Below are 122,224 nucleotides of genomic sequence, written 5' to 3'. Positions count from 1 at the left end.
AGATAGAAGGGAAGCCAAAAGAAGATAATTCAAGAGTAGAAACTGACCTTTTTTTTTTTTTTTAAATGCTGTGCAACATGCCACACGACAATGTACCACAAGGTAATGAGAATTAAAAACAAAACAAAGAACTCAAAGCTTCAGGAAATCAAAATTCTTTGGTTGTAAGATCAGGAAGGAATTCCATCAAACTTAAAGGAGCACTGAGGGGATAAAGTGGGTCCTTTTTTCACATTTCTCACACTATGAAGGCATTCAGTAAGTGTCCATCATTTTCCTTTATAACAGTGAGTCACTGTGACCTCCACGTGGCTCAGATTATACTCTTACTCCTAGATCTTACTCAGTCACTCATAAATATCCAGTCATTACATCTGTACTAATGCAGCATTTTTGTACTCCACTGTACTTGGCCTAAAAAAAGTACTTTTTTCCCCCTTCTGATTATGTCACTGGTACCAAATCCTTTGACATATGGGTTGCACCAAAAGTCACAGATTAATTGGCTAGGTAAATACAAGTGACATTTTATTGCTGCTCATCTCATTAATGTAGATCAGTTCTGGGTGATTCTCTTCCACACATTAGGTTAAACAGCCCTATAACTTGGCGCCATACAGAGTAGAATGGTTTGCGATTGTTCGTTTGCTTTCCCAGGGAGGATTCAGTAGTTTTTTTGTTTGTGTGTTTGCACATGACACTCTCTTACATTTCTCATTATTCTTCCTCCAGAACTAGCTCAAATAAAATAAAAATTCTTAGCTCTTCCTTTAGAAAAGTGGGGGGGGCGGAACTCGTGCCAATCCAAGTCGAGAAAGATTGGGAAAGGCATTTTATAATTCATTAATATACATTGGTTCCCCTTAAAATTTTTTCCTTTTATGAAAAAGAACTGAATAATGTTACAGGATCAGAAACTAATAAAAAATCACATACTTTCAAAGATTTATCACTTGCTTTTTATAGCTTTATTGACTATTACCAAGTTTCAAATAATTAAATACTGCAATTGGGACATTAAAAATACAAACTAATTTACCAAAATAATTGTATTCTGAATATTATGTACAATATTATACATTTTACATTACATAAAGGGTTTTTATACATAAAGGTAAGATTTGATTCATGATTACCGAAAACCCAAAATACATTTGAACAAAACATTCCTATGCATACATACATAATCACTCAACTGGGCTAATCAAAACCATACATGAGTGTGGTTATTAAAAAATAAAATTACATTCATACGATAATGGTAGAAATTGAAATCTGTTTTTATTGATTTGAAAGTACTATTATAAAACCACACACAGAAGAATGATATAACCTAATTCTATTTAGTTAAAAATCTTTATACTGGAGACTGCAATATGTCTCTATCCCATGGGAAATTTTTGATTTTTAATATTTTTATTTTAAGGGACTTGTATAATTCATAATCATTAAAAGTCTATCCATGGGCATAAAGTAGACCCATTCCCAGCACAGAGAAAAGTCATGAGGGTCAACCATACCACCATGTGTACTTTACCATATCGTTTTTGAAAAATACCCTATTCAGTTGTACAATTTGATATGTCTTCATATTCATGCTTGTCATCAGTGATTACATACAGAGGCACAGAGCTCACAGGGGAAATATATATTACTGTGGAGAATTAGATACTAAAACAAAGCTATCACTGGGTGACTACAGAAAAAAAAGGGGTGCTCACGTGGAAAATGCCACCCATACACACTAAATTAGTTATTAAACAAGGCGTCAGTCCTTCAAAAAGGTTAATACGCTGATGTGTCATACCTTGTTTGAATCCTGAAATATCTAAGTCTAGAATACTGTCAAGTGAGTTTTAGTTCTATCTCACATTTAAATTTAATTCCTCTCAAGAGGAAGAGCTGTGATTTTAAGCCAAACATTTTTTCTAACTGATCTGAAAAGCCTGAAAAAAATGTCTTTATAGCAAAAACGTCTTTCTAACTGTATGTCACTCTGTCCATGAATCTTATGCTAGAGATACACAGACTGGTGAAAATTCTATCAGACCTATGCATAAGAACCTCGGAAAGGCAGCAATTAGTAAACTGGCCATTCTCCTTAATGTCTGTACAGCATTTTTCAGTATTCTCTATCCTGCATTTCATCAAAGGCAAACAACAGAATGCTTGGAACATAGAAGACAGAGAAGGAACAAGTTGAAACATATACAAAAGCAATGTCTTCTTCAACATCACATAATCTATGAAAAATGAGATTCAGAGCCTAAGGTCTGCTTTATTGTTTTTCTTCTCGTTCATGTTTTGCTTGAATATAAAAAGAAGCTCTAACCTAGGTTAACAAAATATATTCATATAAATGTATGAGCATTTCTAATACAAAAGTTAAAAAAGAAGTCTAAATTCTTAATTTTTACAGTTAAATATCCTAGAGTTCAGTAGGCAGATTTATTTTTGAGCAGCTTGAAAAGAATCCGTCGGCTGAGCTCTGTCTGTGAAATCGGACACGGCTACATTTCAGCTCTTTGCCGAGATTTCTCAGCAGCAGCGGCTCCGTCCTCCTCCTCCTCCTCTTCTTCCTCATAGTGCTCCTCTCGGCCTTTGGGGTGGTTGTCATCTCGAACTTCTTGCTCTTCTCCATCATTGTTTTTCTCATCGGCCTTGAAGTTAAAAAGAAAAAAAAAGGAAAACTAAGAGAGAGGGCACAGAGTTAGTGGTATAAATAATTCCCTCTAAAAAAAACACCCCAAAAAACCAGTATGAAGTTACTCATTTTTGGAGAAAGAAAACAAGAAAAATGTTCCAACAGGCGAGAGTGCTACAGTCTTTTCTAATCTTCAGGTTGTCACAGATTTTCCTAGTTCTAGGTTGGCCTGTTAAACTCTACGGCACCTTAGATGTACCCACTGGTATCTTTCCAACTATACATACGTATCTCCCATACTTGCGCGCACAGGCACACAAGCGCAATAGAAATAGGTAGATCTATGCGTACATTTTCATCATTTTCACCATAGGTCTCTTCAGCATTATGCTCCAATTCCCTTTTTTTCTCCTCAGTCAAATCTTCCTGAACCTAAAACAAACCAGAGACATCAGGTGACACCCTGATCATTTCAACACTTGCAACAACATGTTTTGATTTCCCAAAAGTTCATTCAAAGCAGCAGAGACAAAATCAAACTAAAAATAAATCTGAAAAGAAAGTCAGAGATTTGACTGGTCTATTAGCCATGAAGAAATGTATAATACACCTACTACAAAAAAATCAATGTGATTCAGAATCTAGGACCTTTGTGTTTCTGATTTGTTTAACACTCCAAGTATAACACCTGAAGAAATTCACCTTATAAAATTAAATGGGAGAACTGTTGGAAGTCTGAAGGCTCTGACAGAATGTAAGTTCTTGTAAAGACAGGAACCATCTGTCTTACTCAACTAACTGCCTTCCATGCCTACATGCGTACTTGGCACACTGCAATTGCTTAATAAATACTGTTGAATGAAATGAGTCAATGAATGAATCAATGCAAAATATAGCTGCTCTGTAAAGGCACAGAAACCAGGCACCACTACCTATCTATAATAGTTATTAAGCTACCTCAAATCCCTACATCTCTTTAGTGTTCTAACACATTCCTGTTTTAAGTAGTTTTCTTCGTGTATGCTACTACTATTATGTGTCATTGATTCCGATTGTTTTTTTTCAAAATGCAAATCAAAGAAAGCATCCAAATATTTTTGCGAAATAATTTCTATTTAACGATCACATTCCACACAAATAGAGAGTAAAATATTTTCTAACTTAACGATTCTGAAAACTATACATATGCCAAAAGGTTTAAGTCATTTGAATACATTTCAAAAAATCGCTGACTGCCAATTAAGCATAATGCAGTGTCCAGGTACCAGAAAGAACCCTGATCTCTCTGAGGAGAGCGGCATAAAAGTAAGTCTTCTTGAATAACACACAAAATTACCTAATTTTGGGGGGCGGGGTGTATGTGTGATAAATATCCCAGAAATGGGCAAGGGGAGGAAAGTATGCAGGTGTTATAATTAAGGAATGACTAATTAAGGGCTGCCTCAAGGTGTCCAGCCCAGGTTCAGCAGGATGAACTGCAACCCACCAGACTCACTTTGGAGGGACCCTGGCCTGTTAGGAGCTTACAAAGATGACCCTTCAAAGATGCCCTAACAGAGCCCAGCCTTCACGAACCTCTTCTAACCAGTCAATTGTTGCCTGGACTTTCAGCCCCTACACCACGCTGGCACCAAATAAATACATTGTGGGGACAGGTATAGAGTATACTTTGTATTCATGTGTCCTGGTAGAGCAAGCTATAAAGAAGACACCTCTGTTTTACCTGCAGTTTCTATCAGTGGCCAATGACATCTCTTCTGCCCTTAGTCATGGAATCTCATCACAGCATTTCCCAGGACATTGTAACGAAAACAGTGAAGCACTTATTTCAGACTATATTAAGGTCTCACTAATTGAAAACTGCTGAAGTGTCCCCAGTCAATTTCCGTGAACAGACGTGTCTTCTACAGCCTTAATAATGAAAATATACTAGTGAACGCTAAACATGCTTTAGTTGGGGTTGGGAGGGAACTGCCTTGAAACTGTGGTATGGTGAAAAGGACCAGTGTTGGCAAACTTTTGCTGCAAAGGGCCAGAGAGTAAATATCCAGACTTTTTTGGCCATAAGGTCTCTAGCAAATACCCAACTCTAGTGCAGCAGCAGCCTTAGACAACATGTACACCAAAAGGCATGGCTTGTGTTCCAATAAGGCTTCACTTGTAAAATAGGCCCAGGCCTGTAGTCTGCCAGCCCCCTAACGCAGACCATGGGGTCAGACAGACCTGTGTTAAAACCTTCGCTCCTCAACTCTCCAGGTTGTATGAACTATAAGGTCACTTGTTTTTACTGTGAAGATTTTCAGGCACACACAAATAAAGACAATAATTCAATAAACTCCGTACAGCCATCACCAAGGCTCAAAGGTTACCTCAGTGTTGCCACACTTGCATCACCTATCACTTGTCTTTATTTTCTGATGAATTTATTCTTAAAATTCTAGATAGCATGTAATTTCACCCCTACTCATCTCGGAATGTATTTCTAAACACACTGGACTTTTCTTATATAACCATAATGCCATTATCACGTCTGATAAATAATTCCATGGTATCATCTAGTGTCTAGTCCTTACTTACATTTTCCTGATCGTCTTAAATATGTCTATTTATAGTTGGTTTGTTCTAATCATGATCCAAACAAAGGCCACATCTAACACCATTTCCGCTCCCCTCTTTTTCCCTTAATGCTATCTTGAATTGTTGTCCAGTAAAATGACCCACATTCTGGATTTATTTGCTTCTTTAAGGTATCACTTAACTCATATTTTTAGCCTCCACATTTCTTATAAAAGGAAGTTAGCTTAAAGGCTTGAATGAATTCAGATTCAATCTGCAAAACAAGGACTTTTCAGAGGTGATGCTGTAGATTTCATATTTTCATCACATCAGGAGGCATATAATGCTTGTCCCACTTTTAGTGAAGCTAAGGTTGGCCAGTGAGCTCAGATAGCTACAGCCTGATCCCTCCATGGTAAAATCCCCTGACCTCCACCTATCTGGTGATATCCACTGATGACTGCTCTTAAATCAACTGTTTTAATTAGGAGTCACAAAACGGGTGACTTTCTAATTCCATCATTCCTTCTGTATTGACTAACTTCTATAAAGAAAAACTTGCCCATATCAGCTTTTTAGTTACTGTGCTTAGTATATTTAATCATGGTAGCTTTTAAAAGCAGACCTGGGTAGGGTCTAATCATGGTTCTAACAATAACAAGTTGTGTGGCCTCTGAAAACTTATGTAACCTCTCTGAAGCTCAAGTGTCTTATCTGTCAAAGAAAGGGTTAGATAAAAAGCAGTGATTTTTAATTTTCTCTCCGTGTGTGGGGGGGGTGGGGGACGGGCAGGGGGAGTCATGGACCCTTTTAACAGTTTGGTTAGGAAATCTTTAGTAAATGGGCATAGGTATACATAATTTTGCATGGAAGTTTCAGGAGGTTCAGACTTCCCAAAGTCTAGCTACAGACCTGACCTGTCGTAGGCGTGCTTCTCTAAACAGTGTGCTCCCGAAACATCAGTATCAGCTGGGGGGCTTGTGAAAAACTCCAACTCCTACACCCCACACAGATAGGATCAAAATCTCCAAGGGTAAGGTCTAATCCAGGAATCTGTACTTTTTACACACTTTCCAAGGTGATTCTTAGCCACAGCAAAGCCTGAGAGCCATTCGCTTGAGTGACAATGAATGTCTCTGGCTAGAGAGATAAACACCTGTTTATGAGTTCTGTCTTCTCTTCTCTTGGGATCTATTGTAGGAAATTTAGGTTGTTGACCAGTTGTCAATATAATCTGAGGTGGGAACCACTGATTTAAATTACTTTTTAATTTAGGGATTGCACAAAAGAAAATTTTGTAGTTTTTCAAATTTATAAATGTACCTTTTCTATTCTAGTAATATATGCTTCATGTTTGGGGCAAAAGTAATTCAAATCCATCTTAAAGGCACTGCTGAAATGGGACCAAGTGATATGGAGTTTCTCATTTTAAACTATGCTTACACTAATAACCAGAAGCCAAATGCGACTCTTTTACAATGTAGACACGCCAATTATGTCTTCCACACTTGACCCTCTTTACTATCGTGCTAAAGCCGACGCAAACATTTTGTTAAATATATTCCTACACCGCTCCTCATTACTCATTACTGAAAGCTAATGTTTTAGGCATTTTAGCAATGGTCCCTATGTGATGTGGCAAAGTTTAATAAATAGCAAAAACTAAACAAGATAAAACAGATCTTCTGATTCTGAAATGGGCTTTGGCTAGCTACCCAGTCCCCGTATGTATTCGCACCTTTCTCTGATGCATCAAAGGTGTTACGGGATGAGCCAGGAACCAGAAGGCTGCACCTTAAGTAGTCAAGAATCCTGGAATCCAAAGAAGTGTATGGGATGTGACAATGGAAGGGCCTTCCAACAATGTCCACTATGGTGGTGAACACCCTTGCTTACCAGCGAATATTTAATAGGAGAGTTTCTGCTATCTGGACAGCTTCTTGATGTGGTGATTCACAGGCTGACATACCACTAAAGGGAGCCAGGAAACCCTGTACCTGCTCTTGCGTGAGTGTTCAGATCAATCTGTTTTCAGTTAGACGGGAGAAACCGAGCACTCGGGTTTTGCAAAGTGGTCGTTTAGTCTCTATATATTTTTAAACATTTAAATAATTTTGGGAGAGGGGGAAGATGGCGGGGAGAGGGGGAAGATGGTGGAAGAGTAAGACACGGAAATCACCTTCCTCCCCACAGATACATCAGAAATACATCTACACGTGGAACAACTCCTACAGAACACCTACTGAATGCTGGCAGAAGACCTCAGACCTCCCAAAAGGCAAGAAACTCCCCACGTACCTAGCCGTGTGGATGAAAGGCTCTTGGTGCTGCAGCCAGGAGTCAGTGCTCCACCTCTGAGGTGGGAGAGCCAACTTCAGGACACTGGTCCACAAGAGGCCTCCCAGCTGCACATAATATCAAACAGCAAAAATCTCCGAGAGATCTCCATCTCAACACCAACACCCAGCTTCATTCAACGACCAGCAAGATACAGTGCTGGACACCCTATGCCAAACAACTAGCAAGACAGGAACAAAACACCACCCATTAGCAGAGAGTCTGCCTAAAATCATAATAAGTCCACAGACACCCCAAAACACACCACCAGACGTGGACCTGCCCACCAGAAAGACAAGATCCAGCCTCATCCACCAGAACACAGGCACTAGTACCCTCCACCAGGAAGCCTACACAACCCACTGAACCAACTTTAGCCACTGGGGACAGACACCAAAAACAACAGGAACTACGAACCAGCAGCCTGCAAAAAGGAGACCCCAAACACAGTAAGATAAGCAAAATGAGAAGACAGAAAAACACACAGCAGATGAAGGAGCAAGATAAAAACCCACAAGACCTAACAAATGAAGAGGAAATAGGCAGTCTACCTGAAAAAGAATTCAGAATAACGATAGTAAAGATGATCCAAAATCTTGGAAATAGAATAGAGAAAATGCAAGAAACATTTAACAAGGACCTAGAAGAACTAAAGATGAAACAAACAACGATGAACAACACAATAAACGAAATTTAAAATATGCTAGAAGGGATCAATAGCAGAATAACTGAGGCAGAAGAACGGATAAGTGACCTGGAAGATAAAATAGTGGAAATAACTACTGCAGAGCAGAATAAAGAAAAAAGAATGAGAAGAACTGAGGACAGTCTCAGAGACCTCTGGGACAACATTAAACACACCAACATTCGAGTTATAGGGGTTCCAGAAGAAGAAGAGAAAAAGAAAGGGACTGAGAAAATATTTGAAGAGATTATAGTTGAAAACTTCCCTAATATGGGAAAGGAAATAGTTAATCAAGTCCAGGAAGCACAGAGAGTCCCATACAGGATAAATCCAAGGAGAAACACGCCAAGACACATATTAATCCAACTGTCAAAAATTAAATACAAAGAAAACATATTAAAAGCAGCAAGGGAAAAACAACAAATAACACACAAGGGAATCCCCATAAGGTTAACAGCTGGTTTTTCAGCAGAAACTCTGCAATCCAGAAGGGACTGGCAGGACATATTTAAAGTGATGAAGGAGAAAAACCTGCAACCAAGATTACTCTACCCAGCAAGGATCTCATTCAGATTTGATGGAGAAATTAAAACCTTTACAGACATGCAAAAGCTGAGAGAGTTTAGCACCACCAAACCAGCTTTACAACAAATGCTAAAGGATCTTCTCTAGGCAAGAAACACAAGAGAAGGAAAAGACCTACAATAACAAACTGAAAACAATTAAGAAAATGGGAATAGGAACATACATATCAATAATTACCTTAAATGTAAATGGATTAAATGCTCCCACCAAAAGACACAGATTGGCTGAATGGATATAAAGACAAGACCCATATATATGCTGTCTACAAGAAACCCACTTCAGACCTAGAGACACATACAGACTGAAAGTGAGGGGATGGAAAAAGATATTCCATGCAAATGGAAACCAAAAGAAAGCTGGAGTAGCAATTCTCGTATCAGACAAAATAGACTTTAAAATAAAGACTATTACAAGAGACAAAGAAGGACACTACATAATGATCAAGGGATCGATCCAAGAAGAAGATATAATAATTGTAAATATTTATGCACCCAACATAGGAGCACCTCAATACATAACGCAAATACTAACAGCCGTAAAAGGGGAAATCGACAGTAACACATTCTGATATTTATAGGACATTCCATCCAAAAACAACAGAATATACATTTTTTCTCAAGTGTTCATGGAACATTCTCCAGGATAGATCATATCTTGGGTCACAAATCAAGCCTTGGTAAATTTAAGAAAATTGAAATTGTATCAAGTATCTTTTCTGACCACAACGTTATGAGACTAGATATCAATTACAGGAAAAGATCTGTAAAAAATACAAACACATGGAGGCTAAACAATACACTACTTAATAACGAAGTGATCACTGAAGAAATCAAAGAGGAAATCAAAAAATACCTAGAAACAAATGACAATGGAGACACGACGACCCAAAACCTATGGGATGCAGCAAAATCAGTTCTAAGATGAAAGTTTATAGCAATACAATCCTACCTTAAGAAACAGGAAACATCTCGAATAAACAACCTAACCTTGCACCTAAAGCAATTAGAGAAAGAAGAACAAAAAAACCCCCAAAGTTAGCAGAAGGAAAGAAATCATAAAGATCAGATCAGAAATAAATGAAAAAGAAATGAAGGAAATGATAGCAAAGATCAATAAAACTAAAAGCTGGTTCTTTGAGAAGATAAACAAAATTGATAAACCATTAGCCAGACTCATCAAGAAAAAAAGGGAGAAGACTCAAATCAATAGAATTAGAAATGAAAAAGGAGAAGTAACAACTGACACTGCAGAAATACAAAAGATCATGAGAGATTGTTACAAGCAACTCTATGCCAATAAAATGGACAACCTGGAAGAAATGGACAAATTCTTAGAAATGCACAACCTGCCAAGATTGAATCAGGAAGAAATAGAAAATATGAACAGACCAATCACAAGCACTGAAATTGAAACTGGGATTAAAAATCTTCGAAGAAATAAATAATTTTAAAGCACACATAGTACTTTTCGGCAATGTCACAGTTTGTCTCGTTTGCTCATACGGATATAAAAAATCTGTAAAGTAAGCAACATGAGGATGGGCTCACCATATGAATGTCTTTGACTCTAAGGATCCCAAACAGTAAACAATGAATGTGTGTTAATAGCCATCCGTCTTTATGTCTCAGAAGGATAACACTGTTGCACTCAGATAAGAAAAGGCAGGGAGAATGCACACTTGTTTTGGGTCCTCTACTCTCATAGTTCAATCAGTCTGATGGGCTGTACCTCTGAACAGGTATAACCCTGGCAAGATGCAGCTCCTCCCTAGGAGCAAATGTGACAGAAGTCAGGCTGACTGTGGGCTGGAAGGGAGGGGACCCGACGGCAGCAATGGGCCTTACATCCCAGGGGTCAGCTGGGGCAGTGGAAGACTCTGAGGCTTAAGGAAGGTAAAAATGATGCAAATCACACAGCGTTTTATGGTTTTCAGTGCTCACACACACAGCACTTGTAAACAACACGCTATGTGTTCTCACGTATTGCATCCCTCTTTGTTTTTCTTCTTTTGCTGCAGTCTGCTGAGAACTTTGTTACTAGTCCTTGCCTGATATATGGAAGTGCTTCTCCCTCCTCAAGGGAAGAGCTGAGAACAATGGAAAGAGGTGGGAAAATCCATTAACTAATCACCACAGGAACTACCAGAAAAATATAACACAGCCTGAGCAAGGGGCGCTTAGCGGGCAGAGGGGAAAGGTACCCAGGAAGAAGAGAGGCACGCTGGTCTTCTGCTGAGAGCTCACGTGGCAACCACCCTAAATGAGAGGGCGTGGTGACCTGGAGCCTCTGTGTGAGGGTTAGGAAGTGCGGACGGGGTGCCACAGCTAGGAGCTCTGGGCAGGAAACTAGGGGTCAGGCGCAGGGAGGGGGAAGGGCTCCAGTCAGTCAGGCCCCCTGAGGGAGGAGGGACAGCGGCCTGGGGAGCAGCTGCCCGGCGTCGGGCACCAGGCTCTGCCTGGTCATCATCCTCCTTCCCTCCCGCCTCTCTGCCTTTGTTTTCTTTCTATCTTTGATCCCTCTTGGATCCCAGGATTTCTCTCTCCACCTTACCTGATAGAATATAGAAGTTAAAAAAAAAAAATCAGTAAATACTGATTAAAATTTTATGTTTACCCTTCTGAATTTTTAAAAAGGAGCCAAGGTGAATCTCTTCTCTTTTAATCTCCCAAAGATTCCTGGCATCTGACATAATGAAACAAAGTAATATTAGTCTAGACATCCTGTTACAAGAGAGGTCCAGATGAATATCTTTCTCTTGCCAAACGTCTTAATATTCAAGGCTGCTGGGTTCTCTAACGCTCTCTTCTGATAACACAGCTCAGGGGCTTCATTAGGATGAACAGCAGGATGAGAAAAAGGAGAGAGAATATGAAGATCAAGCCAGGTAGACTGCACATGACTAGAGGTGTATGTTGCCAATGACTGCAAAGAATGAGGTTCTTTTCTGTTTTCCCGGTATAAACACAAATTTCAGCATCAGCTCTGAAAAGCTGATAAATGCAATCTAAACGAGGCGGCAGACCTAGTCAAGGGAACCATGCCCGTGAGTGTGGCAGCTCGTGCCTTCTGAGCAGGCTCGCAGGGGTTGGGGGGGTTTGTTCAGGCTGCCATTTGTCCGACCTCTCCTGCCGTTCCCCTTAGGGTCAGAGCCACACATCTGCAAGAGGCCTGGCTGAGAGGTGCCTCTGAACCAGGGCTTTAATCTGCTGGTCCATTTGCTGGTCCAGAGAGAGACTGAACATGGGGCCTTGGCCTCATCTGTATCATATTCCCAAGAACTGAGCTTCAGCGGTCCATACAGTACCCCGCCGTGACTAACCAGCTACAACCAACAGCGTTCATCAGTCAATTACATGATTGTGGCACCAAGGCAGATGCTCTATAAACCTAATTAACAACGATATGCCAGAGGTTTACAGCAAGAAGCAAACTCAAATGAAATGTTAAGAAATTCCGCCCAAGTGCATTTTACTCAACAGAGCTCCTTACATATTTCTCCTTTGCTTCTTTGTTAAACTTGATTAAGATGCTAAATTCTTAGAAGGGCAGAGGCTAAAAGGAGAGGCTATAAAATTTTTTAAGTGTCTGGGGGTGCCCCTGTGACACAGGCACTGTGACCATGTCTACAGGGAAAGTCTCTGGGGATAGTCCAGACCCTCAGTGTGCAGAGCTTTGCTTTTCTTTCTTGTGAGGGAAAGAGACAGGAGAAAATATTCTTACAAAGATCACATAAACCTAAGTTCGCCATTTCTGGAAGGCCAAGTGTCTTCTCAATTCAAAATTTCTAGGGTAAACCAGAGAGGAGGATTTTATCACATTTTTGCTATCTTCTAACCAAATGTCTCCACAGCCTTGGTCCGTTTCCCCTTGAAACCACCCTTCCTTACCCAGCCTACGGCTCTCTAAACCTTTCTACACAAGCCCGCGGGGCCGAGGTTTGTTGCAGGCGAGCGTGAGGCCCCAAACAGTCTGGCCTCCTGCCCTCCCCCTTCCTACCTCCTCTTCCCCCTCTTCCTGGTACTGGTCATCCACATTGTCCTCCTGCTGGTCTGGATTTCCTGCCATCTGTTGAAACAAAAGGGGAGGCTCAGGTTACCGAACACTGGAGATGGGTTGTCCAGTCCTCTGGGACAAAGAACAGGCAGGCCACCATGAACATTACACTTTCAATGCATCAGGGGCCAGGAAATGATGACTAACCATTCTCAACACAAAGCCCAGGATGCCCATCACCCGCTCTCTCTGAGGGTGGGCATTTCACATGATGACCCCCCCCAAAAACCCAAAGAGGTGAACCTCCTGTCCATGAGGTTATGGCTACCCTTTTGCGTAAAACCAGGCATTGTTAAAATACCCGAGTTAAAACCACCGTCCTTCGTGGCATCTGCTTACCACCAAATGCTCCTCCATTTCTGCATTCCCTTGCTTTTGGTGACTTTGTTTCTGCTCTTCATTTTCATCTGGCAAGTTTTCTTCCCTCACTTGCCCGGCTTCCTCAAATTCATCCTCCCCTTGATTATTAGGGTCGTCTGCTGGGTTTATGTCCTCTACAGCTGCCCTCTGTAAAATTTTAATGAAAAGCAACCACCACTTCAAATTCCAGGATCAAGTTTAATTTCATTTGAAAGGCCAGACACTGGCAGAAAATGAAATTGTCCTTCACCAGATTGTTCAGATCTATCCTTGCCAAGACTCACAAGTATTCGTCCCACTGTCAAAAGATAAAGCCTCTGCTTTATGTGTCAGAGACTGATGCGTCAGAATTAAGTTCAAATAGCATTTCTTTCCTGCAAGCGATTCCAAAATAGTTCTCAAAACTCTAATTATCACAAGTAATATGAACATAACTAGATGACAAGAAAAACAGTTAATGAAAGCCAAAGGACCAAGTAGGAGAAATAATTAAAATGAGAGATTTAGATAGGCAAATAGTAACTTCTTTCACTGGTATGTTGATTTTTTTGACAGACGAGTTATCCTTTGCAAAACCAGCTGTTACATGTAAGTGAGTGAAAAGCAGCTGAGGAGAGAGGAAGCCCACACCAGAAAGGACCCAAGAAGAGGGCCCACAAGGAGACAAGAGGAGGCTAATTCACAAGTAGACGATCACGTTCTAGTGTGGATCACATTTATTTATTTTTTTATTTTTACTTTTGTCAGTACGCGGGCCTCTCACTGTTGTGGCCTCTCCCGTTGTGGAGCACAGGCTCCGGACGCGCAGGCTCAGCGGCCATGGCTCACGGGCCCAGCCGCTCCGCGGCACGTGGGATCTTCCCGGACCGGGGCACGAACCCGTGTCCCCTGCATCGGCAGGCGGCCTCTCAACCACTGCGCCACCAGGGAAGTCCCCACATTTCTTTATAATGAACACTACCATGAAGCTGAGAGAGGCTGCACTGGCAAGAGACAGGAGAAAAGGGACTGGGCTAACCCAGCCTCCGGCAATGTATTTTGAAAAATACCTCCCCCTCCCCACCCCACCTCTCAAGTAGTGATTCTGTTATTGTGTTCAGTGAATGCCCTTCACATTATCAACTTTAGAACTTTCTGGATGTCCCACTTATGCTCCCAAAGCACCTTTCAAAATAACATATGCCCTCATAAAGATTCAGATCTTAGAGCCTGAGCTGGGCAGAAATGGCGATGCTTGCAAGAGCTTCCCTGATCACACCAGGGTCATCAATAGGGCACTTCACTGAAGCAGCAAATGCTTCCCAGAGACGGTGAAGCCTCAGAGTGAGATTTAGTCTCCAGACCACAAAATTCTACTTCAATTCACCTCAGAGCCTTGACCATGTACAAGAGCTCGCTGCAGTCTCAGCTGATGTATTATCTGCACATCGCTGGCTATGTACTTTGTTCAAGAGCAAAATCACACTTTTCTTGGGAATGTGACAAATCATAACCTTCACACTAAACTCCAATTACTCCACAATCTTGTTATATGGATCACTTGTTGTACGTTATCAATAAACTGTGTGGAAATATAGGAAAAATGTAACACATTTTCTTCAGAAAAAAAGTACAAGATGTCTTTTGCAAAAGTACGTGAAAATGTACACATTAGTTCCAACTCTAACCAAGTAGTAAAAAACGTTTAATAGGCACAGTTGTTACGTTCAAAAAATAGTTAGATGATCAATTAAATCTCAGTAAAGCTGGACAAAAATGTTTTTACTTTAAAAATAAATGGATAAAGTATGAGACAAAGAGAGGGACAAGCAGGCTAATAATTTCTAATTAAGAGAAGGCATGGTAGAAAGGCCAGCGTTTCCCAGCGTGTTATCTAGAGCAAGTCAACTGATGAAAGGAGAGTAAAGAAGTATGCAGTCAGGTAAGCAATCGAAACACACAGCGTTTCCCAAAGTCAGTGACTGGAATACCCACCCTTCCTCTGTCCCCTCCATTGCTCTCAGGACGCTCTCAGGTGTTTGCACACTCGCTTTCTGGCTCTCTCATGGACACTCTCTTGCTCTTTCACATCCTCTGGCTCTCTCACACTCTCCTTCTATCTATAGCTCTTGCTCTTTCCTGAAAATATTTCAGGGCTAGGGTTCCCTGGAGCATACTCTGAGAAATGCCAATTCAGGGGCTGGTGGGTAAATGTGTTCTGCCACCTCTCAGTGCAAGTTATGTGCAAAAGCTGTTTCCATCAGGGTGGCTTCAAGCATCTGTCAGGAAGACCTTCTCAATGTTTATCAAGGAAGAATATGGACAGGCAGGGCCCACAGGATAGCACAGACTGAATTTTATTAACATGGTGGTGGATTTCCTAGCAAAAGATGACAGGAGAGCTAGGATTTTACACTGTGAAAATCACCTACACATAAGCATAAGGACACACTCATTTGCAGGCAAGGCCAAGGCCACAGACCACCCAACTGAATTGGGAGTCTTGGTCCTTTTTGAGTAAACAAAAAGAACATTTCTGGTTACTATATCTCTAACTGCTAGTATTCTAACTTTTCTATAGCATCATGGTGTCTGGGAAATTTTTTTCTTTCATTTCTCAAACCTCACAATCCTATCTGTGTATTTATTAAAATAGTCACTGGACTGTTGGGAGATTACAGAGAGTCACATGACATACATTCACACCCTAGCAGACTGCTCAACATGCTTCATAGTGGTTAATCTCCTTTCTCTGGTTCTCTCTCCAACTCCCACACTTGCTTTTTTTTTTTTTTTTCTTTTTCATCTTTCAGAACTACTACATATTTCAATGTCTCTTTTTTGCTTTTCTATTTTAATTTGACTAATCTGAAAGTCCCCAGAGGGAAACTCCTTGGATGTTTTCCCAGAGCAACCTTTAACCCATTCTCATCACACACACCCCCCATGGTTTACAGTTAACAACATTGCTCATATCATATAATTGTGTAAGCCACCTTCCTTCTGTGCTGATGAAATAACAGACATATCTGGAGCCAGAGTCACGGTGTCGGGTAAACCTTCACGTTTCCTTTCTGCCTTGTGAGTTCCCAAGTGTCACGACCGGAAGAGAGGACACTTACATCTGCCTCGGATTCTGGGTCAGCTTCGTGGGGCCCTTGTTCTTGAAGCTCATGTCCATTCTCTGGGTCTTCTTCTGCCTCGTCTTGGTGCTGGTTGTCTCTCTCATAGGCTAGCAAATCAAAGGAACTAATATCAGTCTAAACAAACCAGACAGGATTCTCCCTTTGAAAGCAAAGCAAAGTCACCAGCGGGCTTTCCTGCAGACCACTTCACCCGCTCTCTCCTCCTGCTAGGTTAGCTCGAGATAAGGTGTATGTTTCAGCTTTTCTGGAAAAGTTATGCCCTTTCCCCAGGCCTTGTGTCTACAGAGATAGTGTGGAAAGGCCTTGTGTCTACAGAGACAGTGTGGGTAAGTGACACCATTCTAACTCTCCCAAAACAAATGTTTACAACAAAAGCGGCATTTCCCCCCCCATTATGCCAAAAACAACGATCAAAACTTTCTTGATAAGATAAAGCCCAGTCAATTGGACATCGCTAAAATTGTCAACTAATTTTTGGTAATGTCAGAGAAAATGGCAAGGCACTGAAAGAAGAAACTGATGCTATTTCAGGAAATGAAAGAAATAACAACCCCATTTGTGGAGCTAAAAAAACAAATTCAGCCCGTCGTCCTGTGTTCTCTGAATTGGCGGTAATGATGATGCCACAAGCACTGCACGCTTATACTCACACACACATTTACTTGCTACGTTTTGAACAAAGTTATTTCAGTTGAGAGAATGTATTGACAGATAAGAGCACACAAAGAGAGGAACAAATAACTTCTTTCGGTAAGATGCAAGAGGAAAGGTTAAGTATAGGGAGAGTATTCAGCCTGTAGAAAATAAAGATGCAGGTGACTTTCCATCAGGTTTCAAGCGCACCAAGGGATCCATTAAATAAAAGAGAGAACAAATGGTTCTCTAGTCTTACTGATAATGGAACCAAAAAGCTTAAAGTGCTGCATGGGGGGACATAAGGAAAACAATGTCTTGACGATAAGGGCTATAAAATATCAGAACAGGCTGTAGAGGGAGTTTGAGTAATCACCTTCCTTTAGATTCTTTAGGAAAGGATACAGAGCTAAGTGTTAGTGTTGCCAGGGAAACGGTTACTGTCTAGTCCTATCATCACAGTAAGCGGTATTTGATAAATGACACATAGATGCGCCCTGCAAATGAAAGCTACTACTGACTTAATTTGAAAAACTTTCAAGGCAGTAATCTAAACACCTCCAAGGTAAGAAGAAAATGTAGAAGTTTCCCAAAGTATAACAGTCCTATGACAATGTGTTAGAAATAAGTACTTAGCATACAAAATGCTTAAACTACCATTTCCTCTCTAAAATGTCAGAGAATAAACGGATTATCTTGCGTGATTTAGGCTACCAATGTGAACTGTTTGGGAGGATTAAGAAAAGCATACCAACAACAACAAGACAGATGGTAGTACGCACAGGTATCCTCCGCTTTTTGAAAGTTCGTTTTATGTCACCTCACTTTTCCGAAAGACCTACATTAGTACCTGTTTTGGGTAACCGAAAGAATTCGGAAGAGGATTTCCAATTTTATGGAAAAAGGTGAAAAGCAAAAATAGCGACTAGTGTTGGTCCTGCAGCGAGAGAGAGAGAGAGTCTCGTGGAGACCGTACACACCCAGAGCAGAGCAGTGAGAGTGGCATCGTCCGTCCAGCTCCTTCCCCAGGACCTACACTCAGCGGCTCAGCATCAGCCCCCAGAGCTCTGAACTGTGCCTGTGAGCACCTGTGCTTTACCTCGATTTACTCTGTGTATCCCTTAGCAAGATGTGTCCTATGGTAATGGCTTCTTTGCTTTACACCATTTCAGTTTACAAAAGGTTTCACAGGAACGCTCTACTTTCAGAGAGTATGCAGATACACATATAACTCTGAGTTGATATTATATATTACCAAGCAGTTTTATTAAAACATTCATCATCTAAGAAGCTCACCACCTCCTTCCTCTTCCTGGATGCCCTGGTCCTCTGCTCCCTGAACAACATCATTATCTACAGCATCATAACGAGCTTGCTGCCTGCAAGGGAAACAAACAATCATCACCTCAGGGACACAAATTAAGTAGCACAGTTTGACATAAGTCATTTATCTTTAAAGAGAGTTATCAATGAATTTTTCGACACTTTTTGAAAAGCCATAAAAATATTTCTTAAACTTATCCAATTAGGTTTAATAAAGATTCCAGATACTTTCAAAACATGCCTTATAAAAGATAAAATGCCTTTCAAATGATAAAATAAAATGAAGTTAGCACAAAACCTGATAGGTTATTTTGAGATATACACTGTCTTTTTTTTTTTTTTGGCGGTACGCGGGCCTCTCACTGTTGTGGCCTCTCCCGTTGCGGAGCACAGGCTCTGGACGCGCAGGCTCAGCGGCCATGGCTCACGGGCCCAGCCGCTCCGCGGCATGTGGGATCCTCCCGGACCGGGGCACGAACCCGTGTCCCCTGCATCGGCAGGCGGACTCTCAACCACTGCGCCACCAGGGAAGCCCTACACTGTCATTTTTAAGCAGGGGAAAAAAATATTGATTATTCTGAAAATTCTATGTTTGGAATGTAGTTTTCAGGTAGTGGTTCTGCCTCAGCTACATGAGCAGCAGGAGCCCCTCAAGTTCACGGGTAACAAATACAGGAAGCCGTCTCTATCCTGCTTGTGAACGCCAGAGGCGGGCTGCCTAGGCCCATCAGGAGGCTACCGTGTCTGCTCCGGGCGCTGCGGCCGGCCCTCGGCGAGCCCAGCCTGCCTCTGCTGGGCCGTCTCCCTGGCGAGGAGCTGCGGCTGGTGCTGGTGCGGCAAGGGCCCCTGCAGCCTCTGCTGGGGCAGGGCCTCGTGGCGCTCCTTCGGCCGCTGGGCCTCCTCCACCCGCCGCACTGCCAGCCTCTGCTGCTCCTCATACGGCGACTGGAATTTGGCGACCGGCTTGCCCGAGGGATACACCTGGGGAACAGAGAGTCGCTGCAGAGCAAGAACTGTCGGGTCCCCTGGGTCCTCCCTTCGTCCCTTTCGCGCGACACGCGCAGAAGGCAAGGCTGGTTTGTGAACACCTATCTGTCAGGTCAACTGTCATAATGGTCCAAAGCCACCCCGCGGCTGGACTCCACTCCTGTCTCCCAATGCTCTCAATCACCCTTGGCTTCTTTCAGCAACTGGTCTTCTCCATTTGTTGGCATTAAGGCAGATTTTTAATGTGCTCCCTCTCAAATGGAGGAGGACGCAACAGAAGAAATGTTTCAACCCTAATTAAATTTATGCTCAGAAGGCTCTGGTATATGTGGGCACGTAATAACCTCAGACTAAATGGCGCGATTTGTGAGCTGAGGCTGAGGCTAAGGCTTTCCCATGAAGCCTAAAGACCTAGGGAAGCTAATTAACTCTCGCAATGCATATACTAATCTCAGGCTAAGCGGAGACAAAACATGTCAAATTTCAGATTAGGGTGGAAAAGCAGAGAACTGTTTTTCTTCAAAGAAACCAAAAATGGATGAGAAGAGAGAACTTTCTGATTAAAGGAAAACCTGATACAGGAATTCTTAAACTCTGCTTGCATTAAGCCGTCTACCACTCCCTCCTCCGCCCCCCTCTCCCAACTAATACAAGTCCACACAGTTCTCACGAAAGGGAACAGGGTGCATGGTTGAGGGAAATTAAACCTAATGGGGAATTACCTTTGAGGAAAGCTATGAAGGACCCAAGACTGGGAGAGAGGCTTCTTCATGCCACCTTTGCAACAATTTAAGAGTGCACCCGCAGGGGGGCCTTCACACCTGCCCAGCCAAAGCCTCTAGCGGCTTGAAGTCTTGGAACGTTCGAGGCCAAACAAAGCTTCAGAGCTATAAATAAAAGGTGACCAGCGTCCATGTAAGGGTCAGGTAGCCTACCGTCAGGTATCGCCTTCGAGGTTGTGTAAGGAAGGTACACCTGGCTGCACTCAGGGTTGCTTTCAGTTCTTTAAAGTCTCATTTATAATAATAATGGATGTTTTTATGGGTCTTACTTATGTGAGAGGGGAGTGCTCAGTGGTGGAGCCTGAGCAGAGACTGGTTAAACACACTCACTCACCTAGTGGCATGTCCTTAAGTCAGCTTTCTGATGACTTGCTAACCACCCTGAAGGTGAGTGTGCAAAAGCCAACATAGGATTTGACAGTAAGTAAGTGAACAGGGAGAAAAGTACCCTTGACCACAGAAAATGCGTCACTTCTCGGCCTCAAGATGCCCACGGGGCTCGAGCACAGACTGGAAGGTGCGGGATGAGGTGCCCATCTACTCTCCTACTCTGTTAAAGGGGTGTGACTGAGTCTCTCTCACTGCGCACTCTTGACAAAGACAATACATACACACACGCATAGCACCTTCTCTTTTCCCCAACCGTCTTTCTGGGATAAGGTAGCTATGCTACTAACATCACAAAAGAACATTTAAATAGGTACATGTAACATTTAGCAAGATCACCCCAATTTTATTTTATAGACTGTTATACACGAGGGCTTTTTCCTTAACACAGCTGACCCTTGAACAGCGTGGGAGGCTGGGGCGCTGACCCTCCGTGCAGTGGAGAATCTTCTTACAGCTTTCAGTCGCCCCCCTGTATATAGGGTTCCTCCATAGCCTCCCTCCCTATAGGGGCTCCTCTGGGCAGTTCCCCACGTGCAGGTTCTACTAACCGCAGGTCTTGCAGTGTTTACTACTGAAAAAATCCTGGTAGGAGTGAACCCGTGAGGTTCAAACCTGCCCTGCTCAAGGGTCAACTACACGTAGACACAAAGGCGCACCCCTTATCCCAGGTAACTGGCTGGATGACCTCGTACCCCAGCGCGAGCCTGCCCTTCCAGGAGCCTGGCTTCCTTCCGCTCACGCCGTTCCGCCCACTCCCGGTTCCGCTGCTCCTCCAGCGATGGGTCGTGCTCCTCCGCGAGGTGCTCGGCCTGCCCGACCTGCTCCATCGCCTCTTCCTCCAGGGCCCTCCTGTGCTCCTCCTCCGCCGGCCGCCCCTCGGGCTCCTCACGGCCCGCTTCTCGCTGGGTCAGTTCTGCGGGCGCCTGGAATCCTGCCTCCTTCTGGGTGTGAGGGTAAGGTTCTGTTTCCTCCGTTCTTCTAGGGACTGCTTCATGGTTCTGCCACACTTCGCTATTTCGGGACACCTAGGCCAAGCACATCACTGGAAATGACACTCTTCTATTTCGAAAGCAGTGATAGAATCTCTTTATTACCATGTCTACGGGGTTACAACATAAGCAAAATCCTGGAGTCTAGAAATATAGAGTCCTGACTGAAAGGTATGGCTGCAGTGGAGTCACTTAACTCTTCTCACTGTGTGATCTCACCTACAAAATAGAGACAACGTAAGCAAAATTTCATCGTGGAAAGAATACCGTAAATAACCTAAAAGTAAAGCCTATAAGTGACCACATCTCAGTAGACCCTACCCTCAAAAGCAATCTAACTCCTGTTCTCCCTTAGAATAAAAAGGGAAAAACCCTCATACTTCAAGTGATCAAATACGTAATTTTCTTCAAGGTAAATTTTGTTTTCAATAATTATATGAAAAGAAAAGGATAAGATCAAATAGAGGATGAGCTAGCTTTGTTTTCTGTTAGCAAATATAAAAAAAAGAATGCCATTACTAATGGACACCCATATGTTGGCTATAATAGTGCCCATTAAATCAGGTACAATTAAACATTTCTGACGTATTAAAGTGGTATTTCTTTGTAAACCAGAGGAAGTCTTTTGTGAGTACTTTATATTATAAACACAGAAAATTCTGAAGAAAAAGAAAAAGATGTGTCTTTTCACAGAGAACTCCTCTTCTAAAACTGGTTGATTTAAATCAGTTTTCTCTGCAAGTTTCAGAGATTTCTATACGGTCTTCATTACTTAGAAAAGAGAGGCAAAAGAGAGATGGTATAATATCAATAGGAAAATGTGTCACTGTCCTCCCTCCCACCAACCTTCTTTAGCAGAAAGAATACTTTCTTTGGTCAGGTTGCTGTCCCATAATTGAAATAAATGTGAAGCCCTGTTCCTAAATTAGCAGAAACATAACTTAGAAACTGGATTGTATACATAAACAAATAAGCCAAGGGAAAAAGTCCTTTCTCAGACATCTGAGGATGGCTTTTGGAGGTGTACATTTTACCAAGTCCTTGCATACCTGACAAGTTTGAATTGATACTGCCCTGGCTTTACAGGAAATATTTCTCTGAAGGGCCCTAAGTGCTTTCCAACACCTGTCACTTATCGCCACAACATCCCTGTGAGAAAGGTTAGAGCAGATGACTATTATCTCCACCTCCCAGATGGAAGAACTAAAAAGTCTGAGTCTTTAAAAGCTTAATCCAGTAAACTGGTAGTTAAACTTAGATAGAGAATAGAACCAATTTCCACACCAGGGCTCTGGTTGTGTTTTCTTAAGTTAGGAGCAACATAAGACCCAGACAAAGAACAAGCATCCAGGGGGATACAGAACCTGTGAAGGAATGCTTTGCTCAGACTGAAGATTCAAACGAAGTCCACTCACTTCAACTTAATTATTCCCATAAGGTGATGAGAAGGTGAGTTGGGGAAAGTCTTCTCAAACATTCACTGTTTAAAACGACTTTGTCGGGGGAAAGATAATCATACTTGCCATTTTTATTACAGGTGTGATTGCATAAACAACTCTGTAAGAATTAATCATATGGGCGACACCACTTTTGATGTTTCACTTGGGAGATATTCTTAAGCAACAAGGCTTAATTTTATGAAGAACAGGAATACAAAAAATAGATTCTGTGACTAGCACTTATACTCTTGTAGTTGTATGAAGGCTATATAATACAAACTTTGACATATTTTGTATGGACCAAGTACAGCATCGAGTTCAAATATATTATCAGCTTTAAAACTTAAGTGGGCTGACTGTCATATAATATCCTCATGATCATTTAACCTTCTCACTCTACCCCCCCCCCCCCAAAAAAACCCCTAAAATATTCAGACATGACAGCTCCTTTCAAACAAATATACCCACATGAAGAAAGACAAAACTAGTTCAGTCTTTTCCAGGAAACAGAACAGCAGTTCTCAAAGTGTGCGTCCCCAGCCCAGCAAAATCAGCTAGAAATGCAAATACTCAGGCCTCACCCCAAATTCACTGAACTGTAAACTGTGGGCTGGGGCCCAGTTATTCCTGTTTTAACAGCCCTGCTAGGGACTCGGATATATGCTAAAATGTGAGAACCGGTGTTCTGCAGTTAGAGCTGGCAATATTTAGAGCAGTTCAGCTGAGGACAGCTTGACAGGGAAAGCGACCTGACCACAGATGACCAGTTCATGCCTCTTACCTCCCGAGGCTCTCCAGGTAACTTGTCCCTTGTTGCGCTGTCACCTTGTGGAGAATGTGCCACCTGGGTAATATTCTGCTGCTCTGTTTGTTCTGGTTTTCGAAAGCTTGGAATCCTATTCAGAGTGTCTTTCAGTTGTTTATATTCTGCAACTTGAGTCTGCATACAAATTGCACAATTGGATGCAAATTGCACAATTTGAGGAGGGAAAAGGATATCATTCATAGATGGTTCACTGGAAGACTGGACAAAAATATTATACCTAAATGCAAGAAAGGAAGAATACGCAGACTGTTTCCATGCATTAGCTATACTTACTTGGACATGCTCAACCATTTATAAGCACATGCAAATTAGAGTTAAAGGGAACAGAGAAAAAGTATCTAAGACAGATGTTAGTTTCCCGTGCTACATTAAACTAAGTCAGGATTTTTATATATAAATTTCTAGTCTAAATATCATTATTAAAAGTAAGACAGCTATGCAATCAGTTTTATGACATTAAACTCTATTTTAAAATTGCACAATTATGTAAATATAAGTGCAGATTATCTTTTACCAATATGGTCTGAGTAATACTTTTCAGCAGAAAAGAACCATAGGCTTCAAATAAGTAACTGAATATACATGTAAAATCACTCAGGCCACCCTCTTCTTCCAGTCAATACGTGCTCACAAAGGGTCCCTTCCTCTCCAGAGCGCTTCCTGTATTGTGCTCTGCAGTTTTGGAAAGCAATAGCATAGGCATGAAATGAGGCTGGATTTTTATTCTTCAATTCTGAATGTCCTTTTCTTCTAGAGCAACAAAGGCACTAATGAAGGCATAGGTCTAGAATATACTCATATACTCATATGTGTGTACCCGTGTGTATATGTGATAGGGTGTGTGTGTGTGTGTGTGTGATATTTTTAATACAAGAAGCTAGAAAGACGGAAAAAATCAAACACTTTAAGTAGGAAAACCAAGAGACTATACTTAGCTCATCATATGCACCAACACCGTAAACCTAAAACAGAAATACTGTGTGTGTAAACACACACTCCATGAACACAAAGAACCCAGAAATCTCTTCTGAAAGAAAGAGCCTGCTGGCCAGGGCCGCTGCCCTCAGTGTGCACAGCAGACGGGGAGTCGAGGCTGGTGAGTCGTGCTCCTGCGGCCACAGCTGTGCACCTGTGCAGTGCTCTCCCACCCCCTTTCTGCCTTTTTCTAATTCACACAGAGGTGAAGAAGTCTGCTTGCTAAATCTGTCTCAGGGGAGTGCTTCTTTATCATTTGAACAAAGGCATGCCAAACGGCTAACAATGGCCCTTAGCCCAGAAATCTACCAAACATTTGCAAACCAACTTTGGAGGTCAAAGAAAAAAAGATGACATCCACACAATGATACTTTTAATAAGATAAATATTCTAGTCTTTTTTTCTTTCTCCTCCTCCTAGATACATAACCTTTGAAGGCAGCAATGCTGTGGTTCTCAAATACTAGCGTGCATTAAGAATCATGTTAAATTATGGAAGGATCATGTTAAAAATGCAGGCTCCTGGACCCCCCACCCTAGAAATGATGATTCAATAGGTCTGGAGCAAGGCCCAGGTAACTGTGATACAGGGAGTCTCCACAAATTCCAGCTGAAGAGTTAAGTGTGACTTTGATGTCCCTAAGCTTCCAGCTTGGTTCTGGGCAATGATTTGGGGCCAGCTACAGTACTCCTTTTTGACCTTACTTTATTTAGATATAAAAAGGATACAGTATTATATGACTCAGTAGGTTGTGAATAGTAAATAAAATTCTGTACATAAAGTCATTATGATAATCCCTGATAAATTGTAAACTCTCAAATTCTACTCTGTTCCTGCTTTCTCCCGCCCTTAATTATTCCATTTCAAAATCAGGTTGTCGGGCTTCCCTGGTGGTGCAGTGGTTGAGAGTCTGCCTGCCGATGCAGGGGATACGGGTTCATGCCCCAGTCCGGGAAGGTCCCGCATGCCGCGGAGCGGCTGGGCCCGTGAGCCATGGCCGCTGAGCCTGCGCGTCCGGAGCCAGTGCTCCGCAAAGGGAGAGGCCACAACAGTGAGAGGCCCGCGTACCGCAAAAAAAAAAGAAAAAAATCAGGTTGTCAAGACAGAATCTCATAAGATGATTTACATGAGAGACGTAGATGCCTGAAATAGCAGTTGTTTTCTGAGCAGCTCTGGGGAAAGTTTTAATACGGAGGTAAAAGAGCAGGAGAAACTTGGAGGCCCCACCCAAAAGAACCAAAAAGCTATTGAAAGAAATAGAAAATTATATGTAAGTTAAATAAAAATATTTTTTCTGTTGCAAAACCTTGTCGGCAATACTCCCAGGATGCTTACGACAGAATCTGGCTTTGGTCATTAAATGAACTATTTTACTTATATTTTTCTGAATTTTCAAATTGTTGCTTAGTCTAATATTTATGGCTATTATAGTACATAGAATATTCAAATTGGTTTGTCATATTTTTCAGTATGAAAAGCAGCCTCACAGAAAATAATAATAATTGGTAAAAATTTTATAAAGAAGGTTTTGAATGTAATAATACCCTCTAAAGTCAATTTAATTTATACCCATGGAAAAAAATTACCACACAGCTACAGTTTTGTAGGGAGATAATCAATGACTGCCTTGAAAAAGGGTCCCAGAGACACAGATGCTACAGCCTCTGAGATGAATCAGGGCCCAGCATATGATTCTATTAATAATTTTATAAAGACAAAAGATAATACATGGTCTCCTGGTAAGCACAGATAGTTGGTTTTCCTTTGCCCTTTTCTTTTAATTCTTCCAAGAGAAGAAAAGTGAAGACCGGTGATTAAGAAGACATAGCAACTAAACTAGCCATTCTTATTTCTTTGCTTCGACTAGAAAGCTGTATAACACTCAATGTGATATTACTTTAATAAGCTCTCCAACACTTGTATTTGTTCACTTGTTCATTCAGTAAGTGTCTACTGAGGGCCTGCCTTGTGCCGAGGACTGTTCTAGGCTTTGAACAAATGAAGCTCACGACTCTCGTTTTCCTTCTCTATTGACTTGAGAGCTCTTCTTATTTCCTGTAATTTGACCAAACAACACATAAGCCTAGTCCCCAAAGCAGTGTGTGTGGGCTGTAAAGCTGGGAGCAAGGGAGGGAGGAATAAAATATAGAGCTTGACAATAATTTATTTAGGTAGCTAGCATCATAAAATCCTACAGATTATATAGCAAGCGTCAATACAGGTCACACGGTGGCAAAGGACCACATATGTGGGATAATTTCTGTGACTGAAACAAGTATTAGACTACTGCATGCAGGGGCTGGAGGAGGGTAGAAAAAGTAATATGCACCACACTGCCAGTGCAAAAAAAAAAAAAAAAATCAAAGGTTTATTTAATATTCTCTTGATCGAGTTTTGAAAGCATGCATGATCTTCAGGATCAGGAAAGCTCTGTCCTAAGGAACTCAGTGAAGCCTGGCCTTTAAGAGACTACACGCACAGAGGAATTCAGAAATGTTAAGCAGACTTAAAAAGAACCCAGAGAGGCCGCTACCCTTCTAACCTGTGCAGCAGCTAGTGCACTCTTGTGGTCTTCCAAAGTCACTACAAGTTGTTCATGCTCGGAGAGTAAATTCTTATGCTGTTGCTACACAGAAAAGAATTTTACAGGTTGAGTTTTAACATTCTAGGACAAACTCCTCTTGGGCAGACAGTGGCATGAGCACCCAGATGCTGCTTGCTTGCTGGTTTGTTTGTTTGTGCAGTATTTGTTAGGTTCCAAAATCTTTGTAGAGGGCAGACTATGATTAATGTATTCCACAATCTAAAATGTGCTACCCAAATATCACAATCACTTACAGTGAAATCAACACACAAAGAAAAATACCTGCTATTAATAAACCTTTGTAAATAAAAAACTTATTAATCTAACAAACCTGCAACGTTACAGCCATACTGGAAATAAGTGAAAAATATTATTAATAATATTTGAATTAACATTTTTATTATAAAAACATTATAACAACAGTGCAGAATATTTGAAAAATAGATGGGGAAATATATAATCCCACTATCCTTAAATAAGTTACAAATGATTTTATATGTTTCCTTTCGGTCTTCTCTACATAATTGTATATAGCTATCATAATAGCCTGAATTCTACTTCATGTACTTATTTTTCACTTAAGATATTAAAGGTATTTCTGTATTGCCAAAAAAAAAAAAAAAAAGCTTATTAAGATTGAACCATCTAGCAAAAGAATCATTTCAGTACTAATGGAAATGTTGGGATTTCCAGACCATCGTTTAGCTTATGATACAGAAGTGGTAAAAGTATTGGGCCTGGTCCAGTTTATGCAAAGCCCAAAATAACAGTGTGCATTGTAAAGCATGTCAAATAGGGAACGACTTTTAAGGTCACTCTACAAAGTAAAGCAGGCAAACACTAAACAGTCAAATGCTGGGTATTTTTTTTACCTTGACATCTTGCAGCTGTGTGTGCATGTCCTGATGCGCTCTCCTCAGCTGTCTGTTCTCTTCTCTCAAATTGTACACGGATTCTATTTTAGAAAAAGGGAAATCATGCGTAAAGCCCTGGGCCTTTTGGGCTCTTGATTCTATTATTTTCACATCTAAAGCCTCACATAACTTTTTCTAGGATCGTTTTGACCTTTGACAGTACCATATTCCAAATCAACAAAACCTATACCATTTTGGGATGTGGCATGGATTCAGCTGGACAACCCAATACAACCTGGTTCAGTGGTTTCAATACATTTAAACAAGCTACACGTCGTAGAAGCTAAGGATTGTTAATTAGTCCTGTGCTAAAAATGAAATGTTTCTGTTAATAAGCAAAACCTTAGGAATGAAATGTAATGGGTAGGGGTCATCTAAGATTTTGATCTCTTCACAAATTAAAAACAGGGCTATCAAAAAGCAAAACCACATTTCTCATAGCATGAATAATTTCCACAGTCCCCAAAAGGTATTTCAGTTACAAAAGCAACTCAAGAAATAAATAAGAGACAGAGAGACACCCCATCTGCTCAAAACTTCTAAATATATTTTCCTTCTCCCACCATTGAGTTCTTGACGGATCCAAATTCTCCCTCCAATAGCTATAGGACAGTTCTTTCCAGGGCTACCATGTGAGACTGTAGCAATCAGAGTGAAGTCTTAAAACCTCCTGAACCACAAGCTCCACTGTCCGGGGAACAACCTCTTGCTAATTTTCCCACATTTTCAGTATCTGGATGGTATGAACTGGCAGCGCTTGGGCTAAATACAACACACAAGCATTTTTTTTCAGCCCCTGCAGTGTTGGCCTACACACAGTGTCTTCCACATTTGAAGAGCTGTCACCATTTAAAAATCAAGAATCTGGGTCTAATAAGATTCTGGCAACATTAGGCCAGTTCTCATGTGACAGCACTCAGCAGAAGTTAAATGGTGGCTGCGTGACCATAATGACTCATCTCCAACGGGGGATACTGTTGAGAGTGAAAGGGGTGCTGTTAAGAATTATGCTGGGACAGCAGCAGGTGTGGACCTGCACTGTGTTGGGCAAACCGTCCCCAAAGTGGCAGCCACTTGCTGCAGGCAGAACTTTATGTCTCCAGGGTGGCCCTCAGCACAGAAGGAAAGTTCCAGTCACCATCCCGCCTCATACTTTCTGTCCACTTTCACTCCACTAGAGTCCCTGCTTGATCCCCGGGCACTGGCTTCGTGATTGGGTTTGGGGAGAGATCAAGAACAAGGTGGGAAATGTGGCCAGTGGTTGGGTTGTCCACCTACATGTCATACCGGATTTTCTCAAAGGTCAAAACAGGACACCGCAGGGGCTTCCCTGGTGGCGCAGTGGTTGAGAGTCCGCCTGCCGATGCAGGGGACGCAGGTTCGTGCCCCAGTCTGGGAAGATCCCACATACCGCGGAGCGGCTAGGCCCGTGAGCCATGGCCGCTGAGCCTGCGCTCCGCAATGGGAGAGGCCACAACAGTGAGAGGCCCGCGTACCGCAAACAAAACAAAACAAAAACGGGACACTGTGGCAATTGAAGAGGACCACAAGTGTGTCATCGGTTGGATGGGCCCTCAGTCTACACACAGGCACACATGCACTTGAAATACCCGAACTTGGCTGACTTTTAAAGGAATTCAGTTTATAACCTTAATGACGGTGTCTCCTGTGCCTTTGCTGTGTGACCCTGAGCAAGTTACCTAACTTTAGCAGGCCTCAATTTCTTCACTTGTTAAATTAGACTAAATATAATGCCTACCTTGCAGGTTGTTATGAGACTTAAATAAGATACCTGTACAAAGAATTTCCCCCAGTACTGGCACATGGAAAACATTTGTTAAGTGTCAGCTATTATTATAACGATAATGGGAAGAATAATCATCTAAGTTTATATATGCTATCAGCTCATAGCTATCCATATTCTAAATTCTAAACTCCCTCCTCGTGTCATAGTAACCTGCCAAAGACTACTCAGACTACACACATCATAGGTTTGCTGCTACAGACCCGCGTCTACCATGATGCATCTATCTTTAATTTACTATCAGGGACCATAATCAAACAAAAGTGCTGATGTGAAAATCACTTATCAAAGTGTCATCAAAGGCACTGTCACATTAAGTTGTTTTAAGTCTCTCTGAGAAACTTCTTCCAAAAATTAATTGATATCAAAAATACCGTTCTCTCTCTCTCTTGCCCTCTGTCTCCATCTCTGTCTCTCTCTATCGCTCCCTTACCCACCAAGGTATTGGTAGATTCTCTCTTCTGATGACAAGAGCCCTATCACTTGCTGTATTTCTACTTTTGTTCTGGGTTCCAGGCCATCAGGCTTGAACTATCTGAGTATGCAGAACTCACAGACAAGTTTTTTCCATGGTTCTGATTTCTTGTTAACATTTTACTATACATGGACTTGGTTTCAAAGAAAGGAGTAACTATAGAGTAGACACAAGATAATATGCCTTTTAGGGCTATTACTAAAATTGAATGAACTAAATTATGTAAAGCATGCCAAGGTCAGACACCTAGAAAATTTCACTTCTCACTCCTTAATGGATCTCCTTCATATCAATATAATTAAATATATTTCCTCAGCTTGGCTCAGGTTTGAAAATGCTGAACAGTAGATCCTACAAGTCAAATGTCCTCCTTCACCACACAAAGGTGTAGCATCCCCAGGGTGGCAAGTGCTGTCTGCGCACTGGAGTCTTCTGGTTCTCTCTTCCTTTTACCACCTTTGTAAGGGCTTTCAGTGTTTAGTCTCTTCCTTTCTCTATTTTGTTATCTTACTGACTCCTCACCACCCGGCTCACCACCAACAAGCCAAGGCCCCTCCATGTCTACATCTCTTGGGTATCATTCTGCTGACATCTGGCTCCACCAAGACCATCTCAACCCTTTGTAAACTGCCTCAGTGGCTACTTAACTCCCAGGTGCCTTTTTGGAATACTTACAGACAAAGTATTCCTATTATTTTGGAATACTGTTATTAGCCTATTATTTTGGAACACTTCGAGACAAAACATTGCAAAAAAAAGTATAGAAAATCCAAAGGACCCTTCACATGGTTTCTTTCTATGATGACATTTTATATAAAACCAGGAAATTGTTCTTCACCCATGTTTTTGCAAAGCACCAGGATTTCACCCGTGTTTTTGCAAGCACCAGGATTTCACCCGTGTTTCTGCAAGCACCATGTATGTTTTTAAACCAAATCTCACACTTCAGACTTATTTAGTACCTGGATAGGTGATTGTAGAATATGCTATTGCCCTTTTCCAGAACTCACATGTACTCAGAAGTGATATATTTTGTTCCACATTACTATGAAAATACCTGATGCTGATGCTGGTGGTGGTTAATATAGATTGAAGGTCTACCACGTACCAGTAACTGTTCTAGGTGCTCTGCATAATGTAATCCTCATACCAACTCTACAAGGTTGATACTTTTTATGAATATCCCGCTTTTACAGATGAGGATGGTTTACGCTACACAACTTGCCTGTGGTCATATATAAACTAGTCATTGAAGAGGCCAAGATTCACCAGGGCAGTCTGACTCCAGAGCCTGAGCTTTTTGAAGCTACTATTACCGATCAACAGGGAGTCTTCATGCCCCTGTGGAGATCTGGAAATGCATCACTGTAACTGGGGAGCACTGATGGCATTTTGTGGGTGGGGTCAGAGATGCTAAATGTCTCACAACACACTTAAAAAGAGAACTGTCTTGCCCAACATGGCCAATGTGCCCCGTTGAGAAACACTAAGTATTCTATTCTGTTTCCCTAAACAAACCCAAAGAGATAAGTGTGAAACTTCATAAAGAAGTAAGAAGTAACTGGTAAAGGACCACATGTAAGGTAATCAATCAGCAAGCAACAAACAAAATAAAACAAAAGTCTATTGTTCTATTCAAACGTTAATATGAGTATTCATTTCCATGCACACTGACTAATTAGGTTTCCAAATACCTTTTAGCTTAGAAAGCTCTTGTTCTTTCTCTTGCTGCAGCTGCAGGTATCGCTGCTTGTGGTCATTAAATGTCCTACTGAAGTCTTCTCCTTGCCTGCGGTGTTCCTCTTCCAAGTCGCTGTGCTGTTTCTTTAGCTCCTCATGTTGACTCTGCAAAGATGAAAACTTTAGCAGGGATGTACATTCTCTAAATTATATCAGAATCTGTCTCTCAATAGCGTAGCCTTTCCCTTGCCAGAAAGTCAGCACAAATGAAGAAGCAGGCTTCGTTTTCCTCAGACTGCTTTGAGTTTGTGCAGCTCCCTTCCATTTCCCTTCCATTCCAAATGAATAGTTTGGGATCATGGCCAAAAATAATTTTCTCCTGAATTTTTAACATTAACGGGAAAAAACAAGAAGTTGGAAGTTTGCATGAGAGATGGAAAAGGAAGGGATTTGGGGAAATTCCCAGGGACTCAAGTTACTGTGGAAACAGGGTAAAGCTAACGAAAAAATTACCCCTCCATGGATACTCTAGACTGCCTCTTTCAACCTGATGTTTTCCCAGCAACATTTTTTATTTCCTTTCTTTGATTTTCAGCCTTCCTGGTAACCCAGTTTAAAGAAGGGCGGAAAAAAAGACTTTTTTCCGTTTGGGGGAAGTAATAAATCGACTGTTTATAGAATGATTCTTACTTATACTACTCCTGATTATAACACTGTAACCACAATCTAGATAAATTCTACAGTCTCCAAATGCTTAATATGAAAGGGTGGTCTGCTTTAATTCATGTATTGCTTTCTTGATAATAGGAAAGATGCCGGTTTCAATAAAAAGCATATGCCCTACTGATATAGGAGAAAACACAACACCAAACAAAAAGCTGGAGGGTAGGGGCTGAAGACAGTGGCGTGTTTTTTTTCCCTGCTGTGCAGGGTGGCATAATGTCTGCTGCTCATCTCTTCTGGCCTGAACAGAAATAATGCATCTCTCTCTCTCTCTCTCTTTTTTTCAATTTTCCTGACACAATAATGAGTTTTATCCAAGAACCAAGGAAGGAGAACCTTTAAACATAAAGTGTGCTCCTGTGGTAGGCAGAACATTTATTGCACATTAGTAACAGGAAGGGAGCATTTTAATATTTCTACTGCCTCCAGCGTGACTAAGATAAAAGAAAATCTCTAAGAAAAACGACTCTGAGAAATTAGATTTAAAAAACAAACAAAAATCCTTAAAAGATAGAGAACAAAATTAAAAATTAGGTGACCAGAGAGCCTGATTTATAAAATGGGTAATGAGCTAAATATGTTCTTTGTAATCAGGTGATAAACATGATGGAGCATTATAATTATATATCACTTTTAGCCAGAAATGACTTTAATATACCATATCACAATACAAATCAACTTTCTGTAAACTTTCCTTGATCACTTAAGTTACTTAGTTAGTCCTTTGATTCACTCACGAAGAACAACTTTAAATTACTCACCTTTAACATCTGATGTTGGACATTCAACGCGCTGTACCTGCTATTAGAATCTTGCTGTAAATTGAAAAGCAAACAGTTAACACAAAAATAACAAATTTGGCTCTTTTGCTAACCAGAGCTTAAAGGGCTTAATGGAAGGATTTCACTCATTTCACTTGTGTTAAGTGAAAATGAACTCTAAGCTCGAAACAGGACAATTCTGAGGCCATCTCTTTACTTAATAGCAGAAATGAAGTTTTCACATTCCTCTAAGTTTGCTAGACATTAATAATGAAAAATCAGGACATGGAATTATGAAACAGCAGCTTGACAGGGCCCTTGGAGGTGATTTACTTCCACTCTCATATTGAGAAGAAAAACTGAGGCCAGAGGCACAGGGGGACTTGTCCTGAGATGCAGCACCGCACATGGCTGATATATTGTGCCCGGTGCTCCAAGGGGAAAAGGAGATAAACCAGGCCTCACAAGCTTCGCATGGCTTCTGGGAAGGGAGAGAAAAGGCACTTTCCTGCCTCGAGCTTCAGCGGGTAAGAAATTCTACATACGTGACTTTACCCCAACTAGAATCCAACTCACAGAGTGAGAAACAGAAAGGCTAAGGAACAGGCCAGGGCAAACATTTCCTTTAGTAGCAGAGCCAGGACCAAAACTTGAGCCTACACCTATGGCTGAAGCACGCGCTCCAGGAGTGTGTCTCTGTGTGCCAGTGGAGCATCTTCACATTTGGACCTCACACAAGTCCAGCCCTGGGCAACCATAACCAGTGAGTGTGCAAACCACAAACCACCTGAAACTTTTCTCTCCCCAGGCTGCTGTGTTGTTCTATCTTATGTGCCCCACTCCTTGCTTTACCCGTCACCGGTACAAGCACAGCCTCAATTCTTTCTTTCTTTCATATTCTTGCAGCTTCTAAAATGAACTGCATTTTATCATTTTATTTGCTTTATCATTTTATTTTATCACTTTGCCATTTTAATTTGTAATAAATTACATTACAAAATGCACAACAGAATACACACAGTTCTGGCTAGGGCTTTTAAAAGCAGGTAAGAGTCGAAAGCTGACAGCCTCCTAGTTATTCAAGGAACAGACTCTTCTCAGTTTTAATACCCCAAAACACCAATGCTTTATTCAACCAATGCTTACATATTTTTCTTAGAGTAAGAGAAAAACTTGTTTTTCTCCAGTTAATTTGGACTTAAAAACTTTTTAAACTGCCAATATCATTTATGTATTCATTCGTTCCACAAACGTTTTTGAACATGGGAACTCTAGGCCAGGTACCGTGTCAGACATTACACAGCAATGTCTATGCAAGTGACAGTAACGTCCTGCAAAGGCAAATTAAAATAAATATCACATTCTATAGAAAAGAGAGACTACAAATGAATAAATAAGTGAATAAAAATAATCTCTTTATGAAGAGATTATGTTTATGGTTGAACATTAAGGCTATTTCCAATTTATCACTATCACAGTAATGTGATAAACAAAGGAAGGTAGGTTTTAAAAGAGTAGTTTTTAGGTCTTCCTCTGAGAATCTCTTGGCAAGGAAGGAAGGAAAGGAGAGAGGAAGGCAGGGAGGGAAGGAGGGAAATGTATTTCAGCCCTTCGATCCTAATGATCAACAGAGTAAAAGGTTTTGCGACCATATTTCCCCCTCTTGCAAGTTTCGTGAAATAAAAAATTAAGGGAGGAAAAAAGAAAACTCACCCTTCCCTTATTTAGTGTTTCTTGTGCTTCTAATTTATAAACCAGAAAATCTAGAAAATACAAAATGGAGAAAATAGAGTATAAGTTAATTCACTGTGGCATTTTTAGACATCTAAAAGAACATAGACGTACTTTACTCAGACCTAAAAAATGTTTCAGGTTTAAGACAATCTACTTGGTGACTTATATACTTTGTCTTTTAATGCTTTAGCAAGAGTTGAAAAAAACTGTTATATAATTTTCCTCTTTACCTTTAAGTTGTGAATCTTGTATCAACAAAATACACACTATAACCAACTGATTAAAAGTGCATTTAGAATGTGTACTTGGTGATGAACTGTCCTGAAATTAAGGAGAAAAAAAACATGAAGTGCACCTGAGGACAGAGATGGTTTATTGCCAGCCACTAGATGGCACACGAAAATCATTCAGGACCTGAAAAGGAAATCAAGCCGTGGAAACCATCTTTAATGCTCTTAAGGCTTTATTATCCACTAGATGGCTCTATAAAATCACTCTGCTTTTGAAGACAAGGGAAATCCAAATCCTATCAAAGCATTTTAATTATCTGAAACATCTCAGTGAAACATCCTAGCCCACACTGCCCTCCTCTGTTCTCCCTCCTTCTACCTCACACCAAGGTAATCAGACGGAACATCTCACTTCAATCTCAAGATTTACCAAAAAGATGAATAAATAAAAATAGAATGCAGGAGAAATGTCTATTTAGGTCTTCTGCCCATTTTTGGATTGGGTTGTTTGTTTTTTTGTTATTGAGCTGCATGAGCTGCTTATAAATTTTGGAGATTAATTCTTTGTCAGTTGCTTCATTTGCAAATATTTTCTCCCATTCTGAGGGTTGTCATTTCGTCTTGTTTATGGTTTCCTTTGCTTTGCAAAAGCTTTGAAGTTTCATTAGGTCCCATTTGTTTATTTTTGTTTTTATTTCCATTTCTCTAGGAGGTGGGTCAAAAAGGTTCTTGCTGTGATTTATGTCACAGAGTGTTCTGCCTATGTTTTCCTCTAAGAGTTTGATAGTTTCTGGCCTTACATTTAGGTCTTTAATCCATTTTGAGTTTATTTTTGTGTATGGTGTTAGGGAGTGATCTAATCTCATACTTTTACATGTACCTGTCCAGTTTTCCCAGCACCACTTATTGAAGAGGCTGTCCTTTCTCCACTGTACATTCCTGCCTCCTTTATCAAAGATAAGGTGACCATATTTCTCCAAAGAAGATATACAGACTGCCAACAAACACATGAAAGAATGCTCAACATCATTAATCATTAGAGAAATGCAAATCAAAACTACAATGAGATATCATCTCACACCAGTCAGAATGGCCATCATCAAAAAATCTAGAAACAATAAATGCTGGAGAGGGTGTGGAGAAAAGGGAACACTCTTGCACTGCTGGTAGGAATGTGAATTGGTACAGCCACTATGGAGAGCAGTAGGGAGGTTCCTTAAAAAACTACAAATAGAACTACCATATGACCCAGCAATCCCACTACTGGGCATATACCCTGAGAAAACCATAATTCAAAAAGAGTCATGTACCAGAATGTTCATTGCAGCTCTATTTACAATAGCCCAGAGATGGAAACAACCTAAGTGTCCATCATCGGATGAATAGATAAAGAAGATGTGGCACATATATACAATGGAATATTACTCAGCCATAAAAAGAAACGAAATTGAGCTATTTGTAATGAAGTGGATAGACCTAGAGTCTGTCATACAGAGTGAAGTAAGTCAGAAAGAGAAAGACAAATACCGTATGCTAACACATATATATGGAATTTAAGAAAAAAAATGTCATGAAGAACGTAGGGGTAAGACAGGAATAAAGACACAGACCTACTAGAGAATGGACTTGAGGATATGGGGAGGAGGAAGGGTAAGCTGTGACAAAGCGAGAGAGAGGCATGGACATCTATACACTACCAAACGTAAGGTAGATAGCTAGTGGGAAGCAGCCGCATAGCACAGGGAGATCAGCTCGGTGCTTTGTGACCGCCTGGAGGGGTGGGATAGGGAAGGTGGGAGGGAGGGAGATGCAAGAGGGAAGAGATATGGGAACATATGTATATGCATAACTGATTCACTTTGTTATAAAGCAGAAACCAACACACCATTGTAAAGCAATTATACTCCAATAAAGATGTAAAAAAAAAAAAAAAGAATGCAGGTAATTTCAAACCACAACCTGTATAAGCTCCATGCTTTATAGAAAAACTCTGATAAAAATCAACAGCATTGCCTAATACCTGTGCTAAATGTTGATTTTTCAAACCAAACCAATCAGTTGTGCCAATAAAGCCTTTACCACAAGATGAAAACAGGTGTATAACCTAAAAGACATTGTACAATAAGATCAATTCATTACGTTCTAAATGTACATGTATACGTATACGTTTATATAACGTTTGTCATATTCTGGACAACACATGCTGTTACTTTTCCTGGATGCCTGTGGACGGAAGTCAGGTGTTAGTAACGTATGCATTGATAATATTCAAAGAAAAACTGTGTGTTATTTCTGAAGCAATACATATAACCAATACATGAATGACCTCAAAGTGGCACCAACTGAATGAAAGAGTCTAAATCTAGTCTTGTGCAGGAATTATTTTGTCGCAATGTATAGCATATTGCTTGGTATCTCCTTCTCCATCCACCAAATGAAACTGACTTTGGGCGATCTGACAAATTTCTTAGCAAAAAAATAGTAAAGCAAGTACGTGATGCTTCAAAGAAGAGTATGATAAAAACACAGAACACGAATTACATTATTTATTTACCTTCCTTTGCTTTCTTATGTTCAAGTCTTTCCTTTTGCAAGGATTTCTCTAATCTTGATCTGTGTTCATACACAACTGGAAAAAAAAAAGTTAAAACTTATCTTCAAAGAATTAGAAATTCTAAGGTAAAATTAACATCAATTTTCAAAACAGGAAGAAGACAGTTTAGAGTCCTTTCACAATTAAAATTAAAACGTATGCATTTTAAGTTCCACATTCTTGGTAAAAGATGGACACGATAAGAGGCATAATTCTGGGCTGACTCCTATGCAGTCTGCCCCTCTGTAAAACCAACACTCTGGAAGAGGCTTCCATCTTCTTGTCCTCATGCTTCTGGAACACGGGTCTGTGCGAGGCTCCAGGTCTCTTCCCGGACAAGCGTGTCCACGCTCACGACTTCAGCCAACATCTACACGGCACTTACCCTCACATCTGTGTGTCCAGCTCCCACCTCTCTCTCAGGTGCTAGGAGAGGATTTCCACCCAGATATCCCATAAGTACTGCCAAGTCAACATGAGCTGCGTGAGTCTCCGTGAAAGATGCCTGGGTGGGTGAGGAAACCTCAGCAGCATACTAAGGCTTGCTGAAAGAAGGGGTGGATTCCGCCATGTCAGGAAAAACTTAGGTAAGATAGCCACAGAGATGAAGGAGGGAGAGACTCTCCCCACTAAAGAACTTATACAAGTGCCCACAAAGGAACAAGTCAGGTTTACATCTGCCATGGCAGGAAACCCAAGGCAAACTGATGTCCTGCTGTAGGACCTTCCTGCACTTTACCAACCCCACCTCCCCCATCTACTCTGAAGTAGCTGCAGTTGCCCGTGGAGTGCAGGAGAGAGAGCAGATGTGTTAGGGGGAAAATAGGCAGAAGCCCATCGGGACTCTCTCCCACACTACAGGCTTCACATCTACAGCGAATGGGAGCTGCAAGAGTGGGAAAAGCTTTACCTTTAAATGAAAAAAATTTGTATTACTACACTGGACTAGACCAGACACGATCCTTACTAAACCAAGACTGCGTTTATGGATAAAAGTTACCGAAAGATTTTTTTCTTTCTTTGATCTGAGAGAAGCTGTAAAGTAGTGAAGTCTGTCTTAGATTTCATGCAGGGACAGAAAACCCAGCTCCGCGGAGTGTTTGGAATAGGGGAGAGAAGGAGAGAACAAAGTTACGTTTCTGACGCGCCCTTTAATCCTGTTTGTTCAGCATTACGGTCCCAAATGATCTCATTCCCTGCAAGCTCAGCCAAGCCTGTCACTTGGTTCTGTTACCAGCCCTAGCTCCCCATGACTACCTAAGATACAATTCAATCACCAGCCGCTGACTGTCCGTCCAGCGCATACAGCTGCCGACACTGCCGGCCGCCTAGAGTTGCCACGGTCGCAGCAACTCCCCTCCCTGACATCTGCTTGTTGCTGCTGGACCCCCTGCCCCGTCCCTCCCCCCGCCCCTTCCCCACTGCCACCCCTGCCAGTTACCAGCTATCTCTGTCCTCCTTCCAACACGCCCATCATCTCCAGGGTCCTTGCCCTTCTCCCAACACTGCATCTCTCATCTTGGTGTCCCATAGAAACCTGCCATTCCCAGGGCTCCATCTACGACTCCCACAGCCCCTAGCTCTCCTCACACCGCTGCTAACATCTCAGTCCAGAACTCCTAGAAGGCCTGCCACCAGCCAAACTGGTATGGTGTCATCCCCTGATGGCACGCCTGCCCCAAACTCATCTTTCCCCTCAATTCAGCCTCCCATTAGTCATCGAAATAATGAGCTGCTCCATTCCCTTTCTCCACTTGGGTTCCTATTCTGTTCACCAGATGATCCCTCCCACTCCCCCAGTGCTATTATTACAAAGGGATCTAATCCAACTCCCCAGTTATTGAGCTGCTGCGATGTACCTGGCACCATATTAGGAGCAGAAATGCAAAATGAATAGACATGGGCCTTGGCCTCAAGAAGCTCTAGTCCAACACAGGAGATAGATTAGGTAATTTTAAATAATTAGAGCCAAATGCATTTGGCATACTAAAAGCCCAGTGAAAGAGAGGGGTGAGCTCTGGATGGGAGAGGAGTGAGGGGAGATTCTCAGAGGTGACAATCTCTTGGCTGGCTTTGGGAGTGAAGAACAATTTGGTAGATGGGAGCCCCACAGGAGAAGGGCACTGCTGGAAGACATCACAGGGACAAAGACACAGAGGTGTTGGAACTGGACTAAAGGCAGCTGTGCTCCAAAAAGCTTGGCTCCAAGTCCACTGTTGAGAAATTAGACTTTTTTCAACCATATAGGTGTACAGTAGATAAGTCTCTCGGCCAATTCCTGAAAGCCTATTAAAACCAAGAGGTTCCTTGGATTGGTACTAACACTACCATCTTGAATGACATTTGGAACAAGGGAGGGAAAACAAAGACTAGAGCTGGGGAGCCTCACCAAGCCAGACCCAGAACTGCCTGCCCACAGTCTGAGAATTTCCACCAGGTAGTGGAGGCTCGTAGGGGAATAGATAAATTACAGTGTGATCATGATATACACAGGCAAGAACAGGATGTCATGGGAACACCTAAGCTCCCCAGCTGGAAGGAACAACACTCCCTCATCTCCAATCCACTGGCCAAAGTTCCCACGGTCTGGGAAGAAGGTCACAGGAACATAAACGTGCCGGGTAATAGGGAATCTGGGTGCACTAACGGGACAATTTCAGCAAGCATGTACATCACTTTCAAAGAAGGGTCAAGAGGCAAAGGAGTCAAGATCTTGCTCTAATGGAGTCAAAAGTGGCAGCAGGGGTCCTGAGTCTAGGGGGCTCCTGAAGGCAGGTCAGGACCCTTATGGGGAGACAATCCAGCCTAGCAACACCCGAGATAACAACAACAACAAAACCCAGCAGCAGCACAGCCAAGAAAACACATGTGGGGGACTGCTTCCCACCACCCCCGCCACCTCAGACTCTAGATGTTAACTATTACCATGGAAGGGTAAGGATGGCGGCAAACGTTGTAGTTACAACTTGTAATCCTGTGAAATCCTTCCTGACTTAATAAAATATGGCAGCGGTCACTCAACGTCACGTGGCACGTCACGAGAGAATGGAGCAGCAGCGGCTGACCGCGGAACGCTTACCTTTGGTTTAGGCAGCAGAAAACTCATCTGCAGGATTTCATCCTCAATAAGGGCGGAGGGTCCACTAGATTCCACCTAGCGGAGAGGGGGTGTGGGGACTGGAGTGAGGAGCGCTCTATGCGGGGGGCAGGGGAGACGGTGCTCCGTGCTTTACTCTCTTCCCTGCGATTCAGCCAGGAGGATAACGTGCCACCGGCTGGTCCAAAGTCCCCATCGACCAAACTGTCTTTGACAGTTGTATGTATCATGGGGATTTAGACATTCGACATCTTAAGAGCAACGTGTCTCAAGAGCTAGAAGATCCTAGGACACACAGTTAGAAACTTTCCTAGATCACCTAAAGAGATGCTATACGATGTCCACAAAGAGGAGAGCATGTTTATGGATTACAGTCCACATCCGAAGGTCTTGGGAAATCTGAGACTATTCATGAATCCATAAAATGGCATCACTCATAGCATGACCTAAGGCATGAATAACGTGCTTTTGCAAATGCAGCAGAAAAAAGATGTGGTAAACAGGAATAGAGGCTATATGTGAGGAACCGTGAGGTAACTGTACTATTAATATTATCTTACTCAGAACTGGTCATTATGACAGCCACCAGCTTCTAGTCCTGACATATAACCTAAGAATTCAGAAATGGTTTGAGGGTTGAGAACATCACCAAGGAGGAAGGTGAGAGAATGGAGCAGCAGTGACTGACAGAAAGCTGGAGAAGTGCTCAGAAAAAGGAAAAAAAAAAAAAAACCCAAACCGAAAAGGAACCTTAAACTATAGGCTGAGGAAACCACGTTAGGTAAAGGAAAGTGAGAGTAAAAATTAACCCTTAGAATTAGAAACTCTAGAAGGAATGGGAGAAGGAAAGAGGCAGGTGGTACGTAAAGGTCGAGAGCACAGACTCTGGTGTCTGGGTTCAAGTCCCAGATTCATTCCTTATGGGGAGAGTTGCCGAACTTCTTTGTGCTTCAGTTTCTTTATATGGTACATGGGAATAAAAACAGTGCCCATCCCTTTGGGTGGATGTCAGGGCTAAATGAGTTAATTGATGTGAAGTGCTTCAAACACGGCAAGGCACAGAGTAAGTGCCAGAAAAATACTAAAATATTTTTTCAGCTATCTGTGATGGCTTCAAAGTGCCAGAGAATCAATCAGGTGATTCCCTGAGCTCTTTCAACCCTACAATTAAAGTCTAATAATAACAAAGTAATACACATATACATTGAGAGAGAGACTTGAAACAGCAATGAAACACTGATCTCAGTTTCCCGTTACTTAAAAAAAAAAAATTCCCTTAAAAAGCGGGGAGGGTTGCGAATAATCATTCTAATAGCTTAGTAAAACCTATAAGCCTATTTTCTAATAAAAATTGAAGAACAGCAAAAGGGACCAGATAGAATCTTTGTGTTCTTGTGGCTCTTCTAGAAAATTTCCCTATCAATTAAACACACACACACACACACACACACACACACGCACGCACGCACGCACACACACACACGCTACCCTTAATTCTTTAGCATGCATTCTCCAGGCTTTGGGGCTGGTGATTTATCTAGATAGGTTTACTGCTTTGCTTAGAAGGAGGACTGCTAATCAATCCCTGTCACCTATCTCTTTTTCTATTGATACTCGGAAGTCAAGGGCATCAGTCAAGATGAAGCCAAACTGCTAGAACCTTTGCAACAAAAAAGGTATATAATTAATATTCTCAAAGCACCCATCAGGTTAAAGAAAAAATAAGTATAAAAATAATGGTTCAATCTCAGCATTCAAGATCGTTAATGCAGACCAACACTACAACAGGGATAGGATGTGAATCATAAGAACTCGTGAGAGAAGGATGAAAATCCACAATACTCATCATCTCCCCTGCTTACTGACAAGGAGTTTAATATTTTCCATGCAGTCAAGGGTGGAAAGAGTTTTTATTCCCCCCTTAACTCACTCAAGAGTTTAAAAATATGCCAGCTTCCGACAGCAATTTTCCACTTTAACTCTGACTTCCATCCAAAAGGCACAGAGAAATTAGGTGCAGGCATCCACTTAGGGGTAAAATATATATCTATGACATTTTATCTATGACAAACTGCTCCAATTCAGAATTAGAAAACAACAGCTTAAAATTAGACAGAAGGGCTTCCCTGGTGGCGCAGTGGTTGAGAGTCCTCCTGCCGATGCAGGGGACACGGGTTCGTGCCCCAGTCCGGGAAGATCCCACATGCCGCGGAGCAGCTGGGTCTGTGAGCCATGGACGCTGGGCCTGTGCATCCGGAGCCTGTGCTCCGCAACGGGAGAGGCCACAACAGTGAGAGGCCCGCGTACCGCAAAAAATAAAAATAAATAAAATTAGACAGAAAACACTGCTAAGTGTTTTAACACCTTAAGCCAAGGGAGGGCAAGGTTTCTTTGGCAGAAGCAACAGCCTATGAAATTTTGCTTTCAGTCCCGACGACAACACAGGGTTTATCTTTAAAAAAAAACACACAACCGAGTCTTGGTATGAAAGGCACACAATTCAACTTGTGAAAACATTGATTTGCGAGTACCTTTATCATTTTACAGGTGATAAAACTTAAAATGAACAAATTAGTGTTTTGATAATTGTGGCTGAAGATACTTAAGTAGGATAGCAAGAGCGATGACAAAAAAGGAAAATAAATTGAAATCACTATAGTTCTCAGAAGATAATACTCTTGAGGTTTTGCTTTATTTTGGTGTTTTAGGCCTAAAATCGTAGATATTTATTATGTCTTTACGAACAGTTCTCAACTGTGGTTCTAACTGGCCAGAAGTGGGCTGGAGGCCAGCCACTTGCCCACCCACCTCCTCCGCTGCACAATGAGCTGGTAATTAACATGAAGACAACATCATAGATACAGTTTTCCAATTATCTTTCCTTCCTTCTTTCATCATTTCACCTCATAAGAAGTCTGAGAAAGAATACCAAAGATCTTCTTAGAAAACAACCCATATAAAACAAGTAAAAAGGCAAAAGAAGGGGGACACCTATTACCACTTTGAGGATCACACTGGATCCCCCTGCAGCCCCCGTGAGTGGGCAAAGGCACCCCTAAGGCTCTACTTTGGTGTCTCCACCCCACTCTTTCCACAAAGTCTGCCCCATCCTCCTGACTCATGGAGCGTTTTTCTCACAGGTAACTCCTAAACCATTAAGTCCAGCTTTGGCTTCTCACCCCCTTCCGGTTTTACAACTTCCAGTACAATTCAACCTTTCCGGTCTGCTTGACCATTGATGGCTGAATTTGAATTATGGTTAGTTCCCTTGGTCACATCGCAGGCCTGGGGGCAAAACCTCCCAATGGCTTCCCGTCACGACTTGAGCGAAACCCACAGCCCTCACGAGGCTTCACCCCATCGTCCATCCTGCTCCAGCCACAGCGGCCTCCTCAGCATCCCCCGAACATGCGAGGCGAGCTCTCACTTCAGCACCTCACACTGCCTCTTCCTGGCAGCCCCGCTGCTCCTCCTCCAGGCATCTGTGCGACTAGCTCCCTCACTTCCCTCAGGTCTTTACTAGAAAGATACCTTCTCATCAGATCCTTTCCTGGACAACCTAAGACTGCCCCCTGCTTCCCACCCTCAACACTTCCAGGCTCCCTCCCCACTTCATTTTTCTCCTTAGTCCTTAACTCTATTATTTTTTTTTTACTTTTGGGGGCCTTATTTATTGCCTTTCTATCTCACTAGAATATAAGCTCAGTCAGGGCAAGAATTTCTCGTTTGATTTATTTCAGTGTTGTATCCCTGTTACAGTGAGTTACAGGCATTCAACAGATAATGAATGAATGAATGAATGAACTATGTGTGCCATGAAGGCCGGGATTGGCTAGCTCCTCTCTCCTTCTCTTCTATATTCCCAGCCCTCACTACCACTTCAGTTCCAATCTCCCAGCTCCTAATATCTAGTGGTATTCAATAATACTTGAGAAATAAATGAATGCATTTAGAAGATATTTCATTCTCTTCCTCATTTGCCTGCCATCCTTTAAGTCCCAGCATTTTTAACTGAATTTCCATATTTGTTGGCTCATTAGTACTCACATATCCCAGAGAATAGACAGATAACAGAATAGAGATTAAATATAAATTTATCTGTTGATGTATAGGCTCATAAGATTAGCATTAGTTAAATCAGAGCCCTGAAATATAGAAGTTTTCAGAATGCTGAGAGGAAAAAAAGGACAGTCTGATTAGGTATTTTTCTACTTCATGGCAATTGCTGTATTTTTTTTTTTGTGGTACGCGGGCCTCTCACTGTTGTGGCCTCTCGCGTTGCGGAGCACAGCCTCCGGATGCGCAGGCTCAGCGGCCATGGCTCACGGGCCCAGCCGCTCCACGGCATGTGGGATCTTCCCGGACCAGGGCATGAACCCGCGTCCCCTGCATCGGCAGGCAGACTCTCAACCACTGCGCCACCAGGGAAGCCCCTGCTGTATTTATTTTTTTACTGCACACTAAAGTTCCTATAATAGTTCATAAAGTGTCTATTTTTAAGTTTGCTAACGCATACAGTTTATGAAGTCATTTAAATGGAATTTTAAACATGATTTGAATTGGTGCCTAACTGCCTTTCTTATTTTGGATAAAACTATACAAAGGCTTTCCCTCATGACACTATCTAATTGAGATTTGGCTTTTTCAAACAAGTATTATATTAGCTGACTTAAGATATATGTCTTCACACAAGTCTTCTTCTTGGCATTCTTTCAAGTGGTGAGCTACTAATAATCATTCTTATTATTAGAGGAAATCTATTCACTCCTCATGAAATAATTCTATTCTTAGCTGCTCAGAGCTATCATAGCACCAGCAGTATTCCAGGCCCCTTGGGAGACACTAAAGTACAGGCATTACTCTTATAAAAAGCTTCTAGTCAACAAATTTGGGTTGCGAGAGGAGGCTAAGACAGTAAAAACAGTAAGAAGACAATTAGAGATCACCAAAGGTTAGGTAAGCCAGGATGACAGAATGGCCTGCTGAGCCAGCAGATTTTTACATATAATCTCTTGGTAAGCTAAGAGAAAAATTATCCTCCTGTCCCATGAAAATACGGGACTCAACAAAGTAAAAGTTACATTCTCAAAGGCCTGAAGAAGTACATATGTGTATATATTAGAAACTTAGGAATTCACAGTAAGAGAAGTAAAAGTTATTCTAAAATCAGATGTATATACATAGACCCTCTAGAGTAATATGCTTATCTAGCAATCAGATTTCAGCTGGACTGCATCACAGCATTTCAAGAAATAATGCATGAGAGAGAGGATTAGGTTTCTGGTCACCCAAAACTGATGCAAGGGTGTATAAGAATGCTCTTCAGATGGGCTAAAATAGGCAAAAGCACATTGGTTCTATAATGGAACTAAGAATTTATGCATAAACTTTTCAAAATCGATGTGCTTGATCCAAACGTAAAAGACATTTCTTAAGTTACCTGATTTCTTCATGGAAACCTGCTTCTATGGACACTTCAAGTAATGCCAGCATCTTTGCTGGCACTTTTTAGAGAAAAACCTAAAATCCAGGACTCAAGTATCAACCCTGTTGTATAAACCTGTATCTCAGAGAATACACACAACTCAGGGAGCATGAGCTGGGCTGCAACTGGCTTCTCCTTCAAACCAATGAAGCAGTACACAAGCAACCCCATCTTCATCCAAACTGCCCGTGTCAAGTTTTCACTTCAAAATGTGAAGGTATGCAACGTATCTTGGAAATGGCTTCATAAAAAACCTGGCTTATAAAGAGGCCTCTTCTCTATTGCAACCTGAATATTACAATCTACAAAGCAAACAAATATTCACTGAGCATTTATTATATGCCAGGCATTGTTCTGATATTTGAGAACATATTGTGAGCACAACAGTAGAAAATATTGCCTTTGGGGAACTCATATTCTGCAGAAAGATGTAAATGATAAACATAATTAAGAGTACACTAGAAGTTAGCGAATGCCACGGGGAGAAAAGAAGGGAGTATAAGAGATTGGAGTTGTGGGAAGGATGGATCAGGTTTCACTTTTAAATAGGGTGGTCAAGACAGGATTCACTGAGGAGACGTTTGAGCCAACACTTGAAAAACGTGGTGAAGGAGTTAGTACTACAGATGCCTCAGGTCAAGTGTTCCAGATAGACAGAACAGGAAGTGCAAAAGCCCTACAGTGCAACCATACCTGGGATGTTCTAAGAAAAGCAGGGAGGCCAGAATAACTCAGGCAGAGTGAGCCTAGAAGGTCAAAGGGTGAAGGTGGGGAAGGGGGCAGATGGCGATGGGTCTTGTAGGACCTCATGAAGACTTGGCTTTTACTCTGAGAGAAATGGGGAGCCCCTGGAGCATTTTGAGCAGGAACATGTGATGTTAACTTAGATTTTAAAATAATGATCACTCTGACCACACGGGTCCAAGATGCAAGCGGGAAAGCTAGCTAGTAGCAGGCATGTGCAGTCACGCAGGCCCGAGTGTAACGGGAGAATAGGACCGTGTGCAAGCTGCAGCCGATTCTGAATTTAAACTGAAGGTAAAACCAGTGCATGCAATCAGCTGAGATGGGGAAGGCCACCGTGGACTAGGTTTATGAGGAAGACCGGGGTAAGACTTCATTGACTACAGAGTGATTTACTCAGCCTGCAGGAGTCAATCTGGATTCCCAGAGGCAACATTTGTGAGGATGTTTCCTTCCAATGGAGGAGAATAACCCAGACAGTGGACAGAGAACACGTAAGAGCACTGAGGCAAAAACAAAATCAACCTGTTTGTAGTATTCCTCAAACTTCCCTGAATATAAGAGAAACCTGGAGTGCTTGTTCATCACACAGATTCCTGACCCCACTGGAAGCTACTGAATCAGAATTTCCAGGGAAGAGCCTTGATAATCTAAACATTTAGCAAGTGTGCCTCGAACCCGCCCAACTCCTCCTCCCCATGACCTTTCAAAGGCGGGTTCTGGAAACACTCTGTTTAGCACAGCGTCGACAGGAAGGTAGGTAATCAGGGAGGGGAGAGAATGAGTGGGATAGGGCTACACTTGACTTGATCAGATCTGCGTATAGAAAATAACTTTATGGGTAGTACGGAAGATGGAGTAGAGCATCTGAGAGACAGCAGAGGGTGATGGATCAGTTAAGAGGTCACCTCAATGACTTCCATATTGCCCCAATATAAGATGATCTCCAGTTTTGCCAATAAGATAATCCAATTAAAAAAAAAGTTGATTTCTTTTCCAACTGGAATATACAAAATTTTAGAGAAGTGAAAATGAGTGGGGAGTGAAAAAGAATATGAACAGACACTTAAGGATATCCTAATGGTGGTTAGATATTTGAAAAAGTGGTCAGCTGGGTTAAGTCATCAGGAAAATCAAGTTAAAATCATAACGTAATACCACTATTCTCCCATCAAAATGACTACAATAAAAAAGACAGAAAGTACCAAGCTGGCAAGAATATGCAGAAAGGCGCCCTCCTACCTTGTTGATGCGCGTGGAGCTTGGTACAACCACTTCAGAAACCTGTTTGCCAGCACCCGTCGGAGCTGATGAGGGGTATCCTGTGTGGTCTATAATCCCACTCCTACATAGGTACCCAAGCAAACGCTGGCATGCGGTCACCAGAAGTCACAGAGGAGACTCGGAAGAACGAGACTCTTCACTACACTCCCAAACTGGAAACAACACAAACATCTATCCCCAGAGAATGGATAAGGTGTGGTTGTTCATAAAATGAAATACCACTCAGCAACATGGAGAAACCGAATGAAGCCACATGTGAGTTTCACAAACATAATGTTGAGACAAGAAGCCAGACAGCAAAGTGGCGCTTACTGAATGAGTCTACTTACAGAAGATTCAAAAATAAGCGAAACTATTCCGTGGCGAGAGGAGGACACACCTGTTCACACCGTGCCTATTGGCAGTGGTAGGTGGACAGGCAGTTCCTGGAAGAGCGCAGGAGGGCGCATTTTTGGGTGCTGGTAACTGTCTGATTCCTGGTCTGATTCCACAGTCTGCTTTGTGAGAATTCACTGAGCTCCATACTTAAGATTCATGTACTTTTCTGAATGTACAAGTGTTTACATAAGATCACGGTCCTTGTTATTTTCAGTTACATAAGTGAAATTAATAGTGAAATATAAAACATTTAGATAGGTCACTTTTGTCCCTCCATCCGCGTCTCCCCAATTTGATTCAAACTCTTCACAGGCATGTCTGACATCTGCGTCTGCATCACCTCAGGTCAGCATCTTAGTCCTCTGACAGTTTTCTGAAGCATACCCATCTTCACTGGAATACAGCATTAGTGGAATCTCTGTCTGATGCGGTCACTGGAAATGTCCTAAGTCACATATATTTGGTAAAAATTAGGATAGCTGACATCTCCATTTGTCTTGGAGGTGCAGATTCATGCTTTTGGTAGCCCTAACTCCTGAACGTATTGGGGGTGTTTTTGTTTTCTTTTGTTTTTGCAGTGGTGGGGGGAGGGTAGTGAAAAGGCTTATTTATAAAGATATTTTGCATTTACCATTGTGAGATCACATTCCTGGGAATAAATACCCACACTATCTTAAATGCTGCCACATCCTTTAAAACCAAAAAAGAAGATTTTTGTCAGGTGCCCTTCATAAATATCTAGTCGCATTAAACGAGGCCATTTTGGGCCAATGTGTCTCCTTCACACAGCGCTCTGCGGTTTAAAATGAAGCAACTGGGAGGGCTCCCAGAAATAGCAGAGGCTTTATGCTCACTCCAGTACAAGACCCCCTCTTTTCTGAGGAGTACTTTTGCAGGGGTAAGGGAATCTAGCTTTATAATATTCAAGTATATGCCGTAATCATTGATGGAGGGAGGGGAAGGAACAGAAGCAAAATGTATTTAAGCAATAAATGCAAAATGCCTCAGTGACTGACTCAAAGTACGTTACGAAAGTGGATCCAAGGATGGTGCAAAGATTTCCGGTTTATGCTACTGCGTGAAAGGAGGGTCCAGGACCAAGAAGGACAGTGGGAGCTCTGTGGGTGGGGGCAGGGCATCATGCACCCTGCATCCCACGTTGGACACGTTTAATGCTTGAGAGGGATACCAAGATAGTGCAGGGAAGTAGGAAGAGTAATCTAAGAAACACTCAAGTTGCTAGTAGCTAGAAGGTCACTGCTGGGAAGGTCTATTTCATTATCACTTACAAGTCTAAGAAGACCCAACACAAGGACCCCTTTGAGGTAAACGCCAGCCTACCCTCCACAGCCACGTCGTACGCTTCCTGACATATTTTTTTTGTCCCACAACTAAACTGCTTAACTATCTATACCAGTTACCACTGAGGGAACTTAAGAAGGTAAGATACTGTGGGGACAAAGTCAACACCAGATGTCTAAAACCTGCTTCACCAGTTTGATTAAAATTCTTAGTGATATTCTGCATTCTCTTTCCATTTTTGGACATTTTAAGCTCTCTTTTGAGAGAGGAGTATAATTAGGTATGATTTCTTTTCTTTCCTTATATTTGCTACAGAACAATGAATATTTTCAGTTTGCTAAGATCATATGTGACTCTAAATAAGAATGTCTCCTGCATTGAAATCCCGGGCACTGCCTGATTCGGGGCAACAGTCATATTTTAATCTCCACTCACTGCACGGCCCGTCAAAGACCTTAAGAGTAAAAGGCTGAGCTCACTGATTGAGACCCTCCAAGGTCAAATAAAAATATTATCTTTTCTTCATCCTTTAAGAAAGGGTAGGACTTCCCTGGTGGCGCAGTGGTTGTGAGTCCGCCTGCCAATGCAGGGGACACGGGTTCGTGCCCCGGTCCGGGAGGATCCCACATGCTGCGGGGCGGCTGGGCCCGTGAGCCATGGCCGCTGAGCCTGCGCGTCTGGAGCCTGTGCTCCGCAACGGGAGAGGCCACAACAGTGAGAGGCCCGCGTACCGCAAAAAAAAAAAACAAAAACAAAAAAAAGAAAGGGTATATTACGTATTAGGACGTGTGGATTTTAGGGTGGCAGCAGGAGACTTCTGATGATGATGTGACATGAGGAGGACACAGAGGGTTTTGTGAAATTCTGGTGAGTAGCCCTTGAGGTACTGCGATTGTATCGGCCTCCATCACGTAAACACAGTCATCCACGATGCGAAACCCGACATGTGAGATCAGCGTCCACCTTCACTGTGGTCGCCAGAGGCTTCTCCAGGCAGTATGGATGCCCCACGTCTATTCTTCCATGGGGGCCTAAGCAAATCCCTATCCGTGGTCTTATTATAATACTTTACATACAGATTTGTCACTCCTACGACTTTGTGGAATTACTTATGAGAGAGTCAAATCTGTGCAGATGGTCACCTAGCCTTGGGTCTGGTACAAAGTGGATACCTCTGCTGATGGTTTATTAAATGACTGAACCAAGATAATCAGCACGTGACGTTAACAGTGTACTCTGCATACCAATTATTTCACAAAATTTACATATAACACTTGTAATTGGTTACATATCAAGATGGATTCCTGAGTCCAGCTTTAAGAAACTTTAAATGTGATACAGCTGACTTATACCAATATAAGCATAGGACTTCATTGGCAACCTCTAAAGGTTTTCTATGAAAGGTAGAGACAATATATCTAATATCTATATTGTTTAAATTGACAAAGCACATGGGGATCTTTGAAAGCAGAGTCAAATCAACAGACAGTCCAGATCTGTAGAAAGGTGCATATATAACTGGATGCTAAAGGAAAGAAAAAAATCTTTGATGATACCAGCATTCTAATTAGAGTTAAACTTCCAGTTTTTCTTTTCAACCCATTCCATAGTTAGTATTCACATTAAATCCACTGAAAATGACTTACGAAGAACTGAGATGGATTAGCCTGGAAGAAGAAAAAAAGAGAGAGAAGGAAAAAAGAGACAGACTGATAGAGAAACAGCCAGAAACAGATGGAGCCAAGAGACAATTTAATGAGAATTTTTCAAGTAATTTAGGGGAAATAACAGTGGCCTGAGCCAAGATTCCTGAGCTCCATGCTACCAGACACTAACCAGTTCTGTGCTCACATTTAAGAAACTTCACCTTTCAAATTCTGTTTCCTCAGCAATAAAATGAGGTAGTTGGACATCTGAGTCATCAAGGTCCTTCCAATGCTAAAATTCTAAATATGCATATTTAAAGCAAAGGAGAAGAGTAGGTGGCATCAGCGATACACTAATCATTTCAAAGTGGATTTGTATATTCTCAGTAAAATAAACTTAGGGACTTCGCTGGCCATCCAGTGATTATGACTTCACCTTCCAATGCAGGGGGCGTGGGTTTGATCCCTGGTCGGGGAGCTAAGATCCCACATGTCTCATGGCCAAAAAACCAAAACATAAAACAGAATCAATATTGTAACAAAATTCAATAAAGACTTTAAAAATGGTCCATATCAAAAAAAATCTTTAAAAAATATAAATACATTTGATTAAGAAAGATTCAATTTAGCAGAATGCTGGGAAAGGCTGATTTTTTAGGAAAAAGTTTTTGACAAAAGAATACTATTTCAGATTTATCTGTCACCTATGATTTTCAATAAGTTGAAAACCATTATATATAAACTAAGACCCTGTGTCATACTTAAGGTGTTCTATGGTAGGGCTCTCCTTTTCTACAGGTACAACTCTAAAAGATACAGACACATTATCCTTCTTTGATACTGAATGAACTTTGATACTGAATGACTAATAAAAGCAGTAAAGTGCATACAATTACAATTGCTACTCCCATTGCAAACAGGTCTAAGGAGCACGCTTGCTCCTTTTTTTCCCTGCCTGATTCATGTTTCAATTTGCTCTTTCCCATACTAGGGCATAACCAAGCATATGTGGTGAACAGCCTGGACACAGAGGTGGGAGAATGCAAATATCAGGTATTCTTTGGAATAGGCAGATTTTTGCATGTGTCTACTTGCACATATCTGCAGGCAACATTTCCTGGTGGAACAGGCCAAAGGCTAGAAGTCCAGAGATTTGGGTTTAATTTTTAATCTGAAAGGTATTTATTTAATGTCATTCATTTCATCACTGGTAAAATAAAGGGGCTTAGCAACTGATTTCTGAGGCTTCCTCCAGCTCTAAGATTCTCTGATTCTCTGATGTGGTTTAACAAGCAAGGACACAGAATCAGAACTGTGGAATGACCTGGATAAATGTTTAAGATCTTACAGCGTAATAGTGATGCTCAGAAAGAATGCTGGCCTGACTAGACTAGGGGGACCCAGCGGGGTTATAAAAGAAGACCACAAGAGGAGGGGCAACATCTTTTTTGGCTGAAGGGCTTAAGTCCCTTTTCTTCTGCAAAGTATCTGAAAATGATTAAAATTATTTTGACAGCTGCAAGTAATTGGGAGGTGGGTGAAAACAGGAAGTGCAGGCACAGAATAACCTCACTGGTTCCAGATTCCAACAATTCGATATTTATAGTAATTTGGACAAGGGTAGCTGACATTTATTATTACACTACATTTTGATTTTCAAGCAATATAGAATAAAACTAATTATAACCATAACTTAAAACAAGATTCATTAACATAATAAACACTTCACCTCTGATGCTATGCTATTTCCCCATTGACAAAGTGTAAATCAGAATTTCTCTGGAAGAGCAAACAGTTATTCCACTAAAGATCTCGGTTCTATTCTTTATCACCTTGTAGATAAACCTGTCACTAAGAGGTTAAATACATTTGCAGATGAGTGTGAATATATTCAGGGGAAAACAGTGTCCTTTAAAAAAACCCACTTTTGGTAGCAAAACTATGCTTTTATAGTCCTTTACAATTTATATACAAAGAGCTTTTTTACACCCAATTCACATGTAATTTGTGGTGGAACAGGTGCTAATTAGAAATTACTCCTATCTATTCATTAGACGATCCAGTGACCTTTCTTTAGCCATTAGCTCAGTACTGAAAAGACATTTACTTAAGAAGCATTAAACTTTTTAGTGATTTAGTGTACTCTTGTTCCATTATTCTGAATTTCTGGGGAGATACTTCATAAGAAAAGGAATCCATTTATTACGGTAATTTTTTGATTGCCATTCAAGAGATTGTGAGAAAGAAATTATTATCTGTAAATTCACCTTTAAATCATTGATACAACATGCCCATCACCCCACCATAAAGCTGTATGAATTTAAGTATATAGATAAAAGAAATGTTGTGGGTTTTTTTGTAATTACTGCTGAATATGAATTATCATAGGAGAATTGGGACAATTTTTAGTTAATATTCATGCTTGGTTCTTTCATCTTTGCTTTAGCATCTTGGGGACTCACTAGGTAAATTTTTTAACATTTTAAAGGACCCACTTTTTGAGTTCTACTTTTAATGAAGATAATTTTGTGCTATTTTGTTACTTACTCAATGCCGAAATAAAAACTACAGTACCCAAGTAGTCTATCCCTTCAACACCACAAATTTATCAATTAGGAATTGTAGCTCTTGATCCAAAACAATAAACCTAGAAATACACATTAAGCATAAATACATTTAGCAGTATATGTAGGCAAACAAAAAAATAGCACTAAACAGTTATTAAAGTTTTTCTTCTGAGGCTATCAAACACACACACACACACACACACACACACACACACACAAGCACACGATATAAAAAACCAAAAAAAAATCCCGAAAACAAAAAAACCCTCTGATCTAAACATTGTTGCCAATGTACTGTCAGAACTCAGTAAATCATCCCCATACTAAAAGCATGAGAGAAAACAACACAGGCATTTGAGGGGGAAAATTAGGCCCTTACCGATTCCTGTAAGGCAGAAAGGACAATTCTACATTATCAACATGCCAAATATACATGATATTTATCTGAGGTGCAAAAAGGGAGTATTTCCATCATTTTGTCTTTCAGAGTTCATGAATTTGAAAAGAACATAGATAATCTAACAAGAGCACATTAATATTTTCTGGCCTGGTGTTTCACTAGGAATATACAAAAATAACTTTTTAATTCCTTAACTTCATAACTAAGAAATAAAAGATGTTATTATGAGCTTAATTTCTCACTCTGAATTTAAATGAGTTTATAAAGTATCACTATGTATGATATATATCTGATGAAAATATGTATCTGATAATACTGTATTATAGAATTGAAAGAATTTTCACAAGATTTTCCTTACAAAGTCAATTATCAGAAATTACCCCATGTAAGATAAAGAAAATATTGATAATTCATGGCTGCGTTTTTCTGTTAGGCTTACATTCCTTATTGTGATGGAAGGACCTGAAAGCAAGCCAACAAAAAATTACTGTGATTAAAACTTTTCTTTCAATACTCCAAGTCAGAAAATAAGTGGAAAAAAACCTCTTAAAATTTGGCTTCTGAATGGTTCTATTTTTCAGAGAAACTTTTTTCCCGAATTCTGAAAGCAGGTACCTGATTTACTATTTTACATGTCAACTTCTTGCAGACTAAAAACCGTTTAAAAATAATCTGTTATTTTTTTTTCTGTTTCCCCAATGCAATATTGATTAAGGACAGATTTTTTAAGCCACGAAGAGAAGTTTCATTTCTGTTCTTTTCATCCGTTTGTAAATTGTTCTAAAACTTAAAGTGGAAATATGACTAGATAAAGCAAAACATCAAGTTAAACAGATTTTAAAAAGCTTAAACTAGTCAAAGAAAACTGCACATCCATTTGTCTTTGATTCTATAAATAAAGACTAAACACTAAAACTTTAGAGACTGTGCTGGTTGTTAAGAATTATGAGTGACTTTGTCTCAAAATTTTTTCTGCACTTTTCAAATTTCTACACAACCATAAACTACTCTTAAGTTTATATCATAATAATTAATTATATTAATGCTCATTTTACCATAACTTAAGTGGAATTTTTTATTGTATTCATGTTCTAAAAGAAAGGGAAAGATCAAAATCTATTGATAAATTCATTGCCATGGCCAAGGGACAATATACATCTAGTTGAATCTTCATATCTGATCTACATTTTCATCCCTAGAGGAGAACTGTTGTTTTTAATGATGGCCATTCTTAACAATGAAGTAAAGCAACTAATACAGTTTGAAATGCTTTTCAATAATATAACATGAAAAAAAAATATTTTCTTTAATTGATTTCTCTTTCACCAGAAAAATAACTTGGTACAGAGTTTTCAATACAACCTCAAATTCAATAGAATGATTTAAATACAGACACCAGAAAACACATGGGTGGAGAAGGTAATATGTTTTTTATTTAGCACTGACAACTGAATTCACCAGAATATTCTATTTCCTGACTCTTCCACTTAACTGAATTTTATTGCTTTGATGTTCACAGTCTCTGAGTAAAATGAATTAACGATTGAAGCAGCAGCCTTTCGAAGATCGTTCCAAAATATGCTTCATGAGAGAAATAAGAATGCCTGTTAAAAGCATCATGTCTTTTAATATGCTAAACTTACTTTCCCTAATGGAGATCTTAAAAGGGTGTCATTAGAAAATAAAAATAGGACATAAAGCTCTAAGTTGGTGTTATATGAAAACTTTGATGTAATATAGCTAGTTTTCAACTATGAAGCCTTTGTATAGAAAGATGAAGTTACTAACTCACCACCAGTAAGGCGAGTATTTTAATTTGTTTTTCTAGAAGTCGTAATTTATCAACTAATTAAAGTGGGGTGGAGCTGACTACCTTTTTCAAAACATCTACTGCGTACCAGGCACAGAATAGATGTTTTCATTAGACTCATAACTTCAGAGAGCAAGTATAATCTTTGTTCAAACAGGCAATGAAACAGGCTGAGTGGCTAGGTAACCTGTCAAAGATCATCCAAGTATTTAATTATGGAGTCCAGATTTGAACCCTGGTCTACACTCATTCCAAATTTTGGGAAAGTGCATAGTTTCCTCATCTTCTTGAGTTGGGTGTTCACACTGTAGCTTCATTAAAGTCTCTGACGTAATCGTCTGCCTCATCAAATACAGATTCAAAGGACCTCTAAAAACACATTATAAAACTAAAATGAATTATTTTTAATATTCTCTTCCAATGATAAAATTAATCAATAATGGCCTAATTTTCAACTCACGGAAACAATCTTCATTTTCATTAGGGTTATTAAAGAAGTAATTTAAAAAAAGAAAACAGTTTCTGCGGCCTGCCTAGACAGAGGCACATGGCTTTATAACCTGAAAGGGCAAGCTTATCTATTCAATATAACACCTTTCTGATTAAAGATTAAAACCATACTCTGAAAAAATTGAGGTCAGGGAGTTCCCCGACTTCTTTACATTTAATAAGTTCGCTCCTCTTAGTGAGTGGAGGTTTTTTTACCCTAAATTGTTAAATCTACTTTTAAGACCAGTTCTTAAAAAAAAAAAAAAAAAAATCAACACTGAAAACAGCAGCTTTCTCTTCATCCTACAGGCCAGGAGCTGGCAGTACAGACTCAAGGTGGACCCAGATAATGGTACCCAGGGCACATCTGCCACATGTGCTTACAGCAGCCTCCTGCGTCAGCAGAGGGATGATGGCCAGCGGCACAGACTTAAGCATGACCTAATGAAGCCTTCCAGCTCACATCATCAGAGTTTCTCAGTGCCCTGGCACACCTAGAGAAAATGGGAGTTGTGCTAAATTGGAAAGAAAACTGAATTTAGAGTGGGCAGATTTTCATTCAAATTCCTTCTCTCATATACCACCTTTGTCATTCTGAACACAAAACCTTTCTGAACCTCACTCTTCTATTCCATAATGTAAATATTAGGGCCTGTTTCTATGTATGGTACAAAATAGGTACTCAGTGAATTTCAGTTGAATTTAAAGCAAGAAAAGGGCAGAATCTTGGCAGGACTCTCAAGGCATGAACGATGAATAAATGCAAGAAATGCAACATTCAGAAGGGAGCAACCTGGAGTGAAGAAACCGGTCATGGTGAGAAGCTCCTGACGGTCAGTGGAAACCACCCAAGAGGAAACAAGGAAATAGAGCAGCAGGAAGAGGCCTAAACTGAAATGAGATTCTCTGGGGCACACCAGACAATCCAGCAGGCCAGGGAGATGACCCATTTTGCTTGATGACTAGAAGAGAATGCTGATTTCACTGCTTTTGCTACTGAATGAGTCACAAGGGTGGATAAACTGAGAAAATATGTGAGGGAGTGGAAAAATGTAAGTAATTACATGGATGTCGTAGAACTTAATTAAAAAATTCCTTGCTCTGACTGTTTTGTTAACTCTGAGTATGTACAGGGACTGATACATCCCCCCATGAAAGCCCCACGGCCTTATACTTCTCAAGGGCTGAGCTGCCTCTGAATTCCACTGCTGTAAACCCCAGGCAGGGAGTGAAATACCATGTAGCAGCTAATACCTGCTTCAGGGTATCAAATCTCTAAAGGATACTTAGAGAGTCAGTTTAATTTTACAGTCAATCTTGGACTGTGAATTTTCCATAGGGCCAAGGTACTGGTACCAGTCTGCCATGAAACTCAATCTTGGATTGCTCCCCAAGTTGTGCTGACAATCTTAGGAAAGAAAGCTGTCTGCAGGACTGGTCCTCCGAGTCTAGCTCTACACCACTGGGTATAAGCTAGGACACCCTTGTCAAAGTGGCATGCATATAGATGCTGCTTACCAAGGCATTTGTTGCCAGGCACCAGGTGGTAGAGTGTGAAGCCCATTCAACCTGGTGGGGATGACTGGGGAAGGAAGAGAGGACGGAAGAAAATCCATGCCAGTAACGTTCTAGGCCTTTAACATATTTACTCTTTACATCGACACTGTAAGATACAACTTTTTAAAAATCAGACTCAGAAATATACAACAATTTAAGGACGTAAAACTAAAATTTGGCAGACTTATGAGTCAGTCTGACTTCAAAGCCAACTGTGATATATTGAACAGAGACAAAAAGTTCAACAGCAAACGTAAGTAAAATAGCATCTTGTCTATTAAGAGAAGTTGTTAAAACACAGATGAGTACCAGAAAGATGAAAAAATGAGCCACAAAGAGCTAAACTAAAAAGAAAACCTCCCTTAAAACTTAATTACTTGAAAACTCTTTCATAGTCTCGTTTATTCTTATTATACATAATTCTATCAAGCGTGGTTACTGGGCTTTCAAGTCCACAGCAAAATTAGATGAAGCAACTTTTTTTTTTTTTTTTTTTTGCGGTACGCGGGCCTCTCACTGTTGTGGCCTCTCCCGTTGCGGAGCACAGGCTCCGGACGCGCAGGCTCAGCGGCCATGGCTCACGGGCCCAGCTGCTCCGCAGCATGTGGGATCTTCCCAGACCGGGGCACGAACCCGTGTCCCCTGCATCGGCAGGCGGACTCTCAACCACCGCGCCACCAGGGAAGCCCTAGATGAAGCAACCTTTAAGACGAGGGAGACAGAATGACTACCATAAGAAGCTGGTAACAGTGAAGAATACTATACAATACAAGAATACAATTGTTACTTGGAGAACTAATTGCAAAGATACACTGATTGAAGGCTATTTAAAGTATGGGCAACTGCTCTATATATGATGACAACCACACATTATGAAACATGATTTCCTTTATTTTTAGTCATTTCAGCAAGGTGATCTTTAAAAATACATAACTAAACAATTTACCATATCTATAATACTCTTGTAGACCAGGCTTCCTGACTTTTTAGTTGTTCAGGAAATATGGTTTCTTTCCTTCTTACATTCTGAGAATGCTAAAAGAAACACAATATTACAGGACAAAATAACATACTGACCTTAAGACATCAAGAGGGCCTTCTATCGTGAAGCCTCCTCCAATTCTCACCCTGCCTCTCGCACTGCAATTTTTTCCCTCTTCTTTATTTTACTCATTCTTTACTTTGTTATTTCACTTGTTCTCATATGGCACATACCCTTCCTTACTTAAAGGACTCCTTGGAGGTAAAGACCATTTGCGGGTAAGATTATTTCATTTGTAACTGCAGAGTATCTAGCACAGTGCCTTCTACATAAGGTAAACTCAGCAAATATTACTTAAACTAATGAAATTTATGTTCAGTACACTCAGTTTTAGAATACAGGGATGCCTGTAGAAACAACTTCCATACGAAATGGTTGAAAAGGTAACCTATGTGTTCATTTATCACAAAATGATCTACTACATTTCAGGCATTGTTCTAAGCCCAAGGATTAAAATAGTGGACATGAAATACCCATTTTCTGAATTCAAGGTCTCATACTCTCATAGAGAAGACAGACAAACAAGATACAATTAACAAGGAGATACAATATGGGATTTCAGATAGTCATTGGTGCAAATAAGATAATAATGTAGGATAATGGGATAGAGTACTTAGGTGAATGAACTATCATCATTTTTCAGCTTATTCCCTTATATCAAGGAAGATACGCAGCTATGACTTCTAAAGATTGTTCAGAGGTAAAAAATATGAAAGATGCGGGCTTCTCAAAAGTAACCAGTGAAATTCCCATGGGCTGCTGTAGTAGCCAGCCTTCCAGATGGTTCCCTATGATCCCCATACCACCTGGTACTCATACTCTTGTGCACTCCCCTCCTACACTGTACCAGGGTCGGTCTCGTGATTGACAGCATCCAGTGCAAGTGGATTCAATTATAAAAGCCTGGCTTCTGTGTTGGGCTCTTCCTCTGTTAGATCCCTTACTCTGTGGGGGATGCCACATCATGAGGACACTCAGGCAATCTATGGAGGGGCGTTCTGTAGTGAAACAGAGGTATCTGACCAACAGTGAGAAACTGAAGCCTGCCAGCAACCATGTGAACGAGTTTGGAAGTGGATCCTCCCCCAGCCCATCCTGAGTCGACTGTAGCCCAGCCAACAGCTTGAGTACAGCCTCATGAGAGACCCTGAGCCAGAACTGTCCAGCCAAGCTGCTCCTAGATTCATGACCCTCAGGAAACTATGTGAAACAGTTAATGGTTACATATGTTTGTTACTTGAAAGTGCTAAGTTCGGGGGTAATTTGTTACGCAGCAATAGACAGCTAACACTGCTGCCTTTGTAGGAGTTGGCACCTGAGCTGAGGCCTGAATAAAAGGGAGTCAGTCCATGATGAAGAGATCTTAGGGAAGAAGATTCCAGGTAGAGAGAATAGCAGGTTTAAAGACTCTGAGAAGGCTGTGAGCTTGGGGTGTCACTGCAACAGCTAAAAGGCCCATGTGGTTGGAAACTTGTTGGTGAAGCACAACCAAGTGGTAAGAGAAAAGTGAAATTTTCCTTAAAGAGAGATAGGAAATAACATTACCTACCCTATGTTTTACAATGAATAATCTTTATAGACTACTGAGCTACTATGTGGGAGGTAAGGGTGGAAGCAAGAAAACCAAGCAGGAGCTTACTGCAACTAGCCCAGTCAAGAGATGACAGGTAATCAGACTAGGATGTTAGAAATAGAAATATCACAGATTGGTAAGATTCAGGAAATGTATTTTCAAAGTGGAGTCAACACAACTATATAAAAAGCATCCACGTAGTCTACACCATGCCAATAGGTTTTTGAGTCACCTGGATAACACCAGAACAGACCTAGAAAGAGGGGAAATTAGATATGATTGAATGAGACACAACTCAAAATTCAAGACATAATTCTTGGTGTGATGGTTAAAAATCGTAATTTCGTGCAGTTAAAATGCTGTGGGGGCCTGGTAAGACTCTTCCCTTTACAAAATAATTAAGCAGTCAGTAGAAATGTTCTCTTTGGCATCTGGTCCAACTGGTGCCAACCAGAGTGTTTAAAAAAAAAGTATTTAAGCAATCAACTAGCAGAGTTTAAAAAAAATTAAGTAATAAAACAGAGATGAGGAAAACCAAAAATAAAGTCAGATTTTCTTTCCACATCAACATATTTCCAAAGGGACAAAGTTAAAGACAGGAAGTATTTCTTTAAGTTAAAGAACAAATACATGGTAACTGGCCAATTATTCACTGGTTTCATAGAGTATTAGAGTTTTACTTACTGGGGCTTAACAAGAATCTACACGTTCCTACTCTGAAAATTTTCTGAGCAGGCACTGTTCACAAAAAGTACAGAAGTAATTTGTCGAAAAAACATGCCTTTCTTACTGCTGCTTCCATTGTATGCACAAAAAGCATGTCAGGACGACTCACAGGAAATATTTATTTCCAAATCAAGGCCGTATTTTTGTACCTGGGGACCAGCCTTCGGCTTCCCTTTTTCGGTAAAAAAAAAAAGTTCTGATATTCTCAAGCCGAGACATGAAGAATCAAGCTTTAAAAAGTAAAAATATAAACAAATTATTATTAGGATTATCTTACTACAGAAGACCAATTCTTAACTTACTAGTCATACACACACATACATACTACATATATATACATCTCACATTAAATGGAGGAATTAATAAATATGCAACTTGAAAAATAAGGGTGTTTTAAAGAAATGCTTAAAATTAGATAAATCTTTAAAAAGACAGAAATACTGACAAAAAGACAGGGCACCCATCTCTCTAAATTTTCCATATTTTTTCCCCAAGACCTTGGGTATAAAAATATATAGCTGCTGTAGTAGGCACTAGAACCTTCAAGTAAATACTAATGGCATAATTTTTTAAGTTTATTTATTTTTGGTGCCTTGGGTCTTTGTTGCTGCACGCGGGCTTTCTCTAGTTGTGGCGAGCAGGGGGTTACTCTTCATTGCGCTGGCTTCTCTTGTTGCGGAGCCCGGGCTCTGGGCACACGGGCTTCAGTAGTTGCAGTGCGTGGGCTCAGCATTTGTGGCTCGCGGGCTCTAGAGTGCAGGCTCAGCAGTTGTGGCACATGGGCTTAGTTGCTCCACGGCATGTGGGATCTTCCTGGACCAGGGCTCGAACCTGTGTCCCCTGCACTGGCAGGTGGATTCTTAACCACTGTGCCACCAGGGAAGCCCTGGAATAATTTTTTCATTTAATTTTTTTAAAGAAAAGAATCCCAGTGAATATATAATGGATATTTTTTAAAAACCAAGCATTACTTGCATATTCATGAGAAGTCTACAAAAAAATTTAAATGTCCAAGCCTATCCATGGGTCCATGTTCTATATTGTTCTAGTTTTTTCTTAACCCACATAAATCAATGTATTAAATTAAATCCTGTATTTGATCACATCTTCTTTTGCTGCTAAAATCAGCATATTAAATGTTGAAATACTTCAGTGGAGAAGTTCTACTTATTCTATGTCACTGAAAGAGCAGTCATAAAAATCCGACAGAAAAGCCTTCAGCTTTAAAGGATACTTCAATTACATTCTATCTCTTAATGGCAGCCCCTGTAAAATTATTATATCCCCCAAGAAAGCCTGTGGACAGCAGGTGCTTCAGAAAAAGTTTGTTGATTAAAGAAAATATATATTCGTTGCCTTTTGTTTATAACTTAGGCTACATGCCTTTTCATCATGAACTCATTCCTTTTGCCAAGAAAATTCAAATATGACTAAAATTATGTTAACCTTTTTAAAAGTCTACGTCAAATCACTGTAAAATAATTCTTCAAATGAAGGAAGCTTTCTTCTTTTATCTCACACTGTACCAATTTTAAAATTGACTATGGTACATAGGGTCATCACTCCTAATTTTTCACCCCTCACTACTGTAATTATATACTCACACCCTGCCACATAGGCAGTAGTGCCTGGCTGTGCGCAGAGTGTTCTTCCACGCCCCAATCCATCAATGTTGGCATTGACCACGTGTCTTATCTGGTCAATGGGATAATAGAAATGACAGTGAGCCAGTTCCAAGCTTGTCTACGCCTAGATCCAGACAAATCACTCCCAGGCAAGCCCAGTCCACAATGGTCAAATCACAAACAAACTACAGACCTGTGACCATGAATATGCTTGTTCTTTTAAGGAACTGAGATTTTGAAATTGTTACAAAACAAAAATATATCAATGCTCAGTATCTTTATATGGCTACTCATGTAACATTAGTTGCATCAAACCACACCTCCTTGGATTACCTATCCTAATAATAGTAATTTTCTTTGACTATCTTCTATTCCAGAAAACAGAATCAGAAATCTTTTTAATAAAGGAATTTTTAAAGAAAAAGTTGTCATGGAAAGACATTCTATGAAGTTTAATTTTCAGAAATAAACTACGATATACCAAATAAACTATATTTTAACAAACTCAAGTTATAATTTTGTAACCTCAGATGTGTCTACAATTTACCAAGCAGTTCTCTAAGTGAAATGAAAGTAACCCATCTCCCTAACTATCTGAAATACTCCAGAACCGCTCATCTGGTTTTTTGAGCAGTTCCTGAATAGTTTCCCTTCTAAACCTCACAGGTGTGAACTAAGTAGTGTTAGGAGGAGGAACCAGTATAAATTAGTAAAATCTTCAATTAAAGAAGAGTTTAGTAAGTACAGTTTTATTAATTTTGAATACTAATACTTTTAGGGTCTGCCTGAATCACAAGATAGGAATCATCTGTTAATTCTGTGGCTAGGAGGATGTTTTTCCTTTTTATGCTAAGTGATTTAGAAATCTATTCTTTTAAAAAGTAGGGTAGATTTTTGTTTACACAAATATTTTATTAATTTTTTTCTGTCATAATTTGTATGAAGACAAACTGTAGCCTAACACGATTCAATTAAGTTATAAAAGCAATGAGATTTTCATGAATCACTTCCAAGAACGTCATTGCCTTTTTAGCCATTTATATATAATAAGGCAAAACTAATATACAGTGTGAAAACTGTATATTAATAATTTGCTGAGCATGAGTCACTACAAATAATTCTTATTTTCATTATTGTGCACTAAAGCTAGCATCACAGAATATAAAAACAAGATTCTTAAGGCTAGTTCAACCACCCACCAGATACTTGAGTTAACTCTGTAACATTGCTCCCAGATGCTCAGTTATCCTCTGGACCCTTCCAGTGAGAGGCAGTGTTCCCAAATCAGGGGGATTGTGAACCTGTTTCAGTAAGTTAGCAAAAGGCGGTAATCAGGCCTATTGTAATTTCCACTTTTTAAATAAAATAATTACTTTAAAAATGACCCTTTTACACAACACAAATGGGAAAAGAATGTATCAAAAGAGCACGAATGATGGTGAATAGAGAACAGACAAGTCAGCTCACATCTGGATGGACCCTTGGGCAGCTTATCCTTATCCTTGGCGGAGGAATGACACCAATATTTGCATTTTGAATGTTAGGTTTTAGTTGTTTTTATTTTTGCTCGTATTTTTACATTTGCACTGATAATAGTCCAGTGCATACAGACAGGATGCATAAGGATATTAAATTAGCACTCACTAGTAGAAGGGAAATAATAAAATAACAATTTTGCAAATGCACTCAAAATAGTCCTTAAGTTGCATTATCTTACTCAAAATAGTCATCAAGCACATCAAGAAGTCGCTAGCCCTTAAAAAAAAAAGAAGTCAAAAGGAACTAGAGCATTCATAGCAGCAGATCTATTACTCAAATGCTTATCAATAGTAGAATGGATAAATTGTGATAGACATATAAGATGACACACTAAAAGAAGTGAACCATCTATAACTACATGTAATAGCTTGGATGAATCTCACAAACAACGTTAAGAAAAAGAAGTCAGGTGACCTCCCTAGTGGTGCAGTGGTTAAGACTGCACACTCCCAATGCAGGGGGCCCAGGTTCGATCCCTGGTCAGGGAACTAGATCCCACATGCATGCCACAACTAAGAGTTTGCATGCCACAACTAAGGAGCCCACATGCTGCAACTAAGGAGCCCGTGAGCCACAACTAAGGAGCCCGCCTGCCACAACTAAGACCCGGCACAACCAAATAAATAAATAAAATAAATAAATATTAAAAAAAAAAGAAAAAGAAGTCAGAAACAAGATTATATATTGTTTGATTTCATTTATGTAAAGTAAAAAAACAGGCAAAATCAATTCACAGCAATTATCCTTAGGGGGTGGGGGACAGTTAGTGACTGAAAGGGGCTCAAGGAAACTTCCGGAGTGCTGGTATTGTTATGTGTTTTGATCAGGTTGCTGATTATACAAAGGTGTTTGTGAAAATTCATCAAACTGCCTTGCTTACAATTTGTACACTTTTATGTATGTCACAATTCACAATAACTAAAATGTAAAAAAAGAAAGTAAACGTTAGACTTGATTGGGCTATTCACATGCCCATTGTTTTATTTGTGAAGTGTTTGATTTCTTTCTTCTCATGTCAAGTATAGGAATGCAATATATTAAGTCTAAAAGTAATTTGTCTAGTTTTAGAGTTACAGTATGTAACTAATTTTAGACTACATTTTAATATACATCTGTGTCGAAAATCAAATACAATGTTATTTTGAATGTGTTGAAAATTGTTTTCTTAGACAAATAATTCAGAGACAACTAAATGGTCAGTGTCACTTAAAATAAGAAAAATAATTTTAGTCTTTATATATCATGAATATTAATTATATTATCTTTAAAATTACCTTTATTATATGATCATTGATAATACACAAAGCTAAATTGTCATTTACATAAAATCATTTCTGTATCATGCAAAAATGAGGCAAAATAAACTCCTACAGGGGTTTATGAGATTGTCTGGTATAATGAAAAGGTTTTGAGAATTAGAAGGAAAGTTGGGCAAGAGTGTAGTAATAGAGAAAAAGAATGGTTAGAACCGTGGATATCTGCTGACAAATTCCAGACTTTCCACCAACAAGCTGTGTGAGCTCTGTCAGGTCAACACTGTCCAACAGAAATACACCGTGAACCACGCTTGTAATTGTTAGATTTCTAGCAGCCACATTTTAAAAGGTAGGAAGTATATGTGCACTGCAATACACCAATAAGATCTAATGCAACCCAAGACTTCATCGAAATGTAGAGCCACCAAGGCAATAAAGCTGTGTTTAACAGAAAAATATTTCACAATGCTTTGGCTAAAAATTTTAAGTTTAAATTAGTTAAAATATGAAATTCCAGGGCTTCCCTGGTGGCACAGTGGTTGAGAGTCCGCCTGCCGATGCAGGGGACGCGGGTTCGTGCCCCGGTCGGGAGGATCCCACATGCCGCGGAGCGGCTGGGCCCGTGAGCCATGGCCGCTGAGCCTGTGCGTCCGGAGCCTGTGCTCCGCAACGAGAGAGGCCACAACAGTGAGAGGCCTGCATACCGCAAAAAAAAAAAAAAATGAAATTCCATTCCTCAGTCACACACTAACTGCACTTTAAGTGCTTCTGCCACACAGGACCAGTGGCTACCACACTGGACAGCACAGTTGTCAAGTCATTCGATCTCTCTGAGGTTCGCTTTCTTCATTGATAAACTAAAGGAGGTATTCAAGAGGAAGAATTCCCAGCGGAAGTGTCTGCCAACGGAAGCCCACATGCCCCACTCAAAACACAAGCCACGCAGGAATGCAGCGCAGTGCCGAGGGATCCTATGACTTTTCAGACAAAGTTGGAAATCCGGATGCTCACATAAAATATCTTTCTTTTTCCATGTAGACAACTACCGTGAAATTTTTCCGAGCACTGTGTGGGCCAAACCAAAACATATCCATATGCTGCTCTTTGCAACCTGGGTTCTACAAAGCTTCTTTCCTGTTTTTCCACTCTGTGATTTATTTAGGAGTGATTTGGCTTCTACATCTGGAAACTAAAAAACACAGCTGGAGAATCAGTTGAGTGGTGAGCTTCAAAGCCCCCCTGTGAAGTCAAGGTGAAGCTACAGAGCCTGTGGTGAAAGTTAGCAGGATGCCGGTGTGGGCCCGTGCCATGTCTACACCCCAGGTTGCGGAGGCGTCTGAGAAAGAATCATCTGAAGGTTAGGGACAGCCCAAGCCCCTAATTTTGGATCAAGGACAATGTGCCGGAGAGAGATGGAAAGGGCGGTGAAGCCAAGTTCACCACACTGACTATCACTCTTATTACCCTGGGATCCAATCCTGTGGAGCCTGCCTCCATCCTTCAGGGCATGAGACGCAGAGAGGGACACGGTGAACATGCTGGTGACAGTAGAAAGCTGCAGAGGTGAAGCAGCAAGTGGTAGCGTGAGCAGCCAGCAGCACCTTCCGAGGACACGGAGATGGGAAGTGGTGGGGGATGGCAGTGGACCCCAAGGAGGCCAGTTCTCAAGTCCAGCTGCGTCACCATCTGGGAATACTCTTAACTCTGAGGAGGCAAAGTAAAAAACTCTGTTTTGGAATAGGTGCTGTCAAAACCTCCTTTTAGTTCCAGGGTGAGGGAGCCTTGGAAACTGAGAATTAGTAAGAGTCCTGAGTTAGGATTCAAGCAATTTGAGCATCAATCCCAAGTGTGTCACTGTCTTGCTGTGTGACTTCTGTTTCCCCAGATTCAAAATGGTAATAATATTGCATATTGCTTTACTCAACATCACAGGTTTTCAGGACCAAATGATATCATGAATACAAAGCAATTTGAAAAGCATAAATGTCTCATGTGATAGCAAGGCATTTTTATTTATTATTTACTAAGCAATTACTAGTGGATTCTAGGAATGCAATTTATTAGATGTCATTTAAATCTCTAATCAGGATTCTTACATTTGAGGGAGGTGGAGTGGGTTTGGGCTTTAGAGGAATAGCAGTCAGCACTGATGACTCCATTACAAACCTGGCCACTTTCTAGAGGGTTCATGGCATGGAACCAGGGGAGGTCAAATTCCAAGATGGACTTAAAAAAATCCCAGAAAGGGGAATTTGCCCGAAAGCAGGGGTTCTTAACCTTTTTCAGGTCACTGATGCTTTGAGGATCTGATAAAAGCTATAGCGTCTGTCTTGGAAAAAGGCACTTATACAAAATTGACATAAATTTTCAGAAAATTCATAGACCCCACAGATCCCAAATTGAAAATGCCACCCTCAGGGAAGAGAGGGTCACAAACAAGACACACGACGTGGTCTTAGACTGAGCTGTTGCCAGGTAGGAGGCAGTTTTGAGAACAGCTGGAGGCCTGAAATAAAAACAAAGCAGTCTTTCTTTAAAGGCTCGGTCTCTGCTCAAAGTATTGCTACCGTGGGACCCTCAGATGAACACTTCTCGGGGGCTAAAAAAGGGGTCTCACATGTGTTCACAAATACCATCATTCTAGCTAACTGGGTTAGAAGCTACTGCTTCCTTGGGCAGTTTCAACAGAAAAGAGCATCTGCTAGCTTAATCCATATGGACCCTGACCAACCCAGGGAGCAAAAGGTAAACGAGACAAAGACAATATGCAGCCTGTTAAGTGTCCCTAAGAACCACACTGCACATGTTAGAACTATACTGTAGAACACGTAGGGAATTTTCCCATTTTGGTTTTTAGGACAGATAACAGAGACCACATGTCCCAAGGGACTTACAATCACTGAGAGTATCACCAAGAGAAGTCCCCAGCAACCTAGCCTAACAGAGAGGATGATGGCAGCAATCTGGCACCCACATAGATAGCAGGAGAGCAGGAAGAGAATCACTGATTTCCTAGAAATTCAACAGCAACTTCTCACTGACAAGAACAGAACTCTCCCTGATTTGTGAATCAAGTATGGCCTCAAACATTTTGACAAAATATTCTCTACCCACTTCCCGATCTAATTTCTTACAGAAATATGTTTAGGAAAGTACAATGGAAGCCAAATGGAAAACAGAAATATTCATCTCATGTATCTCTAATTATTAAAGTATGTTTGGAAGAGTGAGGCCATACTGTAAATTTGAAATTACAATTGTTCATAAAACATTTAATGACTTTTTCATAATATGCTCATATGCTCTATTTTTTATTTTATCGACATCACAAAAGAATACCTCATGTATTGCAATATTTAAAACCTGACTTTCAAAATAGGGATGAATGAACAAGTTGAAATTACTAGTCATGCAATGAATGCTCTTTCTTTAAATCAATGATATTTATCTTTCTAAGACCAGTTGAACTCCATTAAAAAATATATCTTCTGATCATCAAATAATGAGGTCTTCACCAAGGACTGCAGGCTATCTGAAACCAGCAGGAACGTTCAGAAGCAAGTGAAAATACTGTTTGAACAAACACACTGCACTGCATTCCCATCTACTTGCCAAAGAAATACAGTCACTTGTAGGAGTAGGAAATTTTCACAAATTGTCAATGGATTTTGAAACTTCCCAAGGACAGGATGGCTTCCACTTTGGGATTTCCCCTAACAGCCTCCTAGTTAGGTTTATACTTCAGAGAGATACCTGGAAATCTCTTTTAATTTCAATTCTTCCAGGTCAGATGGTTTAAACAGCAGATAATTTCCCTCTGTAGTTCCATGACTTCAAATGCCACTTCTCACTAATATATGTCAAATTAAATGGTAAATCACATTTTAATATATAGTAGAACATTTTTACCAAAGTATTATGTTGGATATTCCAAGAATATAATTTAGAACAGTGCCTGGCACATAGCAAGTGCTCGAAGAATGCCAACAATGACAATGTCGTTCTCACCTTGTGGGAGGCAGCTACTAAGATGGCCCCAGGTGATCCTTACTTTCTGTTATTCTTGCCCTTGAGCACAGGCTGGACTTGGTGATTAGATTCTAATGAACAGAATATGGCAGAAAGTGATGAGTTATCACCTTCAAGATTAGGTTATTAAAATACTTTCACTTTCATCTTGGGTTCATACACACTCTCTAGCTTTCTCTTGGATCTCTTGCCCCGAGGGAAGCCAGCTATTATGTTTTAAGTTCCAGGTTGGAATCATGGGCCTTCAGAAAGGCCTGGATGAGTGAGATTGGAAGTGGATCTTCTGAGGCCTGCCAACAACCACATCAGTGAATTCTGAAGCAGATCCTTCAGTTCCGGTCAAATTTTGAGATGACTACAACCCTGATCAGCAGTTTGACTGCAACATCGTGAGACAGAGATCTTCAAAGCATCACCCAGCTAAGTCGATTCCTTTCCAGCAAACACTGTGAGATAATATTTGTCATTCTAAGCCAATTCAGTTTGGGGGTAATTTGCTATGCAACAGGATAACTAATCCAGATTTTAGAAGTGGGGTGCTGCCATGACAAAAACCTAAAAGGTAGTAGAGGCTTTGGAACCATGTAGTGGGCCTAAGAAGAGTACCAGTGACAGTGTAAAGTGCCTTGGACACATTGTTCACAGAATTTTGGACTTTGAAGAGATTTCTATTAAGGGCATGAATGAAGGTGAGGAAAATCTTATTGGAAACTAGAAATTGCACAGTGGCAAAAGGTTTAACAATATGACACTTATGTGTAGTTACGTGACCTGCAGACCCTTGCATTTATATGAGACGTTTACAAAGTGCCAAATGAACTGGGTGATTTAGTTAAGGAGCTTTCCCATCAAAGTACTGAAGATGCTACCTGGTTCCTTCTTGCTGTTTATAGCAAACTATGAGAATATAAATCGGGGGAGGGACTACCAAACAAAAAAGGAGGCAGGACCTGAAGGTTTTGAAAATCCTCAGTCTCTCTAGACAGCAAACAATGCTAAAGTTAAGAAACAGTTTCCAAGCAAAGATCATTTCTAGGGAACTGTCTGAGAAAACATGGTCTAAAATGAGATCAACGGTGCAGCTTCTGAAATCCTTTTGGTAAGCCCTGGGAAACGTGGCATCTCAGAGTACTATTCAATCAGACCACAGGATCTCCTACAACTTTAAGGGTGTGACTCACAGATACTCTCAACAGGCCTTTGGTAAGTTAAAGGGCATTGTCTCTCCCTTGCCTCTGCAGAAACTCAAGGTAGAGAAGGAATCATCTCCAAGATGGGTGTGGATTTTTGTCTAACAGAGTAAACCTCAACAAGTTTCACAGGAGACCCACAAAAATTTTGAGAGGATTTTACCAGCAGATACACTGCCAGTTTGGACTGGAAGGAATGGAGATGGTCCTAAATGAAGAAAGGCCATAGATCCCCCAAATTCTACAGGCAGGAAGCAGACAGAAAACTCAGCTGCCAACACATGGTACCTTTCGTGAAAAAAGGAAGGATGACTCAGTAGTCCATAGGGTAGAATCAAGAACCATGGAGAATTATTCCCAGGCCTGGACCTAGTTGAGGAACATTTGCGTAACGGGATTTCAGAATTTTCATGGACCAGCAACTCCTACACACCTTGCACTTTCCGCTATTTTGAATAAGAATATGTAGGTATCGTATGCCTGCCCCACTGTTGTATGTTGCTTATATGTTGAGGTTTAGTTTCACAGATCTACCAATGAAGAGGAACTATACTTGGGAAGTTGTACCTGAGGAACCATATCCAAGGAGCCATACCCACACCCGGATAAAACTTAGATGACTTCTGGATTTTGAGCTGATACTCACCTATCTAGTAAAGAGGATATAGTTTTCATCTTCTAATAAAAGTGATGTTTGACATCAGTACTATTTAATGTGTTTTACAGAATCAAACCTTTAAAAAGGATATAAAGTCCTTTTAAAAATTACTTCTAAATGTTTGTTAATAGGTTGAGAGATTATTGCAGTAGGAAGCATAGAGTTACAATATTAAATCCCACTAATGTAAAACTTGATAAACTGTTCTACACTAACCAAACTAATCAAGCAATTTATCAGCTGTCCAATATTAATCTACATTTAGAATACTTATTTTATAGTATCATAGCTATTGTCTAGAGCATACAAACAACGTCAAAGTTCTCTTACATACCTTGATTTGTAGAATTTTTTTTTTTTTTTACAAAAATTCCACTTAAAGAAGGGCTTTAAATGAGAGGTGAAATGGGAAATAGAATGTTTGACTCTCCTAAAATGATTATATATTTTTCTTAAGTTCACTTACTCTCAAAGGAAAGGACATGGTGTCATTCAAATGTTCTAAAATGCCTCATCCTTCAGAATGACAGCACATCTTTCACTTTTCTATTCACTACGTATCATATTGTGACATTTTATATGTGAAAAATAGCTAAAGCAATATTTTTTAAATGTCATACTATTATAACGAGCAATTTATTTCATGCCCATGTCCCTCCAGGCTATGAGCCTATTTAGTGAGCCTTATTAGCGTGGGGCAATGTCTGGCATGTCCTCTGGAAAAGCACCCACAGGCCAATAAAAACAAAGAACACAAGTGTGCCATTCAGAAATACATAGCATTGTTTAAAAATAGCAACACCCATGCTGCTCAGACCAAGAGGAGGGTGCTGCCAGTCTGCAGACGCAGCTGAGCGCAGTGAGGAGTGCTCCGCTGTTCTGGAAATCAGCGTATGTAGGCTCTGGGCTTAGCTTGAGACATATGCTAAGTGATTCATCCTCTTCAGGATTGTTTTCTTAACTGTAAAATTCAGTGTCTGTATCACCAAGTGATGCGTTCTTGAACGTCAGACATGCAGGTACTCATAACATGAGTTCTTATTTTATACATGCAAAACCTGCATAGGTACAATGGGTGGCCAGATGTTCACTTTTTACCCTAACATAAACTTCTAAAAAGGAAACTTTACACTACTACTTTGTAAATGAAAAATCTGACTTAACGTGCCATTAATGGGTAGTAACCGTAAAATTTAAATACAATAAAACAACAAAACAATTATTAAAGTCTAGCTGTCAGGCTGTTGGCTGCCTGAAGTCGGCTCTCTGAAAACAAATGAGCAACTATATCTAGGAGAGAGGCTCTAGTATCAAACTGAGAGTTTCTCCTTGACTGTCAAGAAAACACTGAAAGGGAATTCAAAAGGGCAGAAGTTTCTCATGTGATTTGATGTTATTTTATGCAGCATCTGCAGATCACCTAAAATCAACTCCAGTATCAACTAAAATCACCTTTTTCAACAGCACCAAATGTCCTACACTCTGGAAATGCTGCATCAAATAATCACACCTGTTACTTCTGATTCTAAATTTTATCTTGAATCCTCACATGACCCACCTAACCCACTTTCTCAAAACCTTTAATACTGTCACAGAGACACTAAAATAATTTTGAGGGCAATGGAGTACTGTGGAAAGAACACAGGCTAGGAAATCACATTGGGGTTCCAAGTGCAGATTCATTAGATTCGACCTTGACACTGGCAACTTAATTTACCCCTCTGAGCCGCAGACTACTCCTTCACACCAAAGTGCTCAGTCAGGGTTAAGTGAGAAAATGCATGTAAGTGCTTAAGCCCAGCACCTGAATGTGGCAGACACTCAATAAATGGTATGTATTTAACATAATTTAATTCTTTCAAGGAAATTTTCAAATTTCTATCAAAATAAATTTGTTTCAAATAAGAGTGGCTCGAAAGAAAAAATACAGTTGGCCATTTTTATTTTACAGTAAAGTTATACATATTTCACTTCCAAACAAAGCTACAAAACCCATAAACCACTGACTGGCAAAAGTAGCAAAAACATTTTGCCCTCAGTGATAAAATAAGAACACTTATTTGTCAAAATGAAAAACAGGAACTCTTAGCTGCTACCATGCAAAGCGTTCTCAAGTCCTTTCTTACCAAAAGAGGGTCAATATAGTAGAAAAGACAGAGTGAGAGTGTCTTTAATCAAGTAAAAGTTTCAGCCAAGGTGGGCATATGGCTCTGAAAAGAGCCACAATTAGACCACAGATAATGACTCTATTACCTACTAGATGTAATACACGGTGGGCAAAATAAAAAGTAGCCCAATATTAATCTTGCAACAGCAGTCCTGGTTACCTAGTAAATGTCATAGTGATGCGCTCTGGGATTTGTGCAAGTCACATTAGATGTATTATTTCTAGTGCATGCAAGTGTGCAAAATATCCCCAGCGAACTAGGAAGAAAGCGAAGTTCAGAGGGGTTACCTGCCTGCTCAAGGTCACTCCATTGGTAAACACCAGAGTTGCATTCTAACAGTATCTGATGCCAAACCCACTCCCCCTTCGCTAGTCCCTGTTTCTTTCTTTTTAGGACATGCAGATGTGGGCAAGAATCATCCCCAATGCTTTGAAATGTCATAAACTGATGTTAGTCCCCTTCTCTCTCTCTCACGTCTTCTAGTTTCTCTCAAGTCATTTGCATTTTGGTCCTCCCGGCTTCAGTCGTCATTCTCAAACTCCAATTCACTCATTCCTTAAGTCTCTAAAACCTGGTCTCCTGTCCCAGCTCTTGGTAAGGCAGGAGGGAATTTTAAAAGGTCAAGGTAAGTTTTCCAATCTACTTGGATGTAGTGAACTGTATAACATGCCTGGGTCTTCTACCTCAGACTTAACCAAAAGGCTCACAGATACTGAGCAATTCTCCTCCCTGGTGAACCAATATTGGCGAGTTCCAATTTACAGGGACGACTAAGGCAGGTACAGTGTGTGGAGTCACACATATTCGTGCATGTCACATATATTTAACAGAATGTTTAACTGAGTCATATTTTCAAAAGTTATCTAGAAGCTTTTTTCTTTTATTCAGGAAATAAATCTTAAGGCAGGGTTTTACATAAAGAGTTTTTATGTCTGTTCCATTTTTAAAATAGAACAGAATTAAACAAAACAGCTTGATAAATTTCACCTTTTAACTGCACGATGTATGTACTTCAGTGAAAATGTCCATTTAATAGACAACATCTAATTGATGTTTGTGTGTCCTAACTTTGCACTTGAAAACGAGTATCCCTACTACGCATTGCCTATACCCGTGGGGCTAAATTACTGAGGTCTGTGAACCACTCTGTTGTACATGAAGTTCCCCAGTATTCCAAAATGCAAGTATCACCCTTCTAAGCACTGTACACCCGCTAACACTACTGATCCTATGACAAACTATTATAAACACCATTATCCTGATTATTACATATGATGAAAGCAAATCACAGAGATGTTAAGTAACCCAAGATCACCCAGCTGGTAAAAAAAATATACATATATATATATAGCAAGACATCAAATCCAAGAGCTCTGACTCCTCAGCCCACATCTACTACATTTCACTGCTCACCATATAGAAGCACATTCATTGGCAGAGAGCCAATGAATATATAGGTATAGACCTATATATTTATTGATCACCTACTACACTATATGCCAAGCACTTAGCACTGGAGATGAGAGAATTTTTTAAAAGCCTGGTCCTGAGCTGAAGGAGAACATTTTTTTTTTTTTTAAAAAGCAAATTCAGGGTAGGTTGAAAACAAAGAAGAAACCAGATACAATATGTTTTCATGCTCAGGCAAATGGGCCATTCTATGTCTCAAGGGAACATAATGCAAAGGACAACTAACTTGAATAACCATGTCACCCTTAGAAGCACCAAACGTGTTTGTTTTAAATAACTGTAATACACTTATCTGAAATAGGAGCATAGAAGACATCATATGAACCTTTTCTTTTTTCTTTTTTTTTTTTTTTTTGCAGTACGCGGGCCTCTCACTGTTGTGGCCTCTCCCATTGCAGAGCACAGGCTCCGGACGCGCAAGCTCTGCGGCCATGGCTCACGGGCCCAGCCGCTCCGTGGCACGTGGGATCTTCCCGGACCGGGGCACGAACCCGTGTCCCCTGCATCGGCAGGCGGACTCTCAACCACTGTACCACCAGGGAAGCCCTATGAACCTTTTCTTGATGGTTTCTGCTCATCACTGGGAAGACCAAGAGCACTGCAATAATATAATACAATGTTTTAAGAATGAGGGACTGTCGGAGGGAGGGAGACGCAAGAGGGAAGAGATATGGGAACATATGTATATGTATAACTGATTCACTTTATTATAAAGTAGAAACTAACACACCATTGTAAAGCAATTATACCCCAATAAAGATGTTAAAAAAAAAGAATGAGGGACTGTTTACCCCCCCCCAAAATTTAAATAGTTACATCCCTCTCCCAGATCTTATTGCACAAGGTTACTGCCTACCTCTGGCAATCACACCCTCTCCTAATCTGACATGATATAAAAAGAGAGTTAATTAGTAACCAGACTTGAATTCTAAATTTAAATTGTCAGGGAGGGTCCCTTATCCAGAGTAAAGTACTTGGATTTATTCCAGTCTGCCTATTTTCTTTGATGTTCATTTAGGTACAACAAAAAAGGAGCTAATTATAAAAACAAATTCTGCCAATTTCAAAATTTTACCCATGGCAACCCTGGGAAGAGAAAATGATCAAATATCTCAAACAGGGACTGCTATGATAACAGCTAATGTTGAATGAGCGGTACCTACTATGTGCTAGGTATGTGCTAGGAGCTTCACAGGTATTAATTATTTTATCCTCACAATATTTTATAAAATAGGTCACTCTAATCTCCATTACATAAATAAGAAAAATGAGGCCCAAGATCACGCAAAAAGTTGCAGGGCTAGAATTTGAATCACATGCTTGGGGTAAAAGAAAAAAGCCTCAAATGTCTTTGCAGCCAAGCCAGCGAAGTAAATGTGCCAATCAGCTGAGTCTTAAGATTACAGAGCTGTGGTTCTCGACCTCAGCTGCACATTGCATTCACCTGGGGAGATTGCCAGGTGGGTTCCACCCCATAGATTGCGACTTAATTGAACTGGGAGTTGCCCCCAGGTAATTCTAATGGGCAGTCAAAGCTGAGAACCACTGTTTATAGACACAGAAAATGGAGCATGGCCCCAAAAGCTTTTTTGCTTTTTTTGTTTTGTTTTGTTTTGTTTTTGGCTGCTTGGCGAGGAACCTGGGATCTTAGTTTCCTGACCAGGGATCTAACCCGCGCCCCCTGCAGTGGAAGCTCCAAGACTTAACCACTGGATTGCCAGGGAAGTCCCAAAAGCAGTTTTTTTAAAAAAATTTTAAGTTAACTAAACACTGCGCTGGTCAAAGGTTGTTACTACTGCCTCTGCCACCAGAGGTAACCTCTGCCCCACTCCTCAATATAATTAAGAAACACTATGGATGGAAGATAGAGAGGCTGGCAGACACAGACATTTGTTTTTAGTGGACGGAGCATTGCCAAAGTCTGGAACTTTCCCCATGTAACCCCTGCCATTTCCTATTTATGGAACTGTTCTACTCCAAAATACACTTGGAGTTAGACATAACCTACTTTCAGAATAATATCTGGTGACAATCCATTATTAAACTGAAGATGACCTAAATATGTTCATTTAACAAATGTATACCTTCAGATTACATGGCCAAATTACTTAACATTTTTCAAGAGGCATTTTTTAAAAAAAAGGACACTCATAATTAACTCTGATTTTAATCCAAGCCAGGTCAAGAGACCTCACATAACGAAACAAGTCTTAAGAATGGAGAGTTTAATGTCCTAAAAACAAATCTATATGTGTACATAGCACCGCTGAGTAAAATGTCATTTGTCATTGGAAAAGGGAAGCAAAAGCTGCGTACCATCAGAAAATCTTCATTAAATGGCCTGCAGATGTGAAATCCAAAATAAATGCTACAGAACAGAATTGTGAAAAAATAAGAATTGTAAAAAAAAAAAAAAAAAAAAAAAGAAGAAGAAGAAGAAACTGTAGCCTGCTTGGGAAATCATTCTTCACACATAATCATGTTGCAACTGTGCAGCACCACAATTCAAGAGGAAATGGCAAAACACTAACTTAAAAAATGGACTGTAAGGCCACTTGTTCAAACTAGCTACAACGTTTTTTTTCATCTCCTGCAGCAAAGCAAATGTTGTGTATTTTAATGGTCTTGTATTACCACTTACCACCCCTCTCCCCCACTACCACCACCAAAAGAAGGCAAATAAAAGGGGAAAAAAAAACTGAGATGGATTTTCTAAATGGAATACTGCAAATAAAGGCCATGACTCAGAAATCAGGGCCTCCTCAGTCAATGAGTTCCAGCACTGGGAGTTTAAGCAAATGTGCTACTTGGGCAAAATATTTCATTGTTGTTACTTGGTTTTTTTCAAAAAGCAGACAAGGAAGTGAAGTCTGAGAAAGCAGACAAAAGTGATTGGAACTAGTTTTCTCATCACAGTTAAACTTTGTTGACTGAATAAATATATACATTGACCCCCTCCTGAGTGTCAGGCACTGTGCAGTGCTGAGGATGTATTGGTGAATGTGACAGCACCTGCTCTCATGAGTCTCCTGAACTAAGAGAACAAGGCACCAACCTTGCATAATCCACCATATACACCCTTCCAGTCACGTGTGTGAAAATCCAGTCCTGCCATTGTACTACTGGATGGCAAGTTTTTCCCTTGGTCTAACTGCCGCTGGTGTCTTCTAAGTAAACAAGTAAATAAATAAATATCCATATTTTGCATACCAACAATAACTCATGGGTAAATTTCAACAAGTTTTAAAGAAAAACATTTTTAAAGTAAGACTGAATCAAAACAGATTTTCCTTTTGAACAAAGCCCAGCTCATGTATTTTCATTGCCTGTGGCTATACAGCTTCAGTAAGCTAAAAATACTTCCTTTGTTTCTAAGTTGGGAAAAGCAAATAAGACCAAGAATCAGAAAACATTCAAAATAGCTAAAGCAACGAAAAGGTATCTGTTTTATATTTGTATAAATATACAATGACAGAAACTATCCATGCAGCTTGTATCTTCCTAGAAATATGAAATAAGCTATATTTGCATGATCAGCAAGGACTGTCAACATTTCACTACTCAGAGCCCTTTACTATTATTACTTTTTTTGGTGGGGAGAGGACTGCATAAGTGTTGAAAACTAACCACAAGTATAAGAAAAAGTTTTCAAAAAATATGTAAAGGATGACTCTGCTCTTAACAAGGCCACATGGTGCTTACTTTGCAGTCATGCATCATTTATGTTCCTGAAATTTACGTTAAATGGGATTCTAAAATAGAAGGATAGGAGCTTTCCGTCTTTCTGCAGGTATTGCTCACGTTGTGTTTGCTGTGTGTCTGGCAAAGTGAAAAACCAGGTTTCTCCTCTTGCACCTCTCCGGGACAAACTGAAAGTTACTCAGTTTAATAAAGTTTTTTTTTTTTTCTTTTTCCAAAAACATACCTGCAGTATGGTGAACAGTAGCGTGGACTTTTCCAACACATCCAACATCTCTAAAGTCACACTACTGAGTTAACAGAGATAAGCAACTAGCAGGTCTAGGCTCCATTCGACTGGGCCATTAGTTTGGACCACCAGGTCATGGCTTAATTTCCCTTGAAGAAACAGCAGTTTGAGAAATCTCGGCCAAACTCCCCATTTCTTAGGCTACTGACAACGTCAAGTGGAAAGCAAATGCCTAGAAACCAGGAAACCATGCCCCTCCGGATGGGCTGGCAGGAGCGGAGGCAGGGATCCTGGTTTGTCTGCCCGGGTTGCAGCCGGGCCTTTGACAAGGGCTGGGGTAAAAGACTCAGTGTGTACCCGCCCATCCATCGCCCAGTGGAACCTGGGCTGGCGCTGCCAATTTCAAATGTAACCACCGGAGGAAGCGGGAGGATGCGGATGTGTCATCTCTGACACTCCGGGGTCCGGCGGGGCTTGCCTCTGATGTCCCTGAAGGTCAGAGGTGGTGCCCGCGGTGCCAACAGCTCATCAAAACCACTTTTCCAGTCAGGGCGGGAGGCGAGGGGCAAAGTTGGCCACCGGCCGCGCGCGTCCCGTTAACCGTACCTTGTAACTGGGCGGAAAGGGACTCCTGGTGCTGCTGGTACTTGAGTGCCACCGCTTCGGCTTTCCGCAGCTGTGTCTGCAGCTCGTAGTAGAGCATCGCGCCATAGAGAAAGCCGAACACCACGGTCAGCAGTAGCAGCGTCTGGAAGATCCGCTTCTGCTTTCGGGAGCACATCCCGTTTCCCATAGTCCCGTCGGGACCCCGCGCCGCGGCCGTCCTCGCCGCCGCCGTCCCTTCCTCCCCTCGGCCCGAGCGGGCGCCTCAGCAGCGGCCGCGGCAGGAGGTGGCCGGACGCAGCATGAGGAGGAGACGCGAGACACAAAAGCTGGGCCGAAGGGTAAGTGGCGCCCGCTCAGCCTCCGCGCGCCGCGGGGCGTGCAGCCATCGACGCCGCCGGGGCAGCCACCGCCGCCAAACTTTGGCGAGGCTGACTCTCCTTGAGTGCCTGGGCCCGGGAGGGGGCCCTCCGCATACTTCTGAGCGGGCTGTCCTCGCGCCGGTCCGCAGATGCCGCCTGCCTTGTTCCCTCCTCCCCACTTTTTGGCCCGGCTGCCCCCGGCGGCGCTCGGAGTCCCGCCCCTGCCGCTCCCCGCCCCCTCGCGGCAGCTCCCACTGCGCGACTTTGTTGCCACCAAAAGGAGGGGGTGCGCGCCCAACAAAGGGAGCCGGGCTCCAGGCGGCGCCTCAGCGCGCGGCCCGCGGGGGTGAGTAGTTGGGTGGGGGCCGGCTGCCCCGGCCGGGTTTGGGGGGACGGCGGGCCGGTGTCACTGACGGGGCTGCGGAGTCTCGGCCGCCGCCGCCGCCGCCGCCTCCCACTTAACTTACGTGTCACCCACGGCCCAGCTATTCTGGCCAACGGGATTCCGGGAGGAAGTCCCACTCGGGCTCCCCGCTCATTGGGCCCGTCAGAGCCGCCCCTCCCTCCCTTCGGGGAGGCAGTGCCGGGCTCGATTGGACGCCCGCTTTGTCCGTCCGACCCCGGAGCCGCGCCTTCCTTCGAACGCGGGGGCCGGCTAGGGCCTCCGTGGGCCGCGCGGCCGCCTGGCGCGGGGTTACGCCCATGTGGAGTGCTGGTGGCTGGGAGAGGCCGCGGAGCCAGCGGCGGGGAGATCGGAGTGCGCGGGAGACGCGTCCTGGGTGACGCGTCCCGTGAGAGATACGGGTGTGTGTGTGTGTGTGTGTGTGTTTGTGATCCTGCCCTTGGAACGCACGTGGGGAGAGGAGTACAGTGTATAAAGTGGGAGAGAGTGGATAGGAACAGCTGTGTACACTACACCAAGCACCCTTTCTTTCCCTGTCCAGTGGGCAGATGCGGCAGGCACACGGGATAGCTACACGGTCAGCACAATTTTCTTGTGAACCGGAGATGCCTTGCCTACTGAGTCTTGCCCCATCCAGTGCACTATCACGGATGCGTGTGTCCCCATAGATGGCAAGACACAAGTCCGGAGACTCGAGCGCGCTAGCATGCTAGACTTACTGCTCAACTGTACACGTGGGTTGGGGAAATCAGCTTGTCTTTGGCAGAGGGGAAAGAAATGATCTCATGTTTCCCCTGTCTGCAAATAAAATAATTTTAAAACAAATCTTACGGGCTGAAATGAGTATGCATTTATTTTGTCATATGTATTTGTTTTATTGTTGGCAAAAATACATCAGTTACACTGCTAAGTTACATTTTAAAGGCCAACAAAGTTTCCCTATGTAAAAACAAGTAAAAAAACCATAATAACTACAAACCTCTTCAAAGAAAATCCGTAGTACATTTGTTCTTTCTATGTACTTGAGGGAAAAAAATTGAGGTTATGCATAAATTATAATTTTGTTTCTGCTCTTGACCTAAATTCTAAAAAAGCAAATATTTCTCAAATGCCTCAGTCATGTCATGGAATTTATCACACACTGCATACTTTTTAAGATACTTCAACCAGATTTTAGTTATCACTATTAATAATGGCCAGTGAGTACTCAAAATGAGGGTAGATCTGTTTAGCCACAAATACAACTTAAAGACAGCCCCTGGTGCAGAAATTTTTTAGTGTTAAAAGCCATAAAAGTAACCAAATTTACAACCTAGCCAGGCTGTGACGTTTATATTACCATGAAAACTAAGTGTGCCTGGCATGTGCTTTTCCCTAATAAATAACTTACATTATATTTTTTAAATGCTTTCATTTACTATCTCATCACAGCCAGGTTAAATATTTGGCTCACATATTGGTAAATAAAGAAAGCAAAGCTTATCAAAGTACTGTGATAGCTCTAAGACCTTCTAGAAAGCTAGGAGCGCAACAGGATTATAACCCAGGTCAGAATCTTCCTCTTTTGATCTCTTTCTCCTATAGAAGCCAGGTTCTCATTCTTTTTAAGCAAGTTATATAAACAAATTATATCTGGTCCATTAGCGTGAGAACCTAATTTAAGGAGAAAAAGGTCTGAAGTTTTAGTTTTTGTCCTGTCATGTAAGTATTATGAAACGTTACTTGTTATTGAATTTACCACTGTTTAAATTTCACTCTTTCAATGTGACTCAAGACTGGAAACTGAGACTGGATAATTCCTGTGACCTTGTCAGAATTCCTCGTAACTAAAAATTCCTCACCGTTGTCAGTGTACAATTTGCTAAACAAACTCTTCCTCCAAAAAAAAACAACCAAAACTGCTCTGGAAGAAATTAAGTTTTATAGCAACAATCCTTGCCCGTACATGAATAGATAATTATCCTAGCCACAAAAGAAAAAGAAGCTGTCTTTTTGGGAAAGATTGGATTGGGAAATTATTGCTCATATATTACACAGTATGCAGTATTTGGTTGTTTTTCAAAATCTTTGGAAAATTCCTATGCTTCCAAAATACATGATTACTCATTTTAAACCTCTGATTTCTTCCCAAAGTCTGATTTCAGACTCCGAAGGTATTCTTTGCCTAAAGCTGCTGGCTGACTCTACAGAATATAATAAGTGTAGGTCATAAAACACAACTCAATATTGAAGTCATAAAATTTGAGAGAGAACAAAAATTATTACCTGAACTTATCCATTATTTCAAATTCAAGAAGGGTATGTAGAAGTACATAAAATCACTAATGGCAGCGTCTTCATAGTATTACTTTTTCAGGTTGGAGTGTGCTACTAGTTTCTTGAAAATATCAGTGTAATGCTTTTCAAAGGCCAACATTGGGGAAGTTATTCAACGTCTATAAATTGAATTTACATGACATTGCCTTTGGGCAGAGCTTGTAATACATGAACTATTCATTCTGGTCTTGCTAGCTCTGTTGTAAGTTCTATCTTATTTTTGTTTCTAGCATTTAAAAAATAGTATTATATAATTATATTTCTATATGCCATATATTTAACAATATAGTATGTAAAATTTAAAAATTGTAAATCTTGAGGAATTTCACCAGTTCAATGTTTTATTCCTAAGACAGGAAGAAATTAAACAGATTCAAGATCTTACATTTGAGAAGGGCTAAGGCAACATTTGGGAACCTTAGTATTCTCTCCAGTTTTAGTAAATTTGTCATTCTAACAAAATTTGTTCATTTTCCAAATAGGGGAAGGCAAGAAAATTATAGTCAAGAGATACAGATAATTTATAAAAATAGATGACTTTAAATTAATAATGTTCAGGATCCTAGAGCAAATGTTTCATTTAAATCTCTTTACAAATTGAATTCAATATTTTTTAATTTGCAAGAGAAATCAACACTTAAGATGATGAATTTTAAATAATATTTTAAAAATATATAACTAGGTGTGGTGATGGATGTTAACTAGACATTGTAGTGCTCATTTCAAATAAATGCATATATAAAATCATTATATTGTACCTCTGAAACTAATATGATGCTGTATGTCAATTATACTCAATTAAAAATAAGTAAATAAAATTTTAAATGGTGTTTCGGTATTAATAAATGAGTTTTAACCTTTTCATGTGAAAATTGCTGAAATCAACTATCTTTTTTTCTCTATAGGAAACTTCACTCTTTATCTCTGCCTTTTGGCTATCACCTAATTAGCACACAGGCTTCCTGCATGCCACCTATACCTGCCTGTTTCAAGGGGTAAAGGAAGCTACATTCAAGGTATTCTGTCTTTTTGAGGATTCTGTGAGAGATGTTTTTATAACTCCTTTTTACAAGATTTTGCTAATGACCTGGTGGCAATTGTTAGCAGATTAACAAGGTAAGCCTGTGGCTAAACGCTTAACAAAGCAATTGAAACCCCACTCAATGTGTCTCAGTGCCTTGCTTTGGTCTGTCTCTAAGCTGCCACGTGGGTAACTTTGAACTATTTAAGGAGTTAGAGGAGAGTAAAGGGGAAAGTAGATGATTAGATGAAAAGTAAAATGCTTTTCAATAACAGAAACCACACCATCAGCACCACTGGTAAATACTTTGTGAACACACTCTGATAATGGAGGAAAATGATTTAGAAGGTTCTACTTGCCACCAATGTGTAGCTAAAGAAACAGAAATTATCACTGCAAACTTCTTTAACCTTCTAAAGCAGGACCATCCAACATACCCTAAAGTCTTCCAGATTCTAAGATGGCACAAGAAATTATTTTGAATTTGTTGCTTAATGTTTATTATAGCTAACATATTAATTTTAGAAAGTAGTTTAGTTCCATAGAATGTTAGAATGAATGGAAAAGGACTGTGAGACTCAGAAGTGAAGCAAACTTCCCAAATCTGCTGCTGCCTGGTTCAGGCAGCTTTTCACTAGCTCACTGCCTTCAGTAACTCAGACACTTCAGATAAGCAGATGGACCACAGAAAAGATCAGTGGCCAATGAAACATACATCTTTAAATGTTCCCCTCTAAACGTATAGTTTGTTGGAGTCCTTTGTATTAAAGAGGTGTTTGGTTTATCCATGACCATTTTCTAGAATTGGTATTTTAATTTTATATGTTATATGTAGGTATTTATAGTAATTTCTTAATCGTCATGAGACATGGCTGGTCATATTTATGATGTATCTAATGCTGAGTCCTGGGTCAGATATTCTATATTCAGTTTCAGAACTGTTCCTAAAGGAAATCATAACTTGCTTCATAAACATTCTTTATGCTCTAGTTTCCAGGAACATTTTGAGTCAAAACAAAGAGACTATCAATGATTTTACTTAGAAATAAAGTAGAGCAAATTTTCAAATAAGAAGAATCGAGTTACCTCAGGATTAAGTTCAGCTTAAATTAAAATGGTGAAATAGAAACATTTGTCTTGTGTTATTCTGCTCCTTCTCTAGTTCAACTCCAACTCCTGGCATCCAACATCCTAATGATTCCCTTTAGTTTCCCAGAATCCTTGCCTTTGACTGTGCCCTTCACTCCTCACCACCCACCCATGTACATATAATACATTGCACTTTCCTTCTTGAAGACAAAGTATACTAATCTAAAATAATCCTTCCACAGTCTTGAGAGAAAGTTCAAGATGGCTGTGTAGAAGATCTTGAATTCGCCTCCTCCCATGGACACACATATGGAACAAGTCCCTCTGAAAAAGACTTGAAAACTAGCTGAACAGCTCCTCCACAACAAAGGATAAAAGAGCCACATCGAGACAGGTAGGAGAGGGAGAGATACATTCTCACCAGAAACCCCACCCCCTGCACAGAGAGCCCCAATCTGTAGGGATCTCACAAATATGGAGCTTTTCCCTGAGAAATGAAGTGCTCATGCACCACATCAGGCACCCTAACCCCTGGGACCTGCACCAGAGAGAAGAGCTCCCCAAACATCTGGCTGTGAAAACAAATGGGGCTTACATCCAGGAGACCCAAAGGGCTGTAGGGAACTGAGATTCCACTCTTAAAGGGCTTGTGTGCAAACTAACGTTCCCAGGGACCCAGCGCAAAAGCAGCAACTTGAAAAGCTTGTAGGCTGAATGTGAAGGAGGTTCATTTGCTAATCTTAAAGCATTAGGGTCAGGGGCCTGACCCCCCGCTCTCTGTTTTTGCACCCTCCCTCTACCTTGCTAGCACCACAGGCATGTGCAATCACAGCCCTCTGCAGCTTCCCCACTAAAGCCTGAGGGTGTGTCCTTTGCCTGTGCTCTCCCACTCCCTTGCAAAAAACAGTGGGTGCTCCCCAACCCTGTGCTCTCTCACTGCCTCGATAAAGCTGGTGGGCATGCCTTGACCCTGCACTCCCCTGCTGCCTCGCTAAAGCTGTAGGCAAACGTGATTCACACAGGAAACGATCCTTGATTGCCTGGCTCTGGTAGCTGGAGCTTGCATTTCTGGGCCCCACAGGACTGAAACAATTGGAGAGACAGTTCTTGGCAGGCTACCAGTCCCAGGGCACTGCACAGACCTCAGACTGAAACACACCCCAAGTCTGCCTGTGAAAAAGGCCTGTTTACTTGTCCCAGAGCGTCAGCTTGTGGGTCAGGCTTCATGTTTGCCACACATCTAGAGGCTACAGAGGAGCTCTCAGGAATGAGACTGGAGGAGCCATCTTTCCGTTCTCCCTTGGCCTCACTACAGCTCACTAGTACGTCCCAGAAAGGAGCTTATACACTCATCTAGAGCCCCAGTTTTTGCAACTGTAACCCATGGGACACTTCCAGATCACCTGGGCTGGAGGCCAGCAGGGCTTACGAATGAGGTGCCATTCATAAGACTGTGTATGTTGGCATACTTTAAAAAATGCTGCCTGAGTGTCTGGCTTCCAACAGGCTGACTGAGATTTCTCCTTTCCACACATGCTCAACAAATGGGACCTATCAAGAATAAATAAGGCTGCTCAGACAATCAAAATGTTTGAGAGAAAGCCAAGAGCTAGGACAAGGTTGAGCTAGAAAGGTTCATCTCCTATACAAGGCCAATCCTTAAGACTGGGAAAGGTAGTTGTTGCACCTAATACATAAAAACCAAGCAAAATGAGGAAACAGAGGAATATGTTCCAAAAGAACGAATAAGATAAAACCTCAGAAAAAGGACTGAAATGGAGATAAGTAATCTACCTGATAAAGAGTTCAAAGTACTGGTCATAAAAATGCTCACCAAACTGGAGGGAAGAATGGATGAGAACAACAACAGTGAGAACTTCAACAAAGAGACAGAAAATGTAAGGAAGTACCAAACAGAATTCACAAAACTGAAGAAAACAACAACCGAACTGAAAAAATACACTAGAGGGCTTCAACAGCTGACTAGATGAAGCAAAGAACAGAAACAGCAACCTGGAAGACAGGGTAGTGGAACTAACTTAAACGGAGCAGCACCCTCCCCAAAAAAGAAAGAAATTTAAAAATTGAAGATAGCCTAATGGACCTATGGGACAACATCAAGTGGAATAACATTTGCATTATAGGGGTTGGAGAAGGAGAAGAGAGAGAGAGAAAGGGGGCAGAAAACTTATTTGAAAAAAATAATTGTTGAAAACTTCCTTAACCTGGGGAAGGAAACAGGTATGCTGGTCTAGGAATCACAGAGAGTTCCAAATAAGATGAAACCAAAGAAATCCACACCAAGACACATTATAATTAAGATATCGTAAGTTAATGATAAAGATAAAAATACTTATTACATCCAAGGAAACCCCCATAAGACTATCAGCAGATTTTTCAGCAGAAACTTTGCAGGCCAGAAGAGAGTAGCATGATATATTCAAAGTGCTGAAATAAAAAAACTTCCAAGCAGAATACCTTACCCAGCAAATTTATCATCCAGAATTGAAGGAGAGACAGAGTTTTTCAGACAAGCAAAGCTAAAGGAGTTAATAATCACTAAACTGACCTTACAAGAACTTTTAAAGGGGATTCTTTAAGCTGAAAAGAAAGGGCACTAATTCATAACAAGAAAACATGTGAAAGTAAAACTCTCACTGGTAAAGGTAAATATATAGTAAAGATAGTAGATTAATCATATAAAGCTAGTATGACGTTTAAAAGAGAAAAGTTATAACAATAACAATAACTACAATAATTAGTTAAGGGATATACAGTGAAATGTGACATCAAAAACAAAATGTGTTGGAAGAGAGTAAAAATGTGGAGTTTTAGAATATGTTCAAACTTGCTATCAACTTATGAAAGACTGATATATATATATATATAATATATATATATATATCTCAGTATATACACACACACACACAAGCACAGGCTGTCATATGTGAGCCTCAAAGTAAAAAACCTATACACACAAAAAAATTAGAAAGGAATCTTAGCATAACACTAAAGAAAGTCATCCAACCACAAAGGAATAGAGCAAAAGAAGAAGAACAAAACAGAGAGGAACTTCAAAATAGAAAACAATTAACAAAATGGCAATAAGTACGTAACTATCAATAATTACTTTAAATATAAATGGACCAAATGCTCCAATCAAAGCACAAAGTGGCTGAATGATTAAAAAACAAAAAAAGATCCATCTAACTGCTGCCTACAAGTGACTCATTTCAGATGTAAGGACACACAGACTCAAAGTTAACAGATGGAAAAAGATGTTTTATGCAAATGGAAACTAAAAGAAAGCTGGGGTAGCTATAATTACATCAGACAAAATAGAGTTTAAAAGAAAGGCTGTACTGAAAGACAAAGATGGGCATGGCATAATGATAAAGTGGTCAATTGAATAAGAAGATATAACATATGTAAATATTTATGCACATAAAATCAGAGCACCTAAATATATAAAGTAAATATTAACAAACCTAAAGGGCAAAATTGACAGCAATACAATAAGAATAGAGGACTTTAATACCCCCTTATATCGATGGATAGATCATCCAGGCTGATAATCTATAAGGAAACATTTGCCTTAAATGACACATTAGACCAGATGAATTTAATAGATGTATAGAGAACATTTCATCCAAAAGCAGCAAAGTGAATATTCTTCTCAAATGTACATGGAACACTCTTTAGGATAGATTACATTTTAGGCCACAAAACAAGTCTCAATAGATTTAAGAAGATCATTTCAAGCATTTTTTCCAACCATAATAATTTGAAAGCAGAAACCAATTACAAGGAGAAAAGTGCAAAAACTCACAAATATGTGGAGATTAAACAACATGCTACTGAACAACCAATACGTCAATGAAGAAATCAAAGGAGAAATTTTAAAAAATACCTTAAGACAAATGAATATGGAAATACAACATACTAAAATCTATGTAATGCAGCAAAAGCAGTTCTAAGAGGGAAGTTTATAGTGATACAGACCTACCTCAGCTAACAAAAATCTCAAATAAATGAACAACTTTATACCTAAAGGAACTAGAAAAAGAAAAACAAATGAAGCCCAAAGTTAGTAGAAGGAAGGAAATAATAAAGATTAGAGCAGAAATAAATTAAACAGAAACTAAAAAGACAATTTAAAAAAATCATTAAAACTAAACACTGGTTCTTTGAAAAGATAAACAAAATTGACAAACCTTTAGCTAGACTCATTAAGAAAAAAAATAGGGCCAAAATAAATAAAATCAAAAATGAAAGACGAGAAATTACAAATGATACCACAATAAACAAAGGATCATAAGAAACTACTACAAGCAACTATATGCCATTAAAATGGACAACCTAGAAGAAATGGATAAATTCCTAGAAACATACAATCTTCCAAGACTGAATCATGAAGAAATAGAAGATCTGAATAGATTGATTACTAGTAAGGAGAATGAAACAGTAATCAAAAACCTTTCAAAAAACAAAGTCCAGGACTAGGCAGTTTCACTGATGAATTCTACCAAACATTCAAAAAAGATTTAATACCTATCCTTCTCAAATTCTTTGAAAAAATTGAATAGGAGGGAATGTTTCCAAACTCATTTTACAAGGCCAACATTACTCTGATACCTAAAATGGGCAAGGACACCACAAAGGAAGAAAATTATAGGCCAATATGCCTGATGAACATAGATGTAAACATCTTCAACAAAATACTAGCAAACTGAATTCAACAATACATAAAAAGGATCATACATCATGATCAAGTGGGATTTATTCCAGGGATGCAAGGATGATTCAACATCTGCAAATCAATCAACATGATACAAAATGGAGGATAAAAATCATATGATCATCTCAATAGATGCAGAAAAAGCATTTGACAAAATTCAAAACCCATTTATGGTTAAAAAAATCAGTCTCAATAAAGTAGGTATAGAGGGAACGTTCCTAAACATACACATGGCAAGCCCACAGCTAACATCATACTGAAAGGTGGAAAGCTTTCAGCTCTAAAAATCCAGAACAAGAGAAGTGTGCCCACTCTTGCCACTTTTATTCAACATAATATTGGAAGTCCTAGTCACAGCAATTAGGTTAGAAAAGGAAATAAAAGGCATCCATACTGGAAAGGAAGAGGTAAAACTGTCACTATTTGTGGATGACATGATTTTATATGTAGAAAACCCTGAAGACTCTACCAAAAAAACTGTTAGAACTAATAAGCAAATCCAGCTAAGTTATAGAGAACAAAATCAGTATACAAATATTGGTTGCATTTCTATACTCTAAAATGAGTTATCAGAAAGAGAAATTAAGAAAATAGTACCATTTACGATTGCACTGAATACCTATGAATAAAGTTAACCAAAAAGATAAGAATAGATAAAAATAAAGATAAAAATGTTAACGATGTTAACATTTAACATTGTTAAAATGTCTGTATTACCCAAAGCTATCTACAGATTCATTGCAATCTCTATCAAAATTCCATGGCACTTTTTTTTTTTTTTTTTTTTTTTTGCGGTACATGGGCCTCTCACTGTTGTGGTCTCTCCTGTTGTGGAGCACAGGCTCTGGACTCGCAGGCTCAGTGGCCATGGCTCACAGGCCCAGCTGCTCCGCGGCATGTGGGATCTTCCCGGACAGGGGCACGAACCCATGTCCCCTGCCTTGGCAGGCAGACTCTCAACCACCGCGCCACCAGGGAAGCCCCCATGGCACTTTTTACAGAAATAGAGCAATTGTAAAATTTGTATGGACTACAAAAGATCCGAGATAGCCAAAGCAATCTTGAGAAACAAGAACAAAGCTGGAGGCACCATGCTCCCTGATTTCAAACTGTATTGCAAAGCTATAGTAATCAAAGCAGTATGGTATTGGCATATAAACAGATACATAGATCAATGGAACAGAATAGAGACCTCAGACATAAACCCATGCATATATGATAAATTAATTTGTGACAAAGGACTAAGGATACACAATGGGGAAAAACAGTTTCTTAAGTAATGGTGTTGGGAAAATTGGACAGCAACACACAAAAGTATGAAACTAGATCACTGTCTTACACCATATACAGGAATTAGGTCAAAATGGATTAAAGATTCGAATGTAAGACCTGAAACCATAAACCTTCTAGAAGAAAACATAAGTGACGTTGGTCTTGGCGGTGATTTTTTGGGTATGACTCCAAAAGCAAAGGCAACATAAGCAAAAATAAACAAGTGGAACTACATCAAACTAAAAAGTTTCTGCCCAGTAAAGGACACCATCAACAAAAGAAAAAGGCAACCTATGGAATGGGAGAAAGTATTTGCCAATCATATATATGATAAGAGGTTGATATTGAAAATATATAAGGAACTCATACAAATCAAGAGCAGAAGAAAATCCAATTAAAAAATGGACAGAGGACCAGAACAGACACTTTTCCAAAGAAGACATACAGATGGGCAGCAGGCACATGAAAAGATGCTGAACATCACTAATCATCAGGGAAATGCACATCAAAATCACAATAAGATACCATCCTACACCTGTTACAGTGGCTTTATCAAAAAGACAAGAAATAACAAGTATTGGTGAGGATGTGGAGAAAAGGGACGCTTGTGTACTGTTGGTGGAATGTAAATTGGTGCAGCCACTATGGAAAACAGTTTGGAGGTTCCTCAAAAAGTTAAAAATAGAACTACCATATGATCCAGCAATTCTACTCATGGGTATTTGTCCAAAGGAAATAAAAACATTAACTCAAAATATCTCTGCAACCCCACTATAATTGCAGTATTATTTATAATAGCCAAGATATGGAAATAATCTAAGTGTGCATTGATAGATGAATGGATAAAGAAGATGTGGTATCATATGCAATGGAATACTACCAAGCCCTAACAAAGAATGAAAACTTGCCATTTGTGACAACATTGATGGACCTTGAGGGTATTAGGCTAAGTGAAATAAACCAGACAGAGAAAAACAAATACCACGTGATTTCACTTACACATGGACTCTAAGAAATAAAACAAATGAACAAACAAAACAGAAAAAAAAAACCAAACTCATAATACAGAGAACAGATTGGTAGCTGCCAGAGCAGAAGTGGGTAGCAGGTGGGGCAAATGAGTAAAGAGGATAAAGAGGTACAAACTTGCAGTTATAAAATAAATAAGTCATGGGGATATAATGTACAGTATGATGACTGTAGTCAATATTGTATTATTTATTTGAAAGTCACAAAGGGAATAAATCTTAAACGTTCTCATCAAACGAAGAAAAAAAAGTTTGTAACTTTGTATGGTGATGGATGATAATTAGACTTATTGCAGTGATCATTTCACAGTATATATAAATATAACATCATTATGTTGTACACGTGAACCTAATATAATATTATATGTCAATTAAACCTCAAAATTTTACATGAAATTAACACTGTTTATTAATTTAAAATATCAATAAAGCTAAAAGTCAAGCAAACAGAAAACAAAGTAGCGACAATAATAATTTCTGAAAAAAATTTTCACTAACAACTCCTTCATTTAGCACAGCAACTATTTCCACTTTTGCGTGTTACCATCTATTTCTGATCCGCATAGTTATATTTTATTTAATTAAAATTATAAAACAGCATATTGTTTTATATAATGCTTTTTAATTGCCACCACATTTATAATATTTTGGTTTCCTATATAGTCTTAATCATTATACTTTGAAATGTCTACCTATCTATCCTATTCAATGACGTAACATGTACTTAGCTGGTCTCCTATATTTGGACATTTGGATAGCTTTTTTTAAAAATAATTAGCAGTGAATATTTTATAAATGCTGTATTTGGTTTTTTGTTTGTTTTCACATCTGCTAATTATATTTTTTAAGGATAAATTCGCAGGAATGCTATTTCTGAGACAGTGTATAAACAACTTCGTAGTCTGAATAGTTATACTAATTTTTATGTGCGTTAGCAGAATTTTTCATTCAACATCACATAATTTCAGAAAATATGCTAATTAAGTTTGGCTTGTGTGATGTATTTGTTATTCTAGCACAAGTGATAAGTAAATTTAGGTTTATGAGATGGGGAAGAGTTGGATTAAAGGAATGCCAGAAAAAAGGCGATATGTGACTAGGAACTGTATTATGATGATGAGAGTTCCCTGTTGAAGGCATGAGAAAAACATTCATGGACTAGGGACAGAACGATAGTCACAAACAGGTATAGGCAAAATGTAAATAGCAAGAAAAAAATGAAACAAAAAACAGTTTCAATTAACATTAGTTTTCTTTGTAGTAAGCACATTGTTGATCTTAGATGGAGAATGATGCCTGGAAGCCAAAGATGGCTCCATCTTCAAGAGGAGATCAGGATAAGGGTTTGAAAAGAAATGGGACAAGAAACCTCAATTTTTAAAAATGCAAAAAAAAGAAACAAATTCTTTCTCAAAATACCCATTACTTTCCTTTCCTTTTCCTCAGGTAATTACTTAATCGAAGGAAAGCAAATTGGATATATTAATTAATAGAAAGATGTTAAAGAATGAATTATTAACTTATTATTCCTCCCAAGAATTTTGTGGGAAAATGTGTTAAAGGACTGAACTCTAAAGGCATAATCCTAGACAGCCTGGTAAAAAGAGGAGTGATAATTGTGGATAGAAAAGTTTGGCTTTTCACTATTTACTTCCTGATTCTCCTGCCCAATTATGAAGGAGCTTAGGAAAAATTAAAAGGTGACTCAAGATGACTAATGCCTGGGTACAAATCCCATTTAAGTCACAAACTATCTATAAGGTCAAGGGTAAGTCAGGAACCATTAATTCTCTCATTTGTCAAATGGAAGAGATAATCATATCTGTCCTATCTAGCTTAGAGGAAATTGCTTCAGAGAGAATAAACCCACAGGATTCAAGAGATCAGCAAAACTTTAGCCCTCATTTAGATAAAATTGAAAGCTGTAGTGGTACTTGTCATTGTCCACCAAATTTGTTTGTACATTTCTGGAAAACTGTAGTTGATTTTTAAAATTAGCTTCAGCTACCCAATTAAAACTGATAGTTTTCCGATTATAATTATCGATTGAGTTTCTTTCCTTTAATTGTTGAGAGGGGGTAAATTATGACTTCAAAACAGAGGAGTCTTCTTGTAATACACCAATTTCAACCAGATTTCTAATTCTTGGGTTGTAACTTATGGACTAACGTTTTCATTATGCTTTAAATCTCAATAATTTTTGAAGTAGTTACTATGTGCAAGACACAATGCAGTGAGGGCAGCAGAAGGTGAAGATTTGATGATGAATGAATCTTGGACCCTTCTGTGAAGAGCTTGCAGATGTGGTGGTTATTTGTCTAAAGGCTCAACTGAAGCTCTGGTTGGAAATTAAATTTCTCAAGGAGACGCAAAGCAAGGAAAGAAGAGGCCTCGTGATGTAATCAAGATATTTCTAACGAATGCCTCTTAGACAAGGCAACTGGGACAGGTTAATCAATAGAGTCAGTTACAGCTGGGAAAAATAAGTGATGCATAAACATCTTAAAACACATAAATCTACTTTCCTTTAATTCTCTCTTGATGCAGGGTCAAGGTTTTTGCTTTGTGTGTGGATCTATTGTTGGTTGGAGCTCACCTTCGTCTGTTAAGCCATAGAGCATCATTCAGATTCCAGTTTTAGCTTTGTTGAATGGTGCAAGAGCTTAAAGACACATGCATGGTAAGGTCACTCAATGTAAAATATGTCTAGATTTGAAAAATATTTTTCTTGGCCTTGTTTTTCACCTAATTTGACTGCAAATTTTCTTGAAGCTACCAACCATTATGAAGCTTTTCCAAACCACTCATATTAATTTTCATAGAAACAACTCTTTTTTTACTCTCATATCTCATTAGTTTATATAACATTTGATTAAATTACATAATAAAAACAGCAAGTGTAATTGCATAAACAGTTTTTAGAATAAACTATTTGTCTCTACTGACTGAGCATATAGGTCAGTAAGTATACACAGATGGATTGGAGGTTCACTTTTTTGTGCCAGGAGCCTTCAGCCCTGAAGTGTGGTGGGGAAGGAACCCATTTACAGAGAGAGGAAGAGTCTCCTCTAATCCTGTGAATTAGTTACCTGGAGTTAAGGGCTTCCACTGTACATTCAAAGGCTAGTGAGATAAAAGGAGGAATTGGTGATTAAGAACAAGGTATGTGAGAGAAGTAACAGTGAAAGCAAAGGTGTTGGGAAGAGAGTACTTTGAAGAGAGAGGGGAGTCTTTCTGATTGAGTTACAGAGAGATCAAGTAAAGTTAACTGATTAGGGGTGGAGTGGAAGATTGCAGTACTTGGGGAATAAATGGGTGATAGATAATTAAGGGAAGAGAAATAGTAAGAGTGGACTCTGCTTTTGTTATGTTTGGCTGAGAAGGAAGATAGATTGGGTGGAGTTTGAGGAAGAAATTAGGTTGAGAAGAAGTTTGGTTTTGGAGTTTGGGGTTTTGTTTTTGGATTACCGTACACTTAAAAATTTTAGAAAGGAGCTAGTAGAGAGGAGTAGGTTAAGAATGTAAAGGGCTACATTTAAATATATTAGAATATATGGAACATGATTTCTTAAGGCAGTGCCCTATTATAGATCATTTGGCATTTTAGAGGCTCAATAAATTATGGAATGAATGGTCTTCAGAGTTACCAAAAAGAAGAAAATTGAAAACACTGCCTGGCTAAAGGAAAAAGAAATTTGCTTGAGGACGTAAGGTAGTGTGTGCTTATATTAATTCACTTGGATTAAATGTGTACACCTGAAAAAATGGGCATGGTTGTCTGATAATATCTCAAGTAGAGAACCTGTAAAAATGTCTACTTATTTAAGAAAAGAAACTAACTCTGCTTTGAAAAGAGTAATTTGTCCATTGAAACCTGTTAGGTATCACTATCAGATATTATGTTTACTAAGAAGCGTATGGCATATGCAAATATTTTATAATGTTAAATGGAAAAGGTAGAACATAAAATTGTACAAACAATATGATTATAACCATGTTAAAATACTTATAGAAAAGGTAATTTGTTATATCTTACTACTTTTGAGTGATTAAATGAAGCAGTGGGGTGGGGGGGAGCAGATATTTTACTTACTCCTGAAAACCTATTTATTCTTTTCAGGATAATTATGCTTTTGACTCATTTGCAGTTTTTAACATTATTGAGCAGATCCCCTGATCATAAGATCTGTTTCTCTACAAGGAGTGAGTTGATAGCACAACATGCAAAAAGAGGGCAAAATCCCTAGCACTAGGCTACGGGGCCACACATTTCCCCTCCCTCTTCTCTCTCCCATTGGCAATCAGTTAAGTGCACTCTCCCACTGAGTGACTTCAAATGCGACTTCAGTATCCCTCTCAACATTTGCCTCTAACAATGGTGCCTACCACTGTGCCTGGTACATAGTAAACATTGAATATATTTTTATTGAGTGAGTGAATAAACTTGGCACACAAGATGGAATCTATTTTCGATCTCTGCCATGTGTCAAAGTAAATAACAGAGGGATTCACAAGATAAATGTTAAAGAGAGACATAGGAAAGAGAGAAAAAATTCGAGAAAAAAATGTAAGGTAAAACTTATCTGATTTTAATTGCAGGACAACTTTCTGAGTAGGGAAGCATTAGAAGAAATCACAAAGGAAAACAAATAGATTGGATTACTCAAAAATCAAAACTATTGTATTTTAAGCAATTTTTAAAAACTTAAAAGCAAACAGAATATTTGCATAGATTAAATAATTGCATGAATGACATAGATTTAACAACTTTAAGTTATATAATTATATGTATATTGTTAAAAAACACTAGGATAATTTAAAATTGCAAAGTTTATAAACAGAAGGTAAACAACCAGTAAATATGTAAGAAAATGTTTAATCTCAGCGATCAAAGAAATGAAAACAATGCTAATAATCTCATAACTAATAAAATAAGTTTTTAAAAATGTTTACATTAAGATTGGCATATTGTGGTAAAAATATTTTTGAAAGCAATACAGATAGATCAAGCACTGTAAAATATGCCTTCATGCCTTTTGATTTAGTAATTTCCCTTCTAGGAATACATCCATGGAAAGCAATCTAGAACACATGAGAACATTTTTGCATACAAAGATAATCATTACAAAGCTAGTTATTGTAGAAAAAAATAGAAACAATCTAAACACTGAACTATTGGGAAATAGTTAAATTCTGGTATAAATGGTATATAAAAATATTAACCAGCCATTAAAACTTGTTGTTCTAACTTGGAATCCTCAGAAAGGGACCTTGAAAAAAGGATTTGTGTGCAAGAGTGTCATTAGGAAGAATTCCTATGAAAAATCAATATAATTTCAGGAAGGATGGCAAACATGCAGCCCCATAGAAAGTAGTTTTGCTCAATCTACTTTATTCAGACTACCAATTTAAATTTTAACGTCATCCAGAAACACCCTCACAGACACACCCAGAAATAATATTTAATCAAAATCTGTGCACGCTGTGGTCCAATTTTGTTAACACATATAATTAACCATCACATGGAGGATGAAGAAGAAAGGAATCAAAGACAGTTCTCTGTGTTCTACCTTAGATCCCTGTGTGAACAGTGGGTCCATAATTTCTGAAGAGAGTATGGAAAGAAGGGCAGACTTGAGGTACTGGTGAGAAGTTTAGTGCTGGACATGTTTTGTGGAGCATATATGGGTCATCCAATTGTAAATATACTGCTTTGGATCTGGATTGGAGATACAGAATTGACAGTGGTCAGTATATAAGCTTTAGAAGGAGAGGATGAAATTCCCCAGAGAAAGTGTGTATAAAAAGAAAGGGTAGAGGGTGAAGGATGGAACCCTGGAGGATTATAAATATGAAAGGACAGGAGAAAGTCAAAGTCACAGAGGCAAGATAACAGAATGAGACCAGGAACCCAAGGCAGGAGTTTCAAGAATGAAGAAGAGGAAAACTATCATCCACTGCCAAGAGGTCAAATATGGTAAATACTGAAAAACGTCCAACAAAAATAGCAAATAGGAGGTTTGTGTTATCTCCAGGGAGAAAACCTTACAGAGCTGGGATGGATTGAGAAGTGCCAATGCAGAGGAGGTAGAGACATGAAACATATACTTACGCTGTCAGCAGCTTAGATTGATGGAAAGTGAAGAGATGACTCAGAATGGAAATAGGTTAAAGAATATTCTTCTAAAATGCTGAAGGGAAGATCAGGGATGGGAAGAGGAAAGACAGGGAACAAGGTCCCTGAAGAAGAATGAGATCAGAAAGAAATAAGATCCAGAGTACATGGAAAGTTTGGTTTCAGACATGCTGGTATTACTGCCCATTCTTTTCTGGTCCAAATAAACACATGGAAGTTTGTCATTGCAATATTAAATTGCATTCTATCATAGGTGATGGATAAAAATTTCTGTAGTTTAGATGTTACCTTTATATATAAGCTTAGGACAGTGCTTAGTTTCATGATTTCAAAAAATATCTTTATCCAAATGGAATAATATATTTGAAATTACTGTGTAAACTCTAAAGAACTATATAACTGCCAACAGTAAAGTCACTGGGAGCGATTTGAAAGAAACGTAATTTCTGTTCTTTATTCTCTACCTAAATAATAATAATATGTCCCAGGGCATATGTTTCTTTTGTAAGAGGTTCACAAAATTCCACTTTCTTGCCTTTCTTTCTTTTTATCTTTTTTTTCTTTTTAAAATACCTCCCAAAGATCTCCTTTGCTTTCTATCTTATGGTCCAGTTTTTTCCTGCACTGCTCTAATGATCTTTTCATAGTTCTCTATTTTGCTAATTTCTGCCCCCTTGAATCAATCCTGGACCTGTAGCCTAAATTTAATTTTCCTCAAACACTGATTGCTACTTCACTATTCTAGTCAAAATCCTGCAATAGCTCCCCAATTTCCCTGCATTAAACGCAGAATAAAGTTTGTATTTCTTAGCCTGGAATTCAAGGCACTCCATAATCTGGTCTCCACTTTTCTCTTCAACCTTCTCTGTAACTTCTACCTAGTACCTACCTATCTTCTAACCCTTCAAATTGATATGTTTTGTTTCTTGAAGTCATCTAGATGGACCGTATATTTTTATAAGGGTAGTGTATTTCCCAACTTTCAGAAGCACCGTTCACACTGCAACGTGGTTGGTGCCCACTAGCGTTGTACAGCTTACAACCTGCATAAATGGAAGCGACGGCCCCTGTCTCAGAGCAGAAATATTATTCCAACCTCTGAACTCCAATTATATCATGACCTGCAGCTGGATTTCCCTCTCTATTCTTCTGTAAACCTACATATCGAGAAATTATAACTAGTTCAAATTCAAACCCAGTATTTAAAATCTTCCGTCAGCTAACTTCTCTGTAACCATCTTACCTTATCCTCAACATGAATTCTCCATTATGAGTGGGCTGTTGTCTACCATCAGGTCTCTACATACATGAATGCCCACCTCGGAGCCATTTCATTCTTTTTCCTTCAACCCTCACTCTTTCCCACCCTCTTCCAACAATGACAATCCATCTTTTATGAAATAAAATAGTTTTCACCATCTCTATAAACTTTCAATGATTGTTCTACTCCACAATCATCCTCTCTTTCCTGAATTAATATTAAGGTTATAATATGTGCTGTAATATTTAGCACTTGGTTAAAATCCCATCTTCCATTCATTCGTTTGTCATGCATCAAATTTTGTCAACCACCAACTAGACTATGATTCTTCAGTGGTTGAAACTTTGACTTTTATAACATTTATATCCCTTAAGCATAATACACAGTCATATAATATTTGCTTGTTGATTTGATATTTTCACTAAAATTTAAAAATGATAAAGCTAACCCTTATGTTTGTCTGTAGAGTCTTAAAAAGTTAATTTGTAATTTGCAGTGTAATTTCGTAGGGTTTTTTATTTTACTGTCCAGCATGCTTCTTTTGTCTTTGAGTTCCATTAGGAAACTATGCTTTTGTTTCTGTATCTGGTATGACTTTATGAAACCCAAGAAGAGCCAATGGTTTTCTTTCCTGGAGTTTGTGACCTGAGGCTGCTGGTGCCTTTCTTGACTGCCAAGGGGAAAATATCTCCTTAAATAATGAAGACAAAGAAATATAGAAAGAGTACAGAGATGGAGAGAGAGAACTGTAATGAAATTCTTTGAGCCCATAAATCCTTTTATATTTGAGGTTTGCTGCATCCCTGGACTGGCCGTTTATATGAGTCAATAAATTCCCCATTTAGGAACTAAGCCACTTTGAATTGGGAGGGTTTCTGTTATTTTGCAACTGAGAGACCTGACTCTTACATTTGTAATATATAAACTTAAGAATGCTAAAATATGGGCTTCATTAGGAAAAAGGGAGTCATGCCAGAATATTGAAGAGGATCAAAGTATTGTAAAATACACCTACTATTAAAAAAAAATTGAAGCTAGCGTATAATGAAGAAACTTGGGAAAGGAAGTGTATGAATTATACTTGAACTATAACATTTATACATCTTTTTATTCATAATGTTTTCTTAAGTATCTCTGTCAACATCTGTCAACAAAACTATATCCAAGTAGGCGAAGGGGTTTGAATTAGTATCTTTCTTATAGATATTTTAACCATTTATACTATTGGTATTCTTCAGAGATTAACCCTTTGCCCAAAACATAGAAAAATCATTGCTATGACTGAGTTTGAATTATTTTACAACATGTTTATAACCTTTTATTATCCATTTAATTCAAGGGTAGTGATGACTACATTTATTTGAACTAGCCATAGGCTTGAAGGTAGAGCGCATTCTTTGGGTTGTATTACGCAAGGTACTTTTAGAGAATAGACGATCTTATTCCTTCGTCCTTTATTCAGTTATACTTGGCACTCAGAAGCCTAGCTTTTGCATTGCATGTACATGCTTAAAGAGGAGCTTCGAGGAGTTCTCTTTTCACCAAACTGTGGGCAGAAAATGACATACTGTGCAGCACGTGCCAAGTAAAGAAGCAAATTTCCCACAGAATCACGAGACAGCCCCATCTGTAACTCTGGGGTAGCTGTGGTCTCATGCCAAGTCTTTGCTCTGGAGGAGTTAAATAGGAATCTTTCCCAGAACTTCTGAGAATAGTCATGTCAGTTGAAGGTCCTGGTGCCAAGTATCTGATAACCACTGGCCTAGACTCATAGGAGTCCTTTCTACCTAGCAGCTGCCTGGCTTGCTGCAGTTCACTTAAGAGAGGCCATGTTGCTCTTTGACAAAGCAGTGTCTTAATCTGGAAGACTAGGACCCACTTGGATAATCCTGAGATTAGTAACAACTTAAATTATGTTGTATTTACCCTATTGGTAGAGTTGTGAAAACTTCTTACGCATTTTAGAAAGATTTCCACTTAAAATGTGTTGAAATAGAAAATTTTGTGTGGAAATTGTAGTTGTCCGACATCTGAGAAAAAAATAGCTGGGCTAATTTTCTCTCCTTGGTGATTGATGAGATACGAATCACCAGATAGGCATTTCTATATTGAATTTGTATTGCAAGCTGAAAAACTAAACCAGTGTTAAATTTGATAATCTTCAGGGAGCAATTATGTCATTTTGAGGTGAGGCAGTAAATAACCTATTTTACATACTTCTAATTCTAATCTTCTGTTGTGACTGACCAGAGACTGCCTAGTTCACCTAGGAATAAACTGGGGCACTGAGAAAAAGCAGTAGAAGGTGTGAAATTTTAGAGACAAGGGCCTGATAGAAAATACTGTTTCTTAGGGTGGCCCTTGAGGGAATAGTGCTTTACTGTTGCAAGCATGCCTAAAGGGCTTCTTCCTTTTGTTTATTTCTTTTAGCGCCTATGTACTCATCTGTGTTAGTATTAATAAATTACTCTTTGCTTAAGCACTTAATGTAAGAGCCTATTTTCCCTGTAGCCTGGAACAACGCCACCACTATCACAAGATGAAATAAGCATGAAAGATTGAGGAGTGCCTTGGTGAAGCAACATTCTGCTTTATTTTCTTTGCTCTTCAGATAATGACTCTGGGGAAGGAAGAGAAACTCCAGAACTACTTTGTTCTCTTCAAAGACTGAGCCTCAGGAGAAAAAGTAAGAAGACAAGACACCTTTCAGGCTGAAGGGCCACAAAACACGCCAGCCCTGTGCCTTTATTTTATTATATTGATGATACTGAGTTCAAAAATTACTTACTTTAAAAAAAAAAACAGCTATGAGTAGTCGATAGAAGAAAACTAATGGTAGTGTTTAAATCAAACTTTAGTTTGTTCATATACATTCTCAGTTATGTTTCCCCTTGAAGAGTGCACAATTTTAATGCACAGGAGGAAAAAAAAGCAAATGAAAAACCTCTAGATTCTCATCACGCAATCAAATAAATAAAAGAGCGTGTCTTCATAATTGTTGGACATACACAGATGAGTAAAAAATTGCTGAGATTTACTGTTAGTTGATGTGCTAGTTTCCAGTAAAAAAAAACAAACAAATATGAACCCTTGCACTATCAGTAAGTACAATGTGGAGTGAAATTAAGTGGCTGGTGATGTAGTTTGAGAGGAGCACGTAGACCATGGAAGGGAGAAAAGGAAAGAGAAGGGGAGGATTTTCTCCAGGAGCATAAACTTTCCAGGTCAGTCCCTCTTCTCCAAGCTCAGTGATGTCTAGGCTCCTGTCCTAACCATGGGCTATTCAGGTTTTCGCTTGCCCACCTCCAACCAACTGCGTACTCTGTGACCTTGAACAAGCAATTTCACCTTTTCTGGTCTTGGTTACACACCTGTTGCTATGGACTGAATGTGTGTATCCCCTCAAATTCATAAGTTGTGCCCATAACCCCCCTCGTGACTGTATTTGGAGATAGGGACTGTGAGGAGGCTCATTAAGGTCATCAGGGTGAGGTCCTAATCTGATAGTGTTGGTGCCCTTATAAGAAGAGGAAGAGACAACAGAGCCTTCTCTCTCTGCCCTGCAAGGACAGTGAGAAGACAGCCTTTTGCAAATGCGATGTGGGCTCTCACCAGAACTGGATCTGTAGGTGCCTTGATCTTGGACTTCCCAGTCTCCGGGACTATGAGAAATGTTTGTTGTTTAAGCGACCAGTTTATGGTAGTTTGTTATAGCAGCCTGAAATGACTAAGACGACTGTAAACTGAGAAAAATGAGGTATATAGATTACCTCTTATACCTTTTCAACACTAACATTTTATAACTGAAGTTAGAGGTTTGAAACAGTAATTAGATATCATATTTTGCCTCTTAGCTGAATGTATATATGTGTGTGTATATGTATATACATATGTCTCTAGATCCTTCTAGATCCTGTTGTGATTCCTTGCGATTTCTCTAAATGTCCATATTCTCTTACACACACTTGCCATCTCTGAGTAGAATGTTCAGGCTCTCAAATTGTCTCTTGTTGTTCAATCATATCTTTCCCATATTCAAACCCCATTTGCCCACTTCAATTTCAGCTGGACCAGTCAACCCTATGAGAAGCGCCATGGAAGTGTTAAAGAAAAGGATCTAGAGGCCAGAATATACGATAGCAGAAAAGCTTCAGAAGGATGGATGATCTTAGGGTAATTAATAAATATAATTGAGATATTTTAAGGTAGATATAATTATAACTAAAATGCTATTCATGCTGCTATATTTTCCTCACAATTTTTTGATGCCCATTAGGCGTATGAGCCTTGTTAACTAGAATTCCCTCAGAGTCCATGAAACAAATCTCTTCTTGCTGATTAGGTAGTTTATTTTGAATTATTGCTGGCAAGGCTTGGAGCTATGGTTACTCTTCTTTGAATCTTGAATAGACGAAAGAAATCCAATATGAGTTTTTTAAAATGAAATTTATACCATGAATTAACATGAAAAAATGTTAGTTATAATATTAAAACTTTTATATGTGATATTAAAAACTTAATATTCTTAATAAAACCTATAATATATTATAGGACTTAATATAAGTCCTGTGATAGCAGAATTAAGTATTTTATTATCAAAAGTATTAAAAAAAAAACCAGCTCCAAAGCCTTTTTTGAAATAGGTAGGAATATAAACTTTTGTGTACTTATTTACACCAACACATATTATCATTGTTTTAGTATTTGTTCGTGTGTTCTTTTTTTAACTTTGGGGGGACAAAGTGAAAGATAAATTATTGACCCTTGAGCTGGAAAGTCCGAGGGTTGGGCCAGTAGATTGAGGTGGTCAGTGTATGTATCCAGAGCCCTGGCTCTGTGACTCTTTCTGTACTCCAGTATCATCTTTATTTAGAGGATGAACCTTTGTGTTGGGAATTTTCATAGAGTAGCTGCATGACTGGTTTCTGAAAGACGACTGTATGTCAGTTCATAAAGTTTTAATAGGACAGTACTTGTGCTTGCGTGGAAAACTCTTGGCTACTTACTTTATGAGAGTGGGAGAGTCACGTGTTCTGGATGCCAAGGGGGGGAGTCTTTCCAGTGACTGGCTGATTCCAAAAGAAATCAGACGACGACCCCTGACATGTTTACTGAGGAGATTTTTGCACCATCATCATGCAGGTACCAGTGGCTTGAACTTTCAAATATTTAGCTGCCTGACTTCAGAGATGTTTGATATAAGACAATTTATTCTGTTCTGTTCTATTACACTTTTTCCCAATGTAACACCACTAGCTACTTTACCTTCCTATTATTGATATACTGATATTATTTCCTATATGTATACCACTTAATGAGTCAACATGAACATCCATTTTATCTCCTTTTGGAAGAAAAAAGGATCAATTATCAACCATCTCACTTAATTGCAATACATGATTGGTGGGCTTTGGCTAAACTCCATGAGGAGCATGACCAGGTCTGTTTTGCTGAATGAGTGATGAATAAATTCACAAATCTCTCATATACTTTGATTCCCTCTTATGATCTCCAACAGTTTCTCCTGCCAGTCCTCTGAAATCCCACCAACATATTTTTTTTTTACTTAATATTTACCAGTTTGACCAGAGGGAACAGAGATACCCATTCTCTTTAATCCATCTGATCCTACTTATATTATTATATATTTATAATACTACCTTTGTTTATATTTAAAGTACAGATTATAAAGCACATTCACATACTTCTCATCGAATCCTCATAACCACCTCAAGGTTAGCTTATGTGGTCAAATTATGCCCTCCCTTAGCACCTGATTTACCTTTGCAGAATTTAGTAATTGCCTATTTAATATCTATCTGTGTGCCTTACACAGTGCTTAGCAGACAGTATCTGTTGAATCAGTACTTGCCAAAGGAATGGATGACTTGATGAATGAATGAAAGTTTCTATCCCTATTTCATAGTTGAGAAAACCGAGAATCGGAACATCTGAGTGACTTGCCTAAATTCAGAGTTCAAAATAGGTCGAGTCAGGGCTCAAACTCTTTTGGACTTCAAGCCCTTCCTTTTTCCCAATCTAGCCGCTAGACTGTGGAGAAAATACAAAGACAAATTTATCAAACAAATAGAATTGATAGAAGCCAAATAGGAAGTATGATCGTATGTTAGTTTCCTAGCGCTGAGGAAACAAAGTACCACAAACTAGGTGGCTTATAACAATAGAAATTTAGTTTCTCACAGTTCTGGGGGCCATAAGTACGAATCAAGGTGTCAGACGGCTTGGGTCTTTCTTGGGAGCTCAGAGGGAGGATCTGTTCTGGGGCTGTCTCCTCGCTTCTGGTGGTTGACAGCAATCCTTGGTGTTCCTTGGTTTGCAGCTGTATCTCTCCAACTTTTACCTTTGTCTTTACACTGCTTTCTATTCTATGCATCTGGTATCCTTTGTTCTTCTTATAAGGACACCAGTGGTTGGATTTAGAGCCCACTCTAATCCAGTATGACCTCATCTTAACTTGTATCTTAATTACATCTCCACAGACCCTATTTCCAAGTTAGATCACATACACAGGTACCAGGGGTTAGGATGTCAGCATGTCTTTCAGGAGAACACAATTCAAACCACAACAGATGATTTTTTTAAAAAGGGACTAATATGTGAATAATTTAAATGTGGTTGAATTATTTCCACAAGTAACACTTGCCATAGGACTAAGGTTATAACTTTATTAAATCACTTAGTGCAACATTTCCTCAAGTGTGTTTTTTAAACTAGTCTGTGGGATAATAGGAGGTACTGCTTAGGGGGGGGGAAAGGGTCTTATTATTAAATAGTTTTAAGAAACAGTAGGTCAAAGAAAGTTAAATGGCTTTACAGGCTATTTACAGTACTCCTCGGAGGCTTTAATATGCCAGAGTACATTGGGAAGATGTAGTACAGACCATTTTTTAACTTGAGTGCTGTCCCAGGGAACACCCTTTATGAGACCCTGACTTCACAGGTAACATTATTTTGTAACTATCTGTTTACAAATTTGTCTCAGTAGGTTGTAAGCTTCTGAAAGGCAGAATCCATATTTCACTAATTTTTGAATCCTCAGAACACGCTTAGCATCTGACAGCTATAGGGCCATGCGGTTGTATAGGACAGCGGTCCCCAACCATTTTGGCACCAGGGACCGATTTCGTGGAAGACAGTTTTTCCACGGACCTGGGGGTGAGGGGGATGGTTTCTGGATGATTCAAGCACATTACATTTATTGTGCACTTTATTTCTATTATTATTACATTGTAATATATAACGAAATAATTATACAACTCACCATAATGCAGAATCAATGGGAGCCCTGAGCTTGTTTTCACTTGCCACTCACCGATAGGGTTTTGATATGAGTCTGCAAGCAATTGATTTATTATGGTCTCTGTGCAGTCAAACCTCTCTGCTAATGATGATCTGTATTTGCAGCTGCTCCCCAGCGCTAGCATCACCGCCTCATCTCTACCTCAAATCATCAGGCATTAGATTCCCATGAGAAGAACACAACCTAGATTCCTCACATGCTTAGGGTTCGTGCTCCTGTGAGAATGTGATGCCGCCACTGATCTGACAGGAGGCTGAGCTCAGGCAGTAAAGCGAGCGAAGGGGAGTGGCTGTAAATACAGATGAAGCTTTGCTCACTCACCTGCCACTCACCTCCTGCTGTGCAGCCTGGTTTCTAACAGGCCACGGACCGGCACCCGTCTGTGCCCTGGGGGTTGGAGACCCCTGGTGTAGGATACAAATAAATGATGCTTGCTGGACTTGTGTAACCCAACCACACTGGACACGTAGAGTGGTATTTTACCAGTGAGGATTTCTTTTAGCTATGTCACAAATCCTGGCCACTCTTCCCTGACCATAAAGGGGTTACTTTTTTCTCAGATAATAAGAAATTTGGGAGGAGGCAGTCCACAACTGATGTACAGCTGCTCAAAAGGAATCATCAAAGACACGGATCATCTTGTTTCAGTCTTCTGTAATAGGAGGTTTCCTCTCAATGTTTCAGGATGGCTGCTTCATAGCCAGCCTCCACTTCTGGGCGCCAGGCAGGAAGGAAAAGTCTGTTTTCCTTCTCTCTCTCCTTCCTTCTTTCCTTCTCTCCCTCCCTCCCTCCCTTCCTCCATCCCTCCCTCCCTCCCTCCCTCCCTTCCTTCCTTCCTTCTTTCTTGCTCTTCCTCCATCTCCCTCCTTCCTCCCCCACCCCTCTCTTTCCCTTTTTGTTCTTTTAACAAATTTTTGGGCAAGCCCCCCAAAATGGCATACCATTGGCAAAGAAGAATGAGAGAAGGGCTTTGCAGTAGCAAGGTCTTGAATCCCGTGCAATATAGGTTTGTTTGTCACTGTTGTTATTGTTAACAGTACTGGAGTTGCAACTGGTGCTGACCTATTTATAGAAAAGAAAAGGTTTTTGTAATTTAAATATTTTTATATTTTAAATTCCATAAAGAAGAAATTTGTTTCAATAATCACTTAAGCTGTTAGGTTATATAACCTCCTAGTAATAAACTATTTTGATGGGAGAGAAAAATGTGTTGGAGAGTGTCCCAGGAATTCTGGACGCAGAATAGTAGGCTAATTGAGTGCTTATGCAGTCATTGGATAAACTCACAATTCAACTGAACAAGAAATTAAATATATAACCTCAAAATATTTCATGATTCATTGCATTGGGAAACCAGTATTAACTTATTGCATCCTATTGATTCAGCATGATAAATAGAGCATTTTAATGGGGACTTTTATTCCATAGTGATTCAGTTTCCAACATTTGTAGAAATTTTATATCAGCCAGCAGAACAGCTAGCAATCTTGAGCCATGCTGGTATGTTTGCTTTTCAAAGTTGGTGCCCTTTCCCTCTTAGATACAGCCATACTCAATTAAAATCATGCAATGTTGGCTAAGTAACAGGGCAGCAACCAAGACTGAAGTTGTGGAGAAAAATTCCAAAGCATGTCTGAATAATAGGAAGCAGGAACTCAAAATTAGAAACTGCTTTCTGCTGTAATCACACCAGTGCAGCCGTTAGAGATGTTTCCATTGATTTTGGGAGTGTAGGAGACACAAATTAAAAATAAATAACTGTAGCAGCATTGCCATGACTTTTTCTGTCACATTTAATTAATTGGAAGTTTGGACAACTTAGGACTTTGAATAGCTGCTTTATTTGTCTTTCATTCTATTCTTAGGCTTTCTGTTCCTATTTAGAAGGTAGCTCTCCTTCAGTTTGTTTTAATCTTAATATCAAGACAGTTAATCAAGGAATTGATCATCAATGATTGCATCATTAAACATGATGTTCTAGCACCTCTGACTTCTCAAACATGAAGCAAGTGGGACTGACCTCACTCTCCCTCAGATGTCCGCTCATAAAACCCTATTTTTAGGGAAAGAATGCAGGAGATTTTAGCTCTGTCACATCTCCCAAAGATTATGGGATTGAAGAGAGTATAACCCCCCACTGCCACCGAAACTCATTAAGACCAGACCCAGAGGTTTAGTCAAACCTCAGCCCCAGACTCTGTGGTCAAATTCCCTGATAGGCACACGGTACGTTTTCATTGCATTTCACTTCTTTAGGTTCTAAATGAAGCCCTGTGTATTGTGCTGAGGACATGCTAGGCCGTAGGCTCCTAGGTAGCTTCTCAGGGCCCTTTCTTCCTGTCTGAGGGCCTTTGCACAGGCTGGTTTTTTTTTTTTTGCCTAGAACATTCCTCTCTCCCCTATTTGCTTTTGTCCTACATTCCCTTCAGGTCTTGTTTTAAATTTCACTGGCATACCAGATGAGTTTTTCTCAGTTATGAACTCCCAAATACACTTCTACTTTACTTAGCATATTTATAATTATTAATAATTTCTCAATTATTTGGGTAGTATCTTACCTTCTTCCTTGGGTGCAATGTAATAGAAGCAGGTCTGAGATATATGAGAGGAATAGAGCACTGTGGAGCTGACCCAGCATTGGGCTCGCATTTCTATTTTAACCCTAATAACAATGTATTATAATAACCTCTGTACATGATGCTTTTTTCTATCAAATTTTTTGTGCCCCAGTACTGAATACTTGTTCTCCTATGCAAGTATTCCCATAACATAGGAGCTGACAATCTAGAGTTTAGTCATCTACTCATGAAAAGTAATTAACTTTTCAAGCTATCCTACGCCAAATACCAAACAAATCAGCAAATGTGGTAGAGCTGTATTATCTATTCTGTTGGCCTCTAGCCACAAATGAGATGGAGAAGCAATTTATTTTGATAGCCATTTTAGTTCCTAGAGATGGCATAAAGTCTGTAAATATAAATTTAAATGCTACACAGTTTATAAAGCATGTCATAATGAAATTCTGCATATTGGCTAAAGCAGTGCCTCAAAATACTGAAGATACAGATGCAGAATTAAAACTAGAGGGCTAAAATATTATAACAGGATGTGGAAGAAAAGCAAGACAGGATATTAGTGGAAGTTTACTATTTTTAGGACTTGCTTGGGGCATAGTCATGTCTCTCAACAATATATAGAAGTTTGTAAAATATTATTAACTTCTAAATCTTATAGTATGTGAATGACTTGCTTATTCAAAAATAAAACTAAGAATAGGGAAAAAATTGTAATATTAATATGCTTTATTTTTAACTTTTGTTTAACTAATACATCTTTTTAAGTTGGTTATATAAACATTATTATATTCTTAGAAGATGATGTTTGAAATTATAAACATACTTTTAAATATATATATTTTGAAGATTGGCTTCAGGAAGCTAAGATAGAAATAAGTAGTGTAGATGACAATGGGGATGTGGAACTATAACCAGTACATTTGTATAAATTGTGAAGACCTTGCTGAGAGCACAGTTATAGAACTACTTCCCAGATAACTGGTTTCATGAAGTTCTTCCATGATTATGTAGCAATTCTGGTTTTTTTTTTTTTTATCATTGTTCCATAATTAAGAGGCTGTGGTTTTCAAGAGTTTTTCCCTTTGATCCATTTGACGTGCAGAATGTTTTTATTATTCTCCACCCTCAAAACAGCTTCCCACCCAATTATTATTTATTTATTTTTGTTGCGGTACGTGGGCCTCTCACTGTCGTGGCCTCTCCCGTTGCGGAGCACAGGCTCCGGATGCGCAGGCTCAGCGGCCATGGCTCACGGGCCCAGCCGCTCCGCGGCATGTGGGATCCTCCCAGACCGGGGCACGAACCCGTGTCCCCTGCATCGGCAGGCGGACTCTCAACCACTGTGCCACCAGGGAAGCCCCCACCCAATTATTTTTTATTACAAAAGCATTTAACATTTTAGAAATCTCTCTATGACTGAAATGTTAAGACTATGTCTGTTTTTATTGTGAAAATAATGGATGAGCATGTTCCAGTCACTATTTCTGTTTTAAAGTTTGGTGGATGTTTATTGCATTCAGTGAATGCTACCGGTTGCATTAATGCAGTCCATTTACAAAATAGCTGCATTTTATAGTCAATATATCAATATTAGTTACCAGATAAATCCTCCAAATCCTCCAAATGAGAAAGTTGAGGTTCCTTTTGTAATATTGCAAAAGCACATTTCTCTCAGGAGTCATAATGACTTAAAATAATTTTAAAAGTATACCTGTTTGTTTCCAGTTTCTATAGAAAAATTGGTTGATTCCTTACAAGTTATAAGTTGAATGGGAAGTTTCCTCTCCTTAGGTTGAGAATTGATTTATGACAAATTGTTGAATCTCTAAGATTTGCATTTGTGTATTTGAAACGTGGCTCTTAACTGGTTTGGCTCTTCATGTCACATGGGTTTTAGTAAGGAATAAGGAATATATTTGTCATGCCAAATCTTCCCCCTACCCCACCGTTTTTGTTTTGGCTGCACTACACAGCATGTGGGATCTTAGTTCCCTGACCAGGGATCGTACCATGCCCCCTGAAGTGGAAGCATGGAATCTTAACCACAGGACCGCCAGGAAAGTCCCCAAATCCCCCTTTTGTAATGACAACATGCAGGAGGCAAGAAATCATATGCAATTGCATTTGATTAGTTCTAAAGTGTGGAGGTTCATGACCACTAAAATAGTTATTTCTTAATAATACAGTTTAAATGAAAATACAAAGAGTGGACACATCTTCCAAAATATTGTGTGTTAAAAAAAAATATTGTGTGTTACAGCAAAATATGGTTTATTGGCCACTCTATTAATCTGGCATTTCTCTTAATAATGACATTTGTGTTTTGGCAGTAATAGGTTAGAATGTGATAATTGGTATTTATTATTGTGACCCCAAAAATGTGTAAGATTTTTAAATACCCTCTGACTTATCAAAGAAAGATTAAATTATTTATATTTTCCAAGGCACTTCAGTATCTAGAAAATTGTAATTCTTTGACAATATTTACTCTCTATATAATATAGACAATAATTCTCTATATATTAGAATACCTTATTCCTAGGATATGTTAAAAAAAGAAACCCTGGAATTTGCAGTCATTTTCCATTTCAAGTACTTCTTTACAGCCTGTTGAAATTCCTGACATACTAATTATTATAGAATATGACTAACTTATTTTCCTTTTATTCATATATTCTGTGGGGAAAAAAAGTTAAAGTGAAAAGATTTGAATAGTTTACTATTTAGGAGACCCCTAAATGATGAAATATTGTTCAAGTTATTAGATCCCCTTAACAGTATCACTATTAGTGACTTTCTTCTAATCCAGGAGCTTATAATTGAATAAGAAATAATTGGAATTTTCTAAGCATGAAAAATAGACTCTCTGAAAGTCTTAACTAGGGCTAAGTTTTTTTTTTTCAGTGTAGTGAAAACCAAAAGCAGCATGTTAGGTTCAGCGTTAAAAGCAGGTAATATAATCAGTGAATGTATATAAATCAGGATATAAAAAGGATCTTGACTCATAGTGAGATAGAGATCAAACCAATAGGGCAGGCTCTCTATTCTGTTTTGCTTAGAAATAAGTAAATAGGCTGAACTTTAGGTTAACTAAACTCTGGGTGTAAATCAGCCATCTTTCAAGACCCTGAATTAACCTGGCATTTCTCTTAATGCCACTGAGTTAACCTCCTTCACTTAACAAGGGCTCAGAGGCCCCATGGAATTTACACCAATCAAAGCAGTGCCGGCAACCAAACAGCCTCTGTTTCAATACAAGAAGAAGCCAGGGGCAGAATACAAGTTACTGGTGAGTCTTGTACTTTGGACCACTCAGCAGGGCAGACATTCTTCTCCAAATATACCTTAAAGCAAAAGAAGGGACAGTGCATACCATTCTGCACCTGGCTGGAATCCAGGGGAAATGTAAACTAAGCTGACCCGACTGGTAGGTAACAAGTTTGACTAACTTGTTTGGGTCCCAGGACTTACTCTTGGTGAAAGCTATTAAAAGGTGGAATGTATCTTTGGCATAATTTCAGCTGTTTTATGTATTCATTCCTACTTCATTTTGTCCTAGCTTGTGATTTATTATGTGACCTTAAACTTGATTTAAACTTGAGAAAGCCCAGATCTGGAGATTCTTTCAAAGTTTGTTTCAGGAGATGGGACTAACTAGAGTCGTAGAGTATCCACCGGCAGCAGTTTCAAATCTCAGCTCTGCCAAATCTAGGTCTGGCAGGTGTAACCCTCCTACACCAAGTCCCTCATCTCTAAAATGAGGTTCCTAACATCTTCCACGGAGAGTGTTACTGTTTTTTTAAAACTCATATACTGAAGCACTTGGCACATAGTAAGGACTCAATAATGATTGCTCTGAACCTCTTTCTTCCTTTTCTCTTTCTCCCTTTTATGGTGACAGAGGGCTACTAATAATGTCAGATTTTCTGTTTTTGTTGTCCTTTACTTTTCTCTCTCTGATTCTTCTTTCCTCCATCTCTGAAACTGAGCCCTATGCTTGCTATTAAATTATACCTTAGTGTCAGGAAATGAGCCTAGCCTCTTGCTATTAAAAGTGTCTTTGTGGGCTTCCCTGGTGGTGCGGTGGTTGAGAGTCCGCCTGCCGATGTAGGCGACACGGGTTCGTGCCCCGGTCCGGGAAGATCCCACATGCCGCGGAGCGGCTAGGCCTGTGAGCCATGGCCGCTGAGCCTGCGCGTCCGGAGCCTGTGCTCCGCAACGGGAGAGGCCACAACAGTGAGAGGCCCGCGTACTGCAAAAAAAAAAGTGTGTGTGTGTGTGTGTGTGTGTGTGTGTGTGTGTGTGTGCTGATATTTATGCTGTACTGACTGTCAGTTCATATATTCTGGCCAAAATTTCTTTTTATCATGGATCTTAACCCCTGCATTTTACCTTTTCTGAAATGGTAAAATGTCACAATGTTTTCAATGCTGCAACTGGCAGCGATGGAGTAAAAAGACAGAGAATGATGTTACTGGAGAATGACAAGTTAAATTTTCTTCTCTCTTCTGATCCTTTCTGGGTGTGTGGATGTATTTACTTTCTCAATGTAAGGAAGGGAAAATATTTTCTCTCTACTGTTTTCAAGATTAAAAAATATCAGGGCTCCTGAGCCTATAGAACTGATCACTGCTGAAACAAGCAGACTGAAAAGGAGTGAAAGTGTAGAGTTCACATGTGTTGTGTTTACTATGCGTGAAGCACCATTATAAGGATTGCATGAATCATGTCATTATTTTCACAAAAACTCTATCATTGTCCCTGTGTTACAGATGAGGAAGTTGAGGTGCAAATATGCTAAGATGATTCCTCGTCTCACAGAAGTGTCAGGGCCAGGATCTGAACCCAGGGAGTCTGGTGCTGAGGAGAACCTTATCTGCCTTCTAATGTATGATGTGAACACACCAGTAAGGGCTATGATCAGTCTCCATCTCCTAAAATTGTGCTACTCACCAGATGCACCGACATCACCTGGGAGCTTATGAAAAATGCAGCATCTCAACCTCACCCCAGACCTACCAAATTTTAATTTGCATTTTAAGAAGATCCCCAGGTAAGTAGCATGTAAAGTTTGGGAAACACAAGCCTCAAGCATTATTTCTGGGATCATATATATACTTTTTGTGTGATATAGGGAGGAAAACAATCAGGATTTTTAGATCTCAAAGGGATAAAGATTTAGAGACAATGCAGTTCAATCTCTTCCTTTTGTAATTGTTGAAAATAAGTTACATGGCGGTTAAATATGTATTTAAGAATAAATAAATTCTTAAGAATTCAATAAACATTTTTTGAGGGTCTGTCACGTGCCAGACTATATGCCAAGTGGGCTGGGGATACAAAGACACATAAATCATATCCCCTGGGAGCCAAATGGAAGAGACAAATAAAGTGCATGAGATTTATAGGTGCTATGATAGAACCATATATATATATATATATATATATATATACTGTGTATAATAGAGCACAGAGGAACAAAGAGGTTGGGTTGGGAATCAGGAAAGACATTATTACAGACATAGTATTGGAGCTGAGTCTTGAAAGATTAATAGGTATTAACCAAAGGCACTAGAATTTGAGCCTTTTCATTTGCAACTAGGCCAATGAACATCATCATTCAGGGCCACAAGTTATTCAGAGAAAGGAGATATTTAGAGGAGTGAATCTCAAACTTGGCTTCACATAGAATTACCTGGAGAACTTTCAGAATGCCTATTCATGGCTCCACCTCCAGAGTTACTGATTTTGTTAGTCTGAGAGGAGATCTGGACATTCGTTTCTTTGTTTGTTTATGTTCTGAAGATGACTCTAGGGTCCACACAAGGCTATTATAGTTCTTTTGTGCTTGGTTTCCCTCTTTTTTTTTTTTTGCGGTATGCGGGCCTCTCACTGTTGTGGCCTCTCCCGTTGCGGAGCAACAGGCTCCGGACGCGCAGGCTCAGCGGCCATGGCTCACCGGCGCAGCTGCTCCGCAGCATGTGGGATCTTCCCAGACTGGGGCATGAACCCGTGTCCCCTGCATCAGCAGGCGGACTCTCAACCACTGCGCCACCAGGGAAGCCCGGTTTCCCTCTTTACTCTCTGGGTCTTCTGACCATTTCATCTGGTTCCTGACCCAGCTTTCGGCCCTGGACTTCAGACCCACCCTTGTCATGAATCGCAACTTGTTACCCCTTGGATCCTGAACTAAGTCTGACGGTAGATGCCGTATTCGTGTGACCCCCCGTAAGCATGGAGTGCTTTTTCTGTAAATCACCACATGTTGGGGCCAGAGCCAGCCCACTCTCAGAAAAGTTAGCATTAGAGCTGCCTGAGAACAGACGCACCCAATCTCTATAACTAGCGTGCAGCCCTACCCACAGTATAAGACGTCATAATTTTCTCTCCCAAATAAATAGAATATCAAAAGATTTTCTTTTACAGTTTTTTAAATTGAGGTAACATTGGTTTAAATGTTATATGTTTCATATGTACAATATGATATTTAGACTTCTGTATACACTATAGTGTGCTCACCACCAAAAGCTTAGTTTCCATCTATCACTATATAGTTGACCCCCTTTACCCATTTCACCCTCCCCCACCATTCCCCTTCCCCTCTAGCAACCACTATATTCTCTCTGTATCTATGTATTTGGTTTTATTTTGTTTGTTCATTTATTTATTTTATTTTTATATTCCTCATATGAATGAAATCATACAGCATTTGTCTTTCTCCATCTGACTTTAGCATAATACCCTCAAGGTCCATCCCTGTTGCTGCAAAAGGCAAGATTTTATCTTTATTATGGCTAAGTAGCATTGTGTGTGTGTGTGTATATGTATATATAACACCTATCTATCTATATCCATTCAACTGTTGATGGGCACTTAGGTTGTTTCCATATCTTGGCTATTGTAAACAATGCTTCAGTAAACATAGGGGTGCATATATCTTTTCAAGTTAGTGTTTTCATATTCTTTGAATAAATACCCAAAAGTGAACTAGCTGCGTCATACGGTAGTTGTATTATTAATTTTTGAGGAATCTCCGTACTGTTTTTCATAGTGGCTGAACCAATTTACATTCCCATCAACAGTGTATGAGGGCATCCTTCTCTCCACATCCTTGCCAACACTTGTTATTTCTTGACTTTTTTTTTTTTTTTTTTGCTGTACATGGGCCTCTCACTATTGTGGCCTCTCCCCTTGCGGAGCACAGGCTCCGGACGCGCAGGCTCAGCGGCCATGGCTCACGGGCCCAGCCGCTCTGCGGCATGTGGGATCTTCCCGGACCGGGGCATGAACCCGTGTCCCCTGCATCGGCAGGCAGACTCTCAACCACTGCACCACCAGGGAAGCCCCTATTTCTTGACTTTTTGATAATAGCCATTCTAACGTGTGTGAAGAAATATCTCATGGTGGTTTTGATTATCATTTCCCTAATAATTAGTGATGATTAACATCTTTCCATGTGCCTGTTGGCCATCTGTATGTCTTCTTTGGAAAAATGTCTAATCAGATCCTCTGCGCATTTTTTAGTTGGATTGTTTGAGTTCTTTATATATTTTGGATATCAACACCTTATCAGATATATGATTTGCAAAAATCTTCATTCAGTAAGTTGTCTTTTTGTTTTGTTGATGGCTTCCTTTTCTCTGCAGAAGCTTTTTATTTTAATGTAGTCCCATTTGTTTATTTTTGCTTTTGTTTCCCTTGTCTGAGGAGACATATCTAGAAAGACATTGCTAAGACCAATGTCAGAGTATACTGCTTATGCTTTCCTCTAGGAGTTTTGTGGTTTCAGGTCTTACACTGAAGTCTTTAATCCATGTTGAGTTAATTTTTGTGTATTGTATAAGATTGTGGTCTAGTTTTGTTCTTGTGCATGTGGCTGTCTAGTTTTCCCAACACCATTTATGGAAGAGACTGTCCTTTCTCCATTGTATGTTCTTTGCTCCTTTGTCATAAATTAATTATCCATATATGTGTGGTTCATTTCTGGGCTTTCAGTTCTGTTCCACTGATCTGTGTGTCTGTTTTTCTTCCAATACCATGCTGTTTTTATTACTATAGCTTCATAGTATAATTTGAAAGCAGGAAGTGTACTTTCAGCTTTGTTCTTTATTTTAAAGATTGCTTTGGCTATTCAGGGTCTTTTATCATTCCATACAAATTTTAGGATTTTTTGTTCTACTTCTGTGAAAAATGTTGTTGGGATTTTAATAGGGATTGCATTGAATCTGTAGATTGCTTCAGGTAATATGGACATTTTAACAATGTTAATTATTCCAATCCATGAGCACAGAAAATCTTTCCATTTATTTGTGTCTTATCAGTTCCTTTCAACAGTGTCTTATAATTTTTGGTGTACAGGTCTTTCACCTCCTTGGCTAAATTTATTCTTGGTATTTTATTATTTTTGCTGTGACTGTAAATGGGATTGTTTTCTTTATTTATCTTTCAGCTAGTTCATTGTTATTGTATAGAAATGCAACAGATTTTTGCAGATTGACTTTGTACCCTGCAACTTTACTGTATTAGTTTATTATTTTTAATAGTTTATTGGTGGGGTCTTTAGGTTTTTTTCTTTATGTAAAATCATGTCATCTGCTGATAGTGAGTTTTGCTTCTTCCTTTCCAATTTAGATGCATTTTATTTCTTTTTCTTGATTAATTTCTGTGGCTAGGACTTCCAATATTATGTTGGGTAAAAGTGGTGAGAGTGGGCATCCTTATCTTGTTTCTGATCTTGGAGAAATAGCTTTCAGTTTTTCATTTGAGTGTGATGTTAGCTTTGGGTTTGTCATATATGGCCTTTATTAGGTTGAGATATATTTCTTCTGTACCCACTTTATTGAAAATTTTTATCATAAATGCATCAGTGCCTCTATTGTGATGATCATAAGATTTTCATTCTTTGTTTTGTTAATGTGGTATATCACATTAACTGATTTGTAGATATTGAAACCTGGAATAAATCCCACTCGATCATGGTGTATGATCCTTTTAATATATTGTTGTATTTAGTTTGCTAATATTTTGTTGAGGTTTTTGCATCTATATTCATCAGAGATATTGGCCTGAATTTTCTTTTTTCATGCTCTCTTTGTTTGATTTTGTTATAAATCATAAAGTGAGTTAGGAAGTGTTCTCTCCTCTTCAGTTTTTTTTGAAAGAGTTTGAAAAGAATAACGTATTAAATCTTCTTTGAATGTTTGGTAGAATTCACCTGTGAAGGCATCTGGTTCTGGACTTCTGTTTTTTGGTAAGGTTTGGATTACTATTTCAATCTCCTAATGATTGATCTATTCAGATTTTCTATTTCTTCATGAATTAGTCATCAGAGGTTGGTTGATCATAAGAATTCATCCATTCTTCTAGGTTGTCCAATTTGTGGGCATATAGCTGTTCATAGTATTCTCTTATAATCTTTTGTATTTCTGTGGTATCCTTTGTATTTTCTCCTCTTTTTTTTTTTTGATTTTATTATCTGGGTCCCTTCTTTTCTTAGTAAGTCTAGCTTACGCTATGACAATTTTGTTTATTTTTTTTTAAAGAACCAGCTGTGAGTTTCATTGATGTTTTCTGTTGTCTTTTTAGTCTCTATTTCATCTATTTCCATTGTGATTTTTATTTTTTCCTTCCTTCTACTGACACTGGGCTTCATTTGTTCTTTTGGTAGTTCCTCTAGTTTAAGGTTAGATTGTTTATTTGAGATTTTTATTTCTTGAGGTTGGCCTGTTGTTATAAACTTTCCTCTAAGTACTGCTTGCTGTATCCCATAGATTTTTGGTATATCATGTTTTCGTTTTTATTTGTCTTCAGGTATTTTTTTTAATATCTCTTTTGGTTTCTTCATTGACCCAGTAGTTATTCAATAGCATGTTGTCTAGTCTCCATGTACTTGTGTAATGTCCAGCTTTCTTCTTGTAGTTGATTTGTAGTTTCATATTATTGTGATCAGAAATGGTGCCTGATATGATATCAATCTTATTAAATTTGAGACTTGTTTTGTGTCCCAACATATGGTCTATTCTTGAGAAAGTTCCATGTGTGCTTGAGAAGGATGTGTGCTTTGCTCCATTTGGATGGAATGTTCTATATAAATCTATTAAGTTCATGTGGTATAATGTTTCACGTAAGGCTGCTGTTTCCTTGTTGACTTTCTGTCTGGATGATCTATTCATTGATGTAAGTGGGGTGTTAAAGTCCTCTATTATTATTGTGTTGCTGTCAATTTCTCCCTTTAGGTCTATTAATAATTGCTTTATGTATTTTGGTGCTCTCATGTTAGGTGCATATGTATTCATAAATGTTATGGCTTCTTGATGGGTTGTCCCCTTTATCATTGTGTAATGTCCATTTTTGTCTCGTGTTACCTGTTTTGGCTTGACATGTGTTTTGTCTGAGTATGGATATACCTGTTTTCTTTTGGCTGCCATTTGCTTGGAGTATCATCTTCTATCTTTACTTTGACCCTATGTTTGTCTTTGGAGCTGAGATGAGTCTCCTAGAGGCAGCATATAGGTGGGCCTTGTTTTTAATCCAAACAGCCATTCTATGTCTTTTGATTGGTGAATTCAAGCCATTTACATTTAGGGTGATTACTGATAAGTGAGAACCTAGTACTGTCATTTTATCTTTTGTTTTCTGGTTGCTCCATATCTCCATTGTTTCTTTTTCCTTGTGTTTCTGTCCGCCTTTTTAGTTTAGTGGTTCTCATGATGTTTTTCTCAGTTTCCTCTTTTTATGTTTTGTGTCTGTGCTCTAAATTCATGTTTTGTGGTTACCATGAGGTTTGTATAAAATATCTCATAGATAAAATAGTCCCTTTTCTGCAGATAGTATCATATCTTCATTTGGCAAATGGGCTCTGTCTTTTAACTCTTCCCCCTTTAAGTTTTTGTTGTCTCAAATTATCCCTTTTTATATTGTGCATTTGTTACCAAATTAAAGAATTTTTACTGCCTCTTTCCCTTTATCTTTTATGCTATAATTATGTGTTTAACAATCTATTCTGATATAGAATTGCAGTTTCCTGATTCTGTTTATTTATCAACTTACTAATAGTTTTGTGTACTTTTACCTTTTCATTTCCCATAGAAAATCTCCTTTCAACATTTCTTATAAGACAGGTCTAGTGGGGATGAACTCAGCCTTTGTCTGTCTGAGAAAGCCTTTATTTCTCCTTCATATCTGAAGGATAACTGCTGGAGAGAGTATTCTTGTCTGATAGTTTTCATCTTTCAATATTTGGATATGTCATTCCACTCTCTCCTGGCATGTAGAGTCTCTGCTGAGAAATCTGCTAATGGCCTAATAGGGTTCCTTTGTAGGTTACTGCCTTCCCCCCACCCAAACTGAAAAGTCTTTATCAATAACTTTTAACAGCTTTAATATAATATGTCTTGGAGAAGGTTATTTTTTGCATTTAGAAAATTAGATGATCTCTTAGCTTCATGGAGTTGTAAATCTAGTTAATTCATGAGGTTTGGGAAGTTTTTAACTGTTATTTCTTTAAATAAACTCTCTCCCTTCTCCCTCTCTTCTCCTTCAGGGATTCCCATTATCCTTCTGTTGCCTTTCGTAATGGAGTTGGATGTTCTTGTAGAATTTCTTCACTTTTAAAAATCATAGTTCTCTCTCCTCTTTTACCTGAATCATTTCTATATTTCTATCTTTGAGCTCACTAATTCTCTTCCATATGGTCTGCTCTATTTCCAATGCTTTTTTTTGTTTGTTTGTTTTTTAACATCTTTATTGGAGTATAATTGTTTTACAGTGGTGTGTTAGTTTCTGCTGCATCACAAAGTGAATCAGCTATATGTATACATATATCCCCATATGCCCTCCCTCTGGAGCCTCCCTCCCACCCTCCCTATCCCACCCCTCTAGGTGGTCACAAAACACCGAGCTGATTTCCCTGTGCTATGCAGCTGCTTCCCACTAGCTATTTATTTTAC

The 122,224-nt window shown here is 39.6% G+C and overlaps 1 protein-coding gene across 8 annotated transcripts; it reads right to left on the bottom strand.

The window, feature by feature from the left end:
- Positions 1-953: 953 nt before the first annotated feature.
- On the bottom strand, positions 954-81,269 carry GOLIM4 (golgi integral membrane protein 4). 8 transcript variants are annotated; one of them, XM_027112332.1, is made up of 17 exons: positions 80,757-81,269; positions 68,172-68,411; positions 38,149-38,223; positions 35,344-35,393; positions 33,631-33,684; positions 32,161-32,311; positions 28,146-28,228; positions 27,232-27,315; positions 23,670-23,828; positions 21,153-21,485; positions 19,041-19,282; positions 18,275-18,357; positions 16,328-16,431; positions 13,200-13,367; positions 12,804-12,872; positions 2,996-3,076; positions 954-2,660 (listed from the first exon to the last, which is right to left on the bottom strand). In XM_027112332.1, exons 1-17 carry the CDS (start codon positions 80,941-80,943, stop codon positions 2,511-2,513), a joined length of 2,313 nt encoding a protein of 770 aa, XP_026968133.1. In that variant the 5' UTR covers positions 80,944-81,269; the 3' UTR covers positions 954-2,510. The 8 variants fall into 8 exon arrangements, with proteins under 8 accessions (XP_026968133.1, XP_026968125.1, XP_026968119.1 ...); XM_027112324.1 differs by having other exon boundaries at positions 16,322-16,431; positions 18,278-18,357; positions 80,757-81,268; XM_027112318.1 differs by having other exon boundaries at positions 16,322-16,431; positions 80,757-81,267.
- Between the last annotated feature and the right edge of the window lie 40,955 nt (positions 81,270-122,224).

This window comes from Aethalodelphis obliquidens, unplaced genomic scaffold (genome assembly GCF_003676395.1).
Source record: "Aethalodelphis obliquidens isolate GAN/ISIS:26980383/991018 unplaced genomic scaffold, ASM367639v1 scaffold1, whole genome shotgun sequence".
NCBI lineage: Eukaryota > Metazoa > Chordata > Mammalia > Artiodactyla > Delphinidae > Aethalodelphis > Aethalodelphis obliquidens.
Note: the sequence above shows the minus strand (reverse complement) of the source record. Positions and strands in the feature narration are given on the sequence as shown.

Bases quoted from the DNA above. Each gene is read 5' to 3' on its own strand.
- GOLIM4 (XM_027112318.1), bottom strand. From the start codon at position 80,943: ATGGGAAACGGGATGTGCTCCCGAAAGCAGAAGCGGATCTTCCAGACG. The intron at 13,368-16,321 runs GTAAGTGTCCTC...AAAATTTTACAG, and splicing joins ACCCAGAATCCGAGGCAGAT to AGGGCAGCTGTAGAGGACAT. The intron at 12,873-13,199 runs GTAAGCAGATGC...TTGTTTCAACAG, and splicing joins AAATGGAGGAGCATTTGGTG to ATGGCAGGAAATCCAGACCA.